The sequence below is a fragment of the Mytilus edulis genome, chromosome 6 (genome assembly GCF_963676685.1).
Source record: "Mytilus edulis chromosome 6, xbMytEdul2.2, whole genome shotgun sequence".
Taxonomy (NCBI): Eukaryota; Metazoa; Mollusca; class Bivalvia; order Mytilida; family Mytilidae; genus Mytilus; species Mytilus edulis.
In genome coordinates, this window is record NC_092349.1 from 69197698 (window position 1) to 69321860 (window position 124163).

Consider the following 124163-nt stretch of genomic DNA (forward strand, 5'->3'; position numbering starts at 1 on the left):
TATTGTTAAAGGCGAAGTCGATAACAATATTTGGTATCAAAGGACAAAATACTTGCAATTATATTCATAATCAGCCATTAAGTGTTTTTGTAAAACCAAACAAAACCTGTTATAAATGACTACATACAGCACCTGGAAAAAAAATAGTTACATACACATGCACAAGAACTATCGTGTGTTTTATTTGCCTTTGTGGTATTTTACACTATTTTATTTACTTTTATCAAGATAAAGAATATTGATGTAGAAATTCATGTGCATATAATATATTTGATTTAAAATATATTGTCATGCATACACCAAAGCAATACCAGACAATGAAGACGACGAAAGAATACTACGATAAATGTATTATGTATTTAAAATACATTGTATTTCATGTAGATTTTCTTCTTCTTTTTGATTGCTTTTGATAAGAAATTGATAAATTACAGAATACAGATTATACCACTTACGATATTTCAGAGTTTAACACAGCGAACACATCCACGTAGAACATTCAATGACAAATCAGTATGCCAAAGTACGGGAAATTTGTTTACTGAACTATTGACCGAGGTAATAGTCCTTGAAACTATTGACTGTTGACTGGATTTGATTAAAAACTGTGTGTTTTTTAAAATACTTTTTGCAAGTCGTTACACTGGCTGATTCATGCATATTATTCGATTTAAATTATCACGAAAATGATGCCAATCATGGATCCTGAAGTAACAACATAAACTTTTCTGTTTCTTCTTTCAAAGCTTATACGAATATTATATTTGCCTGACAATGCACACTGCTTGATTTTTGGTTATTGCTTTTTAGTGAGGGCAGCTTACTAAACACAAAAAGTTGCGAGGTAAAATTTAAAAAAATGAATTATTTGATTTTGAAAGTATTTCAGGCAAGTTCAGGAAGGGACATTACCATGATAACAGCCATTTAGTAATAAAACATATTGTGTGTGAAATCTAACAAAAAATAACCAATTATAAGGTAAAGTAAAAACAATTCATGAACTTCAATCTTATATTTTGAAAGTATTCTATTCACTTAAAGACAATTACTTTTATGGCTTATCTATATTAAGTAATAATAGCCAATTATGTAACATGCTTCTCAATAGTATTAAAACGAAGTTTAATGGGCTTCAAATATAATTGTACACTGCAGAACTCACTCATGATATTAGATGATTTCCTTTTTGCAATTTAATCGTTTGATTTGAAGGTACTCCAGGGGTGTTTAGTAAAGATATTTCTTCCATATTTACTCTATATTTAGTAACTGTTTTCTAATTATAGATTAATGACTCTTCAGTTGGCAGATCTAGCATATATCATTCAATATCTTTAATTAAACTTCCTGGTAGCAGAACATGGAACATCCTTATGAGAGCTACTGGGGTTATAAAAAAGGAATTGTTGTCTATTTAATTCAAAAACTTCCTTCCTATTTCCAACTTGGTGTATTAAATTAAAAAACAGACTAATAAAGAACAAGATATTTTTAAATTCCTATCAAAAACGACATAAATAACTGAGACAATGTCTTCTTAGCATGTGCTTCAAATGTCGTACAATGTTATTGTTTTGGTTGGTAAAAAATACTGTTTTCGTATCTCGTAACACATTGTTAAATAAGTTTATTACTTTTAAAGAGGATTGTTTTTGTATCCTGTAGTCTACAACATTGCCTTAAATAAAGGCAACAGTAGTACACCGCTGCTCGAAAGTCAATAAATCTATGATTCGGACTATTATGCTTTACTTTGTTTTCCTTTCAATATTTTTTTAAGTGACAATAAATGAAAAATTGTAAGAATGAAAAAGAAATTAAAAAAACGTCTGAATTTTTTTGAAATTTTTTAATTCATGTAAATAGTTATCAAAGGTACCAGGATTGTAATTTAATACATGTTTCGTCTACACAAGACTCATCAGTGACGCTAAGATTAAAACCTAAAAAGCCAAACATGTAAAACATCCCATATCAAAACCATCGATAACAAAACAAGTTATTTTGAGTTTTGAGCCAATATTACCCTATGGAAACTGACGGAACTTAAACACGCTGTTGAAATTAAGTGTTTCTAATAAATTAAAACGAAATAAAAATGACTAACGTATACGTAGCAATCGTTGATATATCTTTACAATTCGCCGTTTCAAAATCTAATATAATTTAGGTATTATTTCATATGCGTACACAAAAACTATGTTAAAGGTTAAATACATAATAAGCAATGAAAATTCAACCAACGACGATTTCGGTTCTGTTTTACAAACAATAAGATTAATCATAGTCCTTTCAGAGTCGGAAAAGGCGAATTGTATGTAAGACATATTTGCCCTAAGTCAGATTTGTATATTTTTCTATATTTTTTTCTACAGAATTACACAAGTATTTATATATGATTGGCTTTTTAATTGGTTAGTTTGAGTGTTCTTAAAGCAGGTTAATCAGAAAAATCGATCAGAACGCATGGCTATAACAAGGAGTTTTTATCCATTTAAAAAACGACATAAAGAATTCGAAAGTGTAGTATGCTAGATTTGTCTTAAGTTTTCTTGACAGACTAGAGATCGTAAACAAATACGTTTGCAGTCATCTGTATACAATGTAGAAGTAAGAAAATGTGGTATGAGTGCCAATGAGAAAAATATCCATCCAAGTCAAAATTTGTATAAGAACACCATTACTAGTATAGGTCAAAGTACGGTCTTTAACGAGGATCATATTTGGTTACAGGAAAGCAATGTAATTAAATCTGAAAAACAACGAATAATTAAATAAGATTAACGTGATGTATGTCGTCATTCCTAATCAAATTACACGAGATACAAATTGATTTTTTAGTGTCTTCCTACTTAACAGTTAAAATCAAAGCAAACAGATGATAGCATTTTTGAAAATTGCAAGCTTCCTCATTTTCAATGCATTTTTTTTTCATTCTGATTTATTATAGGATTAAACACATTTTTTCTAGAGGTTATTGATGTGTAAACCGGGGCGATTAACTCACAAACTGAATAAAAGTCCGACTTTTATGTCAAGTTTGTGAGTAAGAGCCCGGTTTACACATCAATAACCTCTAGAAAAAATGTGTTTAATCCTTATAATTCTGCATCCAACATACGCAATTATTAATTCACATTATTTGATTGACGGCTGCTATATTTACCATCAAAAGCACAATGGCATGTCGTAACTAAGCAGTGGTCGCCATTTTGACTTTCTGAAAACCATAAATGTCCGATAAATGCAACAGAATCTAAAATGAAATAGCACCTACCTCAAAAACTTCATTTTAATTAAATAATATCCGAATTTGAAGCGTACACGTAACGAAATAATCTCTCCCTTGAATATTTTCATTCGTATGACGTCATGTTTTTCCATGACGTAAAGTCGCCAAATCCTTCATGAAATTTCGCGGAATTTTATTCAATTTTATTTTCATACATTTTCGAAGCTTTTGTGCATTTATTTTATTTCTTTTTTTGGTTAAATATGCATTAGAATATAAACAACTGTTATGCAATTGTTTTATAGTCTCAATTTGATGAAAATCCCAGTATCCCTGCAAGAATGTGTATCGCGCATGAAAAGATTACGAACGTAGTTTCGGAAAGTGGTTTATCGAAGTGTAAACCAAGAGAAGAATTCCCAATTGACCAATCCAATTCAAGTATTTATAGATATGCAAATGATAAGAGAATTATTGATTAATGTTTACTATATTTTCGTGACCTTTTTTAAAATATATCAAATGAGACGATGTCATTATTCAAATCTCTGGCTTTAAATAATATATTATTCAATACTTCATCAATGAGGGATTGATGATATCACATAGAAATTAAAAACTTGATTCAGAAACATATGGAAGTGTATCTGAAGTTTAGACAACTATAATGCAAAGTTTGATCTTAAATAAGATAAACATAAAAAAACCTTGATTGCTTGGATGTTGTTTGCCTTACACCTTGTGAAAAATATTCATTCAGATTAAGGATTAACAATTACAATGTACATATAATAAGAATGATTTGCAATAACGGTTCACTGCATGCAGGATATCAAGAATGCTGCTGACAAATCCGTGTACATTTGATGGGGAAAGGTCACCTACCGACTTGTAAATGGTATTTACAAAAGGAATTAATGTTCTGTTAAAGAAGTACTTATTCTCGTAATTAATAAATTGTAGTCCTAATTCGGACCAGTACCTGCTGAAAATGTATCAATGACGCACACCTAAACAGACGCCCTTATTTGGCCGGGGTAAAACAGCTGACCGGAGAAAGACAAAATGATGATTATTTATCTATATCCAAGTCAACAAAGAGGTTATATAAAAAGGAAGAGATGGCCATTATCATACTTCATAGTCAAAAGTGCAATATTTTTTTTATCAAAGACTACGGTTAATTTCGATTTTTCGCGCAAAAATCTAGGAATCCCTAATTTAACGATCTCAAATTCACGTTCAAGCTGCTGATTTTTGTATAATAACTGATGAGAAATAATCCCATGTCATCTTTTACAATTTGAATTTTCGTTGATATTTTTTCTCTCATTTCAACTATATTATTATATCTGCAGCGTACGCACTGACGATTTAAGTACCTGATAACAGATCAACGGACGGCACTCCATACAAATGGGAAATTCTCATTCTTTTGAAAAAAATTATAGAACGGTGTTAAAGGCGCGGAAGTGTTGTGATTGTTTTTTACATTGTGTCACATTTCATGACTAAAAAGTTCATTTATAGAATATGAAACAAGATGTATTTTCATTTAGCTCAATAGAGATTTCCAATAAAATGACTTTACTCGACATAACCGACATAACTCAACGTATTTCGTCCTACTGCATTGAAGCATGAAGGAGGGGAGCATACAATGCATGCATGTTTTGCTCTTTGAACACGCATTGTTTGCTGGAATATACCTTCAGTAAAACTCAACCCCAACTAATTTTTTTACTCTTTAAGTATTTTGTCATTAAATTTTGAATTATTTTATTGACACAAATAATATAATGGAACAATTGAATTAGCAACTTGTAATCAAACACATCCATTATTTCTTGTCATTTCACTTGACCCATATTTTAGTTCTTCTCAAATTATGAATTTCAAAAACTACCAAGACGAAATTTAGCATGCAAATATTAAAATAACGAATTCCGAAGCGATAAGGTTGCCTTTTTATTGTTTTAAAAAGATTAAACGTTGAAAGTAGATTCCAACACACCCGAATGTAAAAGGTGTACTCGACTTTTAAAACAAAATAGTATTTTTCTATAATTTAATTGAAGATAATTTGATGTGGGCAGAAATTCATATCAATGATATATTTTTCAAAAGTACTTTTTCGTCTTTACCTATACCAAATTATGGGGCAAGGTTTTTGTTTAAGTATACCTAAACTTGCATCCGAGGATACAGGGGTACAGGGCGTACTCCCCCTTTTCGATGCCTAAATAAGTTTTAAAATCTCATGTTTTCCACAATATCATTTTTAGCGTATAATAGTTTTTTGCATCGCTCCGCTCGTCAGTATAAATTCAATTATCGAAAACTACACCCTCTTTCAAATATCTTGGATCCGGCCATAATCACAAACTGTATTGCACGAAAAAAAACCAACTTATAAATGATTGTCGTTTGACTTTGATAAATACTTTTTAAAAACAACAATGTCTGAACATTAGGCATCTCGCATGTGATTTAAGTTTAAGAATACATACTGAATTGGATTTTTCCCGTGATTTAGTAGCTCACTGAACACAGAAATGTGATACTGACGTGTAATCTAATGGACACATGGGCACTACATAAAATCTATACAGTTATGACCACTAATGGTCATACAGATACTCTGTACTTTTGACATGACAAAAGGTCTCGCTTTTCTAGACTGTTTATGAATTTTTTATTCTTAATTTGTGATATGTACAATAAAAAACAAGGTGTAGTATGATTGTCAATGAGAAAAATATTTACAAGAGACCAAAATGACACAGAAATTTTAACAACTTTAGTCAAACGAAGGGCTTTCAACAATGTAGTCAGCTATAAGAGGCTCCAAAATGACAAATATAAAACAACTAAAACTAACAGACAAATTAATGTTAAAAAAAATCCACGAAAACACAACAACAAACGATAAGCACTGAATTAAAAGCTTCTGACGTGGGACAGTCACATCCGTAACAAAATAAGAAATGGCTAGCTGTTTTTATGCTTCGTTTCAGTCTCACGAGTCAATCCCTTTCTATATGTTTTAATTGTGACATGATCGTTTGATAAACATACTTCTATGATCTCCATTGGCTTTAACTTGGATATTTATAAAAACTATGTATCATAGAGATGCATGCGTAAAATAAGTTCTCGACATAAACTGGCTAAAATATCAGATAAGAATTAAGCCTCACGTTATACGTACGACGAATAAGCCTCAAGCTATATAATACATGTACTTACGACGAAGATTAGGCATCAAGCTATAGTACTTATGATGATGATGATACTGATGTATGTCTTATATCGAGCGACAAATATTACATATATACTGAGGATGATGAAAATTAATTATAATGATGAATACATATACCTTTTTAAACATGCCCGACAATTAAGAGTCGCGTTTTCATATGCTAGGTAACAAGAGAGCGTAACCACTATAAAGAAACACTTGTCTTTCTACGAGTAAACCAATACCTGTTCTTGCTCGTAAATGCATCATGATTGGTCGAGAAGCCGAAAAATACAGTCTTAAAGTCATTCGATCAGGGGGTCCAACAAAATAATTGAATTTGTATTCGAGGCTATCCTGCTACCAGTCAATCCCATATACAAGTATATAATTATGAATATAAAATGTTTTTTGTTTTGTTTTGAAATGATACTTAATAAAGTATAATGCAATCCCAGTTATCAACTTTAATAGAGACACATTCTGATTAACATTTTGAGTTCATTTTTTTTCTGAAATTACGACAAAATCTATGTAAATTAATACCCACGGAAATTAAATATTATAAAACATTAAAAATCGAAAAGAAGAATCTATCTGAAAACGGCAAACAAAATCAATACAAATATCAAATAATAAAAGGTTCATTAAATTTTACAAAGTATATCTGAAAATCAAAGTCATTGTCAAAACCATGAAAGACAACTCAAATGAATCGTATGATAGGTAAGGATACGTATATATACGTGGTCTTATGACAGTGAAGTTTAGGCGGGATTCTCAATAATCACGTGATATATAAAAATCATGATTTCTTTCGTTTTTCAGCATCTTAGAAATATTTGATATTAATAAAATTTATTATGAATGGGTTTCATAGTTTAGGAATACTTAGTTAAAACTTGAGAAACGCATTTAACAAAATTAATTGGTTAGCAATAACCGGTCCCGTTACGTGCGTACGTCGAGTTAGGTACGTATGTCATTTTATTGGAAATCTCTAATAGAAGTTTGAAGTTACATAAACTTTTAATATGTTTTTCTGAAAGTCTTAATGGTTTCATTTTAATTGAAGCATTTACAGAATTTTAATTATTTACAAAAGAAAAGTACATGCAGTTATTGTGGAATTCAAATACAAACCATTTATTTAATACATATTGTTTAGACAGAGGAAAACATTATAAACAAAAAAACAACATTTTGACCTTATCTTAAAAGTTTTAAAATTTTAAAAACTCAAATCCAATTGGAAATTCATGTTTTGTTTTAGTTTTAAAATATTCGGACACAAAATCAAGCTAGAAACCACTGACTAAAATAGAACCTCAATCTTTAAAATTAGTCAAACATTTTTTATCATCCCTAAAATGTATATTAGCACGAAAATTGAAAGTGTTTCGAAATGCATTATATGGCGAGCATTTGTGATGAATTTCCATATAATATTGGAAAAAACAGATTTTCAAGGTACAAACTTCATCTTATCTTTAGTATCGAATCAGCATATTATTTCAAAATGCGGATCGTCGCACCAACTCACGACAAAACGCAACATTTTGAAGACTAAGTGATTTGCAAGAATAAATGATATGTAATTGTGTATGTCTAAGAGCAATTACTTATAAAGCAGTTCCAAACTGGAGTTAAATATTTTACTAAATATGGTATTACATATCTAATTAACCTGTTAAATGAATAAAGTGCGAAAAACAGTCATTTCCACGTATTTTTTTTTTTTAAATAATTGGTCCAAAATTTATATGAAAAACTCAAAAATAATGAAATTCAAGAAATATGTTTAAATAGTCGTAACATCAATCCCACTCTCTTTAACTCGATTGTGGAAGCATGGAATTATTGTATCGTCGGATTTCTACTTATACTGAGCAACATATAGGGTTGTAGCAGGCAATATATACACTTATTAATCGGTTATGAGTGTAATAACACTTTACGTTCGTTGTCGATGAGGTACCAACTATTGTTAAAGGCGAAGTCGATAGCAATATTTGGTATCAAAGGACAAAATACTTGCAATTATATTCATAATCAGCCATTAAGTGTTTTTATTAAACCAAACAAAACCTCTTATAAATGACTACATACAGCACCTGAAGAAAAAAATAGTTACATACACATGCACAAGAAGAGCTATCGTGTGTATTATTTGCCTTTGTGGTATTTTACACTATTTTATTTACTTTTATCAAGATCAAGAATATTGATGTAGAAATTCATGTGCATATAATATATTTGATTTAAAATATATTGTCATGCATACACCAAAGCAATACCAGACAATGAAGACGACGAAAGAATACTACGATAAATGTATTATGTATTTAAAATACATTGTATGTCATGTAGATTTTCTTCTTCTTTTGTTTAAATTGCTTTTGATAAGAAATTGATAAATTACAGAATACAGATTAAACCACTTACGGTATTTCAGAGTTTAACGTTGCCAAGCGCACACGTCCAAGCAGAACATTCAATGACAAATCAGTATGCCAAAATACGGGAAATTTGTTTATTGAACTATTGACCGAGGTAATAGTCCTTGAATTTATTGACTGTTGACTGGAATATGATTAAAAAATGTCTGTTTTTTTAAAAATACTTTTTGCAAGTTATTACACAGGCTGATCCATGCATATTATTCGATTTTAATTATCACGAAAATGATGCCAATCATGGATCCTGGAGTAACAACATAAACTTTTCTGTTTCTGCTTCCAAATCTTATACGAATAATATAGGTGCCTGACAATGCACACTGCTTGATTTTTGGTTATTGCTTTTTAGTGAGGGCAGCTTACTAAACACAAAAAGTTGCGAGGTAAAATTTAAAAAAATGAATTATTTGATATGAAAGTATTTCAGGCAAGTTCAGGAAGGGACATTACCATGATTACAGCCATTTAGTAATAAAACATATTGTGTGTGAAATCTAACAAAAAATAACCAATTATAAGGTAAAGTAAAAACAATTCATGAACTTCAATCTTATATATATTTTGAAAGTATTCTATTCACTTAAAGACAATTACTTCTATGGCTTATCTATATTAAGTAATAATAGCCAATTATATAACATGCTTCTCAATAGTATTAAAACGAAATTTAATGGGCTTCAAATATAATTGTACACTGCAGAACTCACTCATGATATTAGATGATTTCCTTTTTGCAATTTAATCGTTTGATTTGAAGGTACTCCAGGGGTGTTTAGTAAAGATATTTCTTCCATATTTACTCTATATTTAGTAACTGTTTTCTAATTATAGATTAGTGACTCTTCAGTTGGCAGATCTAGCATATATCATTCAATATCTTTAATTAAACTTCCTGGTAGCAGAACATGGAACATCCTTATGAGAGCTACTGGGGTAATAAAAAAGGAATTGTTGTCTATTTAATTCAAAAACTTCTTTCCTATTTCCAACTTGGTGTATTAAATTAAAAAACAGACTAATAAAGAACAAGATATTTTTAAATTCCTATCAAAACCGACATAAATAGCTGAGACAATGTCTTCTTAGCATGTGCTTCAAATGTCGTACAATGTTATTGTTTTGGTTGGTAAAAAATACTGTTTTCGTATCTCGTAACACATTGTTAAATAAGTTTATTACTTTTAATGAGGATTGTTTTTGTATCCTGTAGTCTACAACATTGCCTTAGATAAAGGCAACAGTAGTATACCGCTGCTCGAAAGTCAATAAATCTATGATTCGGACTATTTTGCTTTACTTTGTTTTCCTTTCAATATTTTTTTAAGTGACAATAAATGAAAAATTGTAAGAATGAAAAAGAAATTAAAAAAACGTCTGAATTTGTTTGAAATTTTTTAATTCATGTAAATAGTTATCAAAGGTACCAGGATTGTAATTTAATACACGTTTCGTCTACACAAGACTCATCAGTGAAGCTAAGATTAAAACCTAAAAAGCCAAAATGTAAAACATCCCATATCAAAACCATCGATAACAAAACAAGTTATTTTGAGTTTTTAAGACAATATTACCCTATGGAAACTGACGGAACTTAAACACGCTGTTGAAATTAAGTGTTTCTAATAAATTAAAACGAACTAAAAATGACTAACGTATACGTAGCAGTCGTCGTTGATATATCTTTACAATTCGCCGTTTCAAAATCTAATATAATTTAGGTATTATTTCATATGCGTACACAAAAACTATGTTATAGGTTAAATACATCATAAGCAATGAAAATTCAACCAACGACGATTTCGGTTCTGTTTTACAAACAATAAGATTAATCATAGTCCTTCAGAGTCGGAAAAGGCGAATTGTATGTAAGACATATTTGCCCTAAGTCAGATTTGTATATTTTTCTTTATTTTTTTCTACAGAATTACACAAGTATTTATATATGATTGGCTTTTTAATTGGTTAGTTTGAGTGTTCTTAAAGCAGGTTAATCAGAAAAATCGATCGGAACGCATGGCTATAACAAGGAGTTTTTATCCATTTAAAACACGACATAAAGAATTCGAAAGTGTAGTATGCTAGATTTGTATTAAGTTTTCTTGACAGACTAGAGATCGTAAACAAATACGTTTGCAGTCATCTGTATACAATGTAGAAGTAAGAAAATGTGGTATGAGTGCCAATGAGAAAAATATCCATCCAAGTCAAAATTTGTATAAGAACACCATTACTAGTATAGGTCAAAGTACGGTCTTTAACGAGGATCATATTTGGTTACAGGAAAGCAATGTAATTAAATCTGAAAAACAACGAATAATTAAAGTAAGATTAACGTGATGTATGTCGTCATTCCTAATCAAATTACACGAGATGCAAATTGATTTTTTAGTGTCTTCCTACTTAACAGTTAAAATCAAAGCAAACAGATGATAGCATTTTTGAAAATTGCAAGCTTCCTCATTTTCAATGCATTTTTTTTTCATTCTGATTAATTTTTTCTAGAGGTTATTGATGTGTAAACCGGGGCGATTAACTCACAAACTGAATAAAAGTCCGACTTTTAAGTCAAGTTTGTGAGTAAGAGCCCGGTTTACACATCAATAACCTCTAGAAAAAATGTGTTTAATCTTTATAATTCTGCATCCAAACATACGCAATTATTAATTCACATTATTTGATTGATGGCTGCTACATTTACCATCAAAAGCACAATGGCATGTCGTAACTAAGCAGTGGTCGCCATTTTGACTTTCTAAAAACCATAGATGTCCGATAAATGCAACAGAATCTAAAATGAAATAGCACCTACCTCAAAAACTTCATTTTAATTAAATAATATCCGAATTTGAAGCGTACACGTAACGAAATAATCCCTCCCTTGAATATTTTCATTCGTATGACGTCATGTTTTTCCATGACGTAAATTCGCCAAATCCTTCATGAAATTTCGCGGAATTTTATTCAAATTTTATTTTCATACATTTTCGAAGCTTTTGTGCATTTATTTTAATTATTTCTTTTTTTTTTGTTAAATATGCATTAGAATATAAACAACTGTTATGCAATTGTTTTATAGTCTCAATTTGATGAAAATCCCAGTATCCCTGCAAGAATGTGTATCGCGCATGAATAGATTACGAACGTAGTTTCGGATACACCAAGAGAAGAATTCCCAATTGACCAATCCAATTCAAGTATTTATAGATATGCAAATGATATAAGAATTATTGATTAATGTTTACTATATTTTCGTGACCTTATTTAAAATATATCAAATGAGACGATGTCATTATTCAAATCTTTGGTTTTAAATAATATATTATTCAATACTTCATCAAGGAGGGATTGATGATATAACATAGATATTAAAAACTTGATTCAGAAACATATGGAAGTGTATCTGAAGTTTAGACAACTATAATGCAAAGTTTGATCTTAAATAAGATAAACATAAAAAAACTTGATTGCTTGGATGCTGTTTGCCTTACACCTTGTGAAAAATATTCATTCAGATTAAGGATTAACAATTACAATGTACATATAATAAGAATGATTTGCAATAACGGTTCACTGCATGCAGGATATCAAGAATGCTGCTGACAAATCCGTGTACATTTGATGGGGAAAGGTCACCTACCGACTTGTAAATGGTATTTACAAAAGGAATTAATGTTCTGTTAAAGAAGTACTTATTCTCGTAATTAATAAATTGTAGTCCTAATTCGGACCAGTACCTGCTGAAAATGTATATATCACGCACACTTAAACAGACGCCCTAATTCGGCCAGGGTAAAACAGCTGGCCAGAGAAAGACAAAATAATGATTATTTATCCATATCCAAGTCAACAAAGAGGTTATTCAAAAAGGAAGAGATGATCATTATCATACTGCATAGTCAAAAGTGCATTTTTTTGTATCAAAGACAACGGCTTATTTTGATTTTCCGCTCAAAAATCAAGGCATCCCTAATATAACGATCTCAAATTCACGTTCAAGCTTCTGAATTTTTATTAAAACTGATGAGAAATAATCCCATGTCATCTTTTACAATTTGATTTTTCATTGATATATTTTTCTCTTTCTTCACTGTACTATTTTATCAGTTTATGCACTTACGATTTAAGTACCTACTTACAGTGAGCAATATATAGGGTTGTAGCAGGCAATACATACACTTATTCACCGGTTAAGAGTGTACTAACACATTTGTTGTCTATGAGGTACCGACTATTGTTTAAAGCGAGCTCGATGGGAATATTTGGTATCAAAGGATAGCAATATACGTGCAATTATATTCCTAACCAGTCATTTAGTGTTGTTATTAAACCGAATAAAACCCCTTTCAAACTACTACATACAGAACCCGAAAAAAAAAAAAAATAGTTACATACAAATGCACAAGATGAACTATCTTGAGTTTTATTTGCCTATATGGTGTTTTTCAATATTGTTTTTACTTTTATCAAGATCAAGTATCTTGATTTAGAAATTCATGTGCATATAATATTATATGATTTAAAATATATTGTCCTGCATACACCAAGCAATACCAGATTATGAGATAACGATGACGACTATAGAACACTACCATAAATGTATTATGTATTCAAAATACATTGAATGGAATGTCTTCTTCTTCTTCTTTTTAATTGCTTTTGATAAGAAATTGATAAATTACAAAATACAGATTAAACCACTTACGTTATTTCAGAGTTTAACGTTGCCAAGCGCACACGTCCAAGCAGAACATTCAATGACAAATCGGTATGCAAAAGTACGGAAATTTTTTTTTATTGAACTATTGACCGAGGTAATAGTCCTTGAAACTATGGACTGTTGACTGGAATATGATTAAAAACTGTTTTTTTTAAATACTTTGTATAGTCGTTACACTGGCTGATTCATGCATATTATTCGCTGTTAATTATCAAGAAAACGATGCCAATCATGGATCCTGGAGTAACAACATAAACTTTTCTGTTTCTGCTTCCAAAGCTTATACGAATAATATAGGTGCCTGACAATGCACACTGCTTGATTTTTTGTGCGTGCAGCTTACCAAAAACAAACAAATGCGAGGTAAAATTAAAAAAAATGAATTATTTGATTTATTTTGAAGTTCAGCAAGGGACATTACAGCCATTAGTAATAAAACATATTAGGTGTGCAATTTAATAAAAATAACCAATTCTAAGGTAAAATAAAAAAAATCATGAACTTCAATCTTATGTTTTGAAAGTATTCTATTCACTAAGACTATTACTTCTATGGCTTATCTATATTCAGTAATTATCGCCAATCATATAATATCCTTTTAATAGTATTAAAACGAAGTTTTATTGGCTTCATATATACTGTGAAAGTACTTTTATTCGTCGGGTACCAATTTTTGTGGTTTTCGTGGATAAATTTATCCACGAATTTAATTGTCCAACGAAATAATACAACAATTGTCCAAATCAAAACATGGAAAGATCCCCATCGGTAGGTTTGACTACTGATATGATCTAGAGAATATAACGAATAACGCTAAATCTATGAATACTTCAATAGAAGTCATGGAACTACAACCGCATGCAGGATCATACCCATTTAATCTTTAATAACCTAAAAAGTACAACTTTTGATCTTTTAGTTCTCATGAAAAAAAATTTTGATCGACGAAAGTCAAATTTCCTGTTTTGATATGCTAGTATGATAAAGTGTTCATTTTATATCCTCATAGTTTTCGTACATATATACAAAGGCAAATAATAATTTCATGATGGGCTTGATTTGGATAAGAATTGTTTGACAACTCAAGATACGTTTATAGCATTTGTTTATGTTACTGTTTTCTTTAGGTATTATGTTTATGGCCTAATTAACACCTTTGATGCACTTGAATTTCTACATCAATATTCTTGATCTTGATAAAAGTAAATGAAATAGTGTAAAATACCACAAAGGCAAATAATAATTTCATGCTGGGCTTGATTTTGATAAGAATTGTTTGACAACTCAAGATACGTTTATAGCATTTGTTTATGTTACTGTTTTCTTTAGGTATTATGTTTATGGCCTAATTAACACCGTTGATGGTCTTTAATCTGTTGATCACTTTATCATGGGTTAATTAGTGTTATCACTACGATTTACACAGATAAATGTTTACTTTACACTTTCCCTCACTCCAGACTGTTTGTAACCTTCGTTTAAAAAGGCTTTAATTTTTCAATTACTTTTTTTTTTAGATATTAAATTCTACGAATTTAAAAACCCACGAACATGTAAATATTGCTCAAATCACGAAAATTGATACCCATGAATTAAAGTACTTTCACAGTAACTATATAGTACACTGCAGAAAATATTAGATGATCCTATTGTTTGCAATTTATTCGTTTGATTTGAAGGTACTCAAGGGAGGTTTAGTAAAGATATTTCTTCCATAGTTAGTCTGTATTTAGTAACTGTTTACTGATTATAGATTAGTGACTCTTCAGTTGGAAATTTCAGAATATATCATTCCATATTTTATTGAGACTTCCTGATAACAGCACATGGAACATCCTTATGAGAGTTACTTGTGTAATAAAAAGGGAATTATTGTCTCTTGAATTCAAAAACTTCCATCCTAGTTCAAAATTTGGTTGATTAAATTGAAAGACAGACTAATAGACTAATAAAGAACAAGATATTTGATTATTATCAGAAAACTACATAAATAACTGAGACAAGTTCCTATTAGCATGGCTTTAAATGTCGTACAATGTTATTGTTTTGGTTGGTTAAAAACACTGTTTTCTTATCTCGTAACACATTGTTAATTAAGTTTATTAATTCTAAAGAGGATTTTTGTAACGCATTGTTAATTAAGTTTATTAATTCTAAAGAAGATTTTTTTAACAAGTAGTCTACAACATTGCCATAAATAAAGGCAGCAGTAGTATACCGCTGTTCGGAAGTCAATACATCTATGATTCGGACTATTTTGCTTTGCTTTGCTCTCCTTTCAATATTTTTTAAGTGACAATAAATGAAAAATTGTCAGCATGAAAAAGAACGATATTAACGTCTGAATATTTTTGAAGAATTTTATTTCATGTAAATAGTTATCAGAGTTACCAAGGATTATAATTTGATACGCCAGACGCGCATTTCGTCTACATAAGACTCATCAGCGACGCTCAGATCAAAACTTAAAAAGCCAAACATGTAAAACATCCCATACCAAAACCATCGATAACAAAACAAGTTATTTTGAGACAATATTACCCGATGCAAGTTTTTTACCAACTACTTTACTAACAATGCTGTTGAACATGAAATGAAACAAAATATAAAATGACTAAAGTAGCAGTCGTTAATACATCTTTACTATTCGCCGTCTCAGAATCTAATGCAATTTAATTTTTGTAATATTTGGAATGCATACACCTAACCTGTGTAACTGGTTTAATACGTTATAAACAATGAAAATTCAACCAATGGCGTTTTCGGTTTGGTTTTACGAACAATGAAATCACTCATAGTCATTTTTTAGCTGATAAGGCAAATTGTGTAAAAGAAATTATTGACCTTACCCGGATTTGTATATTTTTCTATAATGTTTGCTTCTAAATTACACAAGTATTTATATATGATAAACTTTAAATTGGTTTGTTTGAGTGTTTTTAGTGAAAGTCGTTCCGAACGCACAACTATAAAATTGTTTTCATTAAATGAAAATGAAGAATTTAAAACGGTAGTATGCAAGATTTTTGTTTAGTGTCCTCTATAGACTCGAAAAGATCATTTGCAGTTATCTGTATAGATTATTGGGTTTTCTATACATTGATATCATAAAATATCAGCCGCGGGCCATACTTTGAACCTTTTGGTGCAGCGAAAGAACCAACTGCTTTACATTGTATCGACTGGCTGATATTTTAAGATATATATATATATACGAAGAAACCCCGATTATCTGTTTATCGTTCTTTTATTGGTCTTTTTTCCATTCCTATTTATAAGTCAGTTTATTTTACACTTGATGAAAGCAAGCTTGGTAACGTCTCCTCACACATTATGAAATCGCTGATAACTACTCCTGAGACATTGTGACGTCGGTGATAATGTCTGCTCTAGTTTCAAAGCCGTGATACGAGAATAACGGAGCGACTGAGCAGGGTGATATAGGCATAGAAAAGGACGATAATAATAGATAGGAGTGGTATGACTGGTACGAGTGTTAATGAGACAAGTCTCCAGCCAAGTCACAATTTTTCAAAGTGAACCAATATATGTTAAAGTACGGTCTTCAATACGGAACATATTTAGTTAAAGAAATGAAACGTGAATTATTTTCAAATACAACGAATTATTTAAGTTAGATCTATGTCCATATTCCAAGCCAAATTGCATAAGATACATATACACTTTTTAGTGGGTTCTTCTTTAAAGATCAGAATAAAAGCAATCGGAAGAAAGCATTTTCAACAATTTGCAAGCTTTCTCATTTCAAGGACTTTATCTTTTTTTAATTTTGATCTTGATTTGGTGAACAGTTTGTACTCTAATGAATTCACTGAAAAATAATAGCTTCCATTTTTGTCTAGTCATCCAAGCAATATCAAACGAGACAATATCATCATTAAAATATTTACCTATGGATAAGAAATCATGCAATACTTGATCAATTAGGGACTAATGATGTAACATGGATATTAAAAACTGAATTCAGAAACATATATAGATTTATTAAATGATATGAGCAAATAAGCCATAATACGGATAAATCAGCATGTGCAATACTGAAAACGTTCCACTGTCGATATAAATCAAGATTTAACATTGCGCTTCGTACATGGCCAATACGGAAAAAAACATGGCCAATTCAAAAATAAGCGGGGAAAATCCGTATTGGCCCTAGGGCTTATACAGGACGTTCACTTCCGGTTTTCAATTTTCTTACGCCATTTCCTAACTTTGGAAGTATCGTTATGCATAAAAACATTTGTATAATATTTTTTTAAATTAAAATCATAAAATAAACAGGTTAAATGATGTGCAATGTTTTGTAACGTCTTAATGTTTTGAAACGCAAAAAACAGCGCCAATACAGAAAACAGCGGAAAAAAAGCCGTATTGGCCCTAGGGCTAATACAGGCCGTTCAAATCCGGTTTTGAATTTTCTAATTATCATTTAATAAAAGTATTATGAACTGGTTGTTTCTGTATTGGCACTGGTATAGATTCTCGGTCAGCTGAATTGGCCCTCGACCCTACGGGTCTCGAGGCAAATACAGCAAACCTTGATTCTATACCAGTGCTAATACAGAACAGCCAGATAATAACACTATAATATAAGCGCATCTGTACCTTAGTTGTACTTTCAATAATTCGCAAATTTTGAATTCCTTTATCAGATGTTAAAAGTTATATACTGCTATTACCTAAACATGATATACAGTTGGTTTTGAATATATAACCCAAATAAAATCAGTTATGTTCTCAACTGGTTTTTTTTTTTACTTTTTATTTTTTATAACAACTTGCTATTCTTTATGACAGATAAGCACAGATCATAAACTAGCACGACACATATAAGATCAGCGTGTGTGTTTATTATACGAAATTGTTCATTTACATTTTGCAGGTTCAAAAAATATGAATTACGCTAATGATTGCCATTCCCCGTTTAACAGCAATACATCATCAGCGTCGTTGCACCTTTTCCGTATACAGCTCCCAATGCCCCCTAGAAACAATAAAAACAGAATGTTATTGCTTGAATGCTGTTGACTTGCATCATTTGACAAATTTTTATGTAAATTGGGTAGAGAAAGGTCACCTACCGACCCTTAGAGTGTATTTGTAAAGGTTACTAAGGTTGATTTAGCAGAAAGGTAGACAATTCTATTACTTATTTTGACCAGAAATGCTGCAAATATATCTATCACGCGCAATGAAACGGACGCCGTATTTTAACAAGGAGACTACTGCTGGTCAAAGACAGACAAAATGACTATTATGCATCTATATCCAAGTCAAAAAAGAGGTTATTAAAAAGGAAGCGATGGTCATTACCATACTGCATAGTCAAAAGTACATTATCTTTTTTTTCAAATGATACGGTAAATTTCAATTTTCCGCGCGAAATGGTCTTTCTGGTCATCCGTAATACAAAGAACACATATTCACCTAATATTTGCTGAATTATTATACAAGCTAATGAGAACCAATCCCATGACATCTTTTACAATTTTAGTTTCATTGATACTTTCTCTTTTTCAAATGTACTATTATATCAGCTTTACGTACTGACTATTTAAGAACCTGATAAAAGAAACAATAAAGAATTGCGCTCCAAACAAATGTGAACTCTTTATTCATTTAAAAAATAAAATAACGTTGTAAAATGAATGGATGTCCTGTGATTTATTTTGACATTGTGTCACGTTTCATTACTGAAAAGTTCATTTTATAGCGGACGAAACGATATATTTTCATTGAGCTCAATAGAAGTTTCAAGTGAAATGTTTTATTCATGATTTAAATTTATTGTTTTTCCTATTGAAACATTTATAGACTTTTTACAATATGGAGAATGAAAAGTACTCTTAGTTATTGTGTTATTCTGATACAAACCGTTTACATGTAAAGTCCTTATGAACTGTATTCATTGTACACCATTTAAAACAGGTAATTTACAACTTCCGTGAAGCTGTGAGTTGTCTTACTTCTTTTTAACAATAAACGAATCAACTTATTTGTAAATTTGTTAATATACAGAGTGGGTAGTGTTGATTAGACACAATATTTAAAGATTTTGTAAATATCAGTTGCGTACAAAATGTACCTTGCTGACTATGTGGTACGTTGTGTATCTTTGCTAATTTGTTGAAAGCCGTACGCTGACCTAAAGCTGATGTCAATTTCCTTGTTGTCTGGTCTCTTGTGGAGACTTATTGTTCAAACCATGGAAAATATACATCTATCAATTAAAGTAGTTTAGGGGTATACCGCCATATTGAATTGTACAATCACAGTAAATAATTGGTCTAGTTATTTGCCCAAATCTGCAAATTTGAAGACAGATTTGTAATTTATTTGTTACACTGTTTATTTATATAAATAAACTTAGTTATTCATTGCATTATCAAAAATGTTTGAACAAATACCAAACATGAGTGCTTATAGAATTAATTTTTCAAATAAGCCATTTAAGGGAAAATAACTCTTTTAGTACAAAATTTATACTGGACATTTAGGGAAATTTTTGTTTTTTACTTGTAGTAAGAAAACAAGTTTGGTGACACCATTTTTTCCTCTTTTTTTTTCTTAAAATATACCGTAAAACCTATCTTTTAATTTTATTTTTAAAATTTTGTCTCAGATATTTCTTTGTATGCACAAAAATGTGCACTGTATTCTATGGTACATTTTTAGTAACAAATGAAAGAAAAACATGCCTTCTTATCAAATAAATTTAGTTTCTAAATTCTAGATACAACTGTTTTATATGATGATGATGTCATTTGTGTTTAATTATTGACGATAATGTAAGAATTGAACAAACCAAATTTTAAAATTACAATAAGATGGTTCTTCCAAAGTTAAAGCCCTTGTTTGAAAGCAAATAATATATACAAAAAGAAAGATGCACCAGGATATGGAATACTGAAAGAACTATCCTTCGAAAAACTTGCCCTTCCGGAGCACCTGAGATCACCCCTAGTTTTTGGTGGGGTTCGTGTTGTTTATTCTTTAGTTTTCTATGTTGTGTCGTGTGTACTATTGTTTTTCTGTTTGTCTTTTTTATTTTTAGCCATGGCGTTGTCAGTTTGTTTTAGATTTATGAGTTTGACCGTCCCTTTGGTATCTTTCGTCCCTCTTCTTTTACAATACATGTTTCTTTTGTAGCAAAGTAAGCGTACTCGTTTTGTGCGTCTAATCGGTCATCTTTGTATTCGTGTTGTTTATTCTTTAGTTCTATGTTTTGTCATGTGTAATATTGTTTGTCTGTTTGTCTTTTTCATTTTTTAGCCATGATGTTGTCAGTTTATTTTCGATTTGTGAGTTTGACTGTCCCTCCTGTATCTTTCGTCCCTCTCTTGTAGCGTTGTTTGCGTTTCTTGAAATACTATTAAAAATAATAAAGACTGACAAGTTTTAAGACTTATTTTTATTTAATATCAGCTAAAAAGCATGGCAATAGAATACATAGCACATAAAATATAATGAAAGTTGGGGGAAATGATATTCAAAAAGATAATGAACGTTCAAAGTCATGTCGTTACCAATTTTTTCTATGATGAAGTCGTAATTACAAAATCTATCTCTGGAAGAAAAACACAATTTTGATGTTTTTTTTTTAATGTAACAGACAATTAAATTGCATTTTGAATTGAGTAAGAAACTTCGTTTTACCTTCCGAACGTTGAAAATTGATTTTCCCGCAGATATAGGCGATAATTTGGGAACTATATTTTCAGTCACAATTTAAAATGGTTATCTAAATTAACTATATGCAGTCACACAAGTTGGTAAACCTATTTCTAAAACTTATTAGTTCCGATTTTTCTAAAAGAAAAGGACATTTGAACAAAAATATAAAATTACATAATAAACTAAAAAAGCACAGCAATATACGTTTTTCTGTGATTTTTCAAACAATTTTTCCTGATCTTCAACAACAATGAAATGTGAATCTGTACAAACTCTCTTTCAAAATACATAACCAAAGACTTTGCTTACTCTAACTATTATAACATTGACTACATTTTAAATAACAAAATCTATTTTTTTTTTATCAAATAAATGAAAATTGTTGTGACAGTTTACACAGATGTACAATGTATCACTGAATGTATACGTCTGCATGTTAACAGATAGGTCCTAAGGATGTTTGCTACTCTGTTTCAAAATAACAAGCTTTTTTCTTATAAAAGATTGTGATATATTGATAGTATAGATATAATGGAACCAACAAATCAGAAAAAAAACAAGGTTCAAATATTTTTTTGGGGGAAATAAGCAAACTTGATTTTTGCGGGGAAAAAATCCTGTCCGAAATTTCATAAATTCAACAATCGCACTTTTGTTTACAAATATTATGAAAAAATAATAAGGATTTTGTACGATTCTCAATAATCTTTTTTTTTAAGTTTTCTGTCTTTATTTAATAAGATAAAGAAAATAAAAGTCATGGTAAGCAATAAAATTGAGAATGGAAATGGGGAATGTGCCAAAGAGACAACAACCCGACCACAGAGCAGACAACAGCAAAAGGTCACCAACAGGTCTTCAATGCTAATTTTTCAATATTCAGAACCGGAAAGCGGTCTACTGATCAAAACATTTCGCCTGCAATTGCTGCAGTGAGTGTAAAAATGTAATGGTGACTACAAAAACTGTCAATTTATAAAAACATAAGGAAGAAAATAAAACGATAAAAACATTTTACATAGGTATTTATTGATCATGTAGAAGCCGATGTCTTGATTTCTTAAAATTCAACAAAGTTTGAAGAAAGTCATTAACGTCTATATAAACAACCAAAACTATATGTATTTGTTAACTACAAAACAACAAAAATAATCTATATTTTTAATTATTGAAATGAGAAATTTTGCTTTAGATTTTATCCCTTAATCATAAAAAGGCTTTCTTAAAGTTTTGTCGAGTTTATGAGCATGATGATGATTTCATTTATTTTCGATATTTGAACAACTTTAACTAAAGGTCTCTTCCTCAGGAAAATGTAGAAATATTCACACAAAAAAACAAAACAACAATGAGTATCACATTGAGCTGTGATTTTCGTGGGTTTTTTTATCATTCAAGAAAGTAAACGTAACTACAGTTTCAATATTTAATGGATGTTAGAAGATGTGGTATGAGTGCCAATGAGACACCTCTCCATTTAAGTCACAATTTATAAAAGTAAACGATTATAGGTCAAGGTACTGTCTTCAACAAGGATCTTAGGTTCACACCAAACAGCAAGTTATAAAGGGCCCCAAAAATTACTAGTGTAAAACCATTCAAACGGGAAAAACAACGGTCTAAGCTAAATACAAAACGATAAACACGTATGAACCACATAAACAGACGACATCTACTGCACATCAGATTCCTGAACGCGTGGCAATGTTATTTAAGAAACTTAAATGAACCTGTATGTTATCGACACTGATGGCTTTGTTGCATGCGCGATAAAAGCATAACAAGTTATGATAAATTTTTAAAAAGCCATCTGGAGAAATTTTTCGGGGACATGCATTTTTTTTTTTTTTTGCTTTAATTTTGAAAACTAATCATTCGTACATTTTAAAACAATGAATGGCATATTGTTTTTGTATGGGTGGCTTTAGTTTTGTGTGTTTAAAAAAAAATCATATTAAATGCGTTACTTCAGTTCTAGCCACAAAAATGAATGTGATACATGTTCTATGAATACATGGTGAAAAAATTAAATAAAACTTAAATTTTGAAAGAAAATCTTAAAGACGTAAAAGTAAGTATTAAAAACAATATACATGATTATATTTCAGTATGTATTTATCAAATTGATTTTGTTGAATGCAAAATGTCTTCTTTGATTTATAACAAAGATCAAGAGCAACAACAAACGTCAAAGAGACAGTTTCCAAAGCTCTTATGGAATATTTTCTAATATTAAAAAGATTAACATTAAAGATCATGGGTTTGGCAAATTAACACACAAATTCCTTATTGAATTATGAAAATGATTTCTTCTTCAATAATCAAAAGAACCAATATTACTTAAAAGATAGCGTTTTCAAAGCTTTTTAGAATGTTTTTAGATAATGCAGATACATGCAGTTTGTTGTGCGATTTCACTCTGATAAAAACCAATATTAAAATGAATATAGATAACTTTGCATCTCGGTTAAAAAAATATAGGGATTGGTAAGTACCTTTGATTTTGAACAGACAACTCTTTGAAAAAAATAGGAAAAAAATAAATGATCATACAATATACATAAACAGCAATGAAGCCAAATATTAAAAATTTGTTTACAAATCAAGCACATTTATATGCAAACCTAAAATAAGGGTAAACATTTAAATAAAAAGTATGTACAAGATATCATGTCATATTCATTTGTTGTTCTTAAAAAAATCACGAGATTTACCAACTATCTAGTTTTGAAAAATCAGGTCTCGTACAAAAACATAATGATCATAATCATAACAACCAAAAAAAAAAAACCACATAAAGTTTCTGATATGTTGTTTAATCCTTTCTTAGTTCTACATTTGAAAATGCATGTACTTAGTCAGGAATGTGACAGTTGTTGTCCGTTCGTTTGATGTGTTTTTTCATTTGAATTTGTCATTTGATTAGGGACTTTCTGTTTCGAATGTTACTCGGAGTTTAGTATTTTTGTAATTTTACTTTTTTTTTCGTACGATTAAATAAATTTAAAAGTCTAAATCAACTGACCATTTTTTTATACTAAGTTGTATGGACAAACATGCAGTCGCTTTATAATTCTCAATATGAACTCCTACTGGTTCTATCGAAGCATGTGATATATTGCAATTTTAGTGATATCATAAAATACCAAAATATTTGCATACTAAGATTGCGATTACAAGCAGAATAAAAAGGTTTTTTTTTTTATCTACATGATGTATGAAAATTGTGACAATCACAAAAATCATCAAAAATAAAGTACTGTATGTGTTCTACTTCGTGAAGTGCATCTATTTCATTAAGAAAAAAATAAAGAAACAACCACAGTATTGCTACACAATAAAAAATAGAGGGTAATGCAGCACGGTTTTACTCCCTATTATTCGCACTAAAATATTTATCTGACTTTTTGCAATGACTACTATCCTATTGCTAAAAAGACTAGGATTTATTTACAAAATAACTAATGACTCTAAAAGCATCTTTTGGCAGAGTGTGCATGATATAATTGGACTTGTAGTTAATTTACTGACACATTTTATAAGTTTCATTGTGGTTTTAATGTTATTAGATTGCTTGGGATCCAAATATAAATTCATTGACTGATTTAATGCTTTTTCATACTTTGCCTCTTGTATTTATTATGCATAGTATTTTTTAAAATTGATAACAAAAAACGTTTCATATGTTTTGTTAAAGCTTGAATATATTAAATATTTCTACGAGGGATCTATAAAACTTCAAGAAATATAAGGCTTGTTTCCCATACAACCTTTGTATTTGAACAGACATCTAAATATAATTGACAAAACTATCTGGTAATAAAAATATATGCAATACCAGCAAAGAAGCCAAATTTTATAATATGTTTAAAAACAAAGCAAACTTTAGAATAAAAAGTAAAAATTAAAATCAAAATTATGTACTAGAAAATACATCATATCCATTGGTTTGTTTTAAAACAATTACGAGATAAACTAATTGTCCAGTTTTTAACATACAATCCGTCGTACAAAAACAAGTAAAGATAAGTTAACATTTTGCTTTAAGGATGTACTTAGGTGAGGTTAGGTAAAAATTAAGAAATTAAGAAATTAAAATTGATGCTACAAGCTGGTAGCGCATCAATAAAGGATAAAGATAAGCTAAAAATATTGATAGGTCATGGACCTCCTTTTCGAGATATTTGAGATTTAAAATATGGCGGGAAAAGACTGGCTCGGACTTTTACCTTATATTTGCATTGGTATTATTTGGGTCTCAAAACAAAAGAAAGAAAATCAAGAATCTTCTAAAATTTTGATAAATGACCTTTCATGAGCTATTTAGTCTTATATGGAAAAATAAATGGGTGTTATGGGGCAAAAATATTTTACATGGTATTGTATGGAAAAACACCAAGGAGTCCAAACATTTGACAAAAATTCCAAAACCTCACCTCTGTAAGTACATCGTTAAGAAATAATTTGATTGTTTGGTATCCTTGTACATGTATTTGATCAGGTACATTTTTATAGAATAAAGAAAAAAATATAAGATTAACAAATATGCATGAACAGCAAAAAAGCCAAACAATATATTTTTTTTTTTAAACAAAGCAAACTTTAAAAAAATTAAATTTAAATTTAAACTATGTACAAGAATTGATACTATATCCATTTCTTAATTTTAAAATAATTACGAGATCAACTAACTATTCAGTTTTAAACATACAATTCTCATACAAAAACACTAATATTGTACAATTCTCACTATAAAATAGTTTTGGTTCTATCAAAGCATGTGATATTTGACATTATTATACTTCATGTTAAAATGCCACATTTTGATTGGCTTATACGAGGGTGATAATTTACTCTATCACATGACTGAGCGGGTGACATTTTTTTTTATTGTAACCCTCTCGTCATAACCAATCAAAAATCGACAAATTAGAGGACAATGAATTAAATTTACATCAAGTTATTTTAAAAATACCATGCTTATGTTCTACGTTTTGGCTAAGATTTTATTATTTGACTGTCAAAATAAAAAATAAACCATCTTGCTTAACTTTTTTTTCTCTAATACCCGCATTAATGTTGTTATGTATGTACGTCATAGAACATACTTTTAAAATAAAATTAATCTGTAAAAGACTATAATGATAGGACATTCAGTATAATAATTAAAATAACACATAACTGAGATGGTGATAGAGCAGATTGGTACCACTCGAAAAAGCATTGTCAACCTTGGTTGCATCGCGGTTGACATTGTATTCTCTGGGTAACAATGTGAACACTTATCAAAACTTATGCAAACCGGGATTTCTACATTTTGTGCATTAATGGCGACAGTCAATGCACTTCGCAAAGAATGAAATATTGAAATTACACATTTACCCTATTGCATACAGAAAATAGTTTTTGTTACAGCCTTCATATTATTTCAATCGAAATCAAAAGTCCAATGTTTTCAAATATAAAAGTGAATATATATGTATATAACTAACGTCATAAATTGATTTGAAGCGATGGGACCGAATGTCTCTGATTTGATTTTAGTGGCCGAATTTTAATCCGATTTTGCAATGTTCTGGAATTTAAAACTCAAAGTTTCTACATGATACACATTGAAAGGATTTAACAATAATTTTACTTAAATGTTTAAAGTGTTTTTGTTTTTATTTATACATAAATATATGCAGCGTTTGTGGTTGAAGACCGCATTGTTATATTTAACATGTTTTCGGTTCTTATATCCTCAACCCACATGAATTGATGTGTACCTCAAAGACAAACGATACATTTCCGAAAAAATTTCAGTGTTTGAAAAAAAACATAATTCTTATACATTAGTACGATAACAAAAAAAATCTTTTAGATATTTGCGTCATACCGATATTTAGGCATTTAAATATTTATATAATATCGTCTGTTAATTATGTTGACCAAAAATTACACATATTAGGTAGTTATGACGTGAATTTTAGAACAGACTATTATTTTTTATTTTAAATAACACTGGTGTGAATTAAGATCAAGGGAATTGAGCAAACGGCTTAAAGATTTTCCGAGAAAAAAAAGTTTTGAAAAAAATCATATCAATTGATTTTACAAAAAAGTTAACTTGAACAATTTTCAATTTGAAATAATGTATGTTACATTAGTATAAAAAAGAAGATGTGGTATGAAAGTCTACTGATGTAACTTCATCCAGAGTGTTGTGTGCATTTGTTTTATTCTAATGTCTCATACATCAGACCTTCATCTTTATAATCATCATCATGGCCATCATTGTGGTAAACGACGCAATCGTCTGATCGACCTGGTATCTCTGCTCTTCTGGATGTACTCCTTCAAACAAAAATAATATGTTTTTAACTTCAATTGGAGATATTTGCGTTTGGAATTATATGTAATTGATACGGAACTTGAAAGAAAATAAAAGGGGAAGTGTTTCTATAACAGCTATAGTTTAAGCATATTTTATTGTTCAAAAATGACAAATGAATAAGACACATATTTTTCAACTTAGTAATTATAAAGTCATTTCCATTCTGCTCATTATTGATAGGCAAATATTGACTTCTAGCTGTAGTCATCCTTGTAATATGTTAGACTGATGTCTCATTGGCAATCATTCTCCATCTCCTTGTTTTTTACATGTACATTAAAAAATCCATTGATTACTATTAGGAGAAGCACTCAATTTTTTGTAACAAGTATAGTTCTACACAAAAATGGTCATGACTCCACAACTTAGCAAATGGTGTGTACATGTATAAAAACAAATACAGATTGTAAAATGTGTAGTACTTGCCAACAATAATCTGTTAATTTATTGAAAAACTTATATTAGATTTCGGAATGTATATGTCAAATGTTTGGAATCTACAATATTTTTTTTCCCATAACACCCATGTTTCTTTTCATGTAAGACTTCAATAGCTCATAAAAGGTAACTTAACAAAATTCAAGCAGATTCTAGTTTTCTTTTCTTTTAAATCTTACCGTTTGAAACCTAAGTAATATTAATGCAATGATACATGTAAGGTAAAAGTCCTAGCTTTTCCCGCCATTTAAAAATTTCTCAAAAAGGAGCTCCATAACTTTTCAATAGTTTTAGTGTATTTTGTTTCTTAACTAATGCTCTTCTGTCTTATGTTATCACTTTTGAATTCTAGATATTTTAAAAATTTCACCCTAAAAACAAATGGTTAAAGCAAGTATGTACTTCTTTAATCCTCCCTATAGGTTGAGTCACGTGGATGTACCATACAACCTTTTTTTCTTATCAGTCAACCAAATTAGACAGTACTATTGTTTGCTCAAATCGATACAAGCAAATGAATAGAGGAATAGGTTTCATAATTTTATCTTTAATATTCAATTCGATTCTAGAAAACAGTAAAATTACAAAAATACTAAACACCGACAAAAATTCAAATTCCCTTATCAAATCTCAAAATCAATAGCTCAAACAAATCAAACGATTTGATAACAACTGTCATATTCCTTACTTGGTACAGGCATTTTTAATGTTGAGAATGGTGGATGGAGCCTGGTTTTATAGCTAGCTTAACCTCTCACTTGTATGACAGTCCCATCAAATTCCGACAAGAAGCATGAAAATATGACAAACAATCAAGTTTTGTTTATTTTATTATTCATGTTTACATGTTTTAATCAGTTTAGATAAAGCTAATGAAAGATATTCATTTAACATTATTATACTGTACATTATATATTCAGAATAAAATACAAGAAAGTAAATAAAAGTAGTATGTTATGTTCATAAATTGATTGTATTGTACATGTATGTTTTTCATCTATTATGACTTGACACGCTTAAGTAACTATATTCTTTCTGATTGAGTCTGTTTAAAGGTTAAAAGTATCGAACATATGTGAAATAAAATAATTAAACTTACAGTGTAGTTGTGTACGAGTTATCTGTAAAAAAAAAAAGAGAAAGAAGATTACAAAAATTATACGCAAATGTGAATAAAAAACAAGTGTTTCTTATATACATAATATGCCTATTCGTTTCAACTGCAAAACCATCTTATTCATTAAATGTGTTTGGCCAACCATGCTACTGGTGGACATTGATTTCTGCTCATTACTAACAATTTGATAGTTTAAATTGCTTACTTGACACTTATTAGTGTAATCAATTCCAAAGAAATTCAGCTGTGTGAAAAAGTCTTAATCGATGGGCATGGTTATGGATAAATGCAAAACAAGTATATATGTGAGTGTTTGATTGAATTAGCTACAGCCTTTCAAACTTACTCGATAATTATGTGTGCTGTACTTGCAAAACCTAATAACTACTGGTATAAATCTAATTATTTAAACAAAACTGAAGAACCATATTCAGTAACCGAATTAGATTGCAATACGATATTTGTCCAATTTCAACAATTGAATTTTAATATTAAAACCTCTCAGCAAAAAATATAGTACAGGTATTCAATATTATATATTGTACACTATATTTTGGACATGTTGTATAGTACTATTTTGTTTATAGTAAGATGTCAAGGTGTTTAACATTCTCGCTGACCTTTTTTGTTTAAACCCATTTGGTTGTAATGCTTTTGAGGACTTTTTGTCAAAGATTTGCAAACCGTAACGTTGGTCTCTGGTAAAGATGATGTTCAGGATTTATGATTATGTAAACACGACCATGTATCGATAAAAGCGCTTCTATATGTGACAATTAAAAATCAACATTGAGAGGAGTTTTAAACTTCAAACAGCACACAAATATATTTTTTCAACGCTTAAATTTATATAAAAAATATATGTGCATTAAACTACCTTTATTTTGTGTCCTTCTGCTTGAAGCAACATATTTGCACACCAGCACGCACACGACAGTTACCACAATGCATCCAGCACCAACACCTACATGACTAAAATACATGCCAATCCGTTCTTCGCTGGATTCCAATCCTGAAGTTGTCAATTTAAGAAGATAGTGCAGTATAAATAAACAATTATAATACGATTGATAAATTCAAAGACTTGTTTAAAAAGAATAAAATAGGATGAGAAAAAAAATCATATTTGTTTATTGTTTAAAGAATTGTAGTTGGATTTGGTGCCCATTTTCTTAAACCTTTGAATCTTTGTAAGCAGTGTTCTAAAATGAAAGTACATTAACACTTCTAAAGAAGTTGAATACTCAATATATTTGTTTTAGGTCTACTGAATGATGCATAGAAGGAATCCTGGAGACGCATAAAATTGAGACATTGTTTCATCCTATCTATGTTTCGTAATATTTATTAACTCCGTTATATTTAACATCATGTAAATGTATCCAATTCACCGAAATAGTTCACGAACAATAGAGATCGAAAACAGACAAAAGATATGTGCTTACTCACAGCAGATGCGTACTTTTAATTTTTTTTTATTATGTCCGTTTAACAGATTATATTAACGCACTAAGATGCATTACAACTATTTTTTTAAATTAACTTTCCAAAAAGCATCTATTACGCCGAAAAAAACCTTAACAGTTCATATAACAGTCACAAGGCGTTGCATGCAAGGAAAATAAGAAATGAAGTACGCGAAAATAAAATATGTTGCAATCAACCGTTGATTTAAATTATTTCTGAATGACACATGTTGCTTTACCTGATCATAGGGCATACAAAAGTGAAATAGCTGAGTCAATAACAATGACTTGTTTGGAATTGTTAAGAATTTTTGGCGTGTAATGAATACGCCGGGAAATATGAAAAGTGAAAGTAGTTGATATTGAGTGTGTTTAAAATTAACTAGTGACTTGTTGTTTCATGAAGCATTGTTGCTTCATCAAGAGATAAGTTACTTTAGGTGCAAAGAGCCTTGTGTTTAGATTTGATACCTTTCTTTTACACTCATATAGCTCTGAAAACTTACCATTCCAATGTATAAAGAAATGAAGTGCGAATGGGTTATTGATATAGAAAATGAAAATAAATAGTGCACTCCTCCCTTGATGACACATATATTGGGGTAAATCACCCTGATAAAAGTCGTGAAACGGCAAAAATATGATCATAATGCATATGGGTAGCTCCCTTCATGTATTCAATAAATTGTGAAGCATCCAAAAGTAAGTAAATGTTTATATATATATATATTGATGCATTGAAACCGTTATTATCTTTTAATAATTTTCTTATATGTTACCAGCATACGGACTTTACTTAACTTTATGAATCGATACACTGTTTATATGACTTTTAGCTTTTATATATATATATATAAATAAAGCTAAAAGTCATATGAACAGTGTATCGATTCATTGGTATTTTTTAAGCCAACTTCTTTTTCTAACTTAGGCTGCATACTGTCGTGTTGGTTAGTAATTTGTTTTGCTTTAAGACATAATTAAAAGGGTATGAAAGAAATTTCTGATACCTATATCTGCAAACACAATCCTCAATCTCGTTATAAACTGTTAACTTTTAAAGTCACAAAAATTAAATATCTAAGAGCATGAAAAAAAGTAAACCTATCAAATGTTATATATAGGTCAACTTTGCATTAGTGTAATTAAAGTAGGTTCAATAAAATATATAATTATTTTTGTAAACCAACAAACCAGCGGATATGTTCTAAATCTCTTTCTAAAACTACAAACATGACAAACCCGGCCCCTTTTTTCCTAAGGTGACCCACTGACATAACATGTTTTGTACTAACATGAGCAACATGACGGGTCCTACATATGGAGCAGGATCTTCTCACACTTGCGGAGTACCTGAGATCTGGGGTTCATGTTGCTCAGTCTTTAATTTTCTATAATGTGTTTTGTGTAATTTGTTTGACCTTTTGTCTCTTTTCTTTTTTAGCCATGGGATTATAAGTTTATTTTAGATTAATGAGTTTGAATTTCCCTTTGATATCTTTCTCCTTTTTCTAAATGACAATTATAGACTATTAGACTATTTACCGGATTTGTAATCACATAAGCAACACGACGGGTGCCACATGTGGAGGCTAGCAGGATCTGCTTACCCTTCCTGAGCACCTGAGATCACCCCTAGTTTTTGGTGGGGTTCGTGTTGTTTATTCTTTAGTTTTCTATGTTGTTTCATGTGTACTATTGTTTTTCTGTTTTTCTTTTTCATTTTTAGCCATGGCGTTGTCAGTTTGACTGTCCCTTTGGTATCTTTCGTCCCTCTTTTATAGTAAATCACTAAAGACAAAGCAGTACAAAACTACTTCCTATTAAATGGTGGATGGTACCTTTTGACTGAACTTCCAACAGCCGGCGCATCGACACAGGGTAGTAATATGAAAATATTATGCATGTCATGTAGCGTACAATTTAACCAGTCGTAGAGCGTGTCCATTTAAAAATATCCCAGTTAAATATACATTTTGATGAATAAATGCATTTAGTATTTGGGTGAAATTATATTACAGCACAATACTTTTTCCTTATCTGATGCTGATTATATAAATAGGTTTAAGCATTTTCTAATATCAGAATAAAAGCCGAATAAACAAGAATGTATCCATAATACAAGGATGCCACAGTTGCATCATATTCTATGTTCAGTTGGCTGTAACATTGTGGCCAAACTAAGTTTCAAGTTAATTGAACTTCAACTTCATCAAAAACCACCTTGATCAAAAACTTTAACACAAGCGGGATGGACGGACGACAAAACGGACGGACGGACAAACTGACGCACGGACAAAAAACCATAAAACCCAAAGGTAGGACTTCACAACTGTTTTGTGATACATACCAGGACAATTTTCAGTATTACAGTTGTTAAAATCATAGTTGTCTGTTCCACAATCAGAGCCACCATACAGTGGGGTAGGGTTATCACAGTGACGAGATCTCCATTGTGTTCCTCCACCACATGTCACGTTGCAAGTATTCCAAATTGACCAGGGACCCCAGCTTCCGTCAACTAGGTGAAAAAAAAAGAGAAATCTAAGCTCATTTCAATTGTTGCATACATCATGAAGATTATATCTTGATATTTACAATAGCATGTCTAACTGTTATAATATATAGGATATATACCTGTTCTTTCAGGCCCTACAGTTTTGAATATGTATGCTAAAATTCAAACTATTTCCACTTACATGTAACTCTCCAATAAAACATTTTTTTCGCCAAATTGACAAACGTACTACATGTACCGATAAGTGCCTGAAAGCCGCTTCATAAATAAAACACATGAATTTTTCCATGTAAAATCTTCTGCCAGGGATACATTGTTCTTTCCAGAACAGTTTGAATGATTATTACAGAAACAAATTGATTGCAAAATCGAGCTTATTCCAAAAGAATTGCTAACTACGGTTGGGTGCAGACCAAACATTACATAAAGTAAACGCAAGTTAACGCTGCGTGCACTTGTTTCGTTAGTTAACTTCAATTTATTTTCGCGTTTACTAGTAAACGTGCGTTTACTATAATTGCGTTAACGCGGTCAAAATGGAAATATCTAATGTCTACCCGAGTAAACGGGCGTGTACTCTGTGTCCGTTTAGTCAGTAGTAAACGGGCGTTTACTATATATTTTATACATTATACATGTATTTTTAAGGGCACTTGGAAGTAAACGCGCGTTAATTAATTGTGTAAATTAAGAAATAAACTTCGTGTTCATTTGAAAATTTATTTTATTAAAACGACTTTTATCTTAATATTTTACGTATATGTGTTTCAAACCAGAACAATTCAAAAACACTTAATTAATTTTAATTCGAAATATTAATTTTATTTAATTTAAAAAAAAATAGTTCCTATAACTTTACTGATTAGCAGGTTTTCTATATTTTCTTTTCAAAAGTCACATGTAAATATAGCGAGGCGGATAGAAAGGTTATTCAACACATTGGAAAAATATTTGTATATGATATAAACATCATTGTTTACGTTACTTCGTTCCTCATTTTTAACTGTATCTTCGAATTCCTAGCTCGATGCATTTAATACTTTATTTTTAATCGTAATTCACATGGATTTACATGATTTCAGCTTCTGTTTTATCAATTGTCCAAACGGAAATTGTACAGTGTATTGCAAGGCATATTGATAAAGTGTTGTATAAGTATGTACATTTGTACCATCTCTTCAATTTAGACAGACTTATCCATAACGATAATAAATGATATTTAGGACGCCCGAAAAATATTCTCGATAATCGGATCTGAACATGAATGAAATATTGCCACTGGACGTTAAGCTAGAACCTACGTAATATTCTTAAAGTACTGTATACTATGCCAAGAAGAGAACTACTCATACTTTTCATTATTAAGTACAGTGTACATGAATCGGTCATATGAGTATTGAATGATGCTGTTAAATAGTTCTGTTTAATATACAAACCATCACGAACTACTGACATAAACATTCAATGTATTACTGATTTACCATGTGACTATAAGATTTACATAAAGTGCAAATGTGGTCAGTTTGGTTGATGTGGACAAATAATTTTGTTATAAGAGTCGGTCTGAGGTATGAAAACTACTGAAATTTGTTTACATTTCAATATTTTGAATAAAAAAGGACATGCTGGGACTCTAAATTGATGTGAACAAAATTTTCTAGTCTTTATGTGCCAATATTGGTATTATTTGTATTATACAATCCATCCTTACATGAAAATATAACTCATTTACTATGCGGCTATAAAGATTTTCATAATAAAGTGCAAATATGGTCGACTTTGGATGATGCGGACAAATAATTTTGTTATTCGAGTCAGTCTGAGGAATGAAAACTACTGAAATATTTTTACCATTCAATATTTTGAATAAACAGACGACATGCTGGCACTTTAAATTGATGCAAACAAAATTGTTTAGTCATTATGTTCCAATATTGCTATCACATGTGTTATACAATCCATCCTTACATGAAAATATAACTCATTTACTAAATTAAATTTATATTGCGGCTGTTAAGATTCACATAATAAAGTGCAAATAAGATCAGTTTTGGTTGATGCAGACAAATAATTTTGTTATTCGAGTTAGTTTGAGGTATGAAAACTACTGAAATTTGTTTATGATTAAATATTTTGAATAAAAAGAGGACATGATGGCACTCTAAATTGATGCGAACAAAATTTTTAGTCTTTATGTGCCAATATTGCTATCATTTGTGTGTATTATACAATCCATCCTTACATGAAAATATAACTCATTTACTATCCAGCTATATAGATTTACATAATAAAGTGCAAATATGGTCAGTTTTGGTTGATGCGGACAAATAATTGTATTATTCGAGTCAGTCTGAGATATGAAAACTACTGAAATTTGTTTACCATTCAATATTTTGAATAAAAATAGGACATGCTGGCACTCTAAAAGGATGTGAACAATTTCTTTGTGTCATTTTGTGCCAATATTGCTATCATTTGTATTATACTATCCATCCTTACATGAAAATATAACTAATTAATTATGCGGCTTTAAAGATTTACATAATAAAGTGTAAATATGGTCAGTTTTTGTTGATGTGGACAAATAATTTTGTTATTCAAGTCAGTCTGAGGTATAAAAACTACTGAAGTTTGTTACCATTCAATATTTGAATAAAGAGAGGACACGCTGGCACACTAAATTGATGCGAACCAAATTTTTTAGTCATTATGTGCCAATATTGCTATCAGATGTATGATACAATCCATCCTTACATGAAAATATAACTCATTTACTATGCGGATATAAAGATTAAAATAATAAAATGCAAATATGGTCAGTTTTGGTTGCTGCGGAAAAATAATGTTGTTATTCGAGTCAGTCTGAGGTATGAAAACTACTGAAATTAGTGTACCATTCAATATTTTGAATAAAAAAAGGACATGCTGGCACTCTTAATTGATGCTAACAATTGTTTTTAGTTATCATGTGCCAATATTGCTATCATTTGTATTATACAATCCATCCTTACATAAAAACATGACTAATTTACTATGCGGCTATAAAGATTTACATAATAAAGTGCTAATATGGTCAATTTTGGTTGATGCGGACAAAAACTTTTGTTATACGACTCAGTTTGAGGTATGAAAACTACTGAAATTTGTTTATGATGAAATATTTTGAATAAAAAGAGGACATGCTGGCGCTCTAAATTGATGCGAACAATTTTTTTTAGTCATTATGTGCAAATAGTTCTATCATTTGTTTTATACAATCCAGCCTTAAATGAAAATATAACGCATTTACTATGTGGCTATAATAAAGATTTACATAACACAGTTCTTAGAGGGTCAGTTTTTGGTTGATGCGGACAAACAATTTTGTTATACAACTCAGTTTGAGGTATGAAAACTACTGCAATTTGTTTATGATTAAATATTTTGAATAAAAAGAGGACATGCTGGCGCTCTAAATTGATGCGAACAATTTTTTTTAGTCATTATGTGCCAATATTGGTATCATTTGTATTATACAATCCAGCCTTACATGAAATTATAACTCATTTACTATGTGGCTATGATAAAAATGTACATAATAAAGTTCTTATATGGTCAGTTTTGGTTGATGCGGACAAATAATTTCGTTCTAAGAGTCAGTCTCAGGTATTAAATTAAAACTAACGACTCAGGGTTGTTATATGAAATTATGAATATGTAACGTAGTGCACAATTGGACCAGCCTTAGACCACGTCCATTCAAATATCCCCTTTTGATAAATAAAGGCAGAAGAATCTAAGTACAATTATTTTCCTAAATTGAGAAAGTAAAACATTTTAAAAAGTCAAAATAATTACTTAATAGCCTCATGTATATCTGAACCAACAAACAGCTGTTAATATATGAGCTAAGATTCTTATCGAGTAGAGTCTCAGGAAGTTAGGAATAAATTGGAAAACAGAAATGCCATTCACACCATATATTTCGATGAAACAATCAAAGCATTCAAAGATATATAAACAAAGTAATCCAGAAAAAAACTCATTTACTTTTTTAGTCTTGTATTTGATTATATGCAAAACTCTATGTTGTGTCAAGGTTCACAAAATAATTACGGAGTGGAACACAAGTTTGCCGGTATGGTAAATGGTTACGTTCTACATATGACACAATTGTAGTCTGTTTTACTTAGTAGACTATATTCAGTTTTATGCAATTCAAGTCATTGACGTTATCAAATATGGCTATCAAATTTGGTGATGTCCGCCCCCTCCATGTTTTCACCGGAATTCCCAATATTGATACACGAATGAATCACCCCGGAAGTAGACTCTATATATTGTTATGTATATAAATAAGAACTTCTGATAAAAACGGGAAGGAGAGACATGACCATATAGGGGTTCCAGGCCATACATAAGCCTTGACTTTCATAAAACTGTACACATCCTACTACTAGTGCGTTGATAAAGTAGCACATATGTTAGACTTGATCAGCAAAATTAATATGATAAACGACAAAACTAAATTTGAATTTACCAGAATCGATGTATCACGAAAACGTTGTGTTTACTTCCATGTTGTCCAGTATTAAATATTTGTACACAGGAATGGTATTTATTGACTCGGATTTCATCAATGTCCTATCATGACTAACAGTAAAAGTTTACAATTTTACGGTTAACGCCAAAACTCTGGCCAGTATGTTTATAAATCAATTATGTCGATATATACTACAAATAAAAACTTCTTTTCTGATATAATCATAATTATATGTAGGTTTCTGAATTTACTTGTATCAAAATAAAAAGATTATAAAAACAATCGTTCTTGATTCATACCTCGACAGTTGTCAGTATTACAGTCGATGAAATCATAGCTGTCAGTTCCACAGTTAATGCCACCATACAATGGGGAAGGGTTATCACAGTGACGAGATCTCCATTGTGTTCCTCCACCACATGTCACGTTGCAAGTATTCCAAATTGACCAAGGACTCCAGCTGCCGTCAACTACGTAAAAAAGAGAAAACTTGGCTAAATTGCAATTGTATCATGCATCAAAATTATCATTTCTTGATATTCATAAAAGTCTGTCTAACTTTTGTAATGTTTAGCCTATATACCTTTCGTTTAAACCCATACACCTAGTATATAATTCTTTATGAGCATTGGATCTGTATGTTAGAATTCAAAATATGTTCACTTAAACCTGCTCTTAATCTATATTTCACATAATTCACCAAACTACTACCAAGTAATGCATAAAAGCCTTTCGGCAAATAAAACAATGTAAACGTTAGAAAAATGCCTAGTTTGTACTTTCGCCTAGGAAACGTTGTATGTTCGCCGAACATTGTGACTACATATAATTTCTGAAAAAGTGTTTGCAAACACATTATCATAGAACTACTAAAAAGACATCTCCAAACTCAATAACAACACAATGAGGTCTATCAAGCAGAACAGATGCGACCGAAAAAATAACTTCAACATCAAAATTGTATAACGTGATTGCACTTTCTATAACAATGATACAAAGTTGTTAGTTTTTGAAATCCGAGTATTTATGATGAAGTTTAAAACTGCCACTGTATCCACGATGTATGCTCTATTTAACAGTTATTCATGATTGTTGCTTAAATAGCAGAAACATATTTCAAATATTTAAAATAAATACCTGCCCCTTTTGTCAAATTTAAAAAACCGAAGGTTGCAGATAAGAATCATATATCAAGATTTGATATTAATATGTCGATAACAGAGGATTCATAAAGCAAGTAATTAGCTTTTGAAAATATCAATCACTATTAGATTGGAACCCAAGGATATATGAAACAAATCTGTCACCCTTTTTAACTTTAATTTTTAAGCATACATTTTGTTTAAATTAACATAGTTGTCAAATCAATTGTTGTGTTAGATATCTTTAAACGTATTATAAAAATTTGATTTACAAACGTTAACATAAGTATTAGACGGAAACTATAGTATAGGTGGACTCATTTAAATTTCATAAGGTATGCCAAGTTTTAAGAAAAAATAATGTGTTTACCTGCCAATTTATTTATACATTTTATTTGAATAATGTTGTAAACTCTTTTTAATATAAGTCTAGGTAATCATCAATTGTCGGTTTTCAAAATGTTCAATATTTTTCAACTTTGTTTCTCAATTAGAATTTCATCTGTTTACATACTTGCGCTAAACATTCGTCTTCTGGCGTATAAATGATAAACATGGTATCTCAAATGAATGAATACTTAAAACAAATAAACACTTAAATCGTACAGATATACACAGGACAATTAGTCTCTTTTTTTATAAATAACACTTACATGTACAAATTATTATATGTAAATATATATACCTGGGCATGATATCTTATTACATAGCTGTGTTTCCAATGTATCACCTTGGCATGATAAACCATCATCACATCTGCGGGATCGTCTCTGAATTCCATTGCCACAACTCCTGCTACAGTCAGTCCAATTTGTCCATAATGACCAATTACCACCAATAACTATAAAGACACTTAATCATTAGACTCAATCTCTAGCGCAGAGTTCATATCCGTTCCATACTGTGACATGCTCCGTAAAACTATCATATTGAATATAGTGTTACAAAGCATTGCACGGAAAGGATATGATATCTGCGCAGAATATTGCATTAGCCTAAGAAATGAAAAGTAGAATAACAAAATTGTAGATCCTCAGAGTATTTTTCTGCAAACGATTCAAACGAAAAAAGGGCGTGTTTAAAATCGAAGTATACAAAATCAACTTACATTGCACTTTTCAATAATATTTTAATAATGTTTGGCAGTTGTCTTATTATTCAATGAAATGAATGAACAGCATTAAAATCTTTAAACTTTGTAAAAAAACACTTATAATTGACCTTTTATCCCTTCTTATTTTTTTAAAAAATGTTTAGCAATGTTTTGAGGTGGTATTAAATACCTTCACTAAGATTAATTTGGCTCGTTTAATTTTCATTAATTTTTTACCAAATGTTTACTTTTGACCATATGACAAAAATATTTTATTTTTTTTAATTAAACCACACACTTGACTAACACCAATTTTGATCATTGGGAATCTTAATGTTTCGTGAACAATAGAACTTAATCAAAACGTTCTGCTGATTATTACAGAGTTATCTACCTGTAGTGTTATGTACCACTTTTAAACGCGGAAACAAATATACATACCAGGACATTCTATCTTATTACAAAGTTGTGCCTCCAATGTATCACCATGGCATGAAAAACGAATATTAGACAGAGATGGATCATTACATCTACGGGATCGTGTCTGAAAGCCGTTGCCACAACTCATGCTACAGTCTGTCCATTGTGTCCACACAGACCAGTTACCATTTACAACTACATGTATAAACAAATATGATAAATTTTCTGTTTGCAAAGGTATAAATTTTTCGAAATACTAAGGACTTTTTTGTCCCAGGCATAGATAATTTGGCACAACATTTTTTTTTGGAACGTTTGGTCATCAATGCTCTTCAACTTTGCACTTGTTTGGTTTTTTACCTATTTTGATCTGAGCGTCACTGGTGATATGCAGACGAAAAGCGCATCTGGCGTATTAGATTATAAGCCCAGTACCTTTGATAACTATTACTATAATTATGCTTTCTGGTGGGATACGCAAGTTAATACTAGTATTGGTTTTTTTTCTTATTTAAAAACAATATACCATGGCCAAATCCAAACCAATGGGTCGAAGAAGCACTGACAACTAAACGAATGGGAAAAAAAGATGAAATAATAATCATTAGGACAGGAAACTTAATCGTGCAACATGATAACCACGCAGAAGCGGGAAACTAAGATACTCCGGGTGGATACATATAACAAGTTTGAACTTTTATTTTGAGACCGCATTGAGTTTCAAATAATCAAGTTCTAACTTTGCGGCTTCAAATGTATAATATATTAATAATATTTCTTCGAAACATGTAATACCACAGACAATACAGATAATTATTAAGCATTTGTATCTGTTAACTATGATATCTTATTAACGACTTTAGGGGATAAGTGATACATGGACGATATAATCAAATAATGCAATTGCTGTGATTGCTGGGTTAGTAGCTGAGGTTTTACAAATGTAGTATTCGCATGAAAACATCTTTCAATTAATACGCAGAACTATTTGAAGACGTGAAGTAATAAATCATGTGTACAGTTTTTACTGCATCTTGTCCCTGCACCGTCAATATGATAACGTCATTATTTTGAGAAGTAAATTGTTTCACTGGACTTCAACTTGATAAAAAAAACAAGGTTTTGTGGTAGATTTAAAAATAATTACAACTAATAGTATCACAGAATAGACAAAATTTGTTATAAACAAATCTTGCTGAAAATGTGCACACTATATCATATGGAAGCATTCATTTTTTGGTAAATGTACATGCATGTCAAATCAGATTGTTATGCAATAAACATTTATCGTATTTCAAAAATAAACTTTGATTTACTTTTGTTGACAAACGGAATGGGGGGGAAACACAATACACGAATTCGTATTGATTCTCAAAGAAATTTTCCAAATGATTTAATTAAAAATTAGAAGACATGTTTAAATTCGAACTCTGGAGAAAAATATATATACATACATAGAGCTTTTAATCAATATTTTCAAATATATTAGATAAGCCTCATTGATATTCCAGATAATAAACATCAAAAAGTTGATAAACAGTGATTAACATTGTAAATTACAAAGTAGTACTTTGATGAAATACACATACCTGGACATGACATCTTATTACAAAGTTGTGCTTCCAATGTATCACCTTTACATGGCAAACCACCATTAGACGGAGATGGATTATTACATGTTCTAGACCTTGTCCGAATCCCATTGCCACAACTCTTGCTACATTCATTCCAAGTCGCCCATGATAACCATCTACCATCAACGACTACAATATTACCATTTTATAAAAAGACTATTAAGCCTTTCAATCGATATTTTGTAGTGTGTTTTTTTATGTTGTGATGTTATACTATTGTTTCAGAAAAGGTAGACGGTTTGGTACCATTAAAACATTTAATCCCGCTGTAAATGTTTGCACCTGTCCTAAGTCAGGAATCTGATGTACAGTAGTTGTCGTTTGTTTATGTAGTTAAACGTGTTTCTTGTTTCTCGTTTTTATATAGATTAGACCGTTGGTTTTGCCGTTTGAATGGTTAAACATTACTAAGTTTTGGGCCCTTCATAGCTTGGTGTTCGGTGTAAGCCAAGGCCCCGTGTTGAAAGCCGTACCTTGACCTATAATGGTTTACTTTTATAAATTGTTTTTTGGATGGAGAGTTGTCTCATTGACACTCATACCACATCTTTCTATATCTGTTAAAAGGAGTGGGAAAATCACGTGGTTACTTGTGCTCATTGTATATTTAAAGAATACCAACGGAATAATTCAAAATAATGACCCATAGAGTTACATTATTTATGACGTAGATTTTTTCTTATATTAATATACATGTACAATCATTATCTTGAACTAAACGGTTAATAAGGCAATCAATTTTCTAAAAATCTAATGAGTAATACAAAGGACAAACAAACAATCTACATAAAAGTTATCCCTATCAAAGAGCCGACAAATTAAAGTGTTCGAGATTAGCAAGAAGTTCCAGTTTAAATTCGTTTTTTGAATCTCAGTTGACTTTTGAATGAAATAGTCCTGACCATGATGTTCTAAGGCTCTCTTTGAGATCAATGTTTTAGGCAATCTGTAGTCAAATACATCTCATCCCATTTTGTTAATATCTATTAGATAAAAAAAACAAATTATTGAGATTTTCAAATAAAAGAATAACTAGATAGACGATACCATCAAAATATTTAATTATCGAAAATGTCGGAAATAGTCACTGATACATGTATTTACAAGTACAGTACTCCATGTAGGCTTGAATATAAATCATTTAATACATTTCTAAAATACTATCACAACTTTATACTATTTAAATGATTGCGTGTCTGACTTAATTGTTATGATCATCTTTGGCACAATTCAAACTCCTAGTAATCTATTGAAACGTAAAACATACTTGTACTGTCGTTACTACATAAAATCCCTACGTCATCACTATGAGAACGATATTTAGCTCCCCATTTTTCTATACTGCAATCAGTTAGTTTACTCTCTTCGCCAGTGCATTTTATATCATCCAGCCAAATCTTTCCTCTGCCACTACGTACTATATTTCCTAAGGATATTCCAGAGCTAAAATTAAAATTATTTTAAAAAAATGAAACACAAAACCTATTTCTTTATGTAGATGATCTCTAAATGCCCTATTTGGTTAGACTTACTGGTAAAGTTGCTGTCGGATTGACTTTTTCGGTATCTACCTGTAATATGCTGGACAATGTGTACTGATATACCTAAAACCCGTAACCTAAACACACAGCACATTGGCTTACCAATATAGTAAATTCATATTATCATCAAATGTTTCACCTTCATAAGTATAGATTTAAAAATGTTTTTCGGTTCTATTGTTTCCTTATGCTGGCTCTTTATTCATACTTTTGGAATGGAATATTTGTTTTTTTAGGAATCGGTTATCAATGTTATAATGTTTCGAAGAAATCAAAAAGGAAAATTCAAAATTATGATTATTTAAAGATGGTTATTAGATAATTACAATAACTAAACATTACATATCTGCGTATGTAATTTATATTTCAAATCATTAGTGACTATGATAGAACATCAAAAAAACTATATCCTCCGCAAATTGAGCTACACGCTCTTCATTATTCTGGTCATCACCATTACGTGTACTATGCTACACACACACAGATGGTTTAAGACAATGCTGAGTATATTTGCTAATCAGAATCATAGAGAATAATAACAACAATTTACGTTAATACAGGAAAATGGGAGGGATGGTTCGCTGTATTTCCGGAAGACTCTGTTCTCCTTAAAGGCAAAATATATTCCCATTGTCACTCTTTAGTAACACATTTAACAACACCTCAGATTAACTGTAAGCCAGAAAATTTGAAGAAAGAGTAAAAAATTTAATCGTGCAACTATCACTTGAAATTATTCGGATATACATACATGTAAACTCAACATTTCTTAAAAAGACTGGATAAAATTAATGTATTACAACTAATGTATTTACCTGTACTCAAGTTGTCTACACGCTACCGTGGCAGCATAATCATCAAAGTTTCCAGAATAAACTGTACCCCATTCAAAGTCGTGAAATATCTCAAGTCTACTAGAGTTAATTCTAATATCACCTAAATCTAAGACAACAAAAAAGTGTTTTTAAAATCAAAGACCATCTTACTATAAACTTGTTAAACGCATTTCTAATGTATTCCTTATTCTTGGATCGTAGAGTAAAGTTGTTTTTTTAAGATTTCAAACAGTACAGAGCATTAATTTTTCAACATCATTTTTGTACACTTTATTTTAATGTATGTTTTACCCCAACTCTAATTTTCATATTCATACTAAACAGTTGTTCTGTGTGTTCTAGTTTATACTTTTTAAAAAAACCCATTGCAAATATCTTTCACAGAAACGATTTGTACTTAACTAGTATCCTGCAATCAGTCAACGATTGAACAAATAATAGGTACACATTTAAAAGAGGGACTTTATCTCGCTTCCATGTTGAGGAAGCGGTAATGTGGATATTCCTGTTGCGTACCAGTTCGTTTTAGGGACCTCTTTGCTATATGCGATTTACTTGAAAACAAATTTCTAATTGGCGAGTATCGCTTTTCGTCCTATTTCTAAAGTTCATACGAATATTGTTTTGTTTTAATTTTCCGACAATGTTCATTTATTTTATATGTATCTCGTATGAAATTCCTATTTGAAGAGAACGAGAAAACATAGTAACATTTTTAGGTTATTATATTTCCCTCCTCATGCGATTAACATAGTTGAGTTGAGTGTTTAGAAATTCATCATGATATTTTGTCAAATAGTAGTCAGGGTTTAGATCCAAATTAATAAATATTCGTTTCACGTCAATACTGACAGTTTGCTTGATAGCGCTTGTGACAAAAAAAAGTTACACATATTTTCTGATTGACTAAGAAGGGGGAAAAGCCTTCTTTACCAAATTTGGTGGGCGTAATTAGCAATCCGTACATTAAACATTTTTTCTTTTGTATGTTTCCAAAGATTTAATGTATGCAACAACTGCGTTATTTACCTAAAGTTGCAAAACGTAGCAGCTTGTAAAACAAAAATATTGGTATATATTTTTTTTACAGGAAAATGTACATCTCTTGTTTTTATTTTGAACCAGATCAATTATATAATAAATAAAAAGTGTTGTACGCCCATGATACAGTAACCCAGCAACAAAACTAACAAAACGATATCGAGAGGGCACCGTCATCAACCTTCCACAGTACAAATTGTTAACATGGACAACAGTTAATATTAACTTTTTAATAACTATAAAATTACTATTAAAACTAATTACACATATAAAAGTATTGTAAAGTATCATTTAACCCGTTTAAGCTTTTTTTTTTGCTTTGATGTAAAAAGGTTTCAATTATACTAGAGAATGCTCTGACGATTTAGTATTTAGTAAAATAAATCTTACATTTTTTTATTAAATAATTACATTGCATGTATGCTTTACTACGATACGATATTTTGATAGGCCAACAGAAATCTCGCGTCCCTCTAAAATTAACCTTCATTACACAATGAAATGTAACATTCATGATGACACGAGGTCCCACAATAAAGTTCACAGGTAAAATAAAGAAAATACTTATAGGAAATCGTATTTTGATGATACTATCTATATATTGTAATTATAAGTACTGAATGTTTCTTTTTGTAATTCCATAGGGGTATAAAAGCGTTGACGGTGTGCATATTTTTTCGAATGATGTGCTTCCTTCGTTTTATATAAAATGTACTTCGGTCAAAGCTTTTATAGCTCTTTCTTTTGAATGGTTCAAATCATATTTATCAAACAGGTCTCAAAAAGTAAAAATAAATACTAATATATCTTCAGAAAAACAAAGTAACATTTGTTGTACCGCAGTGCAGTATTCTAGGTCCTTTATTATTTCTTTTATATATTAATGATCTCCTACTTCAGCTAAATCATACAAATCCTGATTTGTAAGCAGATGACACAACTCTTAAATACACTTCATATTCCGTTGATGATATATGGGATAAACTTAATGATGAAATAGCAACTTTTAAAATTTGTTGTGAAAATAATGATATGATTCTAATTATTAAAAAATCCAAATCAATGTTAGTTGTTTCACATAAAAAGCTTCAGAGTATACAAGATACTTTAAAGATAAATCATAATGGAATTCTTTTACAAAATGTAAACAGTGAAAAATTACTTGGTATCATAATCGATGATTGTCTTTCATGGAATCAACAAATAATCAAAGTATGTACTGTGATTAGTACTAGACTAGGTTTACTTAATCGATTGAAGCATTATATTCCACAAAAAAGTTTATGTTTATTTTAAAATGGATATGTACTTCCTCTTTTTGGTTATTGTTGTACAATATGGACTGAAACATTTAATCTAAATATGGAAAAAATGATAAAATTGAAAACAAGGGCAGCCAGAATAATTCATAACAAACCACATAACAGACCATCAAAAACTTTATTTAAACAATTAGGACGGTTAACTTTTTAATCCAGAATCACATACACAATGTATCACAATGGAGTATTAAAATGTATTTGTTTAATAAAAAAACAAAATGTAAATTCAAGATATTATTTGCGTTCATCGCGACAATAATTGTCTTTTCATACCACGTCCGAAAACAAATTTTATGAAATATTTCAATATTCCGTTACAGTTCTTTGGAACAGTATTTCTGTTCAAATAAAAAAGATAGAAACGATAAAACAGTTCAAACAAAGTTTTTATAATTTCTTGTTTCTAAACTAAAAATGTAATTATCAGATGAAATTTACCTATTATAAAAATAAAAGTCCATATATTTATCTTGTACATCTGACATTAACAAAATAGTTCATGAACCTATTCTGTATGTTTTTCGCCTTTTGTTTTGCATAAAAAGTATGTATGTATATGTATATGTTATATTATTGTATATTTTGAATTATTCAGAGGGCATCAGGGGAGATTAGTATTGTACTAACTGATTTTACCCTCTTTAAATAAAGTATTTATTATTATTATTATTATAATGTGGATGGGTTAAACTTGTTATCGGGCGCCTTACCTTCATCCTTATCCTGGGGCAGTGGTGCAACATACCAAAACAAGAGATGATGAACAAATCAAAGAACAACCAAAACATATGACCAACAGCAACAAAGAGCAACAAAGAGCAACCACTAAATCATAGGCTCCTGACTTAGGCAGGCATATACAGAATGTTAAACACGTATAATGTCTGGGGTTTTTTTTATTGTGATATTTCCATCATAGAATATAGGAATTACAAAACTGAACCATGCTGAACATGAACGAAACCATGAAACTATTGAACCAAATCATGACACCGTATTTTCCATTATCTTAATTTGTGTGCAATTGTAGTTATTTTTCGGAAAACTTCAGTTTTGGTGATACCATAAAGAAATAAGAATCTATGAGTTTAAGTGTAAGTTTAAAGAGTACAAAATTAATATATATCCTTATAGATTATAGTTGAGATGACCAATGATAATTTGTTTATCGAAATTTTACCTATGACGACGTTATCAATTTCTTTGACAACAGCACGTGCACCCTTAGTTTCTATTGATAATTTTTCATATCACTCTACTGTGTTAGCAAATCAGAACTAGAGGCTCTTAAGAGCCTATCTCGCTCACCTTGGTCAATGTGCATATTAAACAAATTACACAGATGGATTCATGACAAAATTGTGTTTTGGTGATGGTTATGTGTTTGCAGATCTTTATTTACTGAAATTCTTGCTACTTTCAATTTACTCTATCTATAATATTGGCCCTTTCGTTACAGAGGAAAATATTATGTAAAAATTTACAAAAATTTACCAAATTACTGAAAATTGTTAAAAATTGAATATAAAGGGCAATAACTCCTTCAGGGGTCAACTGACCATTTTGGTCAGGTTGACTTATTTATAGATCTTACTTTGCTAAACATTATTGCTGTTTACAGTTTATCTCTATCTATAAAAGTATTCAAGATAATAACCAAAAATGGCAAAATGTCTTTAAAAATTACCTATTTGGGGACAGCAACCCAACAACCAGTTATCCAATTCATCTGAAAATTTCAGGGCGACTAGATATTAACTTGATAAACAATTTAACTGCTTGTCAGATTTGCTTGAAATACTTTAGCCTTGGTGGCCATCTTGATTGGTTGGCCGGGTCACCGCACTCATTTTTTAAACTAGATTCCCAAATTATGATTGTGGCTAAGTTTGATTAAATTTAGCCCAGTAGTTTCAGAGGAGAAGATTTTCGTAGAAGATTACAAAAAAATTGTAAATCATTTTGGTCATGTTGACTTATTTGTAGATCTGCTTTGCTAAACATTATGAGGTTTACAGTTTATCCCTATCTATAATAATATTCAAAATAATAACCAAAAAGTGCAAAATTTTCTTAAAATTACCAATTTAGTGGCAGCAACCCAACAACAGGTTCTCGATTCATCTGAAAATTTCTGGGCAGATAGATTTTGACCTGATAAACAATTAACCCCAATTTTAGATTTGCTCTAAATGCTTTGGTTTCAGAAATATAAGCCAAAATTTACATATCACCCCTATGTTATATTTTTAGCCATGGCGGTCATCTTGGTTGGTTGGCCGGGTCACCGGACACATTTTTTTAACAAGATGCCCCAATTATGATTGTGGCCAAGTTTGGTTAAATTTGACTCAGTAGTTTTAAAGGAGAAGATTTTTGTAAAAGTGAACAGACGACGACGACGACGGACGACGGACGCAAAGTGATAAGAAAAGCGCACTTGGCCCTTCGGGCCAGGTGAGCTAATAACGTAGTATAATTAAACACACATCTAATGTAATTATGTAGGAACAAGAGCAATGATTGGTCTACTAAAAGTCATATGTATTGCGTCTTGAATGCATTTACAAGGTATAGAAGTTTCATTAAAATATTAATTGGAAAACTGAGTTTCTCGATTTGTAGTAGAAAATACCTCGAGACCAAAATATGTGTAGTAATATGCATAGTCTATGGAACTCCGACCTTTTGAATATTCAGCAAACAATTTTTAGGAAATGTAGGTTTTTTTTAAATATTGAGAAATAAAGGGATCGCCTGCCAAATATTGGAATGAATATCTCACAAAAGGCAAGAAACGTTATACGTACAACTTTTTTAGGAAACGAAATAAAAATCATTAAAGAAACCTGGCTTATGATTGATTTGGTACATCAAAAGCGCGTTTTGTTTACATAAGACTCTTTGGTGATTATTGAATGAAAAGACTGAAGGTAAAATCATTACAGTTTTAAAATTTAGGGGAAGATACTACTGCTTCGAACACACTGCTGCTAGTAATCTGTAATTCTGCCAGTGGAGTCATTACATTCAAGCAATTAAGCTAAAGGATATTGGATTAAGACAAAAAGTAAACTTATATCGAAGTTCATACCAAACGTGTTGTTATTGCATGTTATTGTAACTCCATTGGAGCAATAATGTTTGCCCCACGTTGCATGTTGACACGAAGCCAAATGTCTTTCTCCTCCTGTGCAGTTTACTTTGCTCAACCATATTTTTCCATAATAATAAGTTATTGCTCCATGTTGATGCCCAAGCCTGAAAACACAATAATAACATAAGTTTTTATATTTCACATTGATTATTTAGTTGATTTAAAGTGGTAACTCATGTGAAGACTGGTGCATTTTTATTAGAGATAACATCTGAATCAACATATGTTTTATTTTTTTCAGTATTTAACTAGTTCATTAACTTAGTGTTTTAATTTGCAGTTGAAAGCAATGCCTGGAATTAAATATTTAAGACACAACAAGTTTTATCAAACCTTCATGTAATATTATGAAAATTTGACAGTAGCGTCTTCATGAACAGGAAAAAGCTTCTGAAGACAACACGACACCTACTACATTTTTTATTATCATTTTTATTCATTTCCCGACACCTCTAGACACCGACCACGAAAGATAGTTTCCGAGCAATACCAAAACTGGAAAGACACTATAACTGATTTAAAGCGATATGCACCCTCCGAAACACATTTAAACTTTATACTCTATAATGAGACTATATAGGCTTCGAGAAACGTATTTGAGTCCAGAATTGATATAAACACAAAAGCAAGGATTAACACTTCAATTGCAAAAACAATTACATATTTTGAAACCGCTCATCAGATGTCTCGAGTTTTGTGGGAGGCGCGGATTGGCTATTCAGGGCCAACGAGATGACGATCAAATTGGCAATCGAACACAAAGTTAATCTAGGTAAATATAAGGAATCATTCAAATTTCGTGCAGAGGCAGATGACATCGTCTTGGATTACCATTTTATACAATGATCTAAAAATGCATCATATATATCAAACAAAATCTCAAAATGAATTGTTATCATACATCAAGATCTCCCGCGAGTTTCATCCATAAGACAATTGCCAAGGAAGTAAAGATACAACCGCGTGGTCCACATTTCAAATATAAATGCGATGAGGTGTCAGATGCTAGTAAATAGGACCCATTCGTGCTTGTTATCTGATATTATAAGGCCGGTATTCCGGTTGCAGTTTGATTGTCAAATATTTGACTAGTTTTGGATTAGATATCCTGTTTTGTCGAGCGCCGGTAATATATCTAGTAGGATTCTTGGTTACGCGGCACAGTTCACCCGATTGCCACCAAGGACAATTTACCAATAAGCTAGACATAACCTCAATCTTGTAGTATGCTTATTTTACAATATGCCTTAAATACACTTGATGTAAGATAGCTTAAAACACCTCGGGATATTTTTAAAGTATTCTTCTAAAACAGAGTCGATGTCTCCAAAAAGTCTGACGACGAAATAAATTCGTCATCAGAACAAGGATCGATACGTAAAACAAAATAACAAAACTGAAATTTTTAGATCTTTTGTGAAACAAGATTGAGTGAAACAATAACGACCATTTCTATCATGTACGAGCCAATACTATCTTGTTTTGAGGAAATCAGCTTTAAAGTCGATCGACGCTAAAGGTATAATCAGAAAAATTACATATCTCTTTTATAGTTAGATTTCAAACCGTCCCCATTTTTTTTTTGGATATGTAAGTGGATAGAGTAGAAAACTCGAAGGGTCCAGACATGGGGTAATGCAAATTTGTAATTGTAATGCATGGTATTACATTTTTCCAAGTAATTGCATGTTATGTGTAATGCAGCAATTCTTGCATTACATTAATTGTAATTTGATGCATTACTTGAGAAAAAAAGTTGTGAAATTTCATGCATTACATTGCTTTACATGGCATTACTTTTTTCACGTTCTATATGTCTTTCACAGATTGTTGGAGATTCAGCTAAAGCAGAATTTGAGTTGTCTGGATTAATTAAGAACATAATCATTTGGATATTGCTTTTTTTTATCTAAAAAACATTACTATAAAAGTGTTTTATTGCTGTTAAAACCTCAATGAATACCTTGTCATGATTAAATAACCTAAAATTGACCATTGTCATAAATCACTAATTAGTTTGTTTGACAATCAATCTTTTCACCATTTTGACACTTGGTTATAAATTAGGCTCTATGTTTATTTTGTAATTAGGAAAGAAATTCTCAGTAAATATTTTTGATAGGAATTAATAAAACAAATGAATATTTATAAAAGTGAAGTTTACATTAGTTAAGATCAATATTAAACTTCATCTCTGTAATTTCTGTTTAGAGAAAATACAAAGATGTATACCTTGAAACCCTTATGGTGTTAAAATGTAATTGTTGAATCGAACAGACATTTTACTTGATACTTAACTTTAATATTAAGTAGATACACGGAACAGTTATTGTCTATGCTAGAATATTTTGTGACTTCATGTTGTTTTTCAAAATGTTTGATTTTTATTCACTTAATAATAACATTTCCAAATGTAATGTGTAATTCAATGCATTATTTTGCAAAATTAATTGTAATATAATGCATTACTTTGATAAATGCATGTAATTGTAATTGTAATTTAATGCATGCTTTTGTCAAAGTAATTGTAATATAATTCATTACAATGCAATGTAATTCAACGCATGCCTGCAAGGGTCTACACTCGATATTGTAGAAGGGTATTTGGTCAAATCAACACGAGATGACGAAAAGAAATTTGACAAGTTGTTTGAAAGGGCTACGACAATTGGTGAAGTTGCGCACATTGGTGGTATCAATGCACCAAGACGATGTGGGCGCCAGACCCAGCAAAGTAATGTCCCATGCCGACAATGAGGAAGAGTATTTTTGACGTGACGATTTTCTACCATTCTTTGACTCCATGATTCAGCAGTTCAATATTCTGTTTGGTGAACGAACATGTCGATGTTAGCTAGGGCATTGGCTTTAATTCCAAGCAACATTCGTCAAACATCAGATGATATTATCGAAGACATTTTCGGTTACAACAAAGTTGACAAGCCATTTCCTGACTATATTAGACAGGACTTTCGACCATGGAACGAGTTATGGCGGGACCAGACCGACAAACCGTCTACAATAATGTCTATCGTAACAGACATAAGAGTGTGTAGCATGATTTTTACAAAAATCGTTAAAGTTCTGAGATTACTTTCATTGACCAGCGTAGCATCCAATTCCACAGAAAGGGCAAACTCGACGTTAGAGTATATCGACAACTTCTCGGTCAGTATAATGAAGAAGAACGCTTACATGTCATGGTACTGTTGTATGTCAATAAAACATTGAACTTGACTATTAAAAAATCATTGACAATTTTTCTCCACGAAATACGAGGAAGATGCTTCTGGTGAACACTATTGTTTAGATGGCAGATTTGGACAATAGTCATCCCTAGAAAATCTCAATAAACATGATAAATATTTTTGTGAATTTATTTTTCATTGATAAGTGAGTAAAGTAAAACATCAATATAGATATGGAAGATGTGGTATGAGTGCCAATGTATGACAAAAAATTCGCAATGCATTCTTCAGATGCTATTAGTGATCTCTATTTCAGTAGCTGACTTGTCTAGGGAGAATTTTTCCATGTTCATTTGTTCTGAAATATCTCTCATCAAATATATGTACTTAGGTTTATATCTATCCAATCATTTTATAATAGACAATTAATTGGGAGGGATTATACGGCATCTAAAATGTCAAACCCTTTCACTTTAACTATAAAATTAACATACCCCACGTTAGAAACCGTTAGATTAGTGCATTTTACAGTATTTTTTTGTTTTGTAGCCAAAAAAGGTCATAACAAAACTTCTTAAGCTCCACTCGGCGAAATAATCTATGTTACACCCCTTCTCATAAACCCTGGATCTGCTCCTGCTATGAATAGACTGGACAATAAATAAAACTATAATGCATAGATATTAAAATGTGATTCTTTTTCAAAATGAACATTCTTTGATGGTTTATTGTTGTAATGATTCTTGTAGGACAATGTACATGTGCTAAAAACACATGTATTCATGTATGTATTTTATTAGAAAAAAACCTTTGATTAAGAAATAATTATTAGGGGTTTGAATATATCGTGATTTTACCATAGGTTAGCCCTGTATGACAAATATTTTACCCTGAGCGATAGGGAGGGGTAAAATATCAGCATAGAGGAACAACCCTTGGTAAAATCACGATATATTCAAGCCCCTATGAATTATTTCGATTCTAATAGGACAATTACGGCAATTGTTTTGGATCGAATCGCTCTAGGTTAAGGCATTATTTGCCGTTCCCATAAATAAACGCACTATTAAATTGACGTAAAAGAACGGAGCAAACTGAATAGGTGACATACTTAAACTATTTACAATAAAATATTTAGATAGGTTTGGATTAACCTAAATGACAATTGTACTTATATGTCTCATAAGTATACAAAAACTGAATTATATAACACATTTTCGCATCGTTTGTTTAAGTTTCCTTGTTTGTGATGATTTTCGGTTTCACAAGCGTGTATTTTCCCGTAAAATGCTTATATTCTGACGTCAACGTTCTATGCTGTCGGGTAGCTCATTCATAAAAAAAATCATATGACGAGGGAGTACAATCGGAACAGCCGAAACAATATATCCATATTTTACCACGGGTGTGTAAAAGCGTTTGAAGGACGTCATGTTAGAATCGGAAATAATTAATATATGTGAAACCAATATTAAAGGATGGAAATAAGCGAATTAATTTTCTTGGGTAGGAAAACAAAAAACAATTCCGACATGACCAAAAAATGTGAATGGAATGGCATCATACAGAAGTGATTAAAAATGGTCACACGAAAAGGAAAACTGTTGGTTCATATGATACCCATAATGTTACACCCATATTGGCCCAACATAGTATTCATTCACAATATGATTGGCAAAACATTTAAATGTTAGATAAAAGTTTTTTGGCCAACTTGTAACCAACTGTTGGATATGTTGTTGGCCCGATGAGCAAGTAATGTGTGGTCCAACAATGGCTGTCATCATTGGGCCAACAAAATATCCCATGTTGGACCAACAAGCATTTGTTATCTGGTATTTGATAATTTAAGATTTCAGCATACATCTTATCAATTGTATGGTCAAGTCAATATTCTATTCAGTGTTTGCAAAACATTATTTAAAAGAAATAATATATAGTGTTTTATTATTTGAATACCTGTATCCAAGCTGTCGACATGCCACTGTAGCATCAATATTGTCAAAGTCATAAGAACAAACACTTCCCCATTCGTTGTTGTGAAATATTTTAAGTTCTCCTGCATTAGTTCTGATATGTAAATCACCTTTAAAAAGACAAAAAAAACCTGTTTATTACATTTGTACATTTAAGAGTAAGAACAGAAATTGTCGTCAGAATAGCGACTGGGAAGGCTGGCATGCCTTGCTATTGACCGATGTGTTCTACTTACTAAAATATCCACCTTAGTGGGCATTGTACAATGCATGTTTATCTAGTCAACATGGTATTAACCTGAATATATACAAAATATATTTGCCACTGAATTTAATCAGTTAATCAATACACACATCTGCAAAAAAAGAATGCATAAAATAAGACACAATGTACCAGATTCATTTTTGATTTTCTAAATTTTTAGTTAGATATTTGACAATCCATGTGATAAATTAAATATGTTAATTTTAATTTCTTTAAACAAATAATCAAGGGGTAGTACAACTCTTGCCAAACATGGGGACCTCGTTTACAGGATCTATCTATCATATGTATTGTTAAATTGTTCTCGTCCTCAACATGCATATAACATTCGCCCATGGACGTTAAGTAAGCATAAATAAGTCAATCGCGATTGATCAAAAATTAATGAGAAACCCTAAAGTTTAGGAAAATATTAACACCAGTACAATTTCCTTCAAATAGAACTGATAACAATTGTATTTTGGATAAAGATGAATATTATATAATATGTAATAAAAATGCTAGATTGAAGTGAGCGATTTGTTACTTTCATGATCGAATGGTATTCCCAGTTATGTTCATGAATATAATATGTATGTGTATAGCTTTGAAATTATAAGTCTAACGACTATTTTGTCATTAACTTTATTTTTACTACTCCTTTTTTATTTACCTTGGCATTTTGGTCATACTTTTTAATAGAGAGTTAACTGACGGCATAGATCTTTTCACATATTCACATCTTTCTGTGATGTGTAAGGCTTCTACTTTTATTTCAACAACAAATAAACAAAACTGATGATACTCGTCATTGAATATTAATAAATGCGCACGATTAGGGAGTCGAATTGTCATTTCTGTCATATTCAGATATATTTTGATGGTCACATATGGAATTAAATTTTTGTATGGATAGTTTCTTTCAATCGAAATAATATTAGTGTTTCCATGATGAAGAGCATTATAGCTCCTATGAGAAGTTGACGGTTTCGACCATGATATAATATGTTTGGATATAATGTTGCTACTATTTTTGCTTTACAGTTTCCCTGTTTGAACAAGAGACTTTGTTAAACTACACTCAGAATGGATTTTTTTCCTTCAATGACAATAATTCCCATAATCCGTCGACTAATGATTTCAGTAGTAGTATTCATAATTTGTATAAATAAGATAATTATGTTCTTATCAGTATAACATGGTCCCTCTTTGTGTTTATATCTTGTAATGTAACTTGGTCTGCTTATTGTGCTTTTCCTTCAACTGTCAACAGAAAAACTACTTTTGTGAGATCTGGGTTTAGACATGTCCGGGAAAACTGGACATGAACAATGCCTATGATGGTTTGAGTTATTGTTGTAGTTGTAGAGACAGGCCGGGTTCGATTGGCATCTACTAAGGAGAGGTTCGCATTTTGGCGAGTCAGCTCTCATACAAGCTGATATAGCAGTACGCGCTGATTATATGACAACGTATCTTTCTTAGTTATTATAGCTAAATATTGAAAACATTCGAGATATTAAGTTGTTTAAGAACAGAAGCTTATATTATGTCCAAAATTATATATAATAAATGTTGATCTGGTTATGATGTTAATTTGATTATTATCTGTTTAAAGATATGTTCTTTTAATAGTTAGTTATTCGTTAGTATTTATCTTGTTCTGATAAATATAGTGTATCAAACTATAATTTGTATTATTACTTAACAACTCTGTTTGTGTACTTAATATGATGAAAACTGTCTATTCAATATAAAAATGTCATCTCGACCAATACAGAATAACTCGACCAATATTGATGTTTTTTTTGCCGTATTGGCTGTGTTCTGATCCGGCCAATAGAGGAACGTCATTAGTTTAGATCGATAGTCATGATAAACAGAGTAACACCTATGTCCTGACAGTGTCCTGACCGATATGAAAATGCCAAATACTTTTTCATTATTGAATGGATAGACTTTAAATTTGGAACCAAGCAAGATGACAGTTTGAAAAACTTGACCTTACCAACTTCGAACGTGTCCTGACGATTGTACTGACAGATTTGAAAATGCTAAATACGTTTTTTTATTATTGTATGGGTTGAATTTAAATTTGGAACCAAGCAAGATAAAAACATTTTTGAAATTAAAACAAGACAAAAATTTAAAGACAAATTTGGAAGAGTTAGAGTTAGAAAAACTTAACCTGACCAACTTCGACCGTGCCCTGACGATTGTACTGACAGATATGAAAATGCTTAATACTTTTTGTTATTATTGAATGGGTTGCATCTAAATTGGGAACTAAGGAAGATGACAACATTTCTGAAATCAATACAAGAAAAACATTTGAAAGAAATATGCTTTAGAGTTAGAAGACTTGTTCTGACCAATTTTTACTGTTGTAGTCTTATGTTCTGACCGACATGAAAATACTAAATACTTTTTTATTTCAAAAGTATTTAATTCAAATTTGAAATTAAGCAAGTTAATTACATTTATTTCAGTGTCATTCTTTAAAAATATAGAAAAACATTTAAGGTTTGAAACCTTGACCTGACCAACATCGGCTATGCCATGACTAATGTACTGAGCAATATAAAAATGCTAAATACATTTTTATTTTGGGTATGATTGACATCTTTTTTTATACAAGTCCAACTCTCAAATTTGTTATATACCATGAAAAAATTGATAAATCAATATTTCAAAGGTAAATAACAACTTGACATGACCACCCTCAACTTTGATAAACCTAAATGTAATACACAAACAAAAAGGTTATAAGGTCGTACGGTATATTATCATTAAAATTGTTAAATATATCCTATTCATTAAACACAATATCCAAAGCAAATACATTTTGTTAAATAAAAAACATGGGGAAATAGGATTACCCCCCCCCCCCCCCCCTTTTTTTACATTTAAACTATGATTTGTTAATTTGACTAGGTGCAAGCAAGTCAGAATTTAATTGTATAGTATGCATATCCTTGGTGCAAGTTATGAAACTAATTACTGAATTATTAAACCCAATTGAATATTATAGTGTTTATAGATGTTTCCCTCTAGCTGCAAACTTCCCGCAAACATTTCATTTTTTTTTTTTTTGTTGCAAGATTGCGGCAAGTTTGCAGAAACATCTTTATTTGCAGTGATATTGTAAGAAAATTATGATAAGGAAGAATGTTGGCCGCAAGATTGCAGAAAACTTTGACCATTCTAAATGTTTGCCAGAACATTACAAGAATTTCAATATATTCTGAATCGGCATGCCTAGTTGGCACTTCCTGGAGGCTAACAATTTGTAATTATGGGCTAGGTTATGTTGATTTTGTTTGAAACATGTTACATATAAGATATTAAGGAAGCATTTTGGTTCAATTACATAGGATATTCAATATGTAATTTTATAAGTACAAATTATTTATAGATTGTCTTACGTTTGAATAACTGGTTAATTGTATACTGTTTAATAAAGTTAAGTTCAATTCTGTTACGCAATTATATCCTAGTTTTATGCTCAATACACATTTTGCTTAAAACCGGTACTTGATATTATTTTAGAATGACCACTACCCCCTTTTTCCAAAAATCAAATGCATGACGATTGTATTTATTTCCTTAAATCTTATAAGTTTGCATGATGTATTCTTTCAATGACTGTTTGTATACAGACGGGTATTTTGTTTTTAATTTTGATGTGTAATTTGTAAGAGATAAATTAGATGTGTTCACATATAACATTGGTAAATGTGCAGTTCCTACAAGTTTGCCGCAAATTTTAACAGACAATTGCGTCAAATCCAATGCATAATTATGTTTGCTGCAAGTTTGTCGCAACCTTCATTTGCATGGTAAAATGGTTGCGGCAAGTTTGCAGCAAATGTTTGTCAAAAGGTTTATTTTTTGGTAAGGGGAAATCTTTATAACTGAACAAAATAATTCACTTTAGTGGAAAATTGTTCAAACGTTAATTAAGCTCAAATCAAAAATTGTTTGCTAGCCCCTGTTTGTGATAAGTGTAAGAAAACACTGGTTAATTTCCCAAACATTTTATCATAATGTTGGAATATTATAATTCATTTTTCACATATAGTAGTTTGAAGTTCAGGAAAAAAAGTGTTGGTAATCGTGTTCGTTTTTGTGTTAGAGCCTATTGTATATTGTGTGTGTTTGTATCACAGCATAAATTTACTTGTCTTTACATAATCAAGTAATGCAATTATTAAGGCAATGTGTCGGCTTCATTTGAAATTCTGACATAATTACATTACTATATACCATATTAAAACAATAAATCCTTTAAAACGTAGCGGTCAATGCTGTTGTATGTAGCTTAGATGATGCGGACAAGAATTTGAAACAGTGTATTCCTGACAGCCGAACGACTACAGGTGTCAAATAAAACGTGTGTTTTGTATACCTGAATAATTTCACACTCACATTATAAATAGACAGAATACTTTTTATATGATATGTTACCATAATTCAAAATTTAAAGGAAATGCACTATTTGCACTATCATAATAAGTTGCCTTTTTAAATCATCTTAAAGCCTGTAATTCAGTGGATTTCGTTTGTTTATGTGTTACATATTTGTTTTTCGTTCATTTTTTTACATAAATAAGGCCGTTAGTTTTCTCATTTAAATTGTTTTACATTGTCTTATCGGGGCCTATTATAGCTGACTATGCGGTATGGGCTTTGCTCATTGTTGAAGGCCGTACGGTGACCTATAGTTGTTAATGTCTGTGTCATTTTGGTCTTTTGTGGATAGTTGTCTCATTGGCAATCATACCACATCTTCTTTTTTATATATTAACCTGATAAAGCCTGAGGTATTTAACAACTTTGACTTCCCAAGAGGGCCTTCCTTGCATGGTCGGGGAATCTTGTACCTGGAAACTTGAAATGTGATGATATTTAGAAAAGTAAGAAAGGTTTTATATATTTATTATTATAAATCATGAATGTCTTTCATAATCGAATAACAATGCAAAAGCAATTGTTCAGAGAACAATTAAAGGTCTTGAATATAGCAAAATTCGGTTTCAAAATGTAATTTCGTCAAATGACAGTTTATTGGACATTGATTCCCAACATATATGGTTTCTATACAATATTGTTTTTTAAAGGGAGATAGTTTGGTACTTCCGGTTCACAAAATGTTACTTCTGGTATTATTTTAATGTTTACTTGACACTCATTCCAAAGATATCACGTTTTATATACTTTAATATTAATAGAGTACAAAAAAGCCCTACTTCCGTTTTACACTTCCGGTTGGATTTTTCAATGTTAAATGTCTTGAATCCGAATGCAAAATATCCCATGGCTTTATCATGTATACATATGAGGTAAGAGGAAAGGTCAAAATCTAGAACGTCAAATTAACCTATCACCTTGAGTTTAATTTCAAAGTAATCAATAAAGGACCTCAAATCAAAAGGCCCTAGGTTTTAATTATATTTGGTTCATGATTTATATATCCATACACATATTTTGAAATACAATTGCGTAGAAAACTCTATTTTAATGTAAGCGTCCCTTTAAACCATGTTGTATGTGTTACGACATGTCGCAACTAACAATTAATTAAAGAATATGTTGTCAATATCTTATATTGTGTTTGAAAAGAGTTGAAAATAAGTTAAAATCCAAATTTAGAAATAACCTTGACCTTTAACCTCTACCCTGTTTTCTTTTTTTTTACCAAGGACCTTAAATCAGAAGACAGTAAACCACGTTCGCGCCCATTCACATTCTCAATCTTGTACTTTCGCACCCTCCGCGATATCACGGTTGTGTTCTAGTATATATAATAAATATTAAAAGCAAGGAACATAAGCTCTTAATTAGAGCTCTTTAAGGATTATGTATCCTTTTGCTAAACATGGAAGTTTCCTAGAAAGTCCAGCATTTCCTTTGTACTCTACATTTCGTAATTATCAGTCAGGGGCGTTACTTAAACAAGTAACTTTTTTTAGTTACTTATATAGGTAATTTTTGTTTTAAAAAAATTTAAATTACTCAATAGAGTTATTTTAAATTTCAATAAAAGCAGGGACCAAATGTAGTTTTCATGAATTTGTACATCATTTTATATCATAAATTTAGGAATTTGTAAGATTAAAACATAAACAAGGGGAAATAACTCTCATATGGAGTTTCTGGATCGCTTCGGGCAAAATTATTTTTATGATCCTAAGGATATAAATAAAGGCAACAGTAGTATACCAAAATTCATAAATCGATAGAGAAAAAAACAAATCCGGGTTACAAACTAAATTTGAGGGAAACGTATCGACGTATATAACGAGCAAATTGGTGACATACATTTGTCATAATCTTTTACGGTTGCGCAGGAAATGCGTACACAAGAAAAAATAGTGGGGAGATAACTCTTACAATAAAAAGTTTTCGGCTAAACAGGGTCAGTTTCAAACGCGCAATAACTATTCGATATCATATGATTAAATCTAAGCAACATCTTGCGAAACCACAGAGCACCGCTGTGGTGGAAGAAGAAAAATAATAATCAGAAGAAGAAAACCAATAGGTTTTTCAACAGAAAAGTGGACAGACCTAAAATAAATCAAATAACCATACGTGGAGATAAAATTATGAACCTGTTCAAGGAGACAAGTAACGCATTGATTCAATAAACTTTTGTGAATTGAAACATAGTAAAAAGGGATGTCACTCTTGTGAACAAATGACACATCAAAATTATGAATTAACACAACATGTGTGCTGTACCTTCAATGAAGATTCTAAGTTATCAATATCACCATCAGTTGTTAATCTAAAGGATAGTTACAGCTAACGAATACTAACTCACAGTAAAATAAAATGTTTGAAATTTTTTCTTAAACCTTCACAGAAAATGTTCGAAATACTAATAGATCATGTTTCACGTGTTTATAGATTGATATGCTATAGTCGTTAAACATTATTTGCATTTAATAGTAAACGACACAATACAGATCATTTGCTTGAATTTACTTACCCAAATAAAGATTTAATTAAAGCCTCACCCATTTTGGTATTGTTAACTATTTCTAACCTTGCCTTTTTTTTTTTAATGTTATCACACAAGATTCGACTAAATACCCATATCCCTAAATATCGTCAGGTAAATACCCTAGGTAACGTAGGACAAACTGACACTGATTGCTGTTAATCACAAAATCACTTAATAAACATTGATGTTGGTTAAAGGCAAAACAAATCAAATTCACAGGGAATACAAAGTAAAGGAGGAAAGTTAACAAATGCTGATAAAATATAGAAATATGCAGGACTGGTCTATATCTGTCATATGTGGTATTCCTGACTATGTATATGCAATGTCAATCTTCTCCATTTAAAACTTGACAACTACAAGTCAAATTCAATCAAAACTTAAATGACATTTTCTGCCATTCCGAACTTTATGACGGATTTTATTATAGAGGGCAAATATTACCTTAAAAAATATAACTTATAGACTTGGAACATTCTATATCGTGGTTTCATTTGCTTATATCTCCCTGTTCAGTTGTTCCGTTATTTTTGTATCAAGACTTTGAGGCGAAGACATAACTTACCAGTGACTTCACATAGTCTGAGGAGATGTTATGTGTAATGTCACCATATGTGTGAGGAGACATTATCAAGCTTACTTTTGTGAAACGTATATTGTTCAATTGTGAGGAAAAGACATAGAACGATAAACAGATTATCGATTTTTTGGCGTTAAGTTAGAGTGAAATATTAATAAATAGAGAACCAAATAATCTTTCATATACATCGGAAACTCTGAAATCGGTTCGAATAGGATCACAATTTTTTACGACTTGATTTTATTGATGATCGAAAACATCTGTTATCATCCATATGGTCATAATTATAAATTCACTGTTTAAAAAATTTAAATTTCTTGAAATACTTAGGCTTTTTAACCTTCGGAATCGATTACCTTAGTTGTATTTTAGGAACTTATGTTCACCAATGCTCCTCAACTTTGTACTCTATTTGGCCTTTTTTCAGCTTGTTTTGATTCAAGTGTCACTGTCTCTTGTAGATGAAACGCGCATCTGGCGTAAATACAAAATAGTATAATTTATGCCCGTCTAATAAGTTCGACCTTATAGGTTTTTATTAAGTCATTTCCAATAATTCAATATTAAGTTGGTATGTGCTCTCCATGTGTGTGCAAGGGCTCAAGTATAGTATATGTTTAAGTAAATCCAGCTAAATCATTTCGCTGGTATTTTTAAGTAACTACGGTCTTATATGATTTCTGATTTATTAAGTCATTTCTACATGTGTGTGGTTAAAATCTTTACATGTGTGTGTTATAATTGTTTGCCGTCTTTGAGAATGAAACTACACATATTTGTTTTACTAAAAAGACGGTAAAGAATGAATATTTGTTTGCAACATCAACATATCTCTGTTTCATTGACATTCATACCACTTTATCTATGTTTTCTCTTACAGCAGGTAATATTGTATGAACTTAAAGTTGCAAACTGTAAACAGTATTGGAAGACCATCAATATGCTAATTAAAAGCGACAGACCAACTCATGATATTCCTCCGCTAAGAGACCCGGATCATAACTTTAACCTTGCGTATGAAAGAACAGAAAAGTCTGAGATTTTAAATAAATATTTTTGTTCTATTTCTAATATAAATGATGCTAATAAAAATTTACCGGAATTTGATGATCGCTGTCATGATTTTCTTTCGCAGATAATTGTTAGTGAACAAGATGTACTTGATATTATTTCCACGCTTGATCCAAATAAAGCGGTAGGACCAGATATTGTTAGCAACAGAATGTTACTTGCTGTTAGAAATGAAATTTCAAAACCATTATGTTTACTTTTTAATAAATCACTTCATGAGAGAGTATTTCCCGATCAATGGAAAATTGCATATGTTATTCCCTTATTCAAAAGTGGTGACAAATCACTTCCTTCTAACTACAGGCCTGTCTCCTTATTGTCATGTGTGAGTAAATTATTAGAAAAAATTGTTTTCAAAAATATTTTTAACCATTTACATGAAAATAAACTGTTGTATAAGTATCAATCTGGATTTATTCCAGGATATTCCACTACGCACCAATTAATTGAACTTTACAACAAAATTTTATTGGCGCTAAATGATAAGCTAGTTACTAGCATTACATTTGCAGATATAAGTAAAGCTTTTGATACGGTTTGGATTAAGGCTTTACTATACAAACTTGAAAAATATGGTATAAAGGGAGACTTGCTGTGTTGGTTAAAAAGCTACCTATGTAGCCGATCTCAGAAAGTTGTCTTAAAAGATTCACTTTCAAAATTTGGAAAATTAAACGCCGGTGTGCCTCAGGGTTCGGTATTAGGACCGTTATTGTTTTTGATATATATTAATGATATAGCTGATGGTTTTTCTGGATTTGGGAGGCTTTTTGCAGATGACACTTCAATAGGTCATACTGCTCCTAATGAATCGATCTTAAGAAATTTAATCAGCACAGATCTTGTTTATTTAAATGCGTGGTCAAACAGATGGCTAGTGAAGTTTAACCCAAATAAAACAGATATTATGATATTCAGTATGAAAACTATACAAAGTAATTTTTCTTTTGATTTTGATGGCACTACATTAGAGCCAGTTCATACGCATAAACATCTTGGTGTCATATTTAGTAGTGATTGTAAATGGAGTAAGCATGTTGATAAGCTGATAGAAAAAACTTCGAAGCAGCTTAATGTTTTACGAAAACTAAAATTTAGACTTAAGAGGGAATATTTGGAAAAAATTTATATGACTTTTATTCGGCCAATTTTGGAGTATTCGTCAGAAGTATGGGATAACTGTGGACAAACAAATTCTGATCGGTTGGAAAATATCCAAATCGAGGCTGCTCGAATAGTTACGGGATTAACAAGTTACGCTAGCCGGAACAGTATCTATTTGGAGACGGGATGGGAAAAATTAAGCGTCAGACGGGAGGTTAAAAAATTATCTATGTTTTATAAGATTATAAATAACCAAGCGCCAGATTATTTACACGATTTGGTTCCGGATTTTGTATCAGATATTTGTAATTATAATTTGCGTAACAGTCAAAATATTACTATTCCCGTAAATCGTTTATCAGCTTATCAACAGTCTTATTTCCCGTCATCTATTGCACTGTGGAACTCTTTAGACTTAAGTATAAGACATATTCCTACATTTTCCTTTTTTAAATTAAACTTGCACAAACTATACTATAGAAATAATAAATCTCCGAGATTTGGTTCTTTAGGAGATCGTTTGTATTCTGTTTTACACACAAGGCTGCGTAACAGATGTAGCGCACTGCGTGCTGACTTGTTCAAAGCAAATTTGATACAAAATGCATATTGTGCATGTGGTTTTATGAATGAAAATGTTGAACACTATCTATTATATTGTATTAATTTTTCAGCTCAGAGAAATCTGATGTTAAACGAAATTAATGTCTTAAATGTAAATATTACTATAGATTTATTATTATTTGGTGATCATGCTTTAAGTACTGAAGAAAATGATAATATTTGTTTATCTGTTCAAAGGTATATAAAAAATACCAAACGTTTTTCTCTGCATTGACAACCTTAATTCTGTTTACAACACATGTGATTAAAGATATTTCTATATACATGTAATGACAATAATCGAATGATCTTGGTGAATATTTACTGTTATGTTTTGTTATCAATAACGATTCAATGGATTTTAACGAAAGAATATAAGAATAAGTTTCAAATCTATACTTACCATTGTGCAGCATACATCCTTTTCGTAAACTTGGATTATATGTTAAGATCCCATGCTTTATCATGAGAAAAACACACACACTTATTTAAGTTATGTCCACAAGAACAAAATTTGCGCATAGGTAATTCCACTAACCATTCGGTGTGTTTGTGTCGTATTTATACAGTAAAAAGATGCACTCGATTAAAATCCATTGATTCGCTTCAAAAAGTTTCCTTTTGTTTTCATATCTTTATTCTTAAACTATTTATTAGTATGAAATATTTGATGTGTTCATTAATTATTGTGTATATTTTGTTTTTGTTTTGGAGAAGACGTTACTAAGTTGTAAAACTTGTGTCTGATCCTTTTGTCATTTTGAACAATAAAATATGTTTAAACTATTGTATTTCTTAAACAGTCATAAATTAGTTCATATTTTCCATGGTCATGTAATTTTTGCTTATCAGTCAGTTGCTCTTTGTCCAAACAATTCCTATGAATTGCTATTTAAGTTTTGGAATTCTTCTATATACGTTTAGATTCTTGGTCATAAATGTAACGCGACAAAAACTGTACTATTCTGTCCGAAAACGACACTTTCAGTTCGTCAATAATTCTCTTTGCTCCCCAATTTTGATGTTCTTCTTTGGCCTTCGCAATCTGTACAATGTGAGGCATATCCGCCCAAAACGCTTGAAATACCTTTTATCCGCTAATTAGACATAGTGTATCCCTCATTTGGAATAGTGTCCTGCTCCGCCATCATTCCTGTTATGCAGTGATATAGATTTGAGCCAAAAATGGCCATAGATTTGAGTAAATAAAGGAAATAGATTTGAGATAATACAGGACATAGATTTGAGACAATGGACATAAATTTGGAACGTCTATGACACAATACTTAAAAGGACATAAATTTGCGGAAAGGACATAGATTTGAGGCCGGACATAGATTTGAGGCTGTAAAATTTGAGATTTAAAATCGTAATGAGTTATAAAATTAAAGTGCTTTTTTTCATTGCATTATATTTTGGAACCAAGTTTAATTTTGCATCCTAAAATCATTGAACAAGGGACAAAAAAGTCTATATTATTTTATCATGCTTTGAAATGGCAATTAAAAAAAGTATAGTTATATTCAGTTAATATTGTCATTTTCAAACAAATATGTGTTGCGTGTCTGCATTCGAGGAATAATACCTGTTAAATTTCGAATAATTTATAATAGTTAAATTGCTTTGATTTAAGAAAAAATTAAAAAGCCAATGCTCACCCTCATTGCCGTTGAAACATTTTATTCCTACGTCGGAGGAGTGAGAATAATAACTCAGACCCCAATTACTATGTGAACAATCAGTCAAAGTGCGTTCATTCCCAATGCAATTCATTTGATAAATCCAGATTCTGCCAGTACCAGCATCTACGTTGTTTCCCAATGACATCCCATAACTGTAAAATTGCAAATATCATAAAGTAAATCCGAATCGAAAATAAAATTTTGAATCATTACGGACTTGAATTATAGTTTAAGTTAATAAAGCCTTATACATACCCTATGAAAACAAATTTCCATTGAAAATTTCTAATGCCCTGAACTTTTTAATATTGTTTCACTACTGTGAGAATACCCATTAAAAGCCATGAACTATACCCATTAAATTAGGTCTATCAAGTACGATTACATTTAATGGGGTAAATTTCCATTAAATTGATTGTTTTGCCATTACAAAAAATGAATATCAACCCTTAAATAAAGCAATGAAACTTGGAATAATGGCCATTAATTATGAGCACTAAATTTCTTCATACATATATAATGGGCATGCATTTACCAGATAATGCGCGTCATTAAATTTTACCATGGACACTAAATATAATGGCCATTAATTTCTATTTTATACAGTTAATGGGCATGAATTCTGTTTTCAAAATTTTAATGTGCATTAAATGTAACCGTTATTAATAGCACCATTATTTCTATGGGATTTTTAAGGCCCTTCCTGCATTTTAATGGCAAATTAAAACGACTAGATAGTCATGATAATGGGCATTTAGAAGTAACCATTTAATTTGGCATGTTAAAGTAATGGTCCATCTTTAAAAGAATGTAATGGCTAATATCATTTTAATAGATGGATCATTTGTTTTTTTTTTTTTTGGCTGGTTTGTACTTTAATGGTGTGTTTGTATTTTAATGGTCAGATAACTCTTTACAAGCCGCCAATTAAACACTTTAATGTCTTGATGATTCACACGATTTGCAGATGCAGATGATCATGAAACCTGCTAGTCCAAATAATTATGACGTCTTGGAAGGCTATTTAATTTTTTTGTTTTGACGCCTTCAGTTCGAAAAAAAAATAATAGCCTTTCAAGACGTCATGATTATTTGGACTAGAAACCTGCCAGAAAAATATATACACCATACAATCATTTCATTAAGTAAATATAATTTATGTATGTCTTAGAGCCGTTACAGAATTATTTGTAGGGTGGTTAGGGTCGGTAGGCACCCCATAATTAATTGTAGGGATGGGTTGGGTTTGAAGGCTCTTCTATTGGAATTTGATTAGTGGTGGTTATTTTTTAAGATAACCTGAGCAATTAATGGAAATATATATCCAATAACAAATGTATGCATGCTATCCAATATTTTTTATAGTGCCGTCCGATTCCTCCCTCCCCCTTTAGCATTTATTTCTGGAATAGCCCTTATAGTTCAAAATGTATCTGAATAGAAGACCACACTTGTAAAGAAATAAAAATAACATTGAACAATGAAACATGAAATTCAGGTCACATCAGATGATTACTGTCAGACAAAACTGACTGAATGCTGACATTATCTTAGAAATAGACCAAAACACAAAAAAATTGAAAAACCCAAGTTTGACCACTGTAACATGAAAAAATCATCAACGTCAGATGACACTAAGCCTGCCAGTGAAAACTTAAACTTGTTCGCAGATCCATAAAATGAAGTCGAGGTCAAGAGTAAACTGTCTGACAGGAATGAAAACCTTGCAAATAATTATGACGTCTTGAAAAGCTATTTTAATCTTTTTCTGGGACGCCTTTCGACGGCGTTGAAGTCATTTTTAACGTCAGCACGTTTAGAGCTAGTCCAAATAATTATGACGTCTTGAAAGGCTATCATAATTTTTTTCTTTGACGCCTTACGTCGAAGTAAGGCGTCAAAGAAAAAAATTATAATAGCCTTTCAAGACGTCATAATTATTTGGACTAGTTTAGAGCAAATTTTGGGGGGCACTTTGAGACCCAACTTTAACATGGTGTAATCTTCATTTCCGGCTAATAATTTTACATAATTACAAAGTCCTACCTTTTTTGTGCTTATTGATGCAAAATATTTCCAGAAATATCCAAAAGAAATGATATAATAAGATACGATTCCATACACCTTATCGCTATTTGTCCGCCATTACTGGATATCACACAGGTTCCCGTAAATTTTTGACGTCACAAAACAAAATGTCTGACGCCACAACGGAAAAGTGATTGTTGTATGCGTCAAAATGTCAAGCGGCCGGGTCAGCCGGGATTAGCGATAAGGTGTATTCGAGGTTGGCAAATATTAATTTTGCTTTCAAAAATCGAATCCCAGAAACGTCACTTCCGTTGAAAATAAAATATTAAAAACGGTTATATTTGATGGACCCGAATTTCCAGCACGATCGATTAACATTATCTGGCAATTCGGGTCTGTAAAATTTTACCGAGTTTTTTTCTTTTTTAAAATATTTTCTTTGTGATATCAAACTTACAAGTGATAGCTTTTCTAAAAAGCTTTCGTATTATAGCTGATTATATTGAGAAAGGTAGTTTGTCAATTTTGTGGGTATAGTTTTTTTTATTGGAATCTTGCACTCCAAGCAATATGAATATTTTTTCTTCTGGTTTTTGATTTTAGTTGTAGTATTTTTGGTCAGGGTTAAGATAGAAGGAGGCTTTACAGTCACATATGATAATAATATAAAATTAATATATCATATGTGATTTCATATTTATATATAGTAGATAGAGTAGTGATACAACAACCTTTTTCTTTGTTTAGTTAGGTTGGGAATATTTGTTTTATCTAAATCTGAAAATAGAGCTTTATATAAGAATTGTGAAGGAGAATGTAATCAGATAAACAGCAGCATTCAAAAATATTATTTACGTCATGAAATTCATCATGGTACAGGAAGAATTATTGAATATTCTAGCTATTATCGTTCCAGATCAGCAATGTTGAAAACTGATTCGTCTTTTGTGTGTTTTGAAAGGAAATCCAGAAGTGAAGGTTTCTTCTGGAAAGTTTATTTTTAACGAATAAGTTACTTCCTTCATCATAAATGCTCAAGTTCAAGTTATCACTCTCATGCATGCATCTACATTGGCTAGAGGGGAGGGTTGAGATCTCATAAACATGTTTAACCCCGCCGCAATTTTGCGCCTGTCCCAAGTCAGGAGCCTCTGGCCTTTGTTAGTCTTGTATGATTTTTAACTTTAGTTTCTTGTGTATAATTCGGAGTTTAGTATGACGCCCATTATCACTGTACTAGTATACATATTTTAGGGGCCAGCTGAGGGACACTTACGGGTGCGGGAATTCTCGCTACATTATATATTTTATTTTATTCTGAAGAACCTATGTTGATACAATGGTATACAGAAATACATAGACATACATAATAATACTATAAAACATGGTGAGGTTACAGCAAATAGAGAAGAAAAGAATGCATAGGTTTGGTGGATTCCATTTTATCAGAGAGAATCCATTTTTGTATTAATGATTCTAATGAGCTTACACAGCTTTTTAAGTTTTGATTGTTTTGAAAAATTCATAACTGCTTTAAACATGAGAGTATTAATGTTGGTACAGAATTTTTCATCTATACATTCTTTCCTTTCTTCGGAAAAATATGTACATTCTAAAATATAGTGAAATTCATCTCCAATTTCATTACTATTACATAAGTTACAAGTTCAATTTTCTCTGGGTGTGTTTTTCCATCTACCAGATTCTATTGGGAGCTTGTGATTTACGGTTCTAAATCTACAAAGAGTGAAAACGTCTTTATCGTCTAGCTTGTTGATATGGTTCTCGAAAGCAAAACTTTCTTTATAAATGCAATAGTTAACCGTTTTAGGACTGTTATTAATATTTGAACTCCAAGTTTGAATAAATTGGTCTTGGAGACTAGTTCTAATCGTATGTTTTAGCCAATCATAATTGTAAAAATTTTGATAACTCCATATGTAGGAGAGACCACATTCATTAAAAATGTTGGAAATATAATTTAGCCATGAAGATCTTAAAGTGGAATCATTTTCTAATTTCAGCAGTAATTTAAACACAATGAAGCATAGTTTTTCTTGTTTGCCTTTTAATATTCTTATCCAATATGATATTATTCTGATTTTTATATCAATATTAAGAGGGTATCGACCGAGTTCCCCATATATAACATAGTAGGTGTAGTAGGTTTTAAATGGAGAAGGAGTTTACAAAATTTTAAATGAACTTTTTCCAGGATGTCAATATTTTCATATCCCCATATTTCACAGCCATATAAAAGAATTGGTTTAACAAGTTTGTCAAAAAGATCAAGTTGACAGCTAATAGAAAGATTATGTTTTCTTCCTTTTCGTAAGACATCGTACATTGCGTTAGTAGCCTTTTCTGCCAAATGAAGTTTGCCCGTTTTAAAACTCCCAGTTCTTGAAAAATATACCCCTAAATAATTAAAGTCTTTAACAATATCGATATTTGAGTTGTTGTATTTAAACATTAAATTCTTTTGTAATCTTCCCTTTGTAAAAACTACTATCTTTGTTTTTTCAACGTTCACCTTGAGTCCCCATATGTTACAATACGTATTAAATTTATCTAAGGAGGCCTGGAGATCAGTCGACGTTTCGGCAAGTATGATCGTGTCATCAGCATAAAGTATAGCAAATAAATTTAAATAAATATCTAACTTTGTTTCAATGTCTTTGCTTACTGTTTGTAGACCAATCACATTTTCTTGGCATAGAAAATCTTCTAAGTCATTCAAAAAAAGTGAAAATAAAAAGGGTGATAGAATTTCACCCTGTCGAACACCATTTTCGCATGGGAAAAAATCTGATTTTTTACCATTATATATTAAACATGATTTGATATAATTTTGATACATATTAAAGATAATGTTGTACATTTTGCCACTTATATTACTTAAAAGCATTTTATACCACAGAGCATCCCGTCGAACAGTGTCAAATGCCTTCTCAAAATCAACAAATGCACAAAAGAGCTTCTTTTTCTTATTTCTTAGAATTTCAAAAAATGAATGCAAAACGAACATGCAATCAGTTGTCGAATAACCGTCACGAAAACCAAATTGATTTTCCTTAATCAACAATGTTTCTTCCGAAAATTTTATTAGTCTTGCATTTAAGATTGAAGTAAATAGTTTTCCAAAACAGCTAACAATTGTAATCGGGCGATAATTTTTAGGGTTGTATTTATCACCTTTATTTTTGTAAAATGGTTTAATGGTCCCAATTACCCATGATTCAGGAATTGTTCCCGATTCAAAGATAAGATTGAACAATTTGACATAAAGTTCCATATACTGACCAAGCGAAGATTTTATGTATTCGTTGATAATTTGATCATCTGAACAGGCTTTGTTGTTTTTCAGCTTTTGCGAGGTTGCAGTAATGTGTAGACAGATTTTTTCTGCGTTTAAATTTCCGAAATTGTTGTCTTGTCTACATTGAAGACCCATTGGTGGCTTTCGGCTGTTGTCTGCTCTATGGTCAGGTTGTTGTCGCTTTGACACATTCCCCATTTCCTTTCTCAATTTTATAGACACATTTGCAGATCTAGTGTTTTACCCTGTTTCCAAACTTTGTTACTGTGGAAGGTACAACAACAAACACTACATAGTAACAAAGATCTTGTTACTTCCTCTAGTTACAGTAAAAGAAAATGATCATTAATTAATTTGGGTTAAGAATACCTGCATCTTAAAAGTATTACAGTGTATCATAAATTTTATAAAAGATATGATTACCAATTAAATAACAATACTACATGTATCTGACTATGAATGTAGTTTAAGGAGTCACATTAATAAATTACAAGTTAATATGGATTTAAGGACTTATCATGATAAAAAAAATTCTAATAAAAAATCAGGCAGTGTAAAACATGACAAATATAAAATTTAGCCCATGCATAATAATTTTCACACACTTACTCAAACGTTAAATATGAAAGATGCAAATACTACATGTATATGAATTTGCAATTTTTAACCTGTTTTGAAAATTGTATATTTCATAGCAATTTTTTATTAGATTTTTCTTATGTGTGTGTGTGTGTATTCTTATTTTGTAATGGTTTGTTACATTTCATTGTATTTCACGATGGCCTTAGGGAAGATTAGTGTTATATCATTGCAATCCTCTTTAAATAACGAATTATATTATTAATATTATTATCATTAATGTTGTCAGTTTGTCAATTTTCACTGTCAGACAGAGTTCCATTCCTATTTTGCATAAAAAAGAATAGCTATAGCCAGGAGTATGGAAAAAACCTGAAATGGGCATTAATATTAAAATCATGTAAAGTAATAGACATTGATTTATAAATCAGGTTGGGAAATGGTCATTAAAATAAAAACATTAAAATCATGTCAAGTAATTGGCATTACTATATACTAAGTTATCTTGAGTAATTGGTCCATATTTAGGTCTTGTGCTAATTAATGGCCATTAAAAACAAAAGACGTCAAAACATGGATTTGATTTAATTTGATGACTATTAGTTTGATAATATTTATCCTTTAAAATGGACGTTACTTTTGCTATAATCAAGATATTTAATGAATATTAACTTAAAGGTGAATTAATGTGTGATACGGTCACTGTTTTCAATTTGAAATCCGAAAATAAACGATATTATGAATTTATCTAAAAACATCCTTCAGACGTTCATCGGATATTTGTATAACAGACTTTTTTTGTTTATATTTTCGCACACTTTGGATTTTTCACAAAGTAAGCTGAATCTCTGTCCAAAACTAGATATTTTAAATGTCTAGTGCCCTTTTTGTTAAAGAAACATAAGCTTACGAGTTCTTTCAGTCGAGCTTTAATAAAATTGAGAATGGAAATGGGGAATGTGTCAAAGAGACAACAACCCGACCAAATAAAAAACAACAACAGCAGAGGGTCACCAACAGGTCTTCAATGTAGTTAAGTTTAGTATGTGGAATAGTGGTATAAAGAGTTTAACTAGGGGCTCTTAAGAGCCTGTGTCGCTCACCTTGGTCTTTGTGCATATTAAACAAAGGACACAGATGGATTCTTGACAAAACTGTTGGTGATGGTGATGTGTTCGTAGATCTTACTTTACTGAGTATTTTGCTACTTACAATTTTCTTTATCTATAATAAACTTGACCCTTTAGTAACAGAGGAAAATATTTTGTAATTTTTCAAAAAATTTACCAAATGAATGAAAATTTTTAAAAATGACTATAAAGGGCAATAACTCCTTAAGGGGTCAACTAACCATTTCGGTCATCTTGACTTATTTGTAGATCTTATTTTGTTCAACCTTATTGCTGTTAACAGTTTATCACTATCTATAACAGTATTCAAGATAATAACAAAAAAACGGCAAAATTTCTTTAAAAATCACCAATTGGGGGCAGCAACCCAACAACCAGTTGTCCAATTCATCTGAAAATTTCACATCAGATAGATATTCACTTGATTAACAATTAAACCTCTTGACAGATTTGCTCTAAATGCTTTAATTTCAGAGTCATAGGCCAAAATCTATATTTTACCCTATGTTCTATTTTCAGCCATGGCGGCTAGTTTGGCTGGTTAGCTTAGTCACCACACACATTTTTTAAAACTAAAAACCCTAATAATGATTGTGGCTAAGTTTGGTTAAAATTGGCCCAAAATTACGAAAAATTGGAAAATAATTACTATAAAGGGCAATAACGCCTTAAGAGGTCAACTGACTATTTTGGTCATGTTGACATATTTGTAGATATTACTTTGCTGATCATTATTGATGTTTACATTTTATCTCTATCTTTAATAATTTTTAAGATAATAACTAAAAACGGCAAAATTTCCTTAAAATTACCATTTCAGGGGCAGCAACCCAACAACCAGTTGTCCGATTCATCTGAAAATTTCAGGGCAGATAGATCTTGACATGATAAACAATTTGACCTGTCAAATTTTCTCTCAATGCTTTGATTTAGAGTAATAACTTGAGCCAAAATCTACATTTTTACCACTATGTTCTATTTTTAGCTATGGCGGCTACATGTATCTCGGTTGGTTGGCCGGGTCACCAGACCCCTTTTTTAAACTAAATACCCCAATGATGGTTGTGGCCAAGTTTGGTTAAATTTGGCCCAGTAGTTTCAGAGGAGAAGATGTTTGTAAAAGTTAACGACGACGACGACGACGACGGACGACGGACGCCAAGTGATGAGAAAGGCTCACTAGGCCCTTTGGGTGAGGTGAGCTAAAAATCAAAGGTTGTATTTCTGGTACAATGTTTTAATGATTGAGAGTGTAAATTCACCAATAACTCTTTTGAATTTTTCAGTGTACACATCTGATTAAGCTGGGGTCACACATTCACGATTTTTACTGCCGTCCTTGACATGACCATTCCCGATTAAAATTTGTCAAAAGTCTGATCAAGATCCTGTGAATCGTGGATGGAAATTCAAACTTTAATTAAAATGAAAAAAAATAAAATTTTAATCACGACAACAATCAGATATTGTTCAGGAAGCGTCGATATTCAACCGTTTCCAAGCGAATTTATCCCGATTATCCCGTTCTCAATCCGCTTTTAATCCGATTTGTATCTTTCGCCAGGTAAAATTCGACGGAGTCTGTCACGACTGCGTCTCGATTCTACCGAATGTAATCCGACAGAGTTCAGACAATGACCAGACGGTGAACGGTCGGTATACTCGGGATGATCAGGTACTGTCGGAACGTAATCCTATCACGGTCCGCTCTATCGCATTGCAAACGGCTTTGTCTGTTCTCAGTCGTATTGTATTCTCTAATTGTCGGGACTCTGACGTTGGTATCATTGACGAATTTCGTATTAATAAAGGAACTGTTCCGGAATGATTTCGGCAAAAACGGTTCGCAATCGACAGGATCTGGATGTAATCTGGACTCAATCGGCAGAAAAACAGCAATGAAAAAATTTTCCAGATCATTCCCGTTTCACAGGACACCGTCAAGTATACACAGAACATTGTTAGGATTTTGATCCGATACAGCAGAATCTGTCACGACATAGGCACGATTGTAATCCGACTAGACAAAATCGGCTGAGTTTCCCCGAATGTTACGGGACGCACCTAACTGTCGGGGTGCTTCGCCGAACTATTCGGATCCCTCCCGACCCGTAGGAATTTGTTACGAACTTAAACGACTGCGTTCAGACAATGATAGGACATTCCAGATAATTGAGGATAGTAATCCGACTTTTTTCACTTTTCGAGTCGTATCGCTGTCTAATCTCAAACGGGAGCAATAATCGGCAATGTGTGAACCCCGCATTAACACCATTTCTAGAATATGCCGTTTCGGAATATTTCTGAAGTCCTTCTTTGACTGCAATGGGTATGGCAGTAAAAACTTTAGAAAGGGGATTAGTGGAACACTTGGAGGAACCTGCAGTATACCTTTCCTTATAAGGATTCTTGTGAAGCTTAGGAATCCAACATAAGGAGGGAAGATACTGGTCTTCATCATTTGGATTAACACCAAAGGAGATTAAAACCGATTTGTCGTTTTCCAGGATCTCCTGCTTCGTAAGCGTACTTAGTGTAGATGTAGGATTTCCAAGTGTGTTATTTATCCCGAGTTCCTTAATCAGGCAGTCAATGTAGTGTTTCTTGCAAACAAAAACAATATTGTTTGAGGCTTTGTCAGCTGGGTGACAACATATTTGTCATGGAGGCAAGACAACTCCTTTGTGACTTGAGGGTCTTTAAAGATGGAAGGAGCTTTGGTGCTCATTGACCCTTTAAGCTCACTTACTCTTATCTGAATCAATGACCTCACTGATTTTACCAACTCCGAAAGAGTGTCAACATCAACCTTTTCTCTTTTTGCCCAGTCTTATGCATAACCCTCAACAGAATCCATTAGTAGTTTGAAGTTCTGTTTCCAATTGATTGGCTGTGGCTCTCTGTATTTCGGACCCTTGGACAAAAGTTGTCTCAACTTGTAGTTACTAGTATTTGACTGTGTTTAGGTCTCCAGAAATTACATGGCCACAAGGAAAACTACCAAATAGCCACAGTTTGTCATAAACATATTTTGCTATTATATGTTTTTAATAGATATGCTGTTATGTTAATGTCATCGGAATCTCATTCATAACAATTCATGTTAACACTAGCTTGATGAATCGAAAAGTAGATTCTAATATTTAAAGGGAAAGTTAATGATATGGCCGAAGGTTATAAGGATACTTATACAGAAATACCCAGTCTGGTAGATGTAGCATTAATTGAACACCCTATCAAGGAAATAGCTATATTCTGCCAGGGGTATATTATCAAATGAGATATACACTTAGGGTTTTTGTAAATGCTACTACAAAGCTCGCGGATACGTTTATTATAAAACATGCATATTAGGCATGAGGTAATGCAAATTTGTAATTCTAATGCAGAGAATGCATTACATTTGTCCAAGTAATTGCATGTAATGTGTAATTCATAATTGTAATTTAATGCATTACTTTAGCAAAAAGTTATGTTATTTCATGCAATTACATTGCATTACATTGCATTACTTTTTCACATACTTTATATCTTCAACAGATTGTCGGATATTTAACTAAAACTGAATTTTAGATTTCTTGATTAACTAAGAACATGATCATTTGTATTTAGATTTTCTATTTATTTTTCACATTTTACATAAATCACTAGCTGGAATATCACTATATTGAAACGGTGTATTAGATTGAGTTTTTTTTATTTTATTTTAATTCATAAACATTCCAACATGTATATTAAAATTTGAAAAGCATTACTGTAAAAATGTTCCATTGTTGTTAAAAGGTCAATGAATACTATGTCCTTATTATATAATGCAACATTTTGAAATCCTATAATATAAAAAAATGTAATATTCGTATTGATACACATTTTACTTGTCTTCTTGAATTCAATACATATGCTAGATATTTTGGTGACTTTATGGTTTTTTTTTAAATATTTAATATTTCTTTTCACTTGATAATCAACTTGGAACTGACATCGCCCGTTGATTATCGTTTACGAATCAACTATTTCTAATAATTGTATTTGTAATTAAATGCATGGGTTTTTTTTCTAAGTAATTGTAATATAATGCATTACATTGCAATATAATTCGTCCCATGCCTCATTGTAGAGCACAGATACTTTGTATGAATGTACATGTTGAACTGTTATAAAGAATTACCAGGGCATACAGTCGACACTAGCCGCACAGGCTGAAAAAATTGCCTGTCATACCTATAGGGCTAACTGTCAGTTTGTATTTGATTTGTACATATACCACGGTGGGTATGGTTGTCCTGCGAGAGAACGTTCTGTGCTGGTGATTTGGTCCTGTCAGGTGATGGTGGGTCCTGATTCTGTGCTGGTGGGTTTGTTTACATTGTATCAGAACGGCAATAAAACGACTGTTTTGTTGCTTAATTTTTCTCTGATGCGTCATAAGTACCATGCAAAGTATATTACAACAATATTATATTGCAAAAGTCGTGCAAGTTCGTTAAACGGAATTGTCCTGACGCTGTGCTGGTGATAAGAAAAACGGTCCTGGTTCTGTGCTCCTATGTCCTGGTTCTGTGCCTTTATATTTTAGTTAAAAGTGGCATATATTCAAGATCATTGATGCTGTACTGTTATTGACTAATTAACTGTTGTCTGCTTTCTTGAAATTGACATTGTTGTGAATCTGTTTACTGTTATTATGAGAGAAAAAATATCCCTATTTTTTTAATTTTTTTTTAAATTAACTGTAATCTTATTTATTGGCCTGTTAATGGAACCCTTCTTGCCCCCTTTTAAGATAAGAAAATATGTTTACGATTTTCGGGATTACGATCATTTTGCAAGATCACCAAAATACGTTGTAATTTTTACAATACTTATATAAAGTAGATGATGTGTATGTTTGTTGTCAATGGACAAATTTCCATAAGAAACCAAAGGAAGTATGTGTTAACAACCATACGTCATCGTACGACCTTCAACAATAACCCATAAAATAAAAATGTAAAAGGTTTTGCATAAAAATGGAGAGCAAAAATATAGATTTTTTTTTTACATAAATAAGGCCGTTAGTTTTCTCGTTTGAATTGTTTTACAGTGTCTTATCGGGGCCTTTTATAGCTGACTATGCGGTATGGGCTTTGCTCATTGTTGAAGGCCGTACGGTGACCTATAGTTGTTAATGTCTGTGTCATAATGGTCTTTTGTGGATAGTTGTCTCGTTTGCAATCATACCACATCTTCTTTTTTATAAAACAATACAAATCTACACACACAAAAAACTGGCTTAATTTCAACTGGTTATCAACCCGAATCGCTATAAGATGGTATATAAGCTCACCTGTGTCGAGGGGTCGTGTGAGGTTTATGTATTGTCTTGGTGTCCGCAAATACAAAAAGATCTTTTCTGAAATTACTTGACCATATGTTACCAAATGATTTTTCAAGAGTGAATCTAGGAAAAACAATATTCATCAACAAACATGACCACTGTCTGTTAAAATGTATTCGAGTTTTTAGTTACAGCCGATTCCATTGAGTATGTAGGCAAAGGTAAAATCTTTGATTAGCTTGCTTGTTAGCTAAACCGTGAAGTCATTGTTAGGTAAGGTATACTACCCTCCTTTCGAAGTAGCCTGGTCCTACAGACAGAAAGATGTGTCATTTGTCGGATTAGTCTACTCTTAAAGTAGGGTAGTTTACATAACCTAACAATGACTTTTCTGTTCAGCAAGCAAGATAACCAAAGATATTCCCTTTGTCTACACACTCATTGAAATCGGCTTTAATATTGCAAAAGTTCAAGCAATTAGGGCAAAACTTATCGAGTAAAAAAAGTTAAAAGGCTGATGTCTATCTACCTTGCACATTTCAGAAAATTCAGATCAGATAACGAAACTGGGTCCAGCAACATTTATAAGCAATTTAAGATTTTGACCCCACAGTTTCCATTCATCACAAATATTCTCGTTACAACGAATCATTTTAAATACAAAAATACCAGTTGCAGCCTTTTGTTTATCTATTAATGTATGTATACGGATAACTTGTGTTCAATTCATTGGCTACATCTTTTACTAGGATAACAATCATGTCAAGTATGAGCTGGGTAAAATATTTCAGAAAAGAAGATGGAAATGTGAAAGTTTCCGTGCGTCAGGTGCAACAGCATACGGACAGCTAACATGCCTCGTCAGAGTGGAAGCTAAAAAGTCCACGAAAATTTGATTTAAAACCTTTATTCGTTCCAACAAAGTTATTGAGATTTTGTTGAGGATTTAACCAATTACGACAACAAATTTTTTTTTTTGAATTTACAGCTCTTCTATAAATATATGCAAAGCAAACTATTGATCAAATTGCTTGCTATGAATGTTTGGATGTTTGTAAACGACAGGTAAGTAGTCTGTTTACTATATACTAGAATTTGTTTGGACAATAAATATTAACTTCAATTCCTGTCAGTTTGTATTTGTCCAATCAAATCCCAGTATGTATTGAAACTCCGCTTACCTATTGTTTGAAAACATCCAAGCAAACATAGCAAGCAAGTCAATCAAAGTTTTTATTTGCATGCTTTTATAGAAGAGCTGTACTATATAATGCAAAGAAGCGTTTAAGTCTTTCGCCAAATCCATTTCTTTTTGTCCTAAATTATGTAAACTTCCGTACCATTTTCTTCCATTCATGATCATTAAATTGAACTGTAAAATATTTCTTGGTACCTTCTTAATTCCTTTATAAGTCTTATGTAAATATAATTATGACAATAACTGTTGTGAGCACAAGAATCACTGCACACTTTTAAAGTTCTGCTTCATCAAACATTAAAATGTGAACTTAGTTTTGAGACTTTTTTAATCGACACGATTGGGATTTTTGTATATGAGAACATGGATTATCTATTAGTTGAAAATGCGGCTTTGAACTAGCTTTCAGTACCTGCGAGCATTCGTTGTTCAATAATGTGTGTCTTTGTGTTATTATTTTATGTGATAGTTACACTATAACAATGAAGGAGGAAATGAGGAGGGTTGGTTGGGTGGAAGTGAGGAGGGGTATGCGGAGCGCTAACAAACATGTCTATGCGGCATGGGCTTTGATCATTGTTGAAGCATCAATGTAAGGGGCATTTAATATCTTAATAAAACTATTCTTATTTTAGATACTATATATTGTTATCTTATATTGGACGAAAGATGTTGCCCTTTTATGTAATTATGTAATACAAGTTACGATCATTTGAAAACACATATTAAACAGCCAAATGGATGCACAAGAGCTAAAATAGGAGTCATAGATCCTATTGACAACAATTATCTGCCCAATTTTATTGATTTTGTAACATTTGTTTCAAATATGACCAACTTCTTATCCAAAATCACCAGCACCGTATCAGGACCCACCAGCACAATGACAGAACCCACCAGCACAGTATCAGGACATGAATAAATTGAGAAAATGCTAAAAGTGCAAGGTTTTTTCACAAAATAGTTTTGTCGTGTGGATTGCGGTATAGAAAGCGGACTCTATGAGCATTTTTGTTTTATTTTTTCAGTTCTAAATTTTCTGAAAATGAGCATTTTTGTGTTACGCTTACTGAAACAGTTTAGAGGGTAAACTTTTTAATGGAAATATATATGAACTCCATAAGAAACAAAATTGAAAAATCTCAACTGTTTTCTTCCATTTTTTATGAGTGAAAACGTCAAAAATTTACCTTTTTTCATTGATCACCAGCACCCGTCAGGACCGAATCACCAGCACAGAACGTTCTCTCACAGGACAACCATACCCACCGTGTATACAATAACTTAATATTCTAATATTCCACGATTAACCACAGAAATCTTAATTCGAGCCGTTTTCAATTTAAAATTTCTCGGGGTCCCATATAAATTTCCATACGTGATTTGAAACCTGCTTTCTTTTTATTTTGCATAATGAACATCTATTATCGATACTTTAATGTAAGCTTATATATTCAAAACAATTTTCAAAATATATCTAACTTTTGTGCAATTGTCGGATGCCTAAATAGATTTTCGAACCGTACGGATATTATCATTTTAACCTATTCAAGAATAAAGAGACAAAGAGTGAAATTATTTTTATGAAATTCCGCTGATTTGTTGTAAAGTAGACAGATGTTTTACCAGAAATTGGCTAAGCAATAGAATTTATAAGAAAAAGCGGTTTCGAAAACGATAATCAAATTGGAACTGACATCGCCCATTGATTATCGTTTACGAATCAACTAATTCTAATAATAGTTCTCTAATGCAGAATCCATTTTCATTTGTGCTAAAGGTCCACGGTATTTTGCTCGGTTATTAAATATACTTATAACAGCCCTGAAACTTGAACGCTGTTACCCTATTATTGAGGTAGCTGTAACAAAAGATAAGAGAGGACTGCTGTAGGGAATCATTACGAAACCGGCACAAGTAGAGCCATGAATGTTCATGTAAATAAAAAATAGAATTTAGTTGGATTTCAATTATTGATAACAGAATCAATATTAATACCAATAAAAAACAATATTCAAAGATCAAATGAAATTGGTAACTTAGTAAAAGTTTATTTGAAGGATCTATAAGTATACCCGGATCGTTTCAAAATTTAAGAGCTCGTGAAAATGACTGCGTAAAAAGGATGATGTACTTCCCCGTTTCAAGTAAGTATGGTTATAAAGCAGCAACACATATATTTCGTTCATTGAAATCCATAACGTTACAATAGACATGGGCATAGCAAAATCTGTTATGATATAAATACACTGTAATATAGTGCCAAAGGAACTTCACTGGCCAAATAAGGAAAATTAACAATAAGGAACTAACAATCATACCTCTGTCCTAAGTTTTTGTGTTGATTTCCCCGTGCAAACGTGAAATAGCTAGATCTAGGAAAGGACTACTATTACTGTTTATATTTGATTTATTTTAAAGTAAGTTCCTTTTAGTAAGTTTCGGCAGTATATTTAGAAAATTCTTGATCATTTCACGAAAAATATCATTACGATTACGGTTAGTGTTGTTGAATTTATCAATTAAATGCAATTTAGAAAAGTCTTTACTAAATTTGGTCATAAACTATAACTCATAACGGTACAAGAACAAGTCTGCTATTTAAGGGACGCAATCGCTGCCATTAGGAATACGTACAACATGTCGATAATCAATATTGCCGAGACGTACATAAATATTATCAAGGAGAAAATTTGCAGCGTAAATCATCTCATCCCGCCTCCAGTAAGTATATCTAGCATATTTACCTTTATTATGAGAAAAATGCTTTGAATGAGTTGCCGCAAATGAATTTGCATTCAGATTTACCGAACGACTATTAAATAAATAGTGTGTTCAAATGTAGTGTAAAGAGTTGAAAAGACAGAACGTCCAACAAAACCAAACGGACCATCAAATGCACGTAATTTATCTTAAACAATTAACAGCACAACACACATTGCCGTCAAATTATCGCTCATTTTCTTTAAGTTCTAGCAAGTACAATAAGCTCCATAAACTCAATCTACCAATTTCGATGGTGACATTCTACAATGGCGGTTATTTTTTGAATGGTACAAACCAAATAATGAGTAACGTTAAGATATTGATTTACTTAAAGTCTTCGTTACAATGAAGATTTCCAAATCGTAAATGTCTTTGCTCTTATAGATTCAAATTACGGTAGAGCAGTTTCATTGCGACCATACAGTTGAGGACAAATAAACAAAATTACACAAAACTACATGAATGCACTACTTGAAATACTGCCAACAAAAAACACCTGATAGAGCTTACATAGTTGAAAAATAGAAATTAACATCGGAAATATTAATGAATTAAAATTAATTAAATCCATTCACAAAATAATTGATTAACGACGAGTTTTTGTCATATTATTTTCCATTAAATATGCGATTAGTGGTTCATGTGGACTTCACATTATCCCTATCTCTTTAAAGATGATAATAGATCATTTTGGAATCCGTCAAAGTTGTTAACACTAATTACTAAGTGTCGGACCAAACATAAACATGTTAACCGCAATAGGAACTTCGGACTCATATTGATACAGTAGCTCATCCTAGGCTTATCTTGCTTCAATATACTCTACCAGAAAATCTAAGTTGCTACAATATTGCAGTGCTAATTGCAGCAACATAATATTTAACTGATCCATTTTACTTACTTGTAACCAAGTTGCCTACAAGCAACAGTGGCATCTATGTCGTCAAAGTTAGGACTAGAAACTGTTCCCCATGTTCCGTTGTAATATATCTCAAGTCTGCTTGAATTAAGACGTATATCGCCTTTGAATAAAAAAAAATAATAATAATTATCAAGATATTACAGATAATTCATCAATTAACAAAATATTTTATATCATGTCATCTCATAATGGAACAGATTACGATTAAACACTTTAAAATATTTGAAATATATTGCTGTAAAATATGTCTTCCATATATTAACAGATATTGCAACTAAATTAACATTATACGGATTTGTTAAGATGCACTAATACTTCCTAAAATATATTAGCATTTCTAATGTTTTTATATATGAAATGTATAATTCTGACCGCTCGTATTTGACATATTGACATAAACACCTTACAATAAATCCATAAACAATCTGTTTAGAATTAGATATATTCCATGTCTAGAAACTTTACCTTATAATTTTAGCTTTTAAATACAGTCAAAGGCATATTATCTGTGTCAGACGGGCATAACCTTATATAAATTATGGTAATATGCTGTTTAAGTACGGTTTTCTCTGTCAATTGATTTTTGACTTTCGAACAGCAGTATACTACTGTTGCCTTTATTAAGCCTTCATAGCAGACTAAGAGGAAAGTGTGTGTAAATGATGTTTAACGACATGTCTAAGATCGGTTGACATCCTTTGAAATCGATCTCCAGATGAACTGGATTGGGATAAACCCTGCTTACATATTTCGAATGTTGTTGCAACTCAACTTGTAGTAATACACTTTATGTTATGAATCGAATACTTATTACATGTAGCGTCAATGTAGTAAATGTTATCTGTCCAAAAAAAGCACTGTGTAATTAGCATGTCATCATATGTAATACTCATTAGGTAAAGCGTAATAAACAATATCTAGGCTAAAACACATACCGGGGCACGAGGTCACATACCGCAAATACTAACAGAACACTTTTACACCGACCATTTACATGTCTGTTAAAGACAAACATTATGGACATTACGAAGCCATTCGTTATTTTCGTTCAAAATTGTACATTAAGAATCTAATACTGAGATGATGTTCTTATTAATATGCAGTACATTTAAATTTGTAATAAAACATTCTATAAAATTTCTATTGTATTAAGTTATCCAAAATTGTCTTAAAGTGGCATGATGTTCTCGGATTATGGATGATTTATAATCACGTACAAAATTTATAAAACAAAATGTACACTTTCATAGAACAATCAATTTTCCTTCAGAACAATACAGTAAGTTCATAGAATGAAGTATTTGAAATAAAACATGGACAATATCAACCATTTGGTGGATTCTGTTAGCAAGAGAACATTTGCAGGTGATCGAACACATAACATGCATAATGTATCCTTAGAAATCGACATCACCAATTCGTGTCTAATTATTTACAAACATTGTAAAACTAACTCAGTAAAATTGTTCCTTCTAATTGTAAATGAAACAATTTAAGTGCAATATATACCCATGAAAAAAGTTGTTATTTAATAGGTGGACAACTAAATACAGAAATTTACATATGAACGCGAATACGAGCTGGTGCATTCCCATTGCATTTTGCTGTCACAAACAATTGTTGGCATATACTTTAAGTTTTGTTACTTTTATGCACCACATTGACTGTAGAGAGTATTGTGTTTTTTTTGGTCCATTCGTCCGTCTGTAGGTCTTTTCTTTTCACCATTGATACGTCCTTGTGTAAAGTATCTAGATCAAGTTTTTTGCTACGGTAGTGTTTCAAATCAACGTTAAACATAGCATTCATGGTCATCATGCTATCAAATTGATAAATAAATTCAATTTTGAGGTATCCACCCTGTACATGGTTCACTGATTAAAGAAATCAATGTATTTGAACCTCTAAGTTTACAGTTTTTTGGGATTTTGTAACAGTAGTTAACCGTGAAATTGTGGTCAACTCAACCTGACCTTAGTACACTTTTATCCAATAAATTTATTTTTTTAAATTGTATGTCAATTTATGATTCCATATTGGAATTATATATTCATTCAATATTGACAAATGACAATGAGAGCAGGCCATGATTTCTTATCGGCATATATGTTTCTTAGTCTATATAGTATTCATTGGCTTTGAGATGGAGAAGACTCGCGACAATACAATACATGGCCTAGAAATCTCAACTCTTCCGGAACATCTGGTGACATGTTTGAGTTCGTGATTACCAAAATTTCTGTTTGCTTTCATCTATAAATACACAGTAATGTTTTTGTCATGTATACAGAAGATACGTTTTTGAATATTGTTTTAGAAATAAATCATCGTTTAGATGCCGTGACAAAAATGTTTCAGGTTAGATTGGGGACACTACTGTAATCAAGCATATTAAACCCCGCTTCATTCTTTATAAAAAAAAAGCATGTTGACCATTCCGAATGTTTTTGTCGTTGGAAAAAAGCACAATGTAAGCACAAATCGAATTGTCTTTTTTCCATGTTCAGTGAACAATGAAAAACTTAACAAAATCGAAATTTGTTATACATATAAAAAAGAAGATGTGGTATGATTGCCAGTGAGACAACTCTCCACAAGAGACCAAATGACACAGAAATTAACAACTATAGGTCACCGTACGGCCTTCAACAATGAGCAAAGCCCATACCACATAATATATATAGTTTATAAAATTAGTCTCATAATGAACATTTTTACTAAGTTGCATGTTGATGTGACCACAAGTGCATATTCAACTACTTCAATCAAATATCTTAATCCGAGAATGTACCAAATTTACATAATAACATGTTTATATCTCGTGAATTTTGAATATGGGTCAACACAATAATTTTGGAAGTAAATTACATAGTTCACAATAAAAGGAGCATTTGCATTTAGATTCAAGTGTTGTGAATTAAACTGCATAGTGAACTACAATAACGAAGATTTTCACCTTATACGAGACCAACGATATAACCAACGGTTGAACGGACGAGTGCACACAAACAAAATATCAGAATATGCCCCCTCCCCAACCCTACAATCGTAAGCAGGCATAAAAATCATAAAACTGACGTATGTTAGCAAGTATCTGTGATAGCAAACCTTAGTATATTGGTACTACCAATACGTGGTAGCGGTAAAATGTCATATATATAATACCCTACCCGATAAGTGATAATTTATTATATGGATATACTTAAGTTCCTCAAAATGTAAATTATATCGATCAAGGAAGTACTTATCGAAGCTATTCTGAAGTAGATGATAAACAAACAGAAAATTAAGGATAAATTATGTATTCAACAACCTGAAAATTTTCCTTTTTTGGCGGAATCAGCTAAAGCTAAAGAACTCGATAAACTGAAATAATTGTTTTGAAGCCAAACTTGCATTTCACAAGTCATGTCTTCTTTGACTGTTCATGGCGTTAAAACAATAAATCTCTGGGATGTGTTTAATTTGATTTTAGGGTCTGGTGCATGATTTTTTAGTACAAAATGTTTTTGGCTTTTAACAAGCTTTCAAAATCTGCGAGTACTCTCATGTCGTATTTTCGTATTAATTTGACCTGTAAATACAATTTGTAATGCATATTTGTTATTCAGTGTTTACTTATTAGGTCTTTCCACTTTTCGTGGAAAGACCTTTTTTCTTTTTCTTGTTTTTTCTTCTTCTGCCGTCTGAGATGCTTTTTTGTCTTACCACTTATCGAATGGATTTTTGGCCAATGATGTTGTACATTAATGGGGGTTTCAAAACTCACCATGTGTGACCGAACACTTTTTCGTATAGGAGTTATCTCCCAGCGTCCCCTTTTTCTTGTTATTTCTATATCTCTAAAACCGTAAAAGATTCTAGCAAACTGTTTTCACCAAATTGTTCGTCGACTCTTAAGAATTATTTGGTTTATTTACATCTTATGGGAGCTATTTCCCTTTGAAAATTTAAGATAGGCGATTTGTTGGATAAATTCATACGTTATAAGTCGTAGAGGCCTACAGTCTCTTGATATGAAGTCCTTGGTCCATTTGAGGGAAATTGAGGTCAATGTCAAATGTCAAGGTCATGTACTAAATTTTGAATTTTGCTTGTTATCGTTATTCCAAAGAAACTGTGACAGCAAATGATATGATGTGTTTGCCAAATAACTGTTTACAAAAAGGCGCAACTACAACCTATTTAAGTCGAAGAGTTTTGGTTAACCCTTATAGGAGTTTTCACCCCTTTTGTATTTGAAATCTGTATTTCTCCACAACCATACAAGTGATTGACCTGGGGTCTTTTGATTTGAGATCACTGACCTATGACCTCAAATTTGAGGTCAAGGTCAAAGGTCAATTTGACGTTCTAGATTTTAACCTTTGCTAAAAATTCTTTCTGGTTCATTATAAAACAATTAAGTCTTCTGCATACACCTACTCATCTTATATTTTTTTCATATCAGTATGATTTACCACATTACATCAACACGGAGTGACGTTTTCTAACATCGTTTTTTTAAATTTCATTCTTATTATCGAGATGGAAAGACCTTCAATTGTTCTCTGAAGAATTGGTTTTAAATTCTTAATATTACTATTCTCACTATTTTTAATATGTACCACCTATGATAAGTATTTATTATGATGATAAATTTAAAATTCTGTTCTCATACTATTAACAACAAAATTATTTTTTTTGTAAAAGATATTCACGTACTCCCTGTACTCCTTACAACAAAATTATTATATTTACCTATGTATGTTATTTTATTTAACGTCATTTTGTCCAAGATTATTTTTGTCTTTCTGATATTGTTTTACATCTCCCCCCTTTTTAAATATTGTATCAATATTGTGTCATAGATCAAATGTATTCGTTCAGTGTAGGTTGGAATAAGCCATTTTAATTGATATTAAAAGTTTTTTTCTTTGTTGTAAAGTTACACTACTACTTCAGGTTATGGTGTAGTTGGCGCCTGTTAAAAAGGCTAAACCGCTGAATTTATTTGCGCCTGTCCAAAGTCAAACACCTGTTGTTCAGTTGTTGTCGTTTTGTTGACGTGATTCATAAGTAGATGAGACCGTTGGTTTTACTGTTTGAACTGTTTTACACCAGTCATTTTTGGGCCTTTCATAGCTTGCTGTTCGGTGTGAGCCAAAGCTCCGTGTTGAAGACCGTACTTTGACCTATAATTGTTTATTTGTTACACATTGTTACTTGGATGGAGAGATGTCTGATTGACACTCATTCCACATCTTCTTATTTCTTATTAATGATTTATTTAGGTGTTCAATACTTTTTTTGCAGAAGAATAGATAATTTATTCGACAACAACATGTCGCAATAATATGTAACTTAGAACGGAATAACTTCATACAAAGGAATTTGATGATCCGAAAAAAATATTTCCAGTGCTTGAATATCCTCATGTTTTGTCTTTGTTCATTATATTCAATGATTTTGTTTTGCCTCATAGTTGAATGAAATGTATATAGACATTAAAAGCCAAAGCCCAGATATATAAATTAAGAATTTATACTGAAGAAAAACATTTTATTGATATACACAATTGGAATTAAGAATAACAAGAATTCTTCTTTACTAATCCGAATTCCAATATATACAATTTAGGATGTTAAGATTCGAACTACAAGGATGCTAGATTGAACTAGTTGATTTTTTAAATTATACAATGAAAGAAATGTTTTTGTTTTGTTTTAAAAGAAATCTAATTATTTGAGCAATGGTCCCTTAAACACTTCAATTTTGATAAAGTAGAAGGACCTTCTTGTTTTTATTTCACGTTTATTAGAATAATTCAGATGTTAATGATGTCTCTCAATACATAATTTAACATGTTTACCAAAAAACAAAGTGATTTCAAACTTGTCTCAAAACTTATATTTAGAAGACAATCTTGTTATTTTAAGCAAAACTCTACCCCAGAACTCTGCAAATGGTATTACTAATTAAAGTACTTCACGAACATTGATATATTTTTTTTAATATTTTGTTAGTTATAATAATGAAGTATTGAAAGTGGCTTGATTGGCGAATTTAATTCTTATCAAGTACATATTAAGCAAAATTAATAAACAAAAAAGTTGTTCCAGAAGAATCAAAATTATACGAGGTATTGATTATAGTAATATCCTTTATGCTAATAGAATGTAAGTACAATCAAGAATCATGCTAGTACAAATCTGCATATTCCAGTATGTATCACAATGTATCAGTAGTAATTGGATTTATGATTTGTACGGAATTTTAATTAGTATCGATTTGAATTAAAATTCTAAGATTCTGGTTCCTACTGCATTCCAATTTGTACTGAAACATACATGTGATTGGTTTAAATTTTACTTAAGTATTTTCCCGTATGTTGCCTGGGGATCAGTCATTCATATGGGAAAGCTTCTACACTGTTAATGTAATGAAATGATGATTACCAAAGAAGTCATATTTACCATTTAAAACAATGTTATTTGTATAGTCTCATTACTATGTGTAAAAATTATTACATGTAACGTGCATGCATATCAAATTTAAAATTGCCGTATTCGGCTTTCAAATTAAACTACTACACAAATGTTATAACGATATTGACTTGATATTAAGCAGGTGATATTTTTTAATAAATTGTAAATATTTTCCTGATTTTAACTGTTAATAAAGGCAACAGTAGTACACCGGTGTTTTAAAGTCATAAATAGATTGCGAAAAAACAAATCCGGTTACAAACCAATACCAAGGGAAACACAAAACCTATAAGAAGAAGAAAACAAGGGAACAACAGGAACACCGATTTTTTTATTTTTTTTGTGGGTACCAATTTTCCTGGATGAAGGAAAATTTGCATGTTAGTGGATATTAAATTTCATGGTTTTGACGAAGTCTATACACAAGCATAAAGGAAATTTGCTATTTGTTGATTTATTTTGTGATTCACCTGTACCCACGAAATCCATGTAAATTGGTATCCAACGAATAATAACGAATCCAAAGTAACTTTTTTTTACAATTTGCAACAAAACGTTCCTTATATATATAGCATACTAACCATCTATGAATTCTCCTTCAACAATTCGCTTTCGTAAATGATGCTTTGTCAATTATCTGTTACGCGAGAAATATTATGGTCAAGAATTAGGGCTGGTCTATTGTCTTCCTTTATTTTCCCCTAGCGGTAGATGACGTCTATATAACTTATTATATGTATTTGACTGATTTCATATAGCGTTTTATTACAGATAGAACTGACAATATCGACGCTATTTGTTATACAAATTAATTTAATACAGATATGGTTTTATTACATATAGAGTTGCAACACACCCACTTTACAACACAAACAAAACATATGGACCTCAATTTCCCATAAAGTACATATGTATCATTGAAAATCATGACGGCTTGCAACGGTGTAATTTAAAAAAAAATTATCTTTCATTTTTTCAAATAGATGATTGCGGTCAAATTTGTTTCGGACTTTATAAAAAATCACCAAGATTCCTATATGATAAAAGGACACTATTTTGTTTCCCAATTAAGCACGACTCACATAGCATGTCCGTAACTTACATAAACTACATTTAATAATTGTTTGGTTGTTAATTGGTTAAGCGTTTTCTGTTTATCAACTTTCTATGGATAGTTCATGTTTGTTGCAGACTTCACCTGCAACATTTTGTCCATCGATTTTGGCATGTTACTTGCTTGGACACTTGCTACATGATATGGCTTCTTTGAAAACGCATGACTGGATAAGAGTACATAGCAGGATTTACATACGTTGTCAACGAACATATATGGTGATAATGCTATATTAAATATTATCTACTCTACGTTAACTTCAGCATACTTTTTTAGCTGAAGTCGGAATGACTTGATATTACTTATAAGCGTACAAGTTAACTTGTTTAGCCTTAAAGGGCAATACTGATATGTTGATCCAAATTTAAATTCAAATTTAATATTTGATTAACTTTGTCATTCATGTTGATATAAAACATTAATATAAAGACATTACATACCTTGCCCTTCAGAACAGCGAATTCCAACAACATTTCCATGGCTGCAAGTGTCTGTATCCCAATCAGAATGTGGACAATCCATTAATTTACTTTCGTTTCCATCGCATGCCAATATGTTCAGCCATATTTTTGATGTGCCAGTCGCAATTGTATTTTCTAGAACACTTCCATTTCTAACAAAAAAAGAAATCAGTATTTATGTGCTCCTTAATTACTTAATAATAGCATGTATATATTTCATTATGAGATGAAATTATTTAAATAACGTAACATATTCATTTAGCTTAATATTTATATAAAACATAGTGCAATCAATATGACAATCAAAAGATGCCTAAAGCATCTTCTTAGGAACGTAGTATTTTTTTCAACAGGGAAATAGTACATATTCGGGAAAATACCATTTATACATTAATTTATCTATTATAACAACGTATAAAAAATGAAAAAAAAACATACAACTACTGTGTAATCACCTGTAACCAAGTTGCATGCAAGCAACCTCAGCCTCGATTTTATTAAAGTTGCTGCTACAAACTGTGCCCCATTCATTGTTGTGCAATATCTCTAGTTTATCAGATGAATGTCGTAAGTCACCTAAACAAAATCATTCATATTCATTTAGAAGTTGATAAGAACAATTATTCGTGTTAAGTATTTGATTCAAAGATGCTGGTAATAAATCAATGAGCTATCCAAAAGCTAAAACATTCTAAAGATATTCTTTCTTTATTATACCTAATATAATATACATTGCTTAATACCAAATGTCATTATAATCGTCGCAACCACTCAGGACAATCTATCAATAAATTTAAAATGTCAAATCACAAAAATACTGAACACGGAAAATTGAAAAAGAAAAGTCCCTAATCAAATGGCAAAGTCAAAAACTCAAACAAATCGAACAAATCAAACAAATGGATCACGACTGTCATATTCCTGACTTGGTACAGGCATTTTCATATGCAGAAACTGGCGGATTGAACTTTGTTTTTTAACAGATAGTACCAAATCACAAAAAAACATTAAGGCTTGTCAAGAATTGCATGTACCGTCGATTTTCATAGAGATTACATAAAGCCTACGATTTCTCGAAAACCTGCTTCGAATTTGCAATAAAAATGGGAACACTTAAATAAGAGATAAGAATTAATTTCGTTATAATTTCATTTAATTGTTTACCGCACTACAGTCGAGAAAGAAGTCGGTCCGGTAATGGCAAAGTTTTATCTCAGATTTCAGGTACTGATTAAAGATGTTGTATACTTTTTAAACACTTAAGTGTCTTCTTCAGTCGATTAAGTTAGATGATTTGAATTGATTTATTCATAAAAGACGCCCGAGTTTAAGTGTAAATATGAAAAATCTATCAAATATGCCATACAATGTCACTTTGCAGATGGTTTTTTTTTGTTTGTAAAAAATGAATGTAGCCTCATTCGTGTTCCATCTCAACCTTTATACATAGTATTCTACTTTCCAATAAATAGCGGAAAGTCTACATTTTAACAGTTTTATATTTTTTTTTTAAGCAATCTAGTTGAGATGACCAATGATAACCTGTTTATCACTATTTTACTTATGACGACGTTGTCAATTTCATGTTGATTTTATTAGCAACACCACGTGACTCCTTAGTTTCTAGCGATAATTTTCTATCTCTACCGAGAAGCATGATATGAAAAATTAACACAAAAAAGATCAAAAGAAAAATGCACAAATGAGAAAAGCAATCTAGTTGATATGACCAATGATAATTTGTTTATCAGTATTTTACCTTTGACGACGCTGTTAATTTCATTGTCAACGGGGGCGTGCGTCCTTAGTTTCTAGAGATAATTTTTCATATCATTCGACTCCGCTGAGAAAGAAAATTGTCAGTCAGTACAATGCAGTAAGATTTAAGGAAAATTTCGTAAAATAACGATAATTTCATTTATTCTCATAATACCCAATTATGTCTGTCTGGAATGTTTATCCAATTTGTCAATATAACGGAACAATAAGGAACTATCATACAAATTGGAGCTTTTTTCGAGCTGTAAAACCAAGTTTAAACCATCATTTGCAAATGCCTGTATTAAGGCAAAAATATGGCAGTAGTTTTCCATTCTTTCCATTTGTTTATAAAGTCTCACGTTTGATTTTGTCAGTTTTTATGGACTACCACTTTTTGAGTTAACCATGGAGTTTGGCATAATTGTTAACCTTTTTTTGTAATTGTCATGTCTGACGAACTAATAAACAATAAATTATGGAGAGGAAATAAAGGTGCACTGAAGATAATTCTCGTTTAAATGATTTGTGGTGTGTTTGACTGCTGCGTCAAGTGGCTTTTCTATACACCCAAAAGTTGAAGTAATGGTGCAAAAAGAAGGATAATTGCAAATAATAAAATTAACGGTACCAATTTTCTTGCACCAGATGCGCATTTCGACAATACATGTCTCTTCAGTGATGCTCGTGGCCAAACTATTTGAAATCCAAAGCTTATATAAAAGATGAAGAGCTATAATCCAAAAGGTCCAAAAAGTATAGCCAAATCCGTGAAAGGAATCAGAGCTTTGCACGAGGGAGATACATTCCTTAATTTATAATAATTTCTATCATTTTGTAACAGTAAATTTTAATAACACAAAACATCCGTATTGTCATGCCAGTACCGAAGTACTGGCTACTGGCCATGGGCTGGTCATACCCTCGGGGACTTATAGTCCACCAGCAGAGGCATCGACCCAGTGGTAGTAATAAAATTAACGGTACCAATTTTCTTGCACCAGATGCGCATTTCGACAATACATGTCTCTCCAGTGATGCTCGTGGCCAAAATATTTGAAATCCAAATCTTATATAAAAGATGAAGAGCTATAATCCAAAAGGTCCAAAAAGTATAGCCAAATCCGTGAAAGAAATGTTGTTGTCTCGTGAAATAGATCCGGAATTTATTTAAATGTTTTACCATATGTTGTATACAATTGATATACCTCTCGGCTGTGATCTCATTATTTAAAAGTATTTGCAAAATGATTGCAAAATGAATGTGTTGGATAATTTGAAATGAGACTTGATCAAAAGAAAGAAAATAGTGTCCTTGTCATGTTTGAGACTGTGACTTGTCAATGTCAAAACTTATTTTTATCTGAAATCTCACATCAGTGAGAATCCAAACTAGACTAGTCTGAAGTTTAGTGTATTAGCAGTTTTTTTTTAAATGATAGATTAATGATGATACTGGACGATTTAATACAGCAAAAACGAGTAATGATGCAAGCACAATATACAGCTGATATGTATAACGTTGTGTACTACTGTGATTAAAAAAGGAATATCTTTGAAATTACCAAACAGTTTTATGCAAGTTGTTTGTTCTTAGCTATGGTAAACGTCTAGGTAATAGAGTAAATTAAGAATGATCATGTTGTATTTCAACAACCTAACACTAACGGATTTATGTAAAACATTATGCAAATTTGCTTACATAAGTATGCTCTAAATATGTTCAATAATTCTTCGGAAATGAGTAAATGTGAAAAACAATGCATCTTTTCCCGATAATAATAAATAAATAATTATTTTATCATAGTGTCACATATTTGATCAGACAATATATATATATACAACAATTCATAATACAAACAGAGATCAAATATCCAGCCTTAGAATAGACTTATGAGACACTTTAAAACATATCAGACAACTGTACATTTATATTATAAAAAATAAAATGAGCATTTCTTTATAAAATTCAAAAATAATTACTGGTTAATCACATTAAGTAAACTGCTTTTAAAATATTAACTAGTAAAAGTATCAATTAATATTAGATATGAGATATGTCACAGTATGGCGTCGCAAAAATAATACTTTACGTTAGCAACGTCACAACCTCCCCTGTTAAATTTATCATTTGCACTTAAGCCTTTTTTTTTTGGTAAATGTTTATGTATTTATGTTTCAGATATATATGAAAAAAAATATTTATGACAATTAGACTCACTATAAATGTTTAAAACTAACAGATATTGGACCAATTCCCAAGGTGACGACATCATTTGATACATATGTGACGTGGCTCTAGATCTGTACTTATACATCCCGTCATTGTGTTATTGTACTATGGTAAATTTTTGTATTCTAATCTTTAATTTATGCTAATATTTTTAGTTTATATGCCAGTGTGTGCTTCTTTGTTTCATATTTGTTTGTTTTTTGGTTTTTAGTGATCAAGATTGTAACAGAATGTTGATTGTTGTGCCCCTATTTTTGACATTTTTACCTATTATGTCTGTTAAATCAATATAAAGGAATTTAATGCGATTGTTATACAAGTGAGACGTTAAGCTAGCTATTAAACCAGGTTAAATACACCATTTTCTACATAAGAAAATGTCTGTACTAAGTCAGGAATACGACAGTTATTATTCATTCGTTTGATGTGTTTGAGCTTTTGATATTGCCCTTTGATTAGGATATATCCGTTTTTAATTCTCCTCGGAGTTCAGTATTTTTGTGATTTTACTTTTTGCTATAAAGTGGAGAATCATTTTTTATATAAAAGATGGGTATGTTAATTTCTACAATTAAACTTTAGCTAAATAATTCACTAAATTGGTACCTTCACTAGCATTATTGCATTTAATCTTTACATTTTCTCCACGGAAACAATTTTCAACACCCCATCCTGCATGAGTGCAATGGGACAGTTTTTTCTCCGCTCCACTGCAATCCACATCGTCAAGCCATATTGTTCCTTTGGGATATGTATCTTTGACTCCTATGAAGATACCATTGCTACAATAATAACAGATAGGTTGATTTCGATATAAAAACGTAGAATTGTGGATTCTCCTTCAATAGTTGTAAATGACAAACACTGAACGACATAACTTGTATATATAGAAAAAGCAATTGACAAAAACAAAGTATCATTTTTTTTCTTATCAAAAATGACTGACACATACTCTGAATATTTATTTTGTGATTCGTATATGTTCTAGAACTAGTTTGAATGTAAAAAAAAGTCTTTTAAACATTTACATTTTAGTGTGGGGAGTTTATAAGTATCGAATTATTCTTAATTCGGTCGTATGTTCTGTTTCTCTGAATTGTTAATATATTATCTTTCTGTGTCCCATTTTATCGATCACATAATAAAATGACATACTCTTTTTTTCTTTTTTAGACTAGGTATAACCGTGCCATTTGACTCAACTTCACGGTGAAATGAAATTCATAGATCTTGATATAAACGTTAATGGTTACTCTTCCGTTAGATATGAAATGTTATTGTAAATACATGAGGCAAGAGAAAAATCAAGTGTTACGGTGTAGGAAAATTACAATTAACTTGGTAAGTTATTATTGTAGTAACTAAATTATAGGGAGTGCTATGGGTTGTTTATATCTTGTTCAGTGATATTTTTACTGAGAATTTTGTTCATTATGTTAATCGAATTATTCCTTATACGTGTGTTCTTTTCTCTTGCAATACTATTGTTTTCTTCAAAAATTTTGAATATAGATGAAATGTAAACACTCTTCTTGCCCCTCTTCAAATTAAATTACGCGGTTGTTCACCTTAAAGAAGGAGAAAACAAAGATACCATATACTTCCATAATTCGAAAATCAACTGACAACGTCATGGCAGAAAAACGCAAACCAACGATAAGACAAATACTCAGAACCAAGATGTGAAACTTACAAGTGTTATTCGACTTTTATATTTAATAACGAAACAGGACTTCATATCAAATTTACCTGTTCTGATTAATATGATCTTTTTATTAATATGCAATTTACGTTATTGTCTTTAAACAGTCTTATTGGTACATTTTTTAAGAAGATCTTAAATAAAGGCAACAGTAGTATACCGCTGTTCAAAACTCATAAATCCATGGACAAAAAACAAAATCGGGGTAACAATTTTTTTACTCTATTCCAATCAATATTTCACGCAGATTGTTAGTTGTCAGATAAAAGGACAAAAATCTATGTTATCAATCAATAAATAGCGGCCCTGATAACAAACAGATGAAGCATTGAGTAGAACAAATCGAAAATTAACTTTAGAACATGTCTGGTTTAATTGGAGTTGTCCGATTTTGAACAGAACTAAATTTCAGTTTTGCTTTCAGGAGCAGACATATAAAATTAACTTTTACATCAGTCAAAAAAGGTAACAGTCTTCGTACTAATTATGATATCTATGTCAACTTGGCTTAAGTCTTATGGGTATACCTACTTATATGATTTTTTGTCTAATTGTTTAAATGTAAATATATTTCACTGATGTAATTGAATATTTGTAATATTTATATTCTATAAGCTGTATTGCTTACGAATAAAAGATTATTATTATTACCGATCGGATCCTTGTTGTGTATATGTCGCGCTATGGGATCTCCCATGCACGACATATAAACAAAGAGGAGCAAGTGCGGAGATTTAATTTTGATTAGATTGACCAAATCACTACTTAACATAAAGATTCAGCCCCAAACATGTAATTTTATCCCCTTTCTCAATAGTTCATGCATTAAGTATCAAGAAATAAATTCGGAAAGTGTATAAGTTATATACTGTTCACACTAGGGACTATATTCGTACAACCCAATGGACGATAATTGTGTTTTGGACCAATAATGTTGTTAAACCGGTTTATAAATTGCTTTATTCAAGTTACAACAAGGCAGTCGTTGTCATAGGGTCTTTTCTTGGAATATCTTTTGAGTTAAAATATGTATTAGATATGATAGAAAGAGAGCAGAGCGATGCATTTAGATATATATACAAATACTATGGATTCATCTTTATTTGTTGGATACGTATTTCGTTGGTTGTCTATGGTACAGGTGACCCACGAATTTAAAGTTCAACGAATTACAAAATTACATAGGCTAGGTATTCAAATATCATATCCACGATATCCACGAACATGCAAGTTTTTCTCAATCCTCGAAAATAAATACCCACGAAAATAAATGAATCCACAATTTGTACCATTGGGTGGTAAAAATAAGGTTTTGTAACAATCTATCAAATATTTACAATGCATATCGACTGACGATCTAATGATAACACTTACTTGTATCCAAGTTGTCTACAAGCTACTTGCGCATCAATATCATCAAAGCTGTCATCGCAAACTGTGCCCCATACTCCGTTGTAAAATATTTTAAGCATTCCATTAACTAATTCTAAATCACCTGAAGAAATAATAATTGACGGTTATGCAGTTGTAAACTTAAATTCTACTGGCTGCCTTGCCATCGGCTAAATAACCATGTTCGCCGTACAAAACCCAATCAAATTGTCCCAATAGAAGAAACCTTCTTACAAAACATATGCCTGTAGCCAATCAGATATCGCGTTGTAATATGTTGACTCATGTGCTCAACCTGTTAACCGGTCCGCTTGTGGACAATTCCACTGGTTGACATCTATACATGCATGACGCAATCAAAGGCTTTATCAATCTAGAGAAATTTAAATAAAATATATTTATTATACACCTCTGTATATACATTATATTATACAAACTTAAAAGTAATTACAGATTTTAAAAACTAGATGTGTCAAAGCGACACGAATTGCCCCGTCTCAAAGTGTTTAAAAGTCTGCAATTTCAAAAACACATTTGGACACAAACATGATGGTGTTCTCACATATAAAAATCAGCTCAAAATCTGGCGGCGTATAGAAAAATGTTCATATAACTGTGATTTCAACAATTTTTAAAGTTGTAAACCCTTAAATTTGGCAAAAATTAGGGGAGCGGAGCGAAACTTAAACTTGATCTGTAACTCATCATGGTTAGCTCACAGACCAAAAATCAGCCCAATATCTGAAAGCATTTAGAAAAAAGGTCCATATAACTGTGATAATCAATAATTTATCAACGTCCGAAGCCCAAAATTACAGCAAATATTAACCGAGCGGAATGAAACTTAAACTTGATCTGTAACTCATCATGAGTAACTCACATACTAAACCTCAGCCCAGTATCTGAAAGCATTTGGAAAAATATCCGTATAACTGTGATTTTCAACAAATAATCAATAATGTTTGTCACAGAATGACGGAATGACGGAATTACGGAATTTCGGAATTTCGGACAAGGGTAAAACTATATGGCACCGACAACTTCGTTGCAGAATAATAAAAAATGTTTTTCGTCCAGAAAACCCTTTAAAATATAAATAAGAAAACAAAATATAAGATGGAATGAAATAAAGTGAAATGCTCCCGATCACATTTAACCAAACGGTAAATAAAACTATGTTCTAAAACTATCAGATCTGTTCTTCTTCTAAAAGCGAAGTCATTCTTTTTTATATAAACAATGGCTACAGAACAGTTGTTGAAAATTAAAAAAATCATGTTAGTTGGGTCAAGGCATGAAAACTTATAATTTGTTCTAAAACTATCAGATCTGTTCTTTTTCTAAAAATGAAATCAATCTTTTTTATAAACAATAGTTACGGAACAGTTGTTGACAACTTGTGGAAAACGTGTAGTACCATTTATGTTTACGGCGGTTTCAGTAAAATCGTTAGTTTAAACAGTATTTATTAATGAAAAATAACAAGATATATATTATAATGTTACATAAAGTTCAAATATGGGATTCGGAAACAAGTTTGGAAAAACTTTTATAAATCCGTCTCCCTAAAAACACCTAATTAACACCTTTCAATGATTCATTAAATGACTGTGTGCTGTTTCCTTGTTGGGTTGTACTTAAATGTTTTGGCTTAAACGTATTGCATGGCAAAGGTCCACTAAATGGCAACGGCGGCGCGTTATATTCTTTAGCAGATGTACACAGAGTCTTTTGTCCAACGTTATAAGTAACGAAACTACGTTCTGTACTGATGAGTGTGGTGCTGGCTGTTGTAATATTCGGTAGAGGAGGAAATGTAGAAGAGGGACCAATTGCTAAAGTTTTAGGAGGCACTGTACAACTTGGGCTTGGTAAAGCACGAATATTTGACTTATGTTACGGCCATGATCTGTGCATTGCAATATGAGTGTTTTGCTAAAACAGTAGCCCCGGTAACGGATAGAATGGTTAGTGTAAATTTCAGAAAGATGCATTTCTTGCTTGGGTATGACATGAAATTGCCAAGCGTTTTTTCGCCCACAGGAAGGTTATAATACCATGAAGGGTCCTCTTCCCAAAACTGATCTTTTGGTCTCTGCCATAGTTTGTCACACTCTGGATTTAATTTATTTACATACTTTTCAAAGGAGGACAATATTCAGCAACGGAATTTTCTGGCATTATTCCAGAAGTTTTTGCTTTGTCACTGCTGCGATGGATTTTGTCAACTCATCTAAAGTTTTAACAATATATTTTAGCCCCGTCTTCGGATCTTTTTTTTTACAGAAAACGTGGATTTTGTCATTTGTGGCATATTTTCCATTCCCCGTCGACAAAAATACAGGCGAATATCGAACTGAACTTTATTTTGAAGTGCAAATGGAGTATTTGATAAATATATTGAGGTATACATTTTCCTTCTGTCAGCTTCTTCAATAAACGGATAATGCTCGACGTCTCCTAATCCCATGCGTTCAAGTTCTGCCATTGTCGCTTTGAAATTGTCTCTGGTAGCGCTAAAACTTTCATCATTCACAATGTCATTTTTTTATTGTACGGTCGAGCTTTTACATATCTATTCAGTGAGTATCTCAAGCCCTGCAGTAAACTTGTTTTATAAAGATTTCCATCAGTTTTACGCACATCCATATAAAAACTCTTCATTTAGTTTTAAGGTGTCATAATGTTCAAATCCAGGATCCATTTTCTTTACCTTTAAATACTCCCTGAAAATAGTGGCTGCTGCTATATTCTGCTTTCTAATTTTTTGTCAGCATTCATTTTCAAACGTTTTTGTTCGATTTCTTCATCACTTGTATCGAAAAATCGTCCTTTACCAGACTCCATCTTTAGTATGGGCATAAAATCACATGAACTATGCACTACATGGAAAATCAATAGATCAACAGGTTACACGATTAGTAGGCGGATCATACACATTAAGAGTGAGGATCAAACACTCGGTCAGTGGGTGGAGTTAACATGTTAATTTTGCGTAGTGATATTTAGGACACTTGTGTATTAAACGTTTCAATAATTATATACCTAATAAGGTTAGCATAACCGCACAAAAATATTACCATACTTTGACCTAACTAGCATGATTATTTAGACATGTTAGACGAAGTCGAAAATTGTTGAACGGTTTAGGCTTTCGAGCTCACCGTTTAATAATTAACTTATAATTGATGAACTAGATCTAAGCCATGAAATAACACTTTTTATTGCAGATATATAACTGAAACAAAAAAATAATTAGTTTAAATAAAGATAATCGCTGACAAGTCTTTAGGTATATATATGTTTTATTGTTATGATGAAGTGCAAATGTGGGTATTCTAATCAGTCATTACGCGTATCGTTTATTTTGGATTTAATCATTAAAAAGGTTGGTTTAAGATTCAAAACAACTCTACAAAACTAAAATATGGACAGACAATAAGAATAACAGAAGGACTTGTAATTGTAATTTGTAAATGAAAATAACCAAAGAACTGGTTAACAGTAAAATGAGATATGAAAACAAAATAAGGAAAAATAGCAAGGATGGTCATAAGAAGTTTACATTAAGGTAATCACGCAGTTGTAAACATAGCAATTTTTTTTCTTTAATTTTGGGTTTCCATTACAGTACGCAAAGAAAATAAAAGTAATGACAAAATAGAGAACGATGTCCGTGTGATTACATTACACTCATCATGAGTAACTCACATACTAAACCTCAGCCCAGTATCTGAAAGCATTTGGAAAAATATCCGTATAACTGTGATTTTCAACAAATAATCAATAATGTTTGTCACAGAATGACGGAATGACGGAATTACGGAATTTCGGAATTTCGGACAAGGGTAAAACTATATGGCACCGACAACTTCGTTGCAGAATGATAAAAAATGTTTTTCGTCCAGAAAACCCTTTAAAATATAAATAAGAAAACAAAATATAAGATGGAATGAAATAAAGTGAAATGCTCCCGATCACATTTAACCAAACGGTAAATAAAACTATGTTCTAAAACTATCAGATCTGTTCTTCTTCTAAAAGCGAAGTCATTCTTTTTTATATAAACAATGGCTACAGAACAGTTGTTGAAAATTAAAAAAATCATGTTAGTTGGGTCAAGGCATGAAAACTTATAATTTGTTCTAAAACTATCAGATCTGTTCTTTTTCTAAAAATGAAATCAATCTTTTTTATAAACAATAGTTACGGAACAGTTGTTGACAACTTGTGGAAAACGTGTAGTACCATTTATGTTTACGGCGGTTTCAGTAAAATCGTTAGTTTAAACAGTATTTATTAATGAAAAATAACAAGATATATATTATAATGTTACATAAAGTTCAAATATGGGATTCGGAAACAAGTTTGGAAAAACTTTTATAAATCCGTCTCCCTAAAAACACCTAATTAACACCTTTCAATGATTCATTAAATGACTGTGTGCTGTTTCCTTGTTGGGTTGTACTTAAATGTTTTGGCTTAAACGTATTGCATGGCAAAGGTCCACTAAATGGCAACGGCGGCGCGTTATATTCTTTAGCAGATGTACACAGAGTCTTTTGTCCAACGTTATAAGTAACGAAACTACGTTCTGTACTGATGAGTGTGGTGCTGGCTGTTGTAATATTCGGTAGAGGAGGAAATGTAGAAGAGGGACCAATTGCTAAAGTTTTAGGAGGCACTGTACAACTTGGGCTTGGTAAAGCACGAATATTTGACTTATGTTACGGCCATGATCTGTGCATTGCAATATGAGTGTTTTGCTAAAACAGTAGCCCCGGTAACGGATAGAATGGTTAGTGTAAATTTCAGAAAGATGCATTTCTTGCTTGGGTATGACATGAAATTGCCAAGCGTTTTTTCGCCCACAGGAAGGTTATAATACCATGAAGGGTCCTCTTCCCAAAACTGATCTTTTGGTCTCTGCCATAGTTTGTCACACTCTGGATTTAATTTATTTACATACTTTTCAAAGGAGGACAATATTCAGCAACGGAATTTTCTGGCATTATTCCAGAAGTTTTTGCTTTGTCACTGCTGCGATGGATTTTGTCAACTCATCTAAAGTTTTAACAATATATTTTAGCCCCGTCTTCGGATCTTTTTTTTTTACAGAAAACGTGGATTTTGTCATTTGTGGCATATTTTCCATTCCCCGTCGACAAAAATACAGGCGAATATCGAACTGAACTTTATTTTGAAGTGCAAATGGAGTATTTGATAAATATATTGAGGTATACATTTTCCTTCTGTCAGCTTCTTCAATAAACGGATAATGCTCGACGTCTCCTAATCCCATGCGTTCAAGTTCTGCCATTGTCGCTTTGAAATTGTCTCTGGTAGCGCTAAAACTTTCATCATTCACAATGTCATTTTTTTATTGTACGGTCGAGCTTTTACATATCTATTCAGTGAGTATCTCAAGCCCTGCAGTAAACTTGTTTTATAAAGATTTCCATCAGTTTTACGCACATCCATATAAAAACTCTTCATTTAGTTTTAAGGTGTCATAATGTTCAAATCCAGGATCCATTTTCTTTACCTTTAAATACTCCCTGAAAATAGTGGCTGCTGCTATATTCTGCTTTCTAATTTTTTGTCAGCATTCATGTTCAAACGTTTTTGTTCGATTTCTTCATCACTTGTATCGAAAAATCGTCCTTTACCAGACTCCATCTTTAGTATGGGCATAAAATCACATGAACTATGCACTACATGGAAAATCAATAGATCAACAGGTTACACGATTAGTAGGCGGATCATACACATTAAGAGTGAGGATCAAACACTCGGTCAGTGGGTGGAGTTAACATGTTAATTTTGCGTAGTGATATTTAGGACACTTGTGTATTAAACGTTTCAATAATTATATACCTAATAAGGTTAGCATAACCGCACAAAAATATTACCATACTTTGACCTAACTAGCATGATTATTTAGACATGTTAGACGAAGTCGAAAATTGTTGAACGGTTTAGGCTTTCGAGCTCACCGTTTAATAATTAACTTATAATTGATGAACTAGATCTAAGCCATGAAATAACACTTTTTATTGCAGATATATAACTGAAACAAAAAAATAATTAGTTTAAATAAAGATAATCGCTGACAAGTCTTTAGGTATATATATGTTTTATTGTTATGATGAAGTGCAAATGTGGGTATTCTAATCAGTCATTACGCGTATCGTTTATTTTGGATTTAATCATTAAAAAGGTTGGTTTAAGATTCAAAAAAACTCTACAAAACTAAAATATGGACAGACAATAAGAATAACAGAAGGACTTGTAATTGTAATTTGTAAATGAAAATAACCAAAGAACTGGTTAACAGTAAAATGAGATATGAAAACAAAATAAGGAAAAATAGCAAGGATGGTCATAAGAAGTTTACATTAAGGTAATCACGCAGTTGTAAACATAGCAATTTTTTTTCTTTAATTTTGGGTTTCCATTACAGTACGCAAAGAAAATAAAAGTAATGACAAAATAGAGAACGATGTCCGTGTGATTACATTTAGAATACAACAATTAGTGATTTTTTTTGCACGAAATTAATGTCTCCATATTTTTCCATTGAAATTTTGCGTGAAATTAATGACAATTTTGTTTATTTCGCGCTAATTGGACCAAATAAAACTTACAAATAGGATTTATATCATTTATGAGAACTATACAATTCAGCAAGAATCAATAAAAAAAAACAGGGGGCATCGTAATGAATTTTCAACATTTCAAGAGTTATTTTCAGACTGGACGCCTTCTAAAATCCCCATAGAAATATAGACGTTAAATTTAACGATATACGCTAATCATGTGACCCGATGTAGATATAAATAACGAGTTTAAATAAAAACCGTTCTGATTATTAAGCGTTTGTTGTTGTTGTTCTAATTGTATTCATCACTGGCTATCTGGATATCAATAACAATGATTTTACTCAACTACTTTCATTGCAATGTTGATATCGTTATTACTATATAGATATAAGAAGATGTGGTATGAGTGCCAATCAGGCAACTCTACATCCAAGTCACAATTTATAAAAGTACACCATTATAGGTCAAAGTACGGTCTTCAACGTGGAGCTTTGTCTCACACCGAACAGCAAGCTATAAAGGACTAATTTGTATATGCACATTTTTGCAGAGAGTGAGAACTGTTAAGATATGTGTTTTACATATCGTGTTTATTTATTTTTCACGGTGCATTAGACAGAACAATAATTATTTACAGATTGTATCATTAATTAATCTTCATAAAATGGCTCTGATCTCAAAATTTTAATCTGAAAATACCAGTAGGAAAAGACACTATAATAGCTGAACAAGACAATCAAATAATTTTTTTTTTGTACCCTTATTCGTATCTATGCAGTGTGGAACAGAATTAAATATATCTTTCTCCGAAAATAGATAACAGATCCTACCCAATAAAATGAAGAATGATTTAATCTTACGAATCGGTTAGTATACGTGGAAAATGGATAATGATAGGATGTGTGAAAATCAATCGAGGCTCAAACTGTAATTGAGTTTAATTAGAGGAATTACTTAATATTTTATGAAAATTAATGTTACTAACGTCTTTTATTAGTCAAAGCGGAACACAAACTCGGAATCAACGAAGGAAAGTGATATGAGGCTTAACATTGTATATATCTACAAAAATAACGAAACAGTTAACATGTAACATACATACCATCAGTTTGCGCAAATGTTTCAAAACTTGATATAATCATGCACAGAACAACTAGCAAGTACATGGTTCTGAAATGAAAAAGGGAAAATGTCAACAATTAAATAAATACCTTAGATATGCTCATAACATTTTCCATAGTTCAATATGGCGTATAAAATTATAATCCTGGTACTTTTGATAACTATAACTACTATCAATAACAGTTAAAACAATTTTATTCCTCTTTTTTTTAATTTTGTTTAATTGATAGGATGTGCCATCTAGTATGAAATAAGTTTGTTTTCTACAACAAAACTTCAAAATAAAAGCAGTAAAATGATATTTAATTATAAAGTTTACTTAAAACTGTATTTGGAAACTTTCAAATGTGTGTTTTGTATATCACAATATAATTTATTTTGATTTGCAGAACACGCTTTTGCGTCAGATAAAAATTCACCTCATATAGATAGATATCAATACATCTGTTTACCAATTTTGAAATGATTATATAAGAACCTACATTTACAAAACAGACCAAAATTGATCTTTTATTTCGTATTTCAAAATTAAGACTTATATATGTACATGAATACATGCACTTGCATAAAGTTGATTTCTATTCGACGGAGCTCATATATAATGCAACAGTTGCAGAAAAAAACTTACGTATCCCAGTTGATACATTATGCATTGACTTTCGGGTTTTTTTTATAAAGAGAAATGATTTGTAATTGTTGGCTTTTGAACCATGAATTTTAATAAAGCATGTAACTTCATTGTAAATTGTATTGGTGTATTTGATATGGAAAAACTGAGTCACAGATGACAACAGATAGCAATCCCACTTGGGAGTGTTTAATGTAAGGAACTACACTAACATGTATTCAATAATAAAACTCTGTAAAAAAAAAATTTCTTACAACAATACCTATTTATCAGAATTATAGCCTTAAAGAAATCACTGCATATACTCTAAGTTTTCTTTTACAGTACATTTTATACCGCCACCTTTGTTTCAATTTTTAAAGAATTTGAAAACAAGACTTTAATTATTGCCAGCTTATCCTATGTGCATGTTTTCTGATATGAAATGTCTAGGACCACTTTGAAACTATTTTTACAACATATCAAAAGCATTTCAGAATACCATAAATGTAATGTTTAGAAGTTAATCATTCCAACATTAAAGATCATATAAAGTATTTATTCCTGCCTCTGTCTCCAGTCCACATCTTACTGTATGCCTATTTGTCAATGAAAGTTCAAAATTTCTTCCTCAAATGGTCAGTTAAGACATCTTGTCACAACAGTATCATCTCTAACCATATATGTAACATAATTTAACTAATATATGAACTAGAAATGTTTAAACAAAGTCATATTTGCAAAAGTTGTATGTATGAAGATACCAGTCTGGTGCCTGAATTCACTCAAATTTTTATAGTAATGACTGTTAACATCTGATTTGTGCATAACTTCAAAGCACACTTATTGCTATTTTTACAAAATACCTTTAACATAATAACCATAGCATTTACAGGACCAAAACATCCCACCATAAACATGATAAAGCAGGAAGGATGAAGGATTTTCAATGACTGAAAAGAGTAATTATAAGCCCTTCTTAACAATTAAAATTACAAATGTGCATATAATGAACTTATTTAGCATTCAGGGCTTTAGGTAAACTTTGCATACTGTAAACTGTGAATTTATGCCGAGTCATCATAGTTAAGGTCCAGGATTTTCTCAATCCATGAAATATTCATAAAACGTCATATTTGAGTTAATTTCATTAAAATCTCTGAGATCAATCAGATTTTGTGAAATTCTGAAATTTTTTTTTTTTCACCCAATATAAATTGCAGTTCTGGAAAAATCTATGCAATTTCCCATAGGAACTCTTTTAACGGTACCACTTTTACTAAGAAAGTTTTGAAAGAAATCTATATCCTAAAATGCAAATTTCATATTTTTTTCGAAGGTCAAAATATAGGGTTGTGCGGCATATTTTCAAATTTTATTTGCTTATACGAGTTTAACTTACACTTACGTTCTTTAATCCCCCTACCTGGATTTAAGGGTTCCCACAGATTTCAATTTGACAAAAATATATATGCAGTTACTTTTTTTAATTTTATGATTATTTTTATTCATTTGTCTTAAAAGAAAATGTATATGTTTATAATAAGATATCACTTACGTAGAAGCAAATATCCTTAAAAGACAGACATAACTATATCAAATATTCGTGTTATGTATTCAACTTTCGTAAAATTATACTTGTATAATGTGTTTAATACAAATATGTCGTCATAATGATTTAGGGAAATGAAATCAATGATCTTTCCGAGAACTACTGGGTACTCAATACAAAGTGTGTGTATCCTTTTATAAAAAGGCATACCAGGTTTACTAACTGTTGAAGGACGTACGGTAATTTAAAGTCGCTACTGTTACGTCATGTTGGTCTTTGCTGAAGTGCTGTTTTTCTTCTATTTGCCTTTAAACATAAAACATGTAACTTTAAGTAAAATTGTAGATGGCTTATTGTTTGAATGTCGCCAGATGCGCGAATCGTCAAGACAAAACTTGTCTTTGGTGTCATTGTTTAGAAAAAAAAATGTACCTAATACGGCTTACACATTATATACCTGAGGTTTGAAAACCGTAGCATTTTAGATATTTTAACATTTCATACACAGTTAATATACAGAAAGAGGGACGAAAGATACCAGAGGGACAGTCAAACTCATAAATCGAAAATAAACTGACAACGCCTAAGCTAAAAATGAAATTGACAAATAGACAAACAATAGTACACATGACACAACCCAGAAAACTAAAGAATAAACAACACGAACCCCACCAAATCTAGGGGTGATCACATGTGCTCCGTAAGGGTACCGTCAGACCCTGCTCCACATGTGGCACCCGTCGTGTTGCTTATGAGATAACTAATCCGGTAAATAGTCTAATTCGGTAGGTCACAAAAGGGATGGGGATTGAAGTTACGACGTAAATAACATATCCGATATCATTTGTGAAACGGTGTTTCCATAACGGTCAACCAACTCGTGATGGCGTCCATAAAATTTAAGGAGAGATGATTTCAACTTCACCATTTGGAACTCTTGATTTAATAGCTTCCTTGTGAGCAACAACTCTCTATCAAGAAAATCCTGATAGGAAATGAAAGCACGGGAATATCGTATCAATAAACTCATCATAGATACCAGGACTAAATTTTGTATATACGCCAGACGCGCGTTTCGTCTACAAAAGACTCATCAGTGACACTCGAATCCAAAAAAGTTAACAAGGCCAAATAAAGTACGAAGTTAAAGAGCATTGAGGACCAAAATTGGGAGATATATACACCGTATGCAGGTGTATATCTGAACCTATCCAGGCGGAAATCTAGTTGAAAGAAATCAAAAGAATCGAAGCTCTTTGTTAGAGAAGACGATAAATGCTTACTGTAATGTTTACTTTAGTAACACAAATTTTTAAAATTGCAAAGAAACAAATAAAATTACAGTTTTCGGTTAAATTACGAAGTATTTAATCATAAAAAAAAACATTTGCATAAGTTTGCAATTTATCTATAACATATCTAAGCAGAACAATTAGATATCAAGTCGACGACATGGGTGTCTATTGAGTTGGATCTAAAAAAAATGCCTAACCTCCGATTTAAAAAAAAGAAAACAAACCACGGACGGAGAACATATCAATCTATTTGTTCCTTATTTTTCGTTTCTGCCCTCCATTATGGGACTCAAGAAAATATTTTAAAAAAAAAGGTAACAATTGCATCGAAAAGAGTGTACCTTTTCATGTTAGGGCGTGTTTCAGTTGAATATTTTGTCTTGAAAACATATAAAGCAAGAGTATTTTTTATATCATCTCGCTTCAGATTCTATCGTTTTTATATATCAAGGCTACAGGTTGCCTTTCTAACATAAAATAAAACACAGTACTAAAAGATGGTAAATATGGGTTAGGTCAAGTGAAAAACCTTTCTTATGAATTACACAAACAAAGAGTAGGTGTGTTCGAAAAGCAATTTTTTAATAAAAGTACTTGACAACAGTTGGATCTCAAAAATGCATATCTTCGAAAAAACTTTTATTTGTGTGTGATAATAAGGGTTTATTGTCTTCAACCACTTAAAAGTTTTAGGTTGCCCTTCCACGAAATATTTAAATATATTATTTTTTTTAAATGTTTATGAATTTTTCAAAAATTCCACCTGGCAACCGATCAGACAATAGTTTCAAGTTTACTGAATGCAGACAAGTACATTAACTGATGCCTATAAGCCTGTAGATGCATTTGTCAACTGGCATATACGGGTCGTCATAGTGTTATGTGGATAAATTTATCGATTTTCAAGAGCTAAATTGCCACCGCGTCATCCTTACAAGGGCTTCCATTTTTACAAAAATGAGGAGATAATTTTTACGAAGTAAAATCCTGATTTTTCGAAAAACTAAGGATTTTCTTACCCCAGGAGTAGATTACCTTAGCCGTATTTGGCACAATTTTTTGGAATTTCGGGTCCTCAATGCTCTTCAACTTTGTATTTGTTTGGCTTTTTAACTATTTTGATTTGAGCGTCACTGATGAGTCTTATGTAGACGAAACGCGCGTCTGGCGTATAAAATTATAATCCTGGTACTTTTGATAACTATTTACACCACTGGGTCGATGCCACTGCTGGTGGACGTTTCGTCCCCGAGGGTATCACCACCCCAGTAGTCAGCACTTCGGTGTTGACATGAATGTCAATTATATGGTCATTTTTATAAATTTTCTGTTTACAAAACTTTGAATTTTTCGAAAAACTAAGGATTTTCTTACCCCAGTAGTAGATTACCTTAGCCGTATTTGGCACAATTTTTTGGAATTTCGGGTCCTCAATGCTCTTCAACTTTGTATTTGTTTGGCTTTTTAACTATTTTGATTTGAGCGTCACTGATGAGTCTTATGTAGACGAAACGCGCGTCTGGCGTATAAAATTATAATCCTGGTACTTTTGATAACTATTTATCAATTTTATTTCATGTCTGGGCTGGTCATACACAACCAGATGAGTACTTATGTTACGTTTAGTGCTATTAACTTTATGGTGTGTCTTAATGAACATTTGACATCTTTTATCAACCAAGGACATTTGTGGAAATCTTAGACATATCAGTGGTCGTGTGTGTAGTTTTCAATTTAAATAAAATGTTCAAAGAATTATATATGACTAATCCTTCTCTTCTCTAACTTTTAGACTAACCGTGGCTTCAAAATCGAATCTTTCGATATTTCTATTCTCAGATCAAAGGGTTCCACGCGGTTGACCATTTTAACATGTTGTTCTTAAAAAATTCAAATTTTCATAATTTTACACTTAATGGAATTGACGTATTTTGTTTTTACTCGGGAACCAGGACTTCAACGGTTACATTTTTAGCAACACGAAGGGTGCCACGTGTGGAGCATCTGATATCAACCCAAGTTTGTCCGCTTTTTTAATAATGGTCCTTAAGTTGTACTGTTATACCACAGTCCCAAGTTAGGGGAGGGTTGGGATCCCACTAACATCTATATTCATATATAAGTGTCATTAAATACTTGTAATCCCAATAATCTGATACTGTGATAAACATTCGAATGGACAAAACACCTGAACATTTTACAAGAGTTATTCTATTTTTAAGGACTAGTATTGGCTCGTTATCCCAGTGTCGATTTCAGTCGTTCTTTTCCATGACTCTATTTAACTATTTTGATCTGAGCGTCACTGATGAGTCTTGTGTAGAACAAACGCGCGTCTGGCGTATTAAATTATAATCATGGTACCCTTGATAACTATTTACACCACTGCATCGATGCCAATCCTAGTAGACGTTTCGTCTTCGTGATTATCACCACCCGAGTAGTCAGCACTTTTGTGTTGAAACGAAATCAATTGTATGGTCATTTTTATAAATTTCCAGTTACAAAACTTTAAATTATTCGAACAACTAAGGATTTTTTTATCCCAGGAATAGACTACGGAACTAAACACTGAAATGAATATCAATTGTATGGTCATTTTTATAAATTTCCTGTCACAAAACTTTAAATTATTCGAACAAATAAGGATTTTTTTTATCCCGGGAAAAGACTACGGAACTAAACACATTTATTTAAAAAAAAACCAGCATGACACGGGTTATGTTCTTCTCATATATTTTATGATCGTATGATACTAAACCCCTAACTGGAGGGAATTGTGCTTGATATTCATATGATGAAGACATAATCATTCTATCAGTTTAATTGAGGTCTGGAGCTGGCATGTCAGTTAACTGCTAGTAGTCTGTTGTTATTTATGGATTATTGTCATTTTATTTATTTTCATTTGTAACATCTTTTGACATCGGACTCGGACTTCTCTTGAACTGAATTTTAATGTGCGTATTGTTGTGCGTTTTATTTTCTACATTGGCTAGAGGTATAAGGCGAGGGTTGAGATCTCATAAACATGTTTAACCCCGCCGCAATTTTGCGCCTGTCCCAAGTCAGGAGCCCCTGGCCTTTGTTAGTCTTTAATGATTTTTAATTTTAATTTCTTGTCTATTAATCGGAGTTTAGTATGACGTCCATTATCACTGTATTCGTATACATATTTTTTAGGGGCCAGCTGAAGGACACCTACGGGTGCGGGAATTCTCGCTACATTGAAGACCCATTGGTGGCCTTCGGCTGTTGTCTGCTCTATGGTCGGGTTGTTGTCGCTTTAACTCATTCCCCATTTCCTTTCTCAATTTTACGATAGTATCACGCTATAAGACTGAGCAGGGGGTATGTTTCTGTAGAGAAATGGAAAGTTAAAATCAACATGTTTGTCAGACATTCAAAATTGGAGTCGTTCATCTGTGACAGTATCGAGGAAAAGATCAATGCTGATAAAGAGTACAGATTTTCTGTGAAGTATCATCAATATCAATGTCACAGGATATATAAGATGCAAGCACGCATTTAAATATAGGTTATTGAGTGACAGAGTATTCTGTTGTGTAAGTATACCTTCGGCTGTTGTCTGTTCATTGGTCGGGTTGTTGTCTCTTTGACATCTTCCCAATTTCTAATCTCAAATTTATCAATATACATAAAAGTGAAGTTAAAACTTTGCAAAATGCATAATTCTTTTACTTTTTTTCTGATTACTAGTAGTTTCTTTATGAGTTCTCCTTGTGTGTGAACAAGAACAAATTTGCCAGTAGTCGTGCACAATAAATACGTACACATTGGATTATCGCTGTCTTTTGAACGATTTTGTAATTACAGAAAATTTTGGATATTGGTTTGTAGCCAATGTTTCCATTCAGCTTTTATGTCCAAAAATCATCGTATTTGGAAACATCTACAGTTCATTATCGATCTATAAGTTTGAGTGTCCCTCTGGTATCTTTCATCCCTCTTCTACAATATGTGCTGATTTACACGAATAATCTATAATAAAATGAAGACTGCAGTTTTACCTAGCTTTTGAAATAGATCCCAAGTTTTTATTATTCTTATGTATGGTATGATAATAATTTGAATTTAATGTCATATTATGTCAGAAGTGCCTAGTAACTCTAACTCGTTATGATTCGTACATATACATTGCAATCTGCATCAAATCAAATTTGTATCGTTATTTCTTTGCATCACAACTACACTGAAACTGTATGAAAATTATAGGAAGCCCCGTTTCAAATTACTATTAAATATGTCTGTATTATAAAATGTACATATTGATACTACTGTTGTATCACATTTTTGTTTTCAATAATTTATGGTGTTCGCAATATAGTACATTGACTTCCTCATTTGAAAGTATGGGTTATCATAGATTCAAGTACCTAGATGTCCGTCCATATTCCTGTTTCACATAAATTGATTAGATCAGCTATTATGGTCATGACAAATAAAATTACAATAACAAAAACAAAAACGTCCTTATTCCTGTTTTGACATATACTAATTAGGTGAATAATGCGGGAAATAAGTACTTAAGCGGCCGTCAATCTTATTCATTTTATTTAGATTCATATTTTTTCAATATTCGGCAAGTCCTGATGTTATAAAAAAAAACAATGGATCGTCCATTAGCTGGTCATGAGAAGCACTTTTTTTTTTATTATTTTGGTGTACATATGAAAGTTTGGATTTTCAGTCCCCAACCTGTATCATTATCTATATCCGATACCCCGAATATGAGAGAGACACTGCTTAAAAATTGACAGATTGTGCTTGCATACCAGCAGACGGTTTTCTATTGTCCGAACTTGGTTGCGATCTAAGTTTTTATTGTTCCAAAAAATTTACTTATCTATATCTAGAATAACCTTCATTTCAATTTTCCCTCAATTATAATAAATTTCAAAATTTAAGATGTGATATCTTACATTATCACTTATATCTTAATAGACAAATAGTGCAAAGAATAAGCTTTAAGTACAGTCGCAGGTCCTGCAAAAGCGCAGGGATATATACAATTATCTTGCATTGGTAACATTAAGGCAACTATAGATGATAAAATATCATACAGCTCTTCTATAAAAGCATGCAACGCAAACCATTGATTAACTTGCTTGCTATGTTTGTTTGGATGTTTGTAAACAATAGGTAGTAGTTTGTTTACTATTAACTGGAATTTGATTGGGCAATAAACATTAACGTCAATTCATGTCCAATCAAATCCCAGTATATAATGAAACTCCGCCTTCCTATTGTTTGCAAACTTCCAAGCAAACATAGCAAGCAAGTTGACCAAAGTTTTGTTGTGTGCATGCTTTTATAGAACAGCTGTAATCAATTTACAGGGCAAAGCAAGGTAATAAAAACTGAGGGAATTACACGAACTCAAAAGAGAGTGGGAATTGGTGTATCTACAAAGTTGACGTCTCCTGGTTTTCATGCAAATCAGCACTCAAGTCAAAATGTAATAAAAGGGAAAATGAAAGAAGTGATTAACGTACAGTCGTCGAAATCATTTATCTTAGCTGTATTTGGCAAAACATTTAGGAATAGTTTTTCCTTGATGCTCTTCAACTTCGTACGTAGTTTGCCGTTTAAACTTTTTTTTTATTCGAGCGTCACTTATGAGTCTTCTGTAGACGAAGAGCGTGTCTGGTGCAATTACCAAAATTTCAATCCTGGTATCTATGATGAGGGTATTTACCTGGTTTGTTGAGAAAATCGACATGTCGTATCAGCCAAATATTCGTAATGGTGCTGTAAAAATCATGATCTTCCTCATAACTTTGTTGGAGCAGTTTTTGTGAAGGAGCATACCGCTCAAGATTTAAGAACTCTACATGGTGAGAACATGCTCGAGCGTAACTTTTAAACAGATTTATGAAAACGTCGTTGGATGCGGCTGAGGGAACTTTATTGCTGAGAAATAGGACGTGGATAAATATAATGTTAAGATCATAATGTTTGTCAAATTAAAGATAAGGCGCCCAGCAATGTCAATATCAAGAGAAAGATCAAGATTGTTTTTGATAGTTTTCGTCGTCTCAATCGATTGATAAGATTTGAACATCAGCAAAGAACATGTTTCAAAACAGGATATGAATCATTACTATATATAATTAAACAACTGTCAATTATTGATAGGGTCATATAAACTCTAGATAATGACACTTGATGCATAAATGTATTTATCAAAGTTGTACAAAATCGAACATGTAAAATGTTGTTTGTTTATAGTTAACACGTGTTTGGTTAATTATGGTAAGGTCGGTTTGATTGGGATATTGAGTTCATGCACGAGTGAACTCATGTGGTTTAAAGTCATTCGGGTCATTGCAGTTAAAGTGTACAGTAGCAAATCTGAAAATAAATAATATTCTTAATCATATTATTTATTTTCAGATTTGTAGACCACAAGTATGGGGAAACCAGTCCAAGCTGCTTAATAGCTATATATTTATATGAACTTTCAACAATATTTATAATAAAATGTGCGCTTGTCTCTGCAAGTGGCGTCTCCCATGTAAGAGTTTGGGGTTATTTGATAAACATTTTATGTTCGTTTGAGTTTACGAATTAGAATTTAATAGATAGAAATTAGTTTTATCTCTAATTCTAACACTTCCCGAACCAAATGTATAAAAATATTTAATCAACGTGTGGTTACCGGTGATCTCAGAAAATGATTGGTTTATTTTAAGGGTCATAACCTTTATCAGCTCACTGATATGCTAACAGTTGATAATGAAACTGACAAGTCAACTTTGTGGAATGTGGTAGGCACTGGAAGGGGATTTTTTTCGTTGAACAAAAAATCATTAGATAGGCAGTTTCTTAAATAGTTTCTCGTGGATTATCGGATTTATCCAATCTCGGACTTTAAAATTGATAATTCAACTATCACGATTGTATAAATCCGATAATCTACTGGTATCAATGTAAGAATCTATATACATTCGATCTAAGAATATTCAATTGATAGGTGAGAGGTTACCCATATCAATGCAAGTAAATAAGTTTCGAACGAAGAACGACGAAGAAGAAACTGAATGGGAATACACTTAATGTAAAATGCCTGTTCTCGATAGAATAATTGGTTACACATTTAGAATGCATGTTAATATAGTTTTGAACATGTTTATCCTTTCATCAAGTTTCATATTGTAGTACTATTTTAAAAGGATGCCTAAATTTAATTGCAAAAAAATATTCTTTGATAGTAAAGATTTTCAGATACAGTTAATAAATGAATTATTACATTGGTTGCAATGAATTACATTGATTTCCGAGCAAAAACCTATAGTTTTAAATCCTCTGATATCATAAAAGAATAGGCGTTGTCAAGACGTTGATAACGTCGGATTGCAAAGAAGAAGATATAGTTCCTTACATTTTCTACTTTAATTTCATTTAAAAGACCATTTGCCATTGTAATAAAAAGAATCACTATTCAAAGAATTCAAATAGAGAAAAATATACAACGAGTGTCTAGCGCATGAGTTAATTATTAGTGTTGTATGGTTACGAATTGAATATTTTTCGATGAGTTATTCCTGAGACTACTATAAGTTGAAATCATCCATTCGTAAATTTTACGGACGCCATCACGAGTTGGTTGACCGCTATGGAATAACCGTTTCACAAATGATATCGGATATGTTCCTTACGTCGTAACTACAATCCCCTTCCCTTTCATGAATGTGACCTACCGAATTAGACTATTTACCGGATTTGTAATCACATAAGCAACACGACGGGTGCCACATGTGGAGCAGGATCTGCTTACCCTTCCGGAGCACCTGAGATCACCCCTAGTTTTTGGTGAGGTTCGTGTTGTTTATTCTTTAGTTTTCTATGTTGTGTCATGTGTACTATTGTTTTTCTGTTTGTCTTTTTCATTTTTAGCCATGGCGTTGTCAGTTTGTTTTAGATTTATGAGTTTGACTGTCCCTTTGGTATCTTTCGTCCCTCTTCTATAACACATATATAGTAGTCTTTCCTGAGACTACTATAACACATATATAGTAGTCTCAGATTATTCTATAAGTATTTTGGGAAAAGCCTACAATTACCCTATAGTCAATACAGATATCGATTTTGATAATACCAGAAGTTCTCCTAGTAATGGACTTCTGATAATAGTCAATAGTAAGTAAAGCTGTTGTTGGTGATTATTAGTATGTTCATGTGAGAAAGTAGAGCAAAATAAAAAAAACACTGAACTCCGATTGAAGTGCTTACATTAAGGATAATTTAACAAAGTTGACCTTAGATGAATTTTGCTATTTGTTTGAGGTATTTTTGTCATATAGCTCTTCAACGGTTGGTACTTATACATCCTCAGATTTCAAATGTTTGGATTTGGGCTTTCCTGATGAAGGTAAATCCAGAAAAGCGCTTCGGACACATGAAATTTTTAAACCTGTTGTTTTCAATTTTTTACTTCACTGGGTAGATACCTCTGCTGGTGGACTATTAGTCCCCGAGGGTATCATCAGCTCAGTTGTCAGAACTTAGGTAGTGACATGATTTAACAAAGCTTTCTAAAAATTGTCAGTTTATCATTTTTTAAATTATTAAGAAACTACGGTTTAAACTCTCTCAGGCAAAGTTGACCTTTGATGAATTTGGCTATTTGTTCTAGTTATTTTTGTCATATAGGTCTTCGACGGTTTCGGTATTTATACATCCTCGGATTTCAAATGTTTGGATTTGAGCGTTCCTGATGAAAGTAAATCCAGCAAAGCACTTCAGATGCCTGAAATCATTGAACATGTTGTTTTCAATTTTTTACGTCGCTGGGTTGATAACACTGCTGGTGGACTATCAGTCTCAGAGAGTCTCATCTGCTCAGATGTCAGTACTTGGGTACTGACATGATTTAACAAACATTTCTAAATTGGTCCATTTATAAATTTTTAAATTATTAAGAAACTAAGGTTTCAACTCCCTCAGGCAAAGTTGACCTATGATGAATTTGGCAATTAAATTTTGTTTTAGATATTTTTGTCATATAGCTCTTCAACGGTTTGTGTACTTATACATCCTTGGATTTCAAATGTTTGGCTTTTAGCATTCCTGATGAAGGTAAATCCAGAAAAGCACTTTGGACACATGAAATTATTGAACCTGTTGTTTTAATTTTTTTAATAAATTTTAATTCCGCGATTTTTTACTTATCATCTAATTATGTTCATCTTAACATAAAAAACACATTTGCAAAGTTTTAAATTTATATTCCTTCTAATAACGGAGAAAATCAAGTATTTGTACCTTTTTTGGTTGAATTCTCGAGTGGGTCGTGACGTATTAGCCCGATTTATTGAATTCTGGGAAAAAATAAAATCTGTTTAACTCTTATAGCTTATCGACAATATACGTAATTAAAAGCGCACAGCTGACGAATGGTCGAAGTTATTAACCACAATATAAGAATGAACGAAAATGAATATGCATATACCGTTTTGTATTGATTGAATTAAACTCATATAAAATTATCTCTAGTAAATGTTTTTGAATAAATTTAATTAATTATTGTTGAGATTTTTTTCATAAAATATTTATTGAACATTTTTACTGATATTGAACTGAAAATATTTCAGTTCTATTTACCGTTATTGTTTTGATAATCATTTCAATGCAACTAATGTGTGAGCAGAGTGTGTATATTATTTTGTAAAGGTCACTGTATATTTCTCGGCTTGAGGTCAATTCGTTTACCTTGTAGCTATTTAGCCGCAGGTGTGAGTTCAAGCGTACACAGGTATAAATGTTGTTATTTGGAAAGGATAAACAGAAAGGATTAGAAAGAGTATGCTGTCACGATGTTAATACACTAAGATTTAATACACGATGAGAATAAAGATACAATAATTAAATTGAAATTGTGTAAATTAATTGAAAATAAAATTCAGATTCGTCATTCCGAAAGTGTATAAAAATAAAAGGAAACAATTTTTGATTACTTTCTTAGCGGCAATTGGCGTAAAGATTCAAATATGAAGCAACAAATAGTAGTTTTAATCTTTTATAAAAACTAAATGCAATATTACCCAATTTGATATACCATTGTACATCTATTTGATATCATTGACTTTACCGGAATTTCTTAACTTGTATAATTCAAATCTGGCTGTGTTTAAATGCTAATAAAACTATTGCAATTTTACAGTTTTTAATTGACAAAAAAATACAACATACAACATGCATGATTTTTTTTTAGTTTCTTTTTAACATTTTATTCTTACATAATTAAATTCATTTGACAATCATTTACACGAACTTGTTATAAAAAGAATATCAATTATCTAAGCTAAGGCATTATTTCTTTTGAGGATTTTTGAGGATTTTTTTTTAAATTCTATGATAATATTTGTGCAATGTTGAACATGATAGCCGTCATTAATCCAAATAAGTAATACAGTAGTTGTAATAAAAGTTATATTTTAGTCATGCATAACTGATATTGACGAATTTATAATAGTTCGTCCATACATCGTTGTTTCTGAAACAATCATTATTAGTATACATGTAAGTTTCCTGACGTATAAGAGCCATTGAGGATGAGCTCCAGAGAAATCAGACTAGTGGCGTTTCGTTCGTTTGTTTGTTGGGAAAGGAGAGGAAATGCAACCGCTTGTACAGATAAACGACAGAATTACCATACAAGCATTTATAGTCAACACAATCAGAAAGAGTTCCCATCTTTAGACGGGGAATATGAAGGCTTCCAAGAATGAACAAGTGACATGTCTAACTCTGAACAGTTAGAAAACAGACTATCGACATCGACCGCTTGTTCTTAATATTTGAAACTGTATGCATATATATACGTATACGTTTATGATATATATAGTGATGAGTTCTTGCGTCTGACAAAAACTAAATTCCTTCATGGTTATATCTTGCCATACGTTTATATTGGTTTGTAAGGTGATTACTCACAATCGTTATTTGAAAATCCTGTTTGTGAGATGTAGATTCATTTCAATACAGAAATTTCGTCTATATATTTCACAAGTGTATAACACGGAGAAGCTCTGAAGGTCCATTACTCCCATTTTGTTTGGGTGTGAACCATCGATGTTTACAGCAATATCACAGAATAAGATGATGATGGTAGAAAGAACTATGGGCGTCATGTGGCAAATATTACATGCATATCGGACAATGAGTTGTCAATCTGTATGAAAAGATTTCCAATACAACCATATTATTGAGAAGGAATGTTTACATGCTATACTCTCGTACTAGTATTACAGGGTTCTTGTGGCGTTCACCTTAGACACACATCTTTTTAACGATGTTTAAAAAAAAGACAGAACCAATTTAATGTCATATTTCCCTATTATTTAAATATAACTAAAAGTCTTTTATCTGACAAGAATACCCCTATTTAGCGAACAAGTAATTTATTCTTTTTTCTGTTATTGAATACCAAGAAAGAAAATAAATCCCGAAATTAATTTGAAACTTTGATACTCAAAAGTTTCCCAGCAAAATATTCACATTCCCTGGGGATAATTAGTGTTCGTCCAGTGGCATATATAACAATTGTGATGACGAATTACTTCTTTTGTTCGAGATCAATCTTATTGAAATATAAATCTGTGATTTTACTAGGTCCACAGCTTCAATGAACCAAAGCAAAAGTTATACATCGACCTGTATTTAAATGAAATTGGTTCTCTTCTTCTTCTGGTATACAATAGTCTATCGACATTCGATGATTACATACTGTTGGCATACGTGGACTAGTCTATTTACAACACTTTTACCCCTATTTATTCAAAATATATGTTTTTTTCTTATGTTCAATGTATACATGTATATATTTTAAATTGCGCTATAGTTCCGTAACTTTCTATCCAGTCGTATAAACGAATCGTCGGCAAGTGCGTACATTTTTTTAAATCAATATTTCTGGTCTGTTCCAATCTGTCCTTCACTATTGACAATGACTATATATTACATTTTCCCAAATTCACCCTTGGAAAAAATATTTAAATAGATTTTAATTTCATCAAATCTTATTTTTTGGGTATTATTTATATGTTTATGAATTATATTCTTTACACCAGAAATGTTATTTATAAACAAGCGTATGAGTTTAGTAATGACAAGTAAGACAGAGTTGTATATTATTCATCTGATAGTTCAAAATGGAAAGTTATAAGTTATAAGTTATCAGCCGTGTACACTGATCAATACCTGCAGAAGTGAAACGATGCATGAACTTGCAAGCCCGACAGGAAATCGCTTGAATACCTGGACGTGTCACCTCACACCCCTCACAATACCTTTGGAAGTAATACCTTTAGCCATGCTGGTGATCAGATGAGGGAAGATCAAAATATATTTGTTTATTACTTTAAAGAATTATGAACAAATTAGATTTTCGAAAACAATTTTCACGGAACACTTATTTATGATTTTCACCTAATTCCAATATCAACAGTTTAAAAACAACAGACCATGGTAATTTAAAAAAAGTAAGAATATTTTTCGTATCAAGTAAGTTAGTCGGATAAAACAACCGTACGATTGACAAGATATCGACACGCAATTACGACTACATCGGTTACTGTAGTTTTGTTTCTTTGTGGTTTATAGACATATCGTTTTTATTAATCGGGAAAGAAGACAAAATGGCGGATCGCAGAGAATTGATACTCTAAATTTAAAATCGATGGTGATCGCTTATCTAGCGGAATAAAACTTTAATATCTATGAATTTGAGCATTTTTATACAGAATGAACATAATATCAATTTTTGATTTTTTTGCGAAGTTTCCCTTTAAGTACAAAAAAAGATAGATGGAGATAGGACAGCAGACGGATGATGGCCAACAGACAATGACTACTGAAGTCATCCATTGCCAAGATCTCACAGGGCTGTTAAGGCCAGGAGAGTAACAGATTTACTCTTCCACAACAAGTCTGACACATAGTGCCATAAATAAATCTTTAGATGTAAACTATTTCATAATCAGAAGATATGTGCTAGAAAGGTAACGGTACGGGACGATTTTGACCTCAAATGCAAGGTTCATCTGACGAAAGATTTTGGACATTTCTTAAACACTTTTAAAAGTGTCTATTTCAATTGATTCAATTAGTTTATGTGAAAGATTTTAACTGATATAGTCATTAAA

The 124163-nt window shown here is 31.4% G+C and overlaps 1 protein-coding gene across 1 annotated transcript; it reads right to left on the minus strand.

Annotated features, from left to right (window-relative positions):
- Positions 1-25182: 25182 nt before the first annotated feature.
- On the minus strand, positions 25183-101997 carry LOC139526574 (scavenger receptor cysteine-rich type 1 protein M160-like). The gene is made up of 18 exons (XM_071321732.1): positions 101955-101997; positions 99799-99919; positions 97329-97504; positions 93187-93307; positions 92711-92883; positions 84669-84789; positions 67404-67579; positions 55118-55244; positions 49908-50074; positions 44430-44556; positions 43341-43516; positions 42029-42202; positions 40461-40634; positions 38084-38254; positions 33095-33265; positions 30156-30290; positions 29261-29282; positions 25183-27683 (listed from the first exon to the last, which is right to left on the minus strand). The coding sequence occupies exons 1-18, from the start codon at positions 101995-101997 to the stop codon at positions 27566-27568; spliced, it is 2493 nt and encodes an 830-aa protein (XP_071177833.1). The 3' UTR covers positions 25183-27565.
- Between the last annotated feature and the right edge of the window lie 22166 nt (positions 101998-124163).

What these genes read in the sequence shown, in the direction of transcription:
- LOC139526574 (XM_071321732.1), bottom strand. Translation starts at nt 101,997, where the DNA reads ATGCCAGAAAATTCCGTTGCTGAATATTGTCCTCCTTTGAAAA. An exon ending in TGTAGGCAACTTGGTTACAA is followed by an intron (nt 67,580 to 84,668) that starts GTAAGTAAAATG and finishes GCAATTTTACAG; the next exon opens with TTATGGGATGTCATTGGGAA. An exon ending in ATGTTTCAACGGCAATGAGG is followed by an intron (nt 55,245 to 67,403) that starts GTGAGCATTGGC and finishes GTCTTTTTAAAG; the next exon opens with GTGATTTACATATCAGAACT.